General features: G+C 44.3%; 4 protein-coding genes across 20 annotated transcripts; 2 read left to right on the forward strand and 2 right to left on the reverse strand.

The window, feature by feature from the left end:
- The first annotated feature begins 15278 nt into the window (after positions 1-15278).
- On the forward strand, positions 15279-20906 carry C15H12orf76 (chromosome 15 C12orf76 homolog). The gene is made up of 2 exons (XM_059039535.2): positions 15279-15472; positions 19386-20906. The coding sequence occupies exons 1-2, from the start codon at positions 15340-15342 to the stop codon at positions 19469-19471; spliced, it is 219 nt and encodes a 72-aa protein (XP_058895518.1). The 5' UTR covers positions 15279-15339; the 3' UTR covers positions 19472-20906.
- A 2450-nt stretch (positions 20907-23356) lies between these two features.
- On the reverse strand, positions 23357-62492 carry ANKRD13A (ankyrin repeat domain 13A). Its single transcript, XM_059039514.2, has 15 exons — positions 62096-62492; positions 44302-44434; positions 43370-43494; positions 40943-40988; positions 39292-39435; positions 38419-38608; positions 34572-34638; positions 33130-33211; positions 31465-31526; positions 30596-30726; positions 29776-29933; positions 28987-29100; positions 27800-27960; positions 26195-26262; positions 23357-25368 (listed from the first exon to the last, which is right to left on the reverse strand). The coding sequence occupies exons 1-15, from the start codon at positions 62189-62191 to the stop codon at positions 25182-25184; spliced, it is 1764 nt and encodes a 587-aa protein (XP_058895497.1). The 5' UTR covers positions 62192-62492; the 3' UTR covers positions 23357-25181.
- Positions 62493-66243: 3751 nt separating this feature from the next.
- On the forward strand, positions 66244-115462 carry GIT2 (GIT ArfGAP 2). Of its 15 annotated transcripts, XR_010837064.1 has the most exons (22): positions 66252-66456; positions 70596-70729; positions 72170-72282; positions 72910-73015; positions 74517-74603; positions 74721-74851; positions 76852-76946; positions 85611-85656; positions 86777-86828; positions 90598-90670; positions 90922-91019; positions 92182-92293; positions 95347-95489; positions 97547-97696; positions 101397-101645; positions 103279-103368; positions 107273-107355; positions 107973-108161; positions 111391-111454; positions 111991-113116; positions 114089-114175; positions 114543-115462. XR_010837064.1 is itself a non-coding variant. In XM_059039537.2 (20 exons), the coding sequence occupies exons 1-20, from the start codon at positions 66405-66407 to the stop codon at positions 112201-112203; spliced, it is 2277 nt and encodes a 758-aa protein (XP_058895520.1). In that variant the 5' UTR covers positions 66251-66404; the 3' UTR covers positions 112204-113340. The 15 variants fall into 15 exon arrangements, 13 of the variants coding, with proteins under 13 accessions (XP_066872047.1, XP_066872045.1, XP_066872049.1 ...); XM_059039537.2 differs by lacking the exons at positions 114089-114175; positions 114543-115462 and having other exon boundaries at positions 66251-66456; positions 86780-86828; positions 111991-113340; XR_010837065.1 differs by lacking the exon at positions 101397-101645 and having other exon boundaries at positions 114089-115462.
- A 7314-nt stretch (positions 115463-122776) lies between these two features.
- On the reverse strand, positions 122777-138665 carry TCHP (trichoplein keratin filament binding). 3 transcript variants are annotated; one of them, XM_067014411.1, is made up of 14 exons: positions 138453-138605; positions 136716-136909; positions 135627-135837; positions 134960-135016; positions 133516-133584; positions 132660-132833; positions 131710-131822; positions 131459-131525; positions 130157-130329; positions 129202-129283; positions 127641-127826; positions 126921-127064; positions 125818-125881; positions 122777-123628 (listed from the first exon to the last, which is right to left on the reverse strand). In XM_067014411.1, exons 2-13 carry the CDS (start codon positions 136907-136909, stop codon positions 125849-125851), a joined length of 1503 nt encoding a protein of 500 aa, XP_066870512.1. In that variant the 5' UTR covers positions 138453-138605; the 3' UTR covers positions 122777-123628; positions 125818-125848. The 3 variants fall into 3 exon arrangements, with proteins under 3 accessions (XP_066870512.1, XP_066870510.1, XP_058895495.1); XM_067014409.1 differs by lacking the exon at positions 122777-123628 and adding an exon at positions 124525-125339; XM_059039512.2 differs by lacking the exon at positions 122777-123628 and having other exon boundaries at positions 124525-125881; positions 138453-138665.
- Between the last annotated feature and the right edge of the window lie 4928 nt (positions 138666-143593).

A 143593-nucleotide genomic window follows, 5' to 3' on the forward strand; every position in this document is an offset into this window, starting at 1 on the left:
GACCTTCCACCACAGATAAAGTGAACTCAAAGTTTTCCTTCAGGTCTGCAGATATTGTTTAGAGTTTCAGAACTCTAAGAACTTTCAAATGCAAAACTCATCTATTATTTAAGAAGAGCTTTGAGATCCCTGTTTGCAGAGACATGGAGGAGCCCGTACTTCCCGCTCGCATAAGAACACTGGAGACCTATCGCTAAATTATTTACAGATGCGCTTTCAGTCAAGTCAGGGAGATACCAGGACCCGGATACATGCAAGGGCTAAATGTGGAGCATTAATCAAGTGCTGTTGGCACAGCCTTGAGCGGAGCCTGTGTGTTGGAGCAGATCAGCTCCACGCCTCACTCTTGGGTTCCCGGACACACGCTCAGGGACAGAAGGTGGCAATTTGACCCCTGCTGAGTGAGATCTTGGAACACGGGGTCCAATCAAACATAGGAGACTTTTAAAGTCCAGAGCTGCCAATGAGAGCGGGCAAGGAAAGCTTTACCGCTGACCCAGGGGAAGGTGGGCAAGCTCCTCTCTGTACAAATCTCCAACTGGGAAAAATACTGTAAATAACTCCAGGATCAAAGGGCCGAGTCCCACCCACCTGGACCCTGTGAGGAGCAGGAGGTCTGATGACACAGGTGGGAGTGGTGACCCTGGTCCTCCCAGAATACATTCAACAAGACCCACCATGAGACCTGCACAGTAGAAATGGGCAGAGACCTGGAATGCACCTTTTCCCCTAAAAATCATTTTTCTTTCTAATACCCCAGCCAAACTTTGCCTCTCAATTAAAAGAAAATTAACATGCTTTAATAATAAAACCATAAATGTTTAATAAAACCATACATAAATAATAAAACCATAATATAATAAAACCATATTCTTACTGGAATAGACTAAGGTCACAGAAGATATTGCCTTTGAAAATAGAACACAAGTTATATTTGTTTTCTTTATTTACAAAATTGGAAAATAAAAGAAATGTAAGTAACTTAGAATCCTAACTCCTTAACATACCCCCAAGGTAGCATTGCACTGAATTTCCTTCCAATTTTTGTGTTTTGCTAGATTTTTATTTGTTTGTGAAAAATCGACAGAACCTCAGCCTGAGAAACGGTGCCATGAGCTAAGCCAGGCCCTCCGCGGGGCTCCACAGAGGCTGAGGGGTCCACAGGGCAATGGGAGACTCCCAGCTGGGCTTAGATCCTGCAGTGTCCCCTACTTGACGCCAGGGCTACCACGTGCCCACAGGGATGCAGCAGCACTGGGCCAGGTGAGCTGTCTGCTTGCATGAGAAGAAGCCCCGGTGCCTCTGTCCTCCTCACCCTTTTCCCAGGAGGCCTGAAGCGGGGGAGGTCAAGGGCATCCCACACCGTCTCACCACACTGATCAGCTGAGGTGCTCCCTGTTCACCTTGAGAGTCTTGGGAGGGCAGGACTGGGTCCCGGGGGACTAGGATGTTGAACCACTCCAGGGACACTTTCCACAGAGAATACCACGCGACATGCACCTCCCGAAGTCATGCATATGGCAGCCCTACAGGCACCTAGAGCCCTCTCTTTAGGGCCTTGTAAAGACTGGTTATCCATTCCCTGGGATACGTACTCAGTTCATCCTTCACTCGCTGGCACTGATATTAACCATCATTTATCTCCCCTGCATGGTCACGTGCAGTAGTGGCCACCCCAGAGCGCTCCTGTTTTTTTTGGTTTTCCTGAAGTGCCCTTATTTGCCCTCTGTGCTTCCTCATGTCCCCTCTACACTCACATTTCCTCTTCTTGCTCTTTTTCATCTCCTTTTACTTTCTTGATTCATTCTCTTGAATCCAGGACAAGAGGATTTCTGGAATCAGATTCCTGATGGGATAATCCTTTTTTAAAAAATTGTGTAATCTTGATAGCTGAAAGGCAGAAAACAACTGTGCATGTCCAGAGCCATCCAGTGCAGGAGAACCCCCGCAGAAGGGGTACACAGCTCTCCTGACGCCCAGCCCACCTCTATGCCCGGGCCACTCAGGGCTGCTCAATATGGCTCGATGGTGCAGACAGGGTGTCAGGAGCCAGGACGACACTGAGAGAGTGGGGAAGGAGGGCTGGAGAGAGATTTTATAGACATTGAAATTCCCAGGACCTCAGGTGCCTGGATGAGACCAGGCCCTTCAGGATGACAATCATAAAAAGAAGGAACAGGGAGGAGCTACAGAGAGGCGTCTACGGATAGGAAATGAACAGAATAAAAAGAGAGACATAAGTAGGAAATAAATTACGTGCCGATTGCTGGTCTCTGTATCCTAATCCTCAGAATCTGTAACACAGGCTGCTGCAGGTACCAGGGCAGTGATGGTGATGGAGGGGCCTTGGGAAGAGAAAGCACAGAGTTAGGGTAGAGGTGAGAACTCGGGTTCCTGCTGCCCCCTCTGACTTCCCCACCCCTGGCAGCGCCCTTAAACCAGGAGTAAACCTGAGGACAGGACATGAAGGTGCTGCCACAGACCTGAACGTGCAGAGGGAAAATGTCTGCTTCTTACCCAGCACCGGGATCACACACGAAGAACTGTGTCTCCAGGTTCAAGTGTCTGTGAGGGAGTTGTGTCCCACCAGGTAGCATTCATTGTAAACGAATGCTACCAAAACCCAACCCCAGAACGCCAGTGCTCAATTCCCAAGAGACGCCAACCAAACACAACCAAAGGCTTTCGGGTTTGGCAGTGGTCGAAGCAGAAAACAGCAGGTCTTGGGGGAAAGATAAGCTTTAAATACGAAAGCAAGAAAAGATAACTACAAACAGTACATCCAAAGCCCCCAGAGCAAGAGACATGACGGCTCTTATTCTTATGTCATGAAAACATGAAAAGAACACACATTTCCTTTTTCTCTCTGATTTTACTTCCTTCCTCCTCAGTCTCCAAAGCAGCAGGTATAACCCGGCTTCTCCCGGGATCCTTCTCCCCTTGAATCCTACCTGAGTGGTTCCCTACCTGGAGAGGCTTGAGTCGTGTATGCTCTCCACAAGCCATTCTTTAGAGACACAAACATAAGCAATAAAGTTATTAGAGAAAGTGGCTCACCCGTGCCTCCCCCTCCAGTGGAGGCCATGCTGGCTCACTAAGCAACATCTGGCTCCTTCCTCTGGGTTCTCAGCCTTCCCTGGGCTCCCTGGAGCCACAGCCCTTCACCAAGACATCGATCATGGTTGCAAACCTTCACCGAGAGAGGATCCGCCTTCAACTTCTCACTTCCCCGTTTCCACCAGATTCTTCTAGCTCTAGCCTCCAAAGGGATAACCCTCAAATTCCAACTGTTATAGATGCACTTTGGATTAAAGGACTTCAGTGAACAGCCCGTGAGTCAGGCTCAAAGCTGCCCAAGAGAACATTCTGTAAAGGTGGAAATATTCTGTGTTGGAAACATAAGGCTCTTTTTTTTTTTTTCTAAGTCTATAGCTTTTTTAAAAAACTTTTTTTAAACTTTTAATTTTATACTGGAGTATAGCGGATTAACGATGTTGTGATAGTCTCAGGTGCACAGCAAAGCGACTCAGCCATACATATACATGGATCCATTCTCCCCCAGACTCTTCTCCCATCCAGGCTGCCACATAACATTGAGCAGATTTCCCTGTGCTGTACGGTAGGTCCTTGCTGGTTATCCGTTTTTTTTTTGTTTTGTTTTGTTTTGTTTTGTTTTTTTTGCGGTATGCGGGCCTCTCACTTTTTTTTTTTGCGGTATGCGGGCCTCTCACTGTTGTGGCCTCTCCCGTTGCGGAGCACAGGCTCCGGACGCGCAGGCCTAGTGGCCATGGCTCACGGGCTTAGTTGCTCCGCGGCATGTGGGATCTTCCCGGACCGGGGCACGAACCCGTGTCTCCTGCATCGGCAGGCGAACTCTCAACCACTGCGCCCCCAGGGAAGCCCTATCCGTTTTAAATATAGCAGCATGTGCATGTCGATCCCAAATTCCCTAACTATCCCTCCCCACCACACTAAGTTCATTCTCTAAGTCTGCCAGTCTGTTTCTGTTTTGTAAATAAGTTCATTTGTAAGAACACAGGGCTCTTGGGCACTTGAAACTTGTCTAGTGTGATGAAGGAACAAATGCCTAATTTGATTTAACTTAATTAATTTAAATATGAACAGGTACATCTAGCTGGCGGCTACCACACTGGGCCATGCAGCTCTAGAATCCAAAGAGGGGGAAGGTGTGACCACCTGTCCCCTGCTTGCTCCTTGCAGAGTAGTTTACTAGCCTTTCCACCGCTGATCTGACCAGTGACATCTTTCAGTCTAGCAGTTTCATCTTTTTGCTTTGTAGGGAAAAGTACTGATGCCTACAGGACTATCAGATTCTATTAAAATACAATCTATTCCACACAAGAGTCATGATCCAAAAGGAAACCCAAACCCTACTTTGTCTCATTTTATATTGACTTGAAACAACTCCCTTGACTTGTTAAGGCTTCGGAAGAAACCCAGACCCTATTTCCTCTGGCAGGTTTGACAGGGACGTGAGTGGCGAAGTTCCTGGCCCACTGCTGAGTTCCTCTTTCCTCACCTCGCAACACATAACCTCCCCTTCATCCTCCCAGGAAGGGAGCTCCTGACACTTGGTCCCTGAAGGAGATCTCTGTCCAGTGTTTCATGCCCAGCACACAGAAACTATGCCTGGCATTAGTGATGGTTCTGATTTTCCACACAACAATGGCACTCGCTACTATTGGCAACATTTTCTGTAGCAAAATATGAGATCTCAGTTGGTGAAGGTTGGGGTCAATCTCTTCCTGGAGGCTCCTCCTTTCTCAGATTCCTTCAGAACTGGGAGTGACATGTGGGTTCCCCCCAGGGCTCCTGCAAAAAAGGAAGGAACCGTGCCCCAGAACCCTGGCCGAGGTGGGGGAGGTTTAATGCTGAGACCACTTGTAATCTAAAGGTTTGGGGGAAGAAGGGAAGAAGCAGGAATGAAGCATCATTGGGGGAAATATCCACTTAATACTAAAGTATCTGAGGGATCAAGGGCTGGGGTTACTGCATCTCAGGTCCAGCGAGCATCCCACACAAAGAGGCTTAGGAACAAGGATTAAAATCATAACTGATGCCAAACTCAAAGGAGAAGTTCAGTCTCTTCTAGGCAGTATACGTGTGGGAGAAAGTGCAGAGGCTCTGGATCGAAGGCTCTAGACTGCCTCACCCAGTTCCCCACCCATGGGCTGTGCGACGCCCCCCCCCCCATAATTCATCCACCTTCTCCAGCCTCTGTTTTCTCTTATGTGAAATAAGGACAGTGATGGCTGCTTTTCATTCACCACCAGTCAAACTGCCTGAAGGGACTATAAAGGGCTGGACCGAGGTGAGAATTATTAATAGAAGTTGTTATTGACTCCATCACAGTGATTCTGAAACACACTTTTGTCCACTTGGAACCCTATGAACATCTGCCTAGCTGGTGATGGAATTTTCTCCCTGAGCTTATTGAGGTATTCCTGCCATACAAGAACTGCACACATTTTAAGTGTACAATTTGATACATTTTGAAACACATATAATCACATGAAACAGTGGCGATGGGATGTTTCATTTAGAAGCTGACACTGGCAGTTGCCTTGCTGGAGGCAATCTAGGGAAACACACACACACACACACACACACACACACATGCGCACATGCGCACATGCACACTCAGAATCACACCACCCAGATCACACAAACAACAGCCCACTGTTATGCACACAATCTGTCACCACTTAAAGGCAATGAAACTGCTTCTTGAAAAACAGCCATGGTTCTTTGTCTGGGAAATCAGCTTCTTTCATCACATCCTCAGCCCTTGTTCCCAGCAGGAATTCAGAATCGGGGTGGCTCTCCAGATGAAAGCCAGCAAACAAAGCCCACCTTCCTTATCATCAGCATTTTTTCCCCAAGCAAACGATTGATTCCAGAGTATGTACCATTTTCAGTTACCCCTGAGGCCACCTGCAATTACAGAAAAGAAAACACTATCGCTGTGTGTTGCTGACATGGATCTTTTATCCAATTGGTGACTTTAGAAAAACAGGTGGGAAACTGTCCAGTCAAATGTCCCAAAAGAAGTATAGGAGACACTGGTGAACAAGGCACAAGCTTTTCCTGCACCATGAACGTTTCAAGTGCATATTGGTTTTCCCTTGCAAAATTCTTAATCCACTGAGGAAACATCTTTTGTTTTTCTTTTTTTTGGCTGTGTCAGGTCTTAGTTGCGGCACCCAGGATCTTTGCTGAGACATGAGAGATTTTTCACTGTGGCACGCAGGCTCTTCTAGTTGAGGCGTGCAAGCTCAGTAGTTGTGGCACACAGGCTTAGCTGCCCCACGGCATGGGGGATCTTAGCTCCCTGACCGGGGGACCAGGGATCGAACCTGTGTCCCCTGCTTTGGACACCAGGAAAGTCCCCTGAGGAAACATTTCTGATGAAGAAAGGTCCCTGCGTGATCTATAAGCTGATGCTGCATTCGTGAATGGCTTCTTAAATCAGGGGTCATTGGGGAGAGACTCAACGCTCCCCGACGAGGTAACTGTAAATCCCACCTCTAATGCACATGCTCAGATTTTCATATGTGAATTCAACCGAATTAAAAAAGAAAGAAAGAAACCAAGAAAGCAGCACTTCTATCTCAGACAAAGAAGGGTGAGCTTACCTTGGCATTAAATGGACTCTCTTCCTCTGCCCTGTGCCTGGCAGCTCCTCCACCAGGCCCTCGGGGAGAGCTGGAAGAACACATAGTGACTGTCAGTCATTGGTGAGCTGCTCAGGAATCACTCAGGGAGGTTTGCTTGATGTGGATCCAGGGTCAGAGTCTACGGCAGCGACTGGTTAACAAGCAAGGACTGGGCATTAAGGGCCACCCTCCTTGGTGGATGAAGGAAGGCAAAGGAGAGGAGCAGGAAAGAAATGAGAAGCAGGGTCCAGGCTAATAACAAAGCCATATACTGAGTTCTTATTTGTCTTATTTCCGGGGTATGAAGCTCACACAATCTGACACCTGCAAGCTTGTGGTGATAATATTATTGAATACAGTAAAATACCTCCCTGATTCTTATATGCTTGGGGCCAGAGGCTGAGGAGTGACCCCAGCACTGACAGATATCGACCTGCATCGTCCACATGGAGCCTCACACCTCTCAGAATCTGTGGACTGACCAGGAGTGCAAGGCTCCCGATGTGCGTTCACACTCAGGACTGCGCCCAAGCCAGCTGTTAAATGCACCTATAGTGCCCTGGGCTCCGTGACCACTGAGACCACCTCCTGATGGTGGGCAGTGTCTGGGACCCCGTAGATGGACACGGATGCCGCGAAGATCCTGTCCTGAGACGAACGACCCCGTGGCTGAGTGACAAGTGCAGGTCAGTGGTCTGGAGCACCAGCCACACGCCCGGGCTCCCACGTTGGCTCTTCCATGTACGAGCTCCTGAGCTTGGGTCAATCGTCTCTGCACCTCAGTTTCTCTCCCAGGGGAGTGGGGATAGTAAACCAGTGCCCAGGCACAGCTGTGGGGAGGGTCGAACGAGACAATGTACATAAAGTGTGCAGTGGTGCTAGGACTTTCTTTGAGAAAGGTGACACTTGTGATTGTGATGTGTTAAGTGGGACGTATCTACTGGGGAAACACGTATTTTTAACCATACGTATTGCCACACATTCACAATCACATCACACAGACCCACACACAGACACCCCTAAGGCCCCATGGACACAGACCCACACCACCTCAAGGGAACTCAGCTGCTCCCAGGGGCTGCAGACCATGGCCATAGTTCTCTACTTGGAAACTCGGTCCTTACCCCACACCCGTAATCCTCATCCCAGCAGGAAGCTGGAAATAGGGTGACTTTCCAGACTAAAACCAGCAAGAAAGCCCCACCTCCCTTTTCTTCTAGATTTTTCCTCAGCCAAGTGAGTGATTCTAAAATATATAACCTTGGGCTTCCCTGATGGCACAGTGGTTAAGAATTCGTCTGCCAATGCAGGGGACATGGGTTCGATCCCTTGTCCGGGAAGATCCCACATGCTGCAGAGCAACTAAACCTGTGTGCCACACCTACTGAGCCTGCGCTCTAGAGCCCGCGAGCCACAACTACTGAGCCCACGTGCCACAACTACTGAAGCCCATGTGCCTAGAGCCTGTGCTCCACAAGAGAAGCCACTGCAATGAGAAGCCCGCGCACCACAACAAAGAGCAGCCCCTGCTCGCTCCAACTAAAGAAAGCCCACGTACAGCAACAAAGACCCAACACAGCCAAAAATAAATAAATAAATTAATTAATTAATTTTTAAAAAACAAAAACAAAAAACATGTACCCTTTTTTCACTGGTTCTTGAGGCCACCTGCAAATACAGAAAAGAAGACGCTATGAGGGTCAGATCATGCTGTATACTGCCTGCATAGTTCTTTTGTTCTCTTGGTGAGTCTAGAAAACCAAATGGGAAACAGCAGTTGACTCAAGAGAAACCAAAGCAAAACAGACCAAACCTCCTCATGCCAAAAGGCACCAGCTTTTCCTGGAGAACATGTCACTAAAGTCCATTTTAGTTGGCAATTACATAATTCTTGTCCAAGGGGGAGAAATTGCTGCGGGTGGAAATGCTTGCTACCATAGAGTTCTGTAATTGACGCCACCATTTTTGAATGCCCTCATGAATCACGTGTCAGTTGGTAAAAGACTCTTCAGTGACACTCTCCCCAGCATGGAAACTGTATATACCATCTATAATCTTCATTGTCAGATTTTCATACATGAATTCAATTGAACATGAAATAAATGAACAAACGACATAATGATCTCAGACAAAAGCAAGCAACCCTACCTTGGTGTTAGACAGGGTTTCTTCCTCTGCTCTGTCATGAGGAAGCTCCTCCAATAAGCCCTCAGGGAGGCTTGGCTGACTTGGGCAAGGAGACAGGTTGCATGGATGTGGTTGGGAAACAAGCATGGACAGAGCTGCCGCAGGGCCACCTGTCTGGTGGACGAAGGAAGGCAAAGGAGAGGAGCAGAGAAGACAGGAAGGAAAGACATAGCCCTTGGCTTTTCAGCGGAAGGAAACCTATATCATTGTGAAATAGTCAATTTAAAAAAAGGTACTAAACTATATGCTATCATTCATGACAAAGTCCCATCCCTCATCCTGCCCATTTTGAAGTCCAGTTAAATTACCGCTACATTTTTAACATCTTCCAAAAACCATTTCAGCCTCCATGGATCACATATGCTATTACCACATTTATCATCTGTTGTATAGAATTTTGCAAGTGATGAAAAGCAAACTTTTATTGGGGGACTGGATTTAATTCCAGACAAAATATTCTATTATATTCATTCACTAACATTTTGTCATAAATACAATCAGTTATAGAAGTTTCGAAAAAAAAAATCTGGCCGCACTGTTTCATGGAAAGACCTACTTCTGCTAATGTTCAGCAGTCAGCTAATACCCAAACATTAGCTAAGACCTTGTTTACTTGCAATGTAAACCGAACCTGAGTTGTAAATGCATCTTTACTTCTCTGGTCATAGCACAAATTACTGACTTAGTATATCTAAATTTTCACACATGGGGAAAAAAAAAAATATGGCTTAGCATTTCTATACTTTTCTCTTACATATAGTACACTGAATAAACTTCAATCATTATTCTTCAATCTACTTAATGACTTAATTTCCAAAGTACCTTCAATTGACTCATTTGTAGGGTGCACTTTGGGGTATGGCAGGATGCCCATTTTTCTGACCCACTTCTGGGGGTGAGGTGCATGTCTTCTCGAATGAGGATCAAATTTTCTTTTTGTATCCATCAGGCCAGATTCTGGGGAATGCATTCACAACAAAGAGAGCTGCTGACATCTTGCTAGCAGAAGAGCACGGGAAAATTAGTGATAACTTATTCACAGTTCAAACTTTTGATCCCGTTATTCACCAGCTGCCTAGCAGAGCCTCCTGAATCAAAGTTGGCTTTTAGGAAGATCTTGCAGTTTGGCGTGCACTTAAAACACCCAAGAGACAGACTGCATGGGCAAATACCTTTATTTAGATGAGGCAATATAGGAAGGCAGCACAGTATAGACTGAGAGCATGGGTGCTGGTACCTGATCACCTGGGTTCAAATCCCACTAGAAGCTGCATGAACCTAGGAAGATTATGTACTCTTCTGTGCCTGAGTTCTCTGTACTGTCCTTAAACAGAACCTACAGCATCATAGTATGAGGCGTAAAATGATTAAATACAAGGAAAGATTAAGAAGGAGTACTTCAGAAGTCCTCTTTAAGTGTTTGATCATTAAATGTCTGGAAGAATAAGTTAGAAACTAGGTAGGGTTGCCTCCAGAGAGAGGACTTGGATGGCTATAGGACAGGGAAGGGTGGATGTTTACTTTTCATCCTTTACGTGGGAAGGGCACTTTACAGCTCCTGGAGAATATCTGTTATCGTCTCCTGTGAGCCCCAGGTCAGCCCTGTGGAATGGGCAGTGCAGGAGCTGTAAAACCCACATTCTGTAGTTCACAGCACTGAAATTTAGAGATTTTAAGTGCCTCGTCCGGTCACATGATGCACGATGGAATTGGGACAGGAATGTAGGTGGTTCCTTGAGGACAGAGATCCCTGAACCCCTAAGACTTCTAGATTGTGCCCTATACACAAATCAAGGGCTCCTCTCCCGCTTTTGTTTTCAAAATACCCTGCCCCAGGGTTTCTGTGGGAGAGAGTTGATGCCCTGGAGGAGATCCTGAGCTACAAGGAGGGCTGAAACCCTGACCCAGCCTCCTGCCTCTAAGTTTCAACTCCTGACCCCAAACATGGCAGATTCCTCCAAACAGAGCCCCTTTGAAGGACAAGGGGAAGTATCACAACCATGTGTCCATCCTCCCCCAGCATCTTCCCACGGTCAGCTGCCTCACACTGAGCCTTCCTGATGGCCAGTGGACTACCCAGAATGACCAGCGGTCTGTTTGGCCCCCAAGCTGGCTCGGAACTCAGGACATTCCAAACCAACTGTCACATGACAGCTCTGCCAAGAATTAACTTCCTTTCAACTGACCAACCCTGGATGAGCAGTTCATGTGCTCACGAACTGGGAAAGGAGGCATCTAGGCTGGCGCCTTGGTAATTTAACGAATTGAGTCTGTGACCCTCAATGTTTCACTATCGATGTGAGCAACTGTCTGAGCAGCCTGGCTGGGGAGGGGCCCCGGCTGCACTGGCTCTGAGTGCACACCTCTTCTGCTCATCCTTCCTCACCAGAATCCAGGCCCTACAAGCTTCTCATCGCCCCTAGATCCTGCAGTGGCAGAGGACAGGCTCCCACCTCCTCCTAGAGGGACCCCTCCATAGCCCCACCCTAGAGACCCCACCCCAGGACTGTCTCTGAGGATGACCCAGGCCCTCCTAACCGCGGTCAGCAAATGTTCACTCCACTAACCCGACGGCGTGATTGTCTCTTCTCTCCGCTCTCCCAGGAAGCATCCAAACACCCAGTGGTCCTTATGGAAATCCTGCCATGAAATCCCAGTTTCTTTCCTTTCTAAAAATCTCTGAATCCAGACAGCTAATAATTGGTATTAGATTTTGGCATCACCATTCAGAAGAGTTTGGCCTGTAATTCCCCTTTCCTGTAATGTCTATTGCTAAGATGGTATCAAAATTCACCTGATCTGATAAAAACAGTGTGGGTATGGTTCCTCTAAATCTCTTCTCTGGAAGATTGTGTTCAAGATTGGCATTATTCCTATCTTAAATATTTGGAAGAATTCAGAGGAAGACACCAGGACCAGAAGTTTGCTTTGTGAGAAAAATATTCTCAGTATTTTTTTTATTTGATGGCTGCTTTACATATTATATGGTACACAGATATTAAGTATACAGCTGGATGACTTCTTTTTTTGTTTATTTTTGTTTTTGTTTTTGTTTTGTGGTACGCGGGCCTCTCACTGTTGTGGCCTCTCCCGTTGTGGAGCAAAGGCTCCGGACGCGCAGGCCCAGCGGCCACGGCCCATGGGCCCAGCCACTCCGTGGCATGTGGGATCTTCCCGGACCGGGGCACGAACCCGTGTCCCTTGCATCAGCAGGCGGACTCTCAACCACTGCGCCACCAGGGAAGCCCTGGATGACTTCTTATAAATAGAAATGTGTGTACTGCCAACATCCAAATCAATATAAAGAATTTCTGAAACACCTAGACAGCACTGTTTTTGCTATTTCCCAGTCTGCAACCCCCAAAAGAAACCCAATGTTCTGACTATGACCATTATATTTTATATTTCTCTGCTTTCAACATCAAATAAATGGAAACACAAGTATGAACACCTTTGTATCTGGCTGAATATTATGTCTGAATAGTATTGGAATTCATCGATGTTGTTATGAGAAGAATTTATTCTGAATTGCTGTCTCAGTATATAACATTGTACGTATAAGCACAATAAGTTTACTTCCTCTATGTCTTACATACCCTGTGTCGTTTCCTGGTGGTTACTCAGAATGATGCAGGATGAATGACTCTGTACAGGCCTCCAGGTGGACATAAGCATGTCTCCTTCATGTGTCTGAGGGAGAGAAGCCAGTCAAAAAATATATATAACATATCATACGATTCCATTTATATGAAATGTCCAGATTAGGCAAATCCATAGACACAGAACATAGATTAGTGGTTGCCTGGAGCTAGGGGGAGAGGAGAATGTTTCCTGTTGATTGAAAGTGTTTAGTGACATGGGCTTCCCTGGTGGCGCAGTGGTTAAGAATCCACCTGCCAATGCAGGGGACACGGGTTCAAGCCCTGGTCCGGGAAGATCCTACATGCCGTGGAGCAACTAAGCCCGTGCCCCGCAACTACTGAAGCCCACAACTACTGAAGCCCTCAACTACTGAAGCCCGCGTGCCTAGAGCCCGTGCTCTGCAACAAGAGAAGCCACCGCAATGAGAAGCCCAGCAACACAACAAAGAGCAGCCCCTGCTCTCTGCAACTAGAGAAAGCCCGCGCACAGCAATGAAGACCCAACGCAGCCAAAAAATAATAATAAATTAAAATAAATTAATTTTTTTTTAAAAAGTGTTTAGTCCCAGATTCCAAATGGCTTACTAGTTGTAGGAGTTAGTTCCTGAGTCTTAACACAAACTTTGGAAGGTCATTTATGTTCCTTTACACAGAAATACCCCTGGCCAGGGACACAGTTCTCTGGAATAGAATTGTGACTCAGTGTCACCAAACAAACAAAAAAAGATGCAACTTTCAAAGTGCTTGAAGTAGATGTACTCAAGATGATGGAGGGCAAAAATTGCCAAGTTGATGGCTTTAAAATTAGAATGTTGATGAAGCTAAATCTCACCTTGTCTCAGGACACAGGAGCATAAACATGATTCTGTTTGAGGAAAATGACAAAGGCAACCTTGATTAACAATAAAAAAGACAAATGGTACAGGAGAGGACAGCTGCTTCCCTGCTCTAAATGTAGGTGAAATATATACATTTTGCAGCTGTATTTTAAATATATAACTTTCTTGGAAGCCAGTCTTTTGTCATTATTTGACACTCTACTTCTGCTGGGGTTTTAACATTTCGAAAATGCAATCTCAAGTGCCCAAGTAAGAAAAATGGTCTAAAAGGACATGAAGGTCATACGTGGAATTCCTGTTTCATGTCAACATGCACTGAAATGAATTAAGGACATGAGAGGCAGGAGGTGAGAGCAAAGATGGCTGGGTCCTACTTCAGCTGAAAGGACAGGTCAACAATTGAGACAGTCACTCCCTTTGCTAAAATAGTTGGGATACTTCTTGTTCAACTCAGGTTTCTGCAGGTTTACCATGTCAGGATCCTTTGGGGTGAAAATCACAGCCACCTGACTCAACAAAGAAACTAAAGCAAAAAAAAAAAAAAAAAAAGGAAGGAGGGGAAGAAGGAAGAAAGAAGAAAGAAACTTACTGGGTCAAGTGACTGCAAAGTCTAGCCCAGGTGTCTGGGAATGGATGCTCAGTGTCATCAGACTTCATTTCCATCTCTGCAATCATCTAAGAGCTCCTTTCTTCTGTGTTGGTTTCATCGTCTCAGCGAATGGTAAAATATGCAGAACAATACCTAGGTCAACAATACCTTGACCCAGGTATTATTCTGTACAGCATTGGGCCAAACACTTCACTAAGCCGTTTCCTCATTTATTTGGCCAACATTCATGGAACATAATATGCTACTCTTCTAGGCTATGAAACAACAGTGAGCAAGAACAAATCTCTGCCCTCGTGGACCTTACATTCTAGGATGATAGCAGGTACCCAGTGCCAACTAAAAATTGTCTCTCGCCATCTGCCTCTACGAGGATGACGTCACTAGGCACTGCAGTCACTGACCTTCAACACACCCTGAAAGGAGTTCAGGGAAGAGATCAGGAATGTGGCACTCTGTGCTCTGGGAAAAGCTGGCAGAACAGGCCTTCAGGTAGTTAGATCTTTTGCAGGAGAAGACTTTATGAGCCCAATATCTTGCATCTTTAAATCTAGGAAAGCACTAAAATCATTGAGAGAGACATCTGCTCCTCGTGACTAGCAGCAACCTTCTGCCAAAACGTGTGCTTGACTGCACCAATCCCCCTTCACTAAAATCATATATAAAGCAACCTGCCCCCCGCCACCTCTTCAGAGCAGTTCCTCAGAGCTATCTGAGAGGCTTTCTCCTGGGCTATAGTCCTCATTTTGCCCCCAATAAAACTTAACTCACAACTCTCACATTGTGATTTTTTTTTCTCCAGGTCAACATCACAAAATTTAAAAATGTAGGTTAAATGTATAGGGTAAATGGGGAGAAGTTAAGAGGGAATGAAAGAGGCAAAAGAGTAGGGAGTGTATATATCGAGGGAGTGGAAGGGCTGCAATTTCAGAAAAAGATGTCCAGGTAAAGACTCCCTGAGAAGGTGGCATTTGTAAAATAGGAATACAGTGTCTATTTCTCAAGCCTGTGGTGGAGACTTAGTAAGAAAATACACGGATTTGTAAAATACCTTCGATAGGTCCAAAATAGACCTAAGAAACCTCTCTGGAAAGAGGCCCGCCTAGAACTCAAAGAAAGAGCGAAACTTTCGTCCGGGCGGAACTGGGACCGAGGTGGACGTTGCCGCGACGGAACGGTGAGCCCCCTGAAAATTGGCCCGGGCGGAAACGTTGGTCCTGGAGGAACGTGGATCCGGGAGGAAGCTTGGTGAGGGCCGAACTCTGGCCTGGGCGTGCAGTTACCCTGGCAACGACGCGCGCCGGGTGCAACGGAACGCTGTGCGCGAGAGGTAACAGGGACGGGGCTTCCGGCGGAAGTGGGGAGCTCTCCACTGCTGGGTAAAGAAGATGTTGCGTCCAGATTGGCGGTGGCTTTGCCTCGGACTGTACAGCCTCCTGCTGAGACAGGCGGAGGCCCCGAGCCCTGTGGAGCCGCCGGAGCGGAGCCGGCCGTATGCGGTGCTGCGTGGGCAGAACCTGGGTGAGCGGCCGCGGGCGGGCGGACGGCGGCGTCGGGTCTGCGCTTTTGCCGCTCCAGGCAGCCGGAGCTTCGCACGCGCGGGGCGGACGGCGGGGGCCGTGTGGGGGTAGGCGGTGCAGGTGCGACCCTCTCTCCGAAGACCTGGGACAGAGGCCTGAGCTGCGGTTCAGCGGAAGGCCTGGTCCTCAGTGGGTTTGATACACGCTGGTTGCATGAATGACCCGGGTCACAATCTGGGTCCCCTCCTCTGTGGCTGTGTGGGCCCAAGCAAGGCAGTACGGCGCATGATATATACCCCATCCCCTCTTTTTTTCTAATGGAACTAATAGTCATAGTCATAATGATAATTGGCATTTGTTGAGCATTTCCTATATACCGTGTTGTACTAAACACTTTGTGTACATGAGTTTATTTCAGCCTCACAGTAAGTTAATCAGAAAGGTACGGTTTTCAGCCCTCTTTACAGATAAGGGAAATGAAACTCAGAGCGGTGAATTTCTTTGTCCAAGGTTACACAGCTAGGAAGTAGTGGAGGCCAGTAGGAGAACCTAAGTTTTGTGGGGCTTGAAACATACCTTTTGGGAGGATGTCATCAGCATGCACATATATATACACACATACATACGTACATATGGGCGTACATGGCTTTGGAAGGGGCCCTGGAGCTTAAAGCTTGGAAAACTTCACAATAACTCTGCATCTTGTTCTGCCAAAGTCCTTTCTTTGCGCTGAGCGTCATTGGTATGTCTGTATATCTGCAAAGCTGCTACATAGTATTGTTTCTGGATTATCTTGACTCTCCATGAACTCATTTTCTGTCATGTATTGACCACTTACTGTGTCCGTAGCACTCTGTTAAGTGGTTTCCATACATTATCCTGCTTAATGCTTCAGAACAGGATTTCTCAACCTAGGTACTACTGACATATAGGACCAGATGATTCTTTGTTAGGGGGTGGGGAACATACTATTCTGAGCACACACTGTTCTGAGCACTGTAAGATGTTTAGCAGCGTCCCCAGCCTTTACCCACTAGATGCCAGTAGCACACCCACTCCCGGTCCAGATAATCAAAATGTCTCTCGACATTTGCCAAATGAATTTTGCCGCTGGGGCAAAATCCCGCTGGTTGAGAACAGTACTATTCAAAGTGTGGTGGCAGAGCAGTGAAGTCTGCGAGCTATTCGTTATCTGCAAAGAGATATCGTACACAACACTTGCGATTGTTTAGAAATTTAACGGTTTGACATTGTTGCAACATCCAAGCAACTAGAAACCACTTCTAGGTCCCTAAACCGGAATGCTTTCTAGGTAGAGGGAGCTGCTAATTAGTCATACACAGTAGGGCTAGGTAGTGGCCTGGGACAGACTAAAAGTTACAAAAACTAGTCCTTTACCACAGCCTTGTTTGAAAAACACTGCCCTGGACCATTCTGTGCAGTGGGTATTTTTATCTCCATTTTTAAAGAAGAGGAAACAGACACAGAAAGACTGTGTAACTTCTGTAAGGTCACTAGCCTATAAGTATAGACAGGAACCCAGACAGTCTAATCCCAAACCCTGCGTTCTTGACCACTGTGCTGCACTATCTTGGTGGTAATAAAGGCTTTCATTTATCATGTGCTTATTATCTTCCAGCACTGTGTTGAGCGCTTTTCATATAAAATATGAAAAAATTTTTGAGCTGTAAAATGAGATTTATTTGAATAAGATACAGTTGACAGATAAAACAGTAATGATGTGGATATGCTTTTCTAATTTTCCAATATTTTGGTTGGTTGACAAACAAATGTCACAGAAGTATTCCAAATAAGAGTTGGAACTGCCAGGAATATTGTAGAAAAAATGTTCACATGCAGTGAAAAGCTGGATCAAATGTCTTTTGGGACCCTTCCAAGGCTAAGATTTTCAGATTCTTTTAGAATATGCCAGCCACTTTAATTATTATATTTAAAACAATAGATTCCTTGTGACAGTGTTAACTCAATCTTAAAAAAAAAATGCAGTATTAGAATAGTTCCAAAACACTACAAAAACAGTTCACTTGAAATTCACTAGTTTAATGACACTGATATTTAGGCCGTGTGAGATGGGTTTCATTTGCCCCGTGTTATAGGGTAGAGAATGAGGCTCGAAAAGGGGAACTGACCATAAGGAAGGACCTAAGTAGTCTTAACGGTTCTGCCAGGGCCTGCCATTCAGGCAACTAAGGGGAGGGAGAAAAGATAATGATGAAGAGTGGGAGATCAAGGCCCAAAAGTATAGCTATTCCAGTGGATATCGTGTACCTAACAACTCTTGCTTTTAAGCTCATTTTTTATATGTTTTTAAGAAGACTTCCATTCTCCAATTCTAGTCCCCTGCATTGGGAGGTTTTTGGTTTTGTTTTGTTTTGTTTTTTTAGAGCCTTTCCAAAATGCAAAAAAATTGGTTTAATTGGAATAAGACGGCTTTAGGTCCAATTGTAGTCAGAGCCTTAGAAACTCATGGAATTCTGAACTTTAAAAATTAGGGCAGGGCTTCCCTGGTGGCGCAGTGGTTGAGAATCCGCCTGCCGATGCAGGGGACACGGGTTCGTGTCCCGGTCCGGGAAGATCCCACATGCCGCGGAGCGGCTGGGCCCGTGAGCCATGGCCGCTGAGCCTGCGCGTCCGGAGCCTGTGCTCCGCAACGGGAGAGGCCACAACAGTGAGAGGCCCGCGTACCACCAAAAAACAAAAAACAAAAACAAAAAGAAAAAATTAGGGCAGGGACTTCCCTGGTGGCACAGTGGTTAAGAATCCACCTGCCAATGCAGGGGACACAGCTTCGATCCCTGGTCTGGGAAGATCCCACATGCCGCGGAGCAACTAAGCAACTTACTTATTAAAATAAATAAGTTTGTTAAAAAAAAAAAAATTAGGGTAGGTATTTAGGTAACAAGGGCTATTTTGAGAAGTGACATCCAGCTCATGTAAGTCATAGATTTTGTTTAACCTAGACCTTTTTTAAAAAATTTATTTTTGGCTCCATCGGGTCTTCGCTGCTACGCGCAGCCTTTCTCTAGTTGTGGCAAGTGGGGGCTACTCTTCGTTTCAGTGCATGGGCTTCTCATTGTGGTGGCTTCTCTTGTTGTGGAGCACAGGCTCTAGGCGCGTGGGCTTCAGTAGTTGCAGCACATAGGCTCAGTAGTTGTGGCATGCAGGCCCTAGAGCTCACGGGCTTCAGCAGTTGTGGTGCACTGGCTTAGTTGCCTCATGGCATGTGAGATCTTAGTTCCCTAACCGGGGATTGAACTCGCGTCCCCTGCATTGGATGGTGGATTCTTAACCACTGGACCACCAGGGAAGTCCCAGAGGGATCTTTTTTTCCGACTAAATCAGATCATGTCACTCTTTGCCTACAACCCTGTCTTTAAACTTAGAATAAAATCCATGTTTCCTTCATGGTCTGCAAGGCCCTGCAGGAACTGGCTCCAGCCTTCCTCTCTGGCTTCATTCCCCGCCTTTCTTCCTTCACTCCTTCCACCCAGCCACACTTGCCTCCTTCCTGTTCATTGGCTTTCTGGCTTGTTCTGGCCTCAGGGGCTTTCATTAGCTGATCCTTGGGCATGCAGATCTCCACACGGCTGGCTCCTTCCTCCCATTAAGGCCCCAGTTTGTGTGTCCCCTCCTCACTCACTTCCTCCATCACCACTCCCAGCACTCTCACATTACCGTCTTCCTCACGGCACTTAAAAGCTGTGTGAAATGCTCTCATTTACGTGTTCTCTCCTCATGTGCATGGAGACACCCCCAGAGAGGGTCTGTCATGGCTGCTTCCCCCACACCTGGCACGGTGCTTGGCACCAAGTGGCATTTGGCAAATCGTTGTCAGTGGACGACTTACAGAACCTGAAGCTGCCATTAGGAGGTAACCTGTTTTCCTTTTGCAGTGTTGATGGGAACTATTTTCAGCATCCTGCTGGTGACCGTGATCCTTATGGCATTTTGCGTCTACAAGCCCATTCGGCGCCGGTGATGGCCAAGCCAGCCCTCCCACGAGCATTTGGGAGCAGAATAAGTTGTGTTGCACATGGGTCAGTGGAGAAGGTGGAATCAGAACTTAACTGCTTGGAAACGATCATCGGTCTGGACAGTTGGTAAATGCTGAATGATTTAGAAAAAACATTTAGCCATTATCTTATCCTAACACTGTAATGCAAGTATTTGGCCACTTGAGCCTGCTTCTCAGTGTTTCTTTTTATATCCGGCTGTACCTGCTGAAAGTAAAACCTGAAGCTTCAAGGTTCAGGGTAAAGATGGAGTGTTCACAAGAAAGAAAACATGACTTTGAGTGATGTAAAAGCCACACTGGAAAGGAATAATCATTAACGCTTGAAAATATTAAGAAGAGTAAGACTTAACATGTAGACATTCCCTGCTTAAGAACCATTTGGTCACAACGGGTTAAGAATCCCAAATGTTTTTTAATTATCCCGAGTTGGCCTAGATGCCCCATTTGCAAAGCAGTGTCAGCTGCGGGGAACATAGGCCGCCACTCCTCACTCTGCACGGAGCACTGCACTCAGACGCCCCCACTGAAGTCGGGGTCACAGCAGCTAGGCCTGTGACCACGGGCACCCTTGGGCTGGAAGGCACTGGGGGTGGCTGGAAGTGTTAGCACTTGGCCCATCTTTAAAAGAATTGGTCCCACTCAAACACATTGATCTCCTTGTCCTGGACTTAAGTCTTCCCAGCCCTTGGCCTAGAAGTCAGGGCAGCTTTTTTTTTTTTTTGCGGTACGCGGGCCTCTCACTGCTGTGGCCTCTCCCGTTGCGCGGGCCTCTCACTGCTGTGGCCTCTCCCGTTGCGGAGCACAGGCTCCGGACGCGCAGGCTCAGCGGCCATGGCTCACGGGCCCAGCCGCTCCGCGGCATGTGGGATCCTCCCGGACCTGGGCACGAACCCGTGTCCCCTGCATCGGCAGGCGGACTCCCAACCACTGCGCCACCAGGGAAGCCCTGGGGCAGCTTTTCTGATTTGGAATCTAAAAGAGACTCAGTAGGACCTCTTTTCCGCCCTGGGTTGGGAGGGGCTACAGAAGTGCTTGTTCACTGTGGCGGGTGGGTGTGTGTTTACACAATTTAATTTCAACTTTGAAAATGCTGCTATTCATTTGCACTGTTGGTGAACTGGAATTTTCCCCCATGGAAATACTTTCGTACATACAGTATTTATTTTATTTTAAGGGTGCTAGGTTTAACTTTGTTGTTAAATTAAAATGCTTATCTTGTTCGTGCTCCATTCAAGCACAGCACTGATTTTTTTTTTTTTTTTTAACAACCAGCACTTAATGTGAAATAACTGATGTGGGATACAGTAACTGACTTCAGGATTTTGTTTGTAACCCTAACATTGAGCCACTGAAACATTCTTTTGAGCAAAATGTCCATTAAAACTAAAGTAAGATCTTATGTGCTGTTTTATTCCTAGTAATTATTTTCCAAGCGTTTAAAATGCAGGTGGGGGGAGGGGGTGTGTGTGCACGCACACACCTGAATCTGATTTAATCTCTTGAGGCACTGTGAAGTGGAGTTTTAAATTAATACGTGAAATAACACTACTGCCCCAAGGCAAGCTATTGATTATTTCAGAAAACGGACTGTAAGTAATCTCTCAGGCTGGGCCAGGGGCCAGAAGACCTGGATTCTTGTCCCAGCTCCAGTTATAAACAGGCTTAACCTCTGTGGAGCCTCAGTTTTCTCATCTGTGAAAGTGATATACACACTTTATCTTTCTTTATTATAGGGAGGATCAAATGATGTAAAAACTAACACAGATGGAGGTGGGGTCACCACAGTTGGCCTGTGCCTTGGAACCCCGTGGTTATTGACCGGAGGGAGGAGGGCGGGGATTCCAAGACTCTGGCACGGACAGAGTTAAGTCCCAGGAGCCCACATCCCCGCCTCATCTGGGGTGCCACGTTTTGATATCTGCCGAAAAACTTACCGTTAAAAGGAAACGGTAAAAACTTGTCAGGCCCATAAACCTTGTGACCTGCCATTTGCCCAGTGATCACCAGCCCGGTAATTGGATCATGTTCAGTTTTCTGAAACCGCCTTGCAATAGTTATTCCACATACAGATCCAAAAGCCAGCTTTGTCATCCCAGCGTTACCGTCTGTTAAGTATGAGATTTCAGTCAAAAGGAGGACAAAGAGTAACCTTTGTAGAAAAAGGCTTATTTCAGAGAAATGAGTAAAGATGAAAACATCAACTCCAGGAGCAAGAGAGCAATAAACTGAAAACGTTTATGCACCAGAGGTTGACCAACTGCTACTTTCAAGTGGAATTATTCTCCTGACCTTCATCTTCAGGAGCGCAGAGGGGCAGTAGCTGAACCCTAGTTTTCCTAAACTGAACTGTATTCAAGATACCATGTCCCCTAACAAACACATTCGACTTATTTACACCAATCATAAAAACAAGTTATTTTAGCAAACACTCTCTTAACTTCCTTTAAAGTTGAGATTAAGAAGTCTGCAGGTGTTTTTTGAGAGTAGGGGCGTGGAGTCTTCTTAGTGGATTACAGTTTTTCCCACGGGATCTCAATCTTATAGCCACACTCATTTCTAGACATGGGCCTAGCTTGGACTTTGAACTCCATCATTCACGGCACTGCAGCCATTTGAAGTTGCTGTAGTCCAGCTCATCATCTTTGATGTCATCTGCGTGCAGGAGGAAACTGGGACCAAGCTGGTGGTTATGGTCTCTTTCCCGTCATCATTTAGAGCAGACTTTGCCCTGACACCTCTCATCAAGTATGGTGTGATGAGCTTGTTTGTGGAGCAAGTATCTTAGGAACTTTGTTACCCAGTCAGCCTTCTGTATACCACATCTGTGGATTCACCCAACCACAGATTTAAAATATTTGGGGGAAAAAACATTCCAGAAGGTTCCGAAAAGCAAGACTTGAATTTGCCTCACACCAGCAACTATTTACATTAGCATTTACATTGTATTTATATCTATTTATACAATTTACATTGCATCATGTATTATATGTGATCTAGAGATGATTTAAAGTATTCAGGAGGATACAGTAAGTTATATGCAAATACCATGCCACTTTATAAGGGACTTGAGCATCCACAGGTTTTTGGTATCCATGGGGCATCCCGGAAACACGCCCCTGCAGATAGTGAGGGAGGACTGTACTTAATTCCCGGCACTGTCTTATGTGCAGAAGTTGCTCAGTGAAAGTTTACTGCTGGTAATGGCCCACCCAAGCTTTAATAAACTCTGAAGATAAAGTTAGAAACTATTTAATGAAATAAGCCGTAGGTATGGCTTATCTTGACCTAAGAAGAGTAACAGTTTTCATAATGTTCAAAATATTGCTTACTTCCCACTCCCCCCACCCCAAAAGCAAAGCAGATCCTTCACAACTTCTGGAAATACCAAGGCCTCATTTCTGTAACCCAAACATTTTTTACTGGTCACTGCCTTTCTGTTTTATTGCCAACATATTTAGGTGTACGGCAAGTCCAGGAGGCTGAATCCTCATCACCTGAACTTCCGAGAACAGCCTCACAAAGCACTTCGGCTTCAAAGGAGAGAGCCCATTTAGTGAGATGAGAGAGATCTAATGTTGGCTTGGCTTCCAGCACTCCACAAGAGACAGTCCCTCTCCAGGGCTGCAGAGGTGCTCAGAGCGGCCCGATGCTGGCTGTGGAGTTTCCATTTGAAAGGAGTGGCGTGCGGGTGTGTGGACTGTGTGGCTTGGGCAGGACGCTGAGAGGAGTGTGCCACCTTTGTCGCTCACGAGTGAGCACTGGGAGGAAGTCTAATGTTCCAGTAACATACATAACAGGAAGGGACTAGAAAAATGTGAAGAGAAAAAAAGACTCAAAGGCTGTCTAGAATATTGTAAGAGCACCCTCTAAGGAAGCAATCTTTATTTGTACTTTAAGAGTGAACACGTATTGAAAACTGCTGTGATGGTGACACAAAGTTCTGTCCCTTGTTAACTGACCCCCTGGGGAGAAAGTCAAAGACATGGGGAAGCAGAACAATGGAATGCAAACAGAGAGACTACCTCTGTTCACCTCTGTGAGTAAACAATGCGGCCTAACTGCAGCCATTCCCAAGACATATCTTGGCTCAAGGTAAACGCCAAGTAAACAAAATGCCAACTGTGTATCTGAAACAAACATGATGCTGCTTATACTGGCCTCGTGTGCAGAGAAGGAATTTTGGTCAGACCATGAAAAGAAAGGCAGATGGTCATATGGAATCAAAAGCACAATTCTTTGGGAACATTTCACTGGCAACGCTAACTGTATATACAGCCGTTAAATGGAACGGTAGTTCCTGTTTCCCTTCCCGTCCCCAAAGCAGCACAACAGACAGGAAATGGACGCAAAACAGAGGAGGAGGACGTTGTTACTAGGTGATTTCATTGCAGCCTGTAGGAATGAATATATGGGCTGGGCTGGAGTGAGGGCGCCCTCGGCCGTATTCCTCAGGCTCTCTGTGTTGTGCAGCGGTTATTTACAGAAGCGTTAGACAAAATAGTTAACTACTAAGGGTATCCAAAAAAGGCCTGAGAAAATCTGGTTAAAATGTATAACCTTGTATTGCTACTGATGGGAGTAGTTGTTTTTATATCTTTTAAAAATAATAAAAAGATTCTGTTAAAAAATATATTCATCCAGAAAGATGTTGATTTGAACTCTAAAAAGTAACATAGAATCATCATTTTCCCTTTTGAATACAGAGCCACTGAGTTCCGTTTGTAGCTCCCTTTCTAGTTTCAAGCCCACCCCTTCCTCTCAGGTGTGCCCAGGGCACGTAGTGAGGTCTTCCTAGGCCTCTGCATGGAGACCCTTCACCAGAGAAGGCCTGGAACACACCCCTGGTTTGGTGATCCTTTGATCAGCCTGCCCACTTCAGTAACAAGCCTCGGGCTCTCATAGATGCTCCTTCAGGGCCAGGATTAGCTGCCTTGGATTTAGCCTGGAGGACCCTGCTCTCAAAGGAACTGCCTTTACAAATTCAAATCAGATCCCTCAAAGTGGAGTGAGGTGGTTTGAAACCTTTAGTAATTTTTAAGGCTAAGGCAACATCTGTTGGCATCTGTATATCTTAATTTGATGCAAATAGTTAAACCTAATATAAAATAGATCCTGTACTTATCTCCTCTCTAGCCGGGTGTGGAAGGAATGGAATAAGGTGGGGATGGAGTAGAACAGTGACAGTGCCCTAGAAACCCTGTAGAAAGGTAAAAATAGAAGAGAATGGCACAAATGATCCATTTCTTTGGTGAACTGTACAGAAGTGTCTCCCAAGTTCTCATACACCACACACTGCAAAGGCTGCTGCTCTTGTATATAAAAGCACCCTGACTCCGCAAGAACTTGTTTTGTTATCACTCCTTGATAAAAATTAATCTACAAACCTGCAGGGTGGGGTTGGGGATTGGGTTTTTATCTAAAGCTGGTAGTAAAAACGTGACCTGCAAGCCAGTACAGCTATGGAAAGTGACGACGCTCTCCTCCCCTCAAGCCTGGAGATGGGGCAGCTGGCCCCCAGCCCCTTCACCGGGGAGCGTCGCGGGGGGCCCCGGGGGGCCCTGGCCCCGCACCTCTGTGGAAAGCAGGGGACGGCTGCCGTCCGCTGCTGCACCGTGTGAGGCACAGTCCCTGGGCCCGCGTGCAGACAGAGCCTCCGGGCGGGAGGCAGGAAGGTCTACTTCTCGGTGAGTGACAGCTGTAAGACCTGCTGCAGCTCCGCTTCCTCCTCCCGCAGCCGCAGCTCGTGCTCCTCCAGCTCTCTGGCGGAGAGCTCCATGGCCAGCTGCAGGTCGCTGTCAAAACGGCTGGTCTCACGGGAGGCGCCGGAGCACAGGCCTTCAGAGCCGGTGTCCTGGACAGCCCTGCGTGAGAACGACATGGGGCAGAGAAAAAGTGTTTTAACATCGTCATCGTGGCAGCAGCAGCAGCCATATTTCTTAACCGCGGACCCCGGCGCTTCCTATCCCCTCTTGTACACGACGCCGTCGATCCCACGTTAACTCTGGGGGTGTAGGTGCTGGGTGCAGGTACATACCTGCCCGAGATCACCCAGCCACTAAGTGATGGGGCTAGGAATTGAACCTGGATCTATTTTAAAGCAAAACCCAACTTCTTTAACAGGTTTTCATATGTGCCCAGACTACAGGCAAATGCTTTGTAAAATGAATCTTTCCAGTTTAACCCCTTTTAAAACGGATAATCTGGGAATTCCCTGGCGGTCCAGTGGTTAGGACTCCAGGCTTTCATTGCTGAGGGCGCAGGTTCGATCCTTGGTCTGGGAAGTAAGATCCCACAAGCCACGTGGTGCAGCCAAAAAATAATAATCATCTAATCATCTCTAGCCCTTCCCCAAAGTGGCACCATCCTTAACGTTGTTGTATAAACTTCCCACTGACGGCACCTAGACCCTCTGTGATCATACGTTCTTCGCAGAAGATCAGACCGATCAGAAAACATTTACTGGGTGCCTTTCTGCCCACGGCAGTGGGCAGTGAACTGGTCAGCAATTCTATCACCAGTTCCTGGAAGCTCAGCCCCCGAGAGTTCAGAGCTCCTTTTATGAGGAATTGCCCCAAGAGGAAGCAAGACAGCTGACACTGTATCAAGTCTCTCTTGCCAGGCCTGCTGCCACGTGTCCTAAGCGCCTGTGCCAACCTCGGGTCAATCATCAAGAGTTACATCAGTCACCTCTCGTCCTGGGTGTCACAGGTATGTGCCTGGCCAGTCCCTCCACTAGAAGCTGGTCCTGAAAGCTCCTAGGAAAGATGTGACAGACACGAATACCCCTTAGAAGGAATAAACTGTTGTGCTGATAACAAAAGGAAAGCAGCAAGAACAAGATTAAAAATATTTACAAGTCCATTATCCACAAAGCTGTGTGAAAAATTAATAGAGCCTGGGGTTATCTCTAAAATGACACCCAAATGTCAGATAGTATATGGTCCACTACCCTGCTTGATTTGATATCAAGTATGAGAAGGTGGTAGCTGTCAATGTATTAAAAACAACCTCAGGCAAAGTTTCAATGAACAAAGCAGATAATTCTTCTAGAGCAAGACTGGAATACATAACTCATTATTTGTCGTCTTTGATTTGGGCTACTCCTCTTCTCAAAATTTATGGCCAACAAGGTTTATGTAGCTATTGGGGGAAAAAATAAGCTCACAACAGGGAAAGGCAATGCATACTTGATTGACAGTGATGGCTAGGAGAGGGAAACCTCTCAAGGGGAACATGCCAGCACTGGGGTCTGGCCCTTGGCCCAGCAGCCTCAGAAAACAGAATGGCTCTTAAGAATGGGTCCATGGGAGGCGGGGCTCATGTTACCCAAGCTGAGACTTCAGAAAAAACCAGGATGCCAAAAACCTCAGCTGGGGGGACACTGGAGTGTGGGTACCATTCTCAAAGCTTAGCGGCCCCATGATGGCAGGCGCTGGGGCTGCTTTATCAAAGAACTCCCAGCACCTGGCACAAAGCAGGCACTGTGCAAACATCTGCCGAATGAACGATGGAAGGACAGAAGAAACCAATGAACAAACAAATGGACAACAGGAGCCCAGGACCACACCAAAGGGCAGTGGAGGGAGAAGCAGATCCCACTCTAGTAGAGCAGGAAGCCACAGAGGGAGGGGACGGAGGAGTTACTGTCCTCAAGCCCTGGACGGCCCCAGGAAGGTGAGGCCTTGAGGAAGAACCACATAGGAAGACAAGAGGCAACTGTTCTCAGGCTGGTCTGTTCTCTCCTTAGTGCTCAAGAGTTTGGGATTATGCCCCTTAACCACAGAATGAAACATCTGAGTAAAAAACAATTTTAACAGTGAATCAACCATCCTTTTCATCACACACTTATTGAGCAACCACAACGCAATGACTGGTCTTCACTGGGGAGGAAGTTGGGATTAAAATCCACATACCTTTGTATGAGACTACTGACACATAGATAACATTCTAGGGAAAATATGATGGCGTAAACTAGCAAGAATTTACTGTTTCACCACTGGGAACTTATATAGCATGCTCTGAAAGATACAAGATTATTAGCTACACCAGTGAGTATAAGGAAAAGACGAGTCTGTCAGGCTCTATCCTGTGAATGATGCTGACTGGGGCTATGCAGATGGTCTCATATAATAAGCTTTTATAAAAGACCAGGTACATAAAATATAAAATAACCCATGTAAATACCACGAATATGCCAAACTTGTCATTTAGAGTAAGTCTGTCAGGTTAGCCAAAGACAGGCCAAACTGAGGCCAAGCTTCCAAGCCCCACCATTTATTCTGATAAATGCACCTGGCTTCTTCTGGACTCCAGTAAGCTCTGCTGGATGGCAAACTGCATTATCTCATAATCTTCATCCTGCAAATACACGTTTCTGCCGTTGTCTTGAACGTGGTAAGACTCAGGAATTTCAAACACAGATTGATCAACCTCAAAGTTTGTGAGAGTGGAAGCTGAAACACAAAAGGTGACACAGTACAGTGCCTAATAAGTCAGTAAAATAAATTTCTACTTCAACTTTTTATAAAAATTTTTTTAATTAAAAAAAATTAAAATGATTAAAATCAAGGTTGGCTACTATGTAAGACAGATTTCAAGGAAGAATAATCTTGACAGAGAAAAGTACCGGAATACTATTTTTTTCTTTTTGCCTTCACTTTTATTTTAGTAATAAAATGCATAGTCACACAAAAAATATACAGAAGACTGTAAAATGAAAAGTGAAGATCTCTCTCCCTACACCCTGTCTCCTATTTCCAAATTCCAGAGGTAACCAGTGTTTACTTGTGGGTCCTTTGAGGAATGTGATGTGTATGTGTATATATCACACAATCACACCAGTGTGGTTTTTTTTTCCTTTTTTATTATGAAATATATAGTAAATATATGAAAGAAGATATAAGATATCTGTAAACTTAAAATAAAAATGTTAATAATAAAACAAAGGCCTGTATATCCCTCAACTGGCCTAAGACACAGAACACTATTTTACCACAATTTTTTAAAAAATTCAATTACGTTTCTATACTAGCAATGAGTAACTGGAAAATAAAATTAAGAAATAAGTCCATTTACAATAGCATGCAAAATCTGAATTGGACTGATGGCAAAGGAGCTTGAGGAAATTTTGGGGGGTGATGGAAATGTTCTGTATCTTGCCTGTGGTAGGGGTTACATGGGTGTATACATTTGCCAAAAGGCATTGAACCGTCACATTAAAATGGGAGTATTTTATTACATACACGTTACACCTCAATAAAGTTGTTTTTTAAGAACAGGCTGTCTTTTTAATTCGAGTGGGGTCATACATATTCTGCAAATTGTTTTTTTCACTTAATTGAAACTAAATCTAAAACTTTCTTTCATTCAAGACAGAGATCTACTCATAAGATACTCTAATTTCAAACTGAATAATTAGAATAATGACTAAATGTATGAGGTTTTTTTTAATCACATATTCCAACTTTTTTTTTTTTTACCTGAATCAGATGGGGTCCCTTCCACATTTTGAGATACAGTTTCTTCAGCAGTGCTACAGCCATTAACATTTCCAAATGTAATCCGTGCATTTAAGACATGAAACAAGGGAATTTCTAATAAAATAAAAGCTTTTATAAATAAACTTTACTGAGAAGAATAACAGCCACCATTTACTGAGCGCTTACTATGCTGGTACCATGCCACGTACTTTTTATAGGTATGATTTCATTTAATCATCATAACAACCCTTCCCAAGATACAGATGGGAAAACTGAGATTCAGAGAGGTTAAGCTACTTCTCCTAGATCACAGTAAGTGATCAGAGCCAGGATTCAACTATCCAAAATGTAAATTCCTCACAAGTAATATGTATTATATGTGGTATCATGCAGACTAATTCAAGCCCAGAAACATATTAACGTATCAAAGGATCTTAGTGGCAACTGTCTTCCTCAAATAATAAGTTTAATTTGAAGTTTCACTTAAGTAAGGTTTCATATTAAAACAATGAATGTGTCACGTTTTTATGCCTTTTTCATCTGTCAGCATCATCTGTAAATAGAACTGATGGCTGGGGGGGGGGAATCTCCTAATTTTAATATGCAAAATGAGCTAAGAATCATGACACTTCTTTAAACCAAATTAAACTAGAGGATACCTCTGCCCTCTTCCGTTAAGTCTACTGTCTGCTGCTTTTGCCTCAGGTGCTCCAACTCCCTGAAGCACACTCTGTCTCCTGCAAAAACGGGCAGAACCTGTGGGCGCTCCTGTGGTTTATTGAACGGTACCTATTTTGACAGGAAATCCAGGTGGGAATTCCAGTTTGATGAAGTCTCTCAGTCGGGCAAAATGCGCGCTAGTTCGGGCCATCAGGTCAATGATGGGGATGACCTGCTCCACGAGAGACAGAGGAAACTCCTCACACATCCACAGCATTGCTTTAAACCTGCCGGAGTGGATGAGAAAAGACTGAGGCCATCTCCCTCAGACAGGGAGACAGCGTTACTTCTGCACGGTAGGCTAGACAACGCCAGCTTCCTTATGCCCCACGCCCCAGCCTTCCCAGTCATCTTACCTCCCCTACGTCTGAGCTGGTAAGGGATCAGAGCCACAAAGAACTCGCATCACCCTGAAATCGGGCAAGCAGGGGAAATGACCTGCGCTACAAGCCTTAATCGATAGCAAGCAGGAAGAATTGGCAGCTGGTGGAAACCATTTCATTTGATCAGCTGAAGCTTATTGGCAGTTAAAAACAATAAATAAGGAATTCTTATATCCAATCTATATTCTGTTTGGAGAAGGTCGAATCATAAGATGGGCAATCTACTGTTACCTTTCATCAGATAAAGTAATTTTTGTTTTGGGGTTTTCTTTTTGGGTTTTTTTTTGCAGCATGTAGGACCTTAGTTCCCAGACGAGGGATCAAACCTGTACCCCCTGCAGTTGAAGGGTCTTAACCACAGGACCGCCAGGGAAGTTCCAGTAATTTGAAATTATTTTTAAAGGAAGGGAACAGAGGAAGGACGGAACATGACACTGGAAAACAGCACGGCTTCTGAAACAAACAAGAATCCGTTAAGTTGACAACGGCTGCTGAGTCTCTCTTACTTTTGTGTTCTAATCGTCAGCTCTTTAGGCCTTCCGATGTCTCTGTCCTTCAGATCAAACTCTTCGCTGAAGTACTCATCAGGCGTGATGGCCGTGGGGTTGTTGGCCGTGGCACACTCTGTGGTGAGGTCCTGCCAAGCCAGAACTCAGGGGAGTCAGAAATGCCAAACGATGCTGACAAGTGCCTAGGGCACCCAGCCTCTGAGGTGGACATGTTAACCAGCTACAGAGCAGGAAGTTCTAGTCATTAACTTTTTAAAATTAAGTTAACTGCACAGAACAAGAAAATTGACAAACATTACCAAACTACATGACCAAGTCTAATGGATTTCTCCATTTCAAATCATTTCTCCACTCTCCTTTTATCTCCTGATTATGGAAAGGAAAAAGAGAGACAGACAGAAAGATCTGAAAGCACATGGGATCTGGAAGATTTGAAGTTCAAGTTTCAGCTCTGTCCTTCTCTAGCCTGTGACGCTGGAAAGGTAATTTCATTTTTATGACCCACAGTGACCTCCACGGCAGCAATTTCATATGGTTATTGTGAGGACTGAGAAAGAAGATGTTTGTTCAGGTGCTCTATTAAAGTCCTGAATCCTTTTTTCAGTTCCATTTTTATAGAGGGGGCCTAGTTTAAAACAGGAGAGAAAGCACCTGATTTCTATAATCACTACCTGCCTCTAAAATCTTTTATTTTAAAAGACTCACTCATCTTATTCTCTTCCAAAAGAATATCTCAGATTCCAGATGGGGAGTACTTTTTAGCCTTTTCAAATCAAGTGGTCTGCTCAGGATTCAGTAGATGCCACCAAAAGCAGAGAAAACTCATCTCCTGTTAAACCGTGCTGGAAGCTCACACTTCGACTTACCCCTTGAGCACCAAACTGGTGTTCCACAGTCCCCAGCAAAGACTCCAGTGGGTTCCTGTCCGCTACAGAGGAGGGAAAAGTTGAATGTCGAATATTATACCTTAATTATGATTATAGAAAAAGATTCTCATCCTACCTTTATGTTTCTCCATCATGCATTAGGAAATCCATCTATGGACAGGTCAATAAAATCATCCCCAATAGCCATGAGCTAACTTATCCTTTTTTGGTTTTGTTTTTTAAAAAATATTTATTTATTTATTCATGGCTGCGTTGAGTCTTTGTTGCTGCACGCAGGCTTTCTCTAGTTGTGGAGAGCGGGGGCTCCTCTTCACTGCAGTGCACGGGCTTCTCACTGCGGTGGCTTCTCTTGTTGTGGAGTTCGGGCTCTCGGCACGCGGGCTTCGGTAGTTGTGGCATGCTGGCTCGGTAGTTGTGGCTCACGGGCTTTAGAGCACAGGCTCAGTAGTTGTGGCACATGGGCTTAAGTTCCTCGGCGGCATATGGGATCTTCCCGGACCAGGGATCGAACCCGTGTCCGCTGCATTGGCAGGCAGATTCTTAATCACTGCGCCACCAGGGAAGCCCCTTACTCTTTCTAGGACGCTTTTTATTAGGATTGCTAAGCTAGATGAACAGTAGTTATAAGAATTCAATCAGAATAGTAGAAAAAGTTTGGATTTAGGAACGAGCCAGATCTGGATTCTAACTGCACCTTGGCTGGTCGGAGGCCTCAGCTTCCTCACCTGTCAAACTGGACCAACAGGAACGGTAGTGGAGGTGTGAGTTAATAATGGCCACATGCTAACCTCACACTGCAATAACTCATCTAATCCTCCCGATGACTCTAAGTAGCACTTATTTCACTGCTGAGGAGACCAAGGCACAGCAGGTAGGTAACTTCACACGGCACTGAACCGGCCTCGCGCCAGCTGGGATATGGCAGCCATGTAATGGCCATGTTTCGGCTCAGAGCCCAAGTTCTGTCCAAATCTCTCATCGTTGATAGTTTGGACTAAATCACTCATTCCAGTGATAAATATTCTCCAATATCCTTATCTACTTTTTCAACCGAATCCAACAATTGTTCTGCATAACACATAAACAAGCCCTGTGAATGGCTTTAATTACAGCTGGAGCCAACCACAGTGGAGGACCTCCAAGAACGAGTCAGACTAAGGAAAATTTTATAAAAAGGAAATTTGGATTGGCATGACCTGATCACATTAACCCCCAGATTTAACAGAGGCAACAAAGACTTCCTCTTTGTTGCCTCTGGCTTAAAAAAAGAAGGAGGAGGAGAAGGGGGACTTCCCTGGTGGCGCAGTGGTTAAGAATCCACCTGCCAATGCAGGGGACACGGGTTCGAGCCCTGGTCCGGGAAGATCCCACATGCCGTGGAGAAACTAAGCCCATGCGCCACAACTACTGAGCCTGCACTCTAGAGCCCGTGAGCCACAGCTACTGAGCCCACGCGCCTAGAGCCCGTGCTCTGCAACAAGAGAAGCCACCGCAATGAGAAGCCCGCGCGCAGCAATGAAGAGTAGCCCCTGCTTGCCACAACTAGAGAAAGCCCATGCACAGCAACAAAGACCCAACGCAGCCAAATAAATTAGTAAAATAAATAAATTTATTTTTTTTTAAAGGGAGAAGGGAAGAGATTACCTTTATATCTCTTTTTTTCTTCCTCAGTCAGATGTTCTGTCCGTATTTTGGTTATCACACTCACATTGTTCACTGTATAAACCTTGAGAGATGTGTGCGAAAGGAAACAGTGACACGGGGAATCAAAACTCAACAAATAAGCATAGCAAGAGCAAGAATGCTGAAGCCAAAACAAAACAATACCCAGCAAAATAAAAATGAGAAATGGTTAACATTCATTAGAACCCGTCAGAGAAGATACACAGCTACCAACTTAGAAATGCATCAGCAGTTACTTTGCATCTCTGACATTTTTAATTACCCCTGAGTAGTTAACTGTGACAGGCTGCACTTTCCAACTTGCCCTTCTTGTTGCTAAACACTCTCAAAGAAGGTCCTGCAATTTAGGCCTCCCAGCTGGATTTCTACTAAGGGGCCCAAACCTGCATCGTGTACTTGGACTGATTTGTGGTAATCTTATACTCAGACCAACTTAGACAGCCATCGGACAGAAGGAAAAAGGAAGGAACACAAGGTTCTCTACACTGGTAAGATTTAGAGAAAACCAGCAAGCCACTATTTAAAAGGTATTCCGTATATTGACCTCAAATTATTTTAACTGCCAGGGTCAATGCTCTGTTTTCAAGGTTGATTGAAGGATACTGGGGTCTGGAAAATCAAACATCACAGTTCACAGAAAATTAACTGTATGCGCCAAAACGTGGATTCCCAACGGTTAAAGATTCAGGAAACACCCAGCACTGGAAGGACTATTTCTAAGTGCATCTCACTGAGCGTGACGTAAGCTTTCTTTGCTCACTGAGAGGTCACCAGAGGACCCTGCAGCTGCTGGCGGCACCGTTGTGAGCCATCAATCCCCGCTGCACTGCAGGGCTAACGAGAGGCCAGGAAACAGCTGTCCAGCTGACACAGTGCCAGACGACTCGAGCAACTGTCGTCTCCACTATGACAACTATCTTCTAAATTCACTGACATCATGTAAGTGGGCTGGAAGCCTACTGGTTACAATTTGGCTGACTAAAAATATTGGGAGACTCATAAAAGCTACTTTACAATATATATTTTTTAAACCCACTCAGGTGATTAAAAAAGATGAACAAGCATGTTAAATCTAGTCCTTTCTTTTTCTTTTCTTTCTTTCTTTTTTTTTTTTTAAAGAATGAAAGGAATTGTCACTCCCACCAGGACAACTGGTACCTGGGCTCATTTCTCTACAACATAGTTTCTCTTTGCCATAACTAGAGACCTCCTTGGGACATGGAGGTCTATTCCATTTTCTGAAAGCCAAATAAGATACAAATCCAAGGAAGAGACACACTAGACAGAACTTATTCCCCAGAGCACCTCCATGGCACAGATGCATGACAAAATCTGAACAGACTCCTCATTTGCACAGAAGCTAAATAGCTATATTAAATCTTATTTTAAGAGTTTCCTTTTACCTTTGCTTCGTAACCATTAACAACTTCTGCTTTATCTGTCCTCCAGCCCCAGAATCCGGATTTAGTTCTGATAAAAAGTGAACACCACAAATTTCCACATGTACAATATGCCATTCAGATTTATCCCTGCAGCCTTTATAGGTTCCTTCCCCCAGCTTAAGTTACTGAAGGACACTTGGAAATTAGGGTCCTACTGTCCACAAAAGGATGTTATTAACGACAGATGGCTCAAGCATCCCCCACCCCCTCCCACAGTTATTAATCAATTTGCCTCACCCCCGGCAAGAGAAAGCCTCCATTCTTGGCTTCTTTATGAAAGCTGCCGGCAGAGGCAACAAAGGTGGTGACATTTATTGGACAGCTGTCCCCAAGAAGTGAGTGCAGATGACCAGCGTCCAAGGGCTCGCCACTAAGGTGGTATCTGGGCCAGAGCATTCATCTGGGTCAACCCAGCCGTGGGCACCGATAGAGTCAGTGGCTCTATCCCCATAAGCAGAAGTATCTCAATCGAGGAATTCTTAGAACAGTGAGGCACAGACCATCCTGCTCCTGGGAGAACATGGGTGGGGCAGGAACTCAGCACTGTGGAGAGCTGCTTGCAGAAGCCATTAGTGCCCGCAAAGAGGCTTTGGAGTCGCGCGCGTCGTCGGGTTTGGCGCAGCGGGGGAAAAGAATATCGAAAGCAGTTTTTCAGCCCAGCCGTTGAGTCCAGCTCTGTGGAACTGCTTTTAAAGCAGCCCAGCACTTCAGCAGCAGCTGTGGCATTGGTAAAGTGCCCAAACACCCAGTTACTCAACTCAATATACTCCTGGAAAAAAAATGCATTTAGGAGGCAAATGTGGCCAAGAGGCGCTGATTCTTTTTCAAAGCAGCTCACCCTGGGAAATGCTCCCACTCCCGGGGGAGCCCTGCCCAGACTGCCCCTTTGTCTAGGACGTCACATCCCAGCTCCACTGTGACTACTGCACTTGGGCCTGTGTCGGGCAACTGCCTGCCTCCTGCTCCAACCCCAGGGTGAAGCAGGACACCGCGCAGGAAGCTCCAGAATGGTGGCCGGGAGGCAGTTATCTACACGTTGTGTTTCCGAACAGTTTGCTTTTCTTCTAATGAGATTTGGTAAATGCAGTTAGTCCAGACAGGGTATGCTGAGTTTTATGTGTGTATTACAATCCATCAGAGAAAGGAGGGACCAGAGCTTTAACTTTCCTATTCGTTACCCACAGTTAGCACAACGTGACCGATGGAGGGAAAGAGAGGGCTCCTAAAGGGATGATACCACCACATGCTCGCTATCTCCAATTTACGTTCCAGAAACAAATTTAGGGACCGCACCTGCCTCATTAATGAACCCGAGTCCCCTTTTAGCGATCAGTGAAAATCAAGATATTCCTTTGGGTGAACAGTTCAATCCTCAGTTCCTGTCTTTCACCAAGAACTTGGTATCTTGGCACGGGAAATCGTCGCTTTCTGGCACTCGGACTGAAGGATGACTAGGTGTGCTCCACTTGGTCCTTCGTGGATGCTGAGAAATCAGAGCCGCCTTTTCTCCCTGGGAGCTGCCATGCTCCTCACTCACCCACATCTGCTCTACCTGCAATCCTGGCTGCTCCATTTCCCTCCCCACATCCACTCTCTGACAGCTTAGTTATTAAACTCAACAGCTACATCCTATTTTAAAATCAAGATTCTAATAAATCCTTGGCTCCTTGATTAACTGTACACGCGGAGGCATCTGATAACGATAGGAGAAAACCCAGCTTCCTCTTTTGCCGTTTTCACCTCTGCCCGTCTCCACTGAGACCACCATGTCAAAGGCCACCTAGCACATTCTGGGACTCGGAGGCTGCCACACAATGTGGAGAAAGGCTCTGAGGGTGGCAGGGAATGCTCCGTCTAAGGTGGGCAGAGCAGAACCTTTCAGAGGAGAGACAAATCCAAACTGCGACCAGAGGGTATATATCCGCAGGCCCAAAATTCACTCGGGCAAAAGTATTACTTGGCAAGCATCAAGCTCACAGTAAGATTAGGAGAAAGAAAGGGATGGAGAAGACTATCATAATATAACAGGCTCACAGCTTCCAAATTTAATCAGCTGAACACTCGCTCACACCTCGGGTAAGAACCAGGCAAGCACACTTTTTCTAGCAGCAAACCTCACCCTCAAGAGGGGCCCAAGCCCTTGCTTGAACCACGAGAAGCTCACTGAGCACCTATTTCATTCCAAGCACCACCAAAAACAGCAGGTGCCTTCTAGAAATTCTCTCTCAGCAACTTTCTGATGCTCACAAAATGAGGGTTAGCCTGACCCATCTGAAAACCCCGGGACCACAGGAATACAAAATGTAACTCGGTACGAATGGAAGGGGGGCTGTCTACCCTCCACCGGGTAACAGCCAGTAACCGTCACATTCTCTGTAAATTACACTTCAGAGCAAACAATGACGCTACAACTCTGCTGCTGAACTAGGGGGAACAGTGGCTCCTCTCATGACATCTGAGATTTCATCTCGAGATTCACTCCTTTTTTCTTTTCAGCTGAGGAAAACAGGAACCTGAAGATGAAGCTGCTTGATCACAGCTGCACAGTTAGCAGCCCTGCCGATGGCGCCAGGTTCCTCCAGCCCTCGGCTACCCCGTCGTCCAGCTTTATGAGCAGAGCCCTAAGCTGCAGCCCTCCCGGCCTGCAGAGGTGGATGCTGAAGCCTGGAGATATATTCCCAAGACCCTTCCAGGTAAAGCCATGGTCAGTCCCTAAACCTTGCTGTCCCTGGAAAACAGAGGCTGTCACCTGGTGAGGCCGGTGCAAGGAGGCTGGCGACAGGGGACTGACCCTGCCTCAGGGGGTGTCACTCCCAAAGCAGCAGCATACCTGGCGTTTTCTCTTCTGCTACCAGCAAATACCCTAATTCCACAGCTTGATCTAAATTAGGGGAAAGGGGCACTTAAACCTTATGTTTGACTAAACCGAAGACTCTCCGTTTTATTAACAAATTTTATACTGGAAACAAAGAAGAAAAGGCAAAGAGAGAACAGTCAGTATATCCATTAAGAGAAAAGAAAGCCTAAATCCAGAATAGTGTCCATGTCAGCTCAGGCTACGCTGCTTTGGTTTACAGAGAGCTGGATGTGACATCCTAGGCAAACACTCAGGGCTCTTACGGACACTCTCTGTTCGGTGTATTCTATGGTAGAAGCACTCAGGCCAACAGCTATGACAGCCTCCACCCCCTTACAAAGGCCCTCCCGGCCTCAGCTCCGCCCACAGGCAGAGGCCCAGAAATGGTGTTCTCACCTGGGTTAACCAAGGCACAGACCTCCCCAGAGATTTCGCCAGATAAAGTCTGGGATAAAGCTGAAACCCCTCCAGACTCTCGCTCTAAACTATTAGGCCTCATGGGGAGGCACGAGGTGGGTGAGGGGGAGAACCACGTTGAATGGTATGGTAAGTGTGTATCTGACTCACTAATATCAGGATAACCACACTCAGTACTGGACCGATTCTACCTCAGAAACTCAAAGCTCCATGATTTGGGACCAGGGAGTCTTGTGGATTGCCAGACACAGAAATAAAATTCAAGCAATGTCCATTAGAAAAGGGCCCATAAAAGAATATGAAGACATTTCTCCAAGACTTAACCAATGTGCCATAAAAATGACACATGGTGGAGGCTGTCAGCTGTGGTTTATTTGGTTAGAGGAGAGATCAACTTTAAAACCCACTAGTGTTTCTTATACCAGATTAGAAAAATCCCAATCCACCCATACTTTCCAATTAATATATATATACATGGCACTAAAGATGGCAGTAAAGGGATTAGATGTGAAAATGCAGAACCTAAATCCATACCTTTCAAAAGCAATGTTTTTAGTATCAAGGCTGGTGTTAATGACTGGGCTTGTGAGCCGCCTCTCAACCTCCCTGCCTTTTGGCTTCATCAAGTCCAGAGTGAGGCGCTCCATTTCCTGGGAAAGGTCAAAGTGTTCGGTGGTGACCACTCTGTCATCGTGGTTGACTTCCATCAACTCTGCCCAGTTGTCTGCTCATGGAAACAAGGGCGCAACTAAGCACAGTGCAAGGAAGATGCAAAACCAAAGAAGCTTTGTATGTTAAACTGCATCATCTTTCACACACCCCCCATCCCCCCCACCCCCTGGTGCTACCTGATAAAACCTAAAGACTATTGATGATCGATTACCTACTTGCCCAGGAATGGTCTGGCCAACTTTCCATAACTCTGAGGAGGCTCTGGGCCATCTCCCCCAAAGGTGCAGACTTTTTAAATAATTTGTGTTTTTCGTTAGCAACACATTTCATCTGTGTACTTCTTTAAGTATATGATTGCCTAATTAATATAAATTATTCATGCACAACACTGGGTTAGCCACACCATTTCTCACCCTCCATTAGGGGACCACGCCTGATTACGGAGGCAATATGAAGAGATACAAGACAGGGTCTTGCACTCAGAGGTTTAGGAATGTCATATGTCAAGAGGGTAACAGTGTTGGGTGGTAAATGATATGTGCAAGAGAACTATCCAGATAAGAAATAAGATATAGAAACTGAGAGTTGAATAACTAATAAGAATAACAGCAACAACAACAAAACATGCCCCAGAGACAGGCACGGAAAAGGCACATAAATGTGAATACATTTTGATAGTTAAAAGATCACTCAGAACTTAGGAAGAGCATTGATTACTAAAACAGAACCACTCACCTTCTCCCTTAAAGATAAAACTCCGCCTCCCTCTTATCCAGCTCATGTTCTCAAATCCCAGCAATGTGATATCCACACGCAGTTTGGCACCACTTTTCCAAATGCGACAGACATCATTCGGGCATATTCTGGAAACCAAGGGCACTGGAGAAGAGAAGTGTACTACTGAGAAAAGCCTGAGGGCCAAGCAGAACAGCCAGGCCCCAGAAATCAGGATTCTGACTTAAATGAAAGGACAGGAGTGGCAAGATGGCGTCGGTCACACAGAACTGGGCTTGGCTCCCACACTTACAATACAAGGAGTCATTCTTAAAAAATAAAAATGGACTTTCTGTTCTACAGCTGTTTATAAAACTGCAGATCTATGTCTTGTCCAGAGAAAACGCTAAATCAATTTCCCAAGAGTATTCTCAATCCCAAATGAACCCCTCTCATCGACTCTACCATCAGGGCTAGAGTGCATCCATCTGGCTGCCCTTATCCACATATGCTACTCTCGCCATCTGGCTGAGACCCCCCTATACTGGCAGGCCCACCATTTAAGACATCAAATGTCTAAAATATGCTGCTTTTTTTTTTTAACAAAAACTGAGATCAGAGTGGCTATTTGCATTAAAAAGAACTCAGTTTCATAGAAGAACCTGAAGTTCTGTTCTTTCATATACTTTTTACTTCATTTAAATGTTTTATTACAAACATGACTTCCTGCCTGAAAGGGAAGTCTGGAAGTGAAAATAGCTGAAAACCTGGGAGTTAGAAACTGTCATTAACTGATCTACAAGAAACAGAAGTAGAACATCTAGGAAAATTACTGTCAGTCAATTTGCCTTACATAAGATTTTGGAGAAATACATCCATTTTGTTAAAAACAAGCTATTCCAATATTCATCTCATCTTCTTCCTTAGAAAAACAAGTTTAGGACTTCCCTGGTGGCACAGTGGTTAAGAATCCGCCTGCCAATGCAGGGGACACGGGTTCGAGCCCTACTCCGGGAAGATCCCACATGCCGTGGAGCAACTAAGCCTGTGCACCACAACTACTGAGCCTGCGCTCTAGGGCCCGCGAGCCACAACTACTGAAGCCTGCATGCCTAGAGCCCATGCTCCACAACAAAAAAAGCCACCACAATAAGAAGCCTGCGCACCACAACGAAGAGTAGCCCCCGCTCGCCGCGACTAGAAAGCCCGCGCGTGGCAACGAAGACCCAACGCAGCCAAAAATAAGTAAATAATTAATTTAAAAAGAAAAGGAAAGAAAAACAAGTTTAAAAGGATCGCGTTGAACTCCACCAGGAAATGAGTAACTGATTTATGATAAATCTTACTAAGATTTTAGCCATTTAAAGTGAGATATTAAAAAACGAATAATATGGATAAATGTCAGCGATAACTGATAAAAGGAAGAGACAAAGTTGTCTATATATTGTACTGATGAATGCTTGGGAAAAAAAGTCTTACACACGCGGGAAAAGATTGGAAGGAACACATCTAAAGCATTAACAACAGTTGTGCTTATGTGGGACTGTGGGTGACTGTCTTCCCTTATTCTCATCTATTCATTTTCTAGATTAAAAAAAATACATATAACTTTTATAAAAAGTTATATAAGCCTATATTCAAGCTAATAAATTTCAAGGCCACAGCCACTCACCCCAGCTGGTGAATTCCCACTTCATCTGCACGTAGAAATCCGGAGCCTGAAGGACAAAGGTTTACAATAAATTACTCCTTACAGCGGAAACTAACACAACATTGTAAATCAACTATACTCCAATTAAAATTAATTTTTAAAAAATAAAATAAAAAATAAAATAAATTGCCCTTGGTACCATTAACTAAACACAAACACAGTAAGGTTTATTAGGGTTGTTTAAAAGTGAGAGGGAGAAAGAACAGAGAAGATAAGAAGAAACATAAATCGCAAACCCATCAAACTGAATCCTTATTTTACGTTCAGGCTGTTATTTTATCTCAATATAAAATATGTCTAGACAGTTAATAAAGTTAACTGCAAGTGACAAGGTTGGAGGGAGAGAAAGCCAAAGTTGATTTAGTGGCTCAACCATGTTCCCAACAGTAACAGCCCATGAGCCAGGAGGATGGGCTCAAGTACCACCACACAATATGGGTCACAGGCTGGTCTAAGCAGAGAAAAGGGAGCATGGACCCTATCTCTTCTACGGGGAACTTGACTGTGAAAGGCTTTGTGTGCTGGGAACTGCTTGGTGTGTATCAGACCACTCTGAAACCAAGAGGCTGCGAGACATCACTGCCCCCAGAAAGTTGAGTTTTCCCTCCAGTTAACAGAAGACTTTTGCCCCACTTTCCTCTTGAAGTTTTAGGATTTGGCTTTTTGAGGTTTCACACCACCACAGCAGGCCTGTTTAGGATGGTTTTCTGACCTACCATAAATTCCTACAGAAGGTTCTTGGAGAGCTACTTAAGAAATCCAACAGTTAGCATGAAGGAAGAAAAATGCTAGAAATTCCAGATGTTTTTCTGCTCAAGAAAAACCAGATTCCAATGATGGGTGAAAGACACTCCGAGGGGCAATGGATAAGAAATGTGGACACGTAACAAGGAGACGCTGTTGAAAAACAAGCCATCATGCACGGCCTCTGGTGCCACCAAGCACCATGTTATTTGTGGGCTGTCTATAACCTCCAGCAGAGAATACAACTCAGTGCAGTCCACTGCTATGGATCAATACAGGTTAAAAAAAAGAAAGTTTTTTATACTGAATTTTTTAAGTGTGGGTGACTCCATGTTAAATAAGTCATTTTCTGCTTTGTCAAATGGACAAATGATGTTTTTAGTTCCTCCTACAGTGAGTTAGATAAGAAAACAAATCTATGTGATCTTTGTGCACTCAAACACACATCTATTTTAAAAACAATGGATACAACAATTTCATACTTCATGGACGGTTTTTTTGTAGTATGTGTAAAATGAATGTCTTAGGCAGGATTTGGCTTGTGTCACAGAAATTTTTTTTAAGAAGAGTGCTCAGATAACAAGCAGTGATTGTCTCACAGCAAAGTTATTCCTTTTCTCAATAGGATTGTTAATTTTTCTCAAGAAATGTGGAAAGCCGATTTATCTAGCAAATATCTTTGGAAATACTTGGGGAGCTCACTTCTGTGTTTAAACTGAGAATAAACAACATGAAAATTGAACCGCTGGTACTTTCTCGTCTCCTGCTGCCTCAGGAATATTGCACATGGCTGACCAATAAGACGGTTATTGCAAGTGACAAAGGTTATCTGAAGAATGGTAACCATCATCCCAAACAATCCAAGAGCCAAGAAGTAAAGTCTTTTAAGAAAGTTCTCTAAGTGTCACAGAGCCCATACATCATTCACAAGAGAGATAAACTGCCCCAAAGCCAATAACTATAAATAAATTAAGCGAATGGATTAGAAGTCACAAAATACGAATGGCTAGAAGTGACAGGGGTGTCAAGGAGAGCTGCACACAGACTTCTGAGCCTCAACAGGCCCTGAAAATCCCCATATAGTCACGATGTTCATTACAATTTCCCCAAGATGACCTGAGCTTGGGATGCTACTTGTAAGAAAACAGGCAGCTAGACAAATTAATTGCTTGATGTCCATTTGTCTTTAGTTTTAATTTTTTTTTTTTCCAGTACGCGGGGCCTCTCACTGCTGTGGCCTCTCCAGTTGCGGAGCACAGGCTCCGGACGCGCAGGCTCAGCGGCCATGGCTCACGGGCCCAGCCGCTCCGCGGCATGTGGGATCCTCCCGGACCGGGGCACGAACCCATGTTCCCTGCATCGGCAGGCGGACTCTCAACCACTGCGCCAGCAGGGAAGCCCTAGTTCTAATTTTTAAATAACACTTAAAAGAGTAAGTCTTAATGACCCGGAAATGTAATTTGTGAAAGACTTCATACATTTAACAAGTTGGAAAAGCAAGGAGTAATGCTATTTGGTATTCAATACATCGTATTCATGACTCATAAAACTCTTTAGAAAGGCACACAAGGATGTCAAACTGTGTCTGCAGCTGCTGTGTCAGCATTTAACTCCAATGATGGCATTGTCAATTTTTATGGCTACCTCGAGAATTTTCTGGAGCAGCTCGGGAACTCCCTCGAGGGCCATGGATGTGTTGTGGAAGTCCCGATGCTGAAGGACTGTGTACACCATCTCGGGATCACCGGTGCTCACAGCCTCGTGCAAAACTGGAAGGCAAAAAAGTGAAATATGATCCCCCTGTATTCTCACACTTTCTGACAAATTCCAAAGCCACTATGAAAAGTATCTATCTGGATCAAAGGCCAATATTCTCTTCAAAGTGGGACACAGGCTGCAGCCCCCCCTGATCTTTATGACCATGACTACTTACTTCTAGCCCTTACCTGACTGAGAAGTGAAGAGAACATAGTACTCAGCCTCTTGAGCAAACCCTGCCATCGTTCCCTTTCCCCTCTTTCTTACCACTGGCTCTGAAATACTGACAGTGTCTTCAGAGCTGGCTTTCACTGAGTGATCACGTAACTGTGGAGATGTGCAGGTAGGGTTTGTGTTGTGTATATCCTTGCTCAGTCAACTCAAAATTACTCTGACCAGTAGTACGAGAGTGTGCAAAACAAGGGAAGTGCCAGGATTTCACTGGAAAATACTACTACTTTCAGCTATAATGTTTTTGATTTTCTCTATCCTGATGGATTCGCTGGAGTTACCACCACATTCCTCAGGGGAAATCTGGCCTTCACACTCATGTCTGATGCATGTACAGCCGCTTTCCGGATGAGGAGTCACCCTCTACCCAGGCCTCTTGGCCCAGGACATAATTCAGACCAGTGTGCTGCAGACAAGCCAACAGCATCAGAGGCTCTCATCTTCTCGCCCAGCCCCAAGTTCCAAGAGAGAAAGAGTCTTAAGATAAATATGACTTGGGACAATAGGAGTGAAGGATTGAAACTGGCCTTTATTCAGAAAAAGAAAACCAAATGAAAGGCTTTAAATTACTTTACAAGTATACTTGCCTGTCCATCCCTCGCGATTTTCTTTTGTAACGTCTGCTTTATGTCGGAGCAAGACTCTAGCAGATTCCAAATGTCCCAAAGAAACAGCAAGATGCAATAAGGTTCGACCTCGCGGATCCAGAGCCTCCACATTCTGTAAAGTAAACACTGGCATTTATATAATTGGATATATTACATAAAAACGTGGAAAGGAGTTTGAGAGATAATATTCAGTATCAAAATTAAAAACAGGAGGGTCTGGGAGAACCCTGTTGACATCGCATCACACAGAAGGGATCTGGCGTGTTCACGGTGGTGGCAGAAGAATCTCTCTGACACATCTGGGCCAAAAAGCAACCTCAGGCTACTGAGACAGGACTCCCCATTCTCCTGCAAAGGTAAGCCCAGGAGGCTTGAGGCAGTACCCTCAATGTGCCGTGGACGGTAAATGTCATTTAATCCTAAGACAGTTCAGAATTAAACATGAGAAAGATGAAATACACCAAATCCAAATCCACAGTATTCATTTTTGTGTTAACTTTAGTAGTATTCTGTGTAATATGGCACTTTCAATGGTTGTAAGATTTAGATAATGTATCAGAGAATCTGACAAATTAGCCTGTGATTCTAATGTAAGATATACCATTGAATAATAATTGATTTTGGACTCATATTAGAGATTTTTACTAGTGTGCAAATAATACTGAAAGAGAGGAGGATTAGTTCAAGAGAGCGGAGTAGAAGGACGTGTGCTCACTCCCTCTTGCGAGATTACTGGAATCACAACTAACAGCTGAACAATCATCGACAGGAAGACACTGGAACTCACCTAAATAGATATGCCACATCCAAAGACAAAGGAGAAGCCACAGTGAGACGGTAGGAGGCGCACAATCACAATAAAATCAAATCCCATAACTGCTGGGTGGGTGACTCACAAACTGGAGAACACTTATACCAAAGAAGTCCACCCACTGGAGTGAAGGTTCTGAGTCCCACGTCAGGCTTCCCGACCTGGGGCTCCGGCAATGGGAGGAGGAATTCCTAGAGAATCAGACTTTGAAGGCTAGCGGGATTTGATAGCAGGACTTCAGCAGGACTGGAGGAAACAGAGACTCCACTCTTGGAGGACACACACAAAGTAGTGTGCGCATAGGGACCCAGGGGAAGGAGCAGTGACCCTATTGGAGACTGAACCAGACCTACCTGCTAGTGTTGGAGGGTCTCCTGCAGAGGTGGGAAACAGGTGGCTGTGGCTCACCATGAGGACAAGGACACTGGCAGCAGAAGTTCTGGGAGGTAACTCCTTGGCGTGAGCCCTCCCAGAGTCCACCATTAGCCCCAGCAAAGAGCGGGGTAGGCTCCAGTGCTGTAGGCTCCAGTGCTGGGTTGCCTCAGGCCAAACAACCAACAGGGAGGGAACTCAGGCCCACCCATCAGCAGACAAGCGGATTAAAGTTTTACTGAGCTCTGCCCACCAGAGCAACACACAGCTCCACCCACCACCAGTCCCTCTGATCAGGAAGCTTGCACAAGCCTCTCAGATAGCCTCATCCACCAGAGGGCAGACAGCGGAAGCAAGAAGAACTACAATTCTGCAGCCTGTGGAAGGAAAACCACATTCACAGACAGACAGACAAAATGAAAAGGCAGTGGACTTTGTACCAGATGAAGGAACAAGATAAAATCCCAGAAAAACAACTAAATGAAGTGGAGATAGGCAACCTTCCAGAGAAAGAATTCAGAATAATTCAGATAGTGAAGATGATCCAGGACCTCAGAAAAAGAACGGAGGCAAAGATCGAGAAGATGCAAGAAATGTTTAACAAAGACCTAGAAGAATTAAAGAACAAACAAATAGAGATGAAAAATCCAATAACTGAAATGAAAACTACACTAGAAGGAATCAATAGCAGAATAAATGACGCAGAAGAACGGAGAAGTGACCTGGAAGACAGAATGGTAGAATTCACTGCCTCAGAACAGAATTTTTAAAAAAGATTGAAAAGAAATGAAGACAGCCTAAGAGACCTCTGGGACAACATTAAACGCAACAACATTCGCATTATACGGGTCCCAGAAGGAGAAGTGAGAGAGAAAGGACCCGAGAAAATATTTGAAGGGATTATAGTCGAAAACTTCCCTAACATGGGAGAGGAAATAGCCACCCAAGTCCAGGAAGCGCAGAGAGTCCCATACAGGAGAAACCCAAGGAGAAACACACTGAGACACATAGTAATCAAATTGGCAAAAATTAAAGACAAAGAAAATTATTGAAAGCAACAAGGGAAAAATGACAAGTACAAGTAGCAATACTCGTATCAGATAAAATAGACTTTAAAATAAAGAACATTACAAGAGACAAGGAAGGACACTACATAATGATCAGGGATCAATCCAAGAAGAAGATATAACAATTATAAATATATATGCACCCAACACAGGAGCACCTCAATACATAAGGCAAATGCTAACAGCTATAAAAGAGGAAACTGACAGTAACACAATAATAGTGGGGAACTTTAACACCTCACTTACACCAATGGACAGATCATACAGACAGAAAATTAATAAAGAAACACAAGCTTTAAATGATACAACAGACCAGATAGATTTAATTGATATTTATAGGACATTCCACCCAAAAACAACAGATGTTCTGTGTGCACTTCTCAAGTGCACACAGAACATTCTCCAGGATCGATCACATCTTGGGTCACAAATCAAGCCTCGGTAAATTTAAGAAAATTGAAATCATATCAAGCATCTTTTCCGACCACAATGCTATGAGATTAAAATCCATTACAGGGAAAGAAACGTAAAAAACACAAACACATGGAGGCTAAACAATATGTTACTAAATAACCAAGAGATCAGTGAAGAAATCAAAGAGGAAATTAAAAAATACCTAGAGACAAATTACAACAAAAACACTATGATCCAAAACCTGTGGGATGCAACAAAAGCAGTTCTAAGAGGGAAGTTTATAGCAATACAAGCCTACCTGAAGAAAGAAGAAAAATCTCAAATAAACCATCTAAACTTACACCTAAAGGAACTAGAGAAAAAAGAATAAACAAAACCCAAAGTTAGCAGAAGGAAAGAAATCATAAATATCACAGCAGAAATAAATGAAATACAAACAAAGAAAACAATAGCAAATATCAATAAAACTAAAAGCTGGTTCTTTGAGAAGATAAACAAAGCTGATAAACCTTTAGCCAGACTCATCAAGAAAAAGAGGGAGAGAACTCATATCAATAAAATAAAAAATGAAAAAGGAGAAATTGCAACAGACACTGCAGAAATACAAAGCATCATAAGGGACTACTACAAGCAACTCTATGCCAATAAAATGGACAACCTGGAAGAAATGGACAAATTGTTAGAAAGGTATAACCTTCCAAGACTGAACCAGGAAGAAACAGAAAATATGAACAGACCAATCACAAGTAATGAAATTGAAACTGTGATTAAAAATCTTCCAACAAACAAAAGTCTGGGACCAGATGGCTTCACAGGTGAATTCTATCAAACATTTAGAGAAGAGCTAACACCCATCCTTTTCAAACTCTTCCAAAAAATTGCAGAGGAAGGAACACTCCCAAACTCATTCTATGAGGCCACCATCACCCTGATACCGAAACCAAAGATACTACAGAAAAAGAAAATTACAGACCAATATCACTGATGAATATAGATGCAAAAATCCTCAACAAAATACTAGCAAACAAAATCCAACAACACATTAAAAGGATCATACAGCATGATCAAGTGGGATTTAACCCAGGGATGCAAGGATTATTCAATATATGCAAATCAATCAATGTGATACACCATATTAACACATTGAAGGATAAAAACCATATGATCATCTCAATAGATGCAGAAAAAGCTTCTGACAAAACTCAGCACCCATTTATGATAAAAAACTCTCCAGAAAGTGGGCATAGAGGGAACCTACCTCAACATAATAAAGGCCATATACGACAAACCCACAGCAAACATCATTCGCAATGGTGAAAAACTGAAAGCATTTCCTCTAAGATCAAGAACAAGACAAGGATGTCCACTCTAACCACTATTATTCAACATTTGGGAAGTCCTAGCCATGGCAATCAGAGAAGAAAAAGAAATAAAAGGAATACAAATTGGAAAAGAAGAAGTAAAACTGTCACTGCTTGCAGATGACATGATACTATACATAGAGAATCCTAAAGATGCCACCAGCAAACTACTAGGCTAATCAATGAATTTGGTAAAGCTGCAGTATACAAAATTAATGCACAGAAATCTCTTTCATTCCTGTATGCTAACAATGAAAGATTAGAAAGAGAAATTAAGGAAACAATCTCATTTGCCATTGCAACAAAAAGAATAAAAAACCTAGGAATAAACCTACCTAAGGAGGTAAAAGACCTGTACTCAGGGCTTCCTTGGTGGCACAGTGATTAAGAATACGCCTGCCAATGCAGGGAACACAGGTTCAAACCCTGGTCCGGGAAGATCCCACATGCTGCGGAGCAACTAAGCCCGTATACGTCACAATTACTGAGCCTGCGCTCTAGAGCCTGCGTGCCACAACTACTGAGCCCATGTGCCACAACTACTGAAGCCCGCATGCCTAGAGCCCATGCTCCACAACAAGAAAAGCCGCCACAATGAGAAGCCCGCACAGCACAATGAAGAGTAGCCCCTGCTCGACTCAACTAAAGAAAGCCCAGGGCTTCCCTGGTGGCGCAGTGGTTGAGAATCCGCCTGCCGATGCAGGAGACACGGGTTCGTGCCCTGGTCCAGGAAGATCCCACATGCCGCGGAGCAACTAAGCCCATGAGCCATGGCCGCTAGGCCTGCGCGTCCGGAGCCTGTGCTCCGCAACGCGAGAGGCCACAACAGTGAGAGGCCCACATACCGCAAAAAAAAAAAAAAAAAAGAAAAGAAAGCCCACGCGCAGCAATGAAGACCCAATGCAGCCACAAATAAATAAATAAATAAATAAGAAAACCTTTATTCATAAAACTATAAAACACTGATGAAAGAAGTCAAAGATGACACAAACGGAGAGATATACCATGTTCTTGGATTGCAAGAATCAATATTCTGAAAATGACTATACTACCCAAAGCAATCTACAGATTCAATGCAATCCCTAGCAAATTACCAGTGGCATTTTTTACAGAACTAGAACAAAAAATCTTAAAATTTGTATGGAGACACAGAAGACCCCAAATAGCCAAAGCAGTCTTGATGGAAAAAAACGGAGCTGGAGGAATCAGACTCCCTGACCTCAGACTATACTACAAAGCTACAGTAATCAAGACAATATGGTACTGGCACAAAAACAGAAATATAGATCAATGGAACAGGATAGAAAGCCGAGATAAACCCACACACCTATGGTCAACTAATCTATGACAAAGGAGACAAGGATATACAATGGAGAAAAGACAGTCTCTTCAGTAAGTGGAGCTGGGAAAACTGGACAGCTACATGTAAAAGAATGAAATTAGAACACTCCCTAACACCATACACAAAAATAAACTCAAAACGGATTAGAGACCTAAATGTAAGACCAGACACTATAAAACTCTTAGAGGAAAACATAGGAAGAACACTCTTATTTTATTTATTTATTTATTTTTTTTTTTGGTGGTACACGGGCCTCTCACTGTTGTGGCCTCTCCCATTGCAGAGCACAGGCTCTGGACACACAGGCTCAGCAGCCATGGCTCACGGGCCCAGACGCTCCACGGCACGTGGGATCTTTCCGGACCAGGGCACAAACCTGTGTCCCCTGCATCGGCAGGCGGACTCTCAACCACTGCACCACCAGGGAAGCCCGGAAGAACACTCTGACATAAACCACAGCAAGATCTTTTTTGATCCACCTCCTAGAGTAATGGAAATAAAAACAAAAATAAACAAATGGGACCTAGTGAAATTTAAAAGCTTTTGCAAAGCAAAGGAAACGACAAACAAGACAAAAAGACAACTCTCAGAATGGGAGAAAATATTTGCCGATGAATCAACAGACAAAGGATTAATCTCCAAAATATATAAACAGCTCATGCAGCTCAATAGTAAAAAAAACCAAACAACTCAATCAAAAAATGGGCAGGGGAAGCTTTCTTGGTGGCACAGTGGTTAAGAATCCGCCTGCCAATTCAGGAGACATAGGTTCGAGCCCTGGTCCAGGAAGATCCCACATGGTACAGAGCAACTAAGTCCATGAGCCACAACTACTGAGCCTGTGCTCCAGAGCCCGTGAGCCACGACTCCTGAAGCCCGGGCACCCAGAGCCCGTGCTCTGCAACAAGAGAAGCCATTGTAATGAGAAGCCCGCACACTGCAACAAAGAGTAGCCCCCGCTCACTGCAACTAGAGAAAGACTGCACACAGTAACAAAGACCCAATGCAGCCAAAAATAAATAAATAAAATAATAATAAAATTAGAAAAAAAAATGGGCAGAAGACCTAAACAGACATCTCTCCAAAGAAGACATACAGATGGCCAAGAAGTGCATGAAAAGCTGCTCAACATCACTAATTATTAGAGAAATGCAAATCAAAACTACAATGAGGTATCATTTCACACCAGTTAGAATGGGCATCATCAGAAAATCTACAAACAACAAATGCTAGAGAGGGTATGGAGAAAAGGGAACCCTCTTGCATTGTTGGTGGAAATATAAATTGATACAGCCACTATGGAGAACAGTATGGAGGTTCCTTAAAAAACTAAAAATAGAATTACCATATGATCCAGCAATCCCACTACTGGGCATATACCCAGAAAAAACCATAATTCAAAAAGATGCATGCACCCCAATGTTCACTGCAGCACTGTTTACAACAACCAGGTCATGGCAGCAACCTAAATGCCCATCGACAAAGGAATGGATAAAGAAGATGTGTCACATATACATAATGGAATATTACTCAGCCATAAAAAGGAACGAAATTGGGTCATTTGTAGAGACGTGGATGGATCTGGAGATTGTCATACAGAATGAAGTAAGTCAGAAGGGGAAAAACAAATATCATATATTAACGCATATATGTGGAACCTAGAAGAACGGTGCAAGATGAAACAGTTTGCAAGGCAGAAATAGTGACACAGATGTAGAGAACAAACATATGGACACCAAGGAGGGAAAATGGCAGGGGGATGGTGGTGGTGGTGTGATGAACTGGGAGATTGGGATTGACATATATACACTAATATGTATAAAATAGGTAACTAATAAGAACCTGCTATATGAAAAATAAAATTCAAAAAAAGTTAAAAATATTATTTGCACATCATGACAGCACTATATGGGAAAATGAATGCTTGCAAGTGGGCAAGACTGAAACATGACTCTGGGAGCTATACATAAAGATGACAGTTACTAAGTTCCTTTTTCTATAAAGTTAAGTGCCTCATAAACACTGGCTATAGGCCTCAGATCACGCAACACAACCTTAAGCACGAATGGCACTCAACACAACAGCACTCAAATTAAGTCTAAGTAAGGCTAAGAGCTTTCATGGAAATGCAACCACTCTATGACGCAGAACATGGGGGGTTTCTCCAGCACATCTCAGCATTCAAGTCAAGTCTCAGGACTTTAATCAAAACCGAAAGTACAGGGTTTCCCTTGGCGCAGTGGTTGAGAGTCCACCTGTCGATGCAGGGGATGCAGGTTCGTGCCCCGGTCCGGGAAGATCCCACGTGCCGCGGAGCGGCTGGGCCCGTGAGCCATGGCCGCTGAGCCTGCGCTCCGCAGCGGGAGAGGCCGCAACAGTGAGAGGCCCGCGTACAGCAAACAAACAAACAAAAACCCAAAAGTACAGAAGATAATTTGAGTTAGAATAAAATTACATTCTCTAGCTGGATTCCCACCAAAACACCACTCTCATTATTGTGTGTTGAGTTCCAAGTGCCCCGAAGTAGCAGGACCCACGGGTTCCACAGACAACCAGCGTGATCCACCAGGCATGTGTGTGGACATATTTGCAGATAAATGTCCATTTGGTTTTGACTCTTCACTCCTATTTTGGCCCTCCTCCTGGCACCTGTGCTGGGTCTCCAGAGCTCAGTCTGAACAACTGGGTGCTGCCTTCCAAAGACGGCTCTGGATGTTCTTCCAAGGACACAAGAAACTGCCATGGGGCTTTTGGAATATAAAAACTTTTACGTGCCATGATATTGCTTAGAAAATGTGCTTTATGTTGATTTGAGATGCCAGTTGTTGTGCAGCCTCCAGAGATATCCAGAACAAGCTACTATCGGCCACAGGAAAGGAAGGTAAGCGGGATTGTGGGTAAGCAGCTACTATCCAACAGCTACTGAGCTTCCCTGTTTTGCTAATTGTATCATGGCTATTGTGGAGTGAAGACAGGAACTGCTACTGAGGAAAAACAGAAGTGGTCGAAGACATTCTGCTAAGTGAACACACGTCCTCCTGGACCAACCCCAGGCCTCAGCGTTCTCTCAGGTGCTGAAATGCCAACAAGTCTCCTGGAATGGGGCCCACACCACCTCCTGGGATTCCCTGACTTTTCCCAAGGGGACGGCCTGTCGATCTCACGAAAGCATCCAAAGGGCAGGATCCGAGTCTCATATTTCTTAGCTTCTGCCACGGTAGACTCTAATTTGCATTAAATCATTGTTCTTTAAAAAAAGTAATAGGGCTTTAAACTATTAACTAAGCTGAAGTTGATTAGGAAAGAAATAATTAGCAAATTCATTATTTTCTTTCATGTCTCTTAAACATACTGTTTTCTTACTCAACAAGTTCAAAGTACTACATGAAAGGTGCTAGGGTTAGCATACTGCCCGACACAGGAGATGCTTAACAGTATTTACCACACAAAAGGGGAAACTCTACTTACTTTAATTCATACACCAGAACAAAACTGGGGAAACTCTACTTACTTTAATTCATACCCCAGAACAAAACTAACATCTCGGACTAAGCTCCTGGGCAACCATTAAGATACGATGTATAAAATGAAAGCCAAATATATTTTGTTGACTCTTTTCTGTTTTGGACCACAGGGAAAACTGTATGTCGGAGCCACACAGCTGCACACTTTGCATGGCTAACTGTTCAGAGCCTCCTGTGCCTCTCCTCACTTCAAAGGAGAGAAGGAAAGAAGAATAACAATATATTACAGTGACAGTGTGATTTAAAACAATGGATGAATAACAATTAGAGTGGAAATTAGTGGAAAAAAGATAGAAAATCAATAGAGGAAAGTCAACAAAACCAAAAGTTGGCGCTTGGAAAATATCAACAAAATTGACAAAATTTCAGCTAGACTGACCAAGGAAAAAAAAGAGAGAAGCCTAAGGTTACCAAAATCAGGAATGAAAAAGGGGATATTACTAACAACTCTACAGAAATAAGAAGTACTATAAATGAATGCTATGAGCAAACGTATGCCAACAAATTAGAATTTAGATGAAATGCACATACTCCTAGACAGCCACAAACTAGCAAAACTGACTTAGGAAAAAATAAAAAACCTGAAAAAAAAATTGATAACAAGAAAAGAGATTGAATCAGTAATTTTAAAACTTCCCAGGAAAAAAACCTCGGGCCTAGATGGCTTCACTGGTGAATTCTACCAAATGTTCAATGAATTAATACTAATTCTTCACAAACCCAAAAAAACAGAAGAGGAAGGAAAACTTCCCAATTTATTTTGTAAGCCCAGTATTATCCTGATGATGAACACGTCACAAAAAAAGAAAACCACAGACCAGTATCTCTTATGAATATAGGTACAAAAATCCTCAACAATATTCTAGCAAAGTAAATTCAGCAACATATAAAAAGGGCTATTGTACACCATGACCAAGTGAGTTTATCCCACAAATGCCAAGGGTGGCTTAACATCTGACAATCAATTAATGTAACACAGCATATCAACAGAATAAAATAAAATAAAAAACACATGACAATCTCGATAAATGCATGCTGTGGTCTGAAGGTGAAGTGTCCACCCAAACTTTGTATGTTGAAATCCTAACCTCTAAAGATGATGGTATTAGGAAGTGGGGCCTTTGGGAAGTGCTTAGATCATGAGAGTGAAACCCTCATGAATGGAATTAGTGCCTTTATAAAAGAGGCTCCAGAGAGCTTGCTAACCCCCTTCTACCATGTTAGGACACAGCGAGAAGGCACCTGCTATGAACCAGGAGGAGAGCCCTCAGCACCACACCAAACCTGCTGGCAACATGATCTTGGACTTCAAGGCTCCAGAACTATAAGAAATAAATTTCTATTGTTTATAAACTATCCACTCTATGATATTTGTTACCGCAGCTCAAATGGACTAAGACAATGCAGAAAAAGCATTTCACAAAATCCCACACCCCTTCATGATAAAAAAAACACTCAACAAACTGGGAATGGAAGGGAACTTCCTCAAACAGCATCTGCCTGTGAAAACCCCACAGCTAACATCATATTTAATGGTGAAAGACTGGATGCATTCCTCCTAAGATAGGAATAAGACAAGAATGTTCTCTTTCATCACTTCTATTCAGCATTGTACTAGAGGTTCTAACCAAGGCAATAAGGCAAGAAAAATAAATAAAAGGCATCCAGGTTGGAAAGGAAGACATAAAACTATCTCTACTTACAGACAACATGATCTCATATATAGAAAATCCTAAGAAATCTACTTAAAAACTATTAGAACTAATGAGTTCTGCAAGGCTGCAGGATACAAGAGCAATACAGAAAAATCAATTGTATGTCTATACACTTGTAACAACTCAAAAATGAAACTTTAAAAATTCCTTTTATGGGGCTTCCCTGGTGGCGCAGTGGTTAAGAATCCACCTGCCAATGCAAGAGACACGGGTTCGAGCTCTCATCCTGGAAGATCCCAAATGCCACAGAGCAACTAACCCTGTGGGCCACAACTACTGAGCCCATGTGCTTAAAGCCCATGCTCTGCAACAAGAGAAGCCACCGCAATGAGAAGTCCACACACTGCAACGAAGAGTAGCCCCCGCTCACTGCAACTAGAGAAAGCTTGCACGCAGCAACGAAGACCCAATGCAGCCAAAAATGAATGAATGAATGAGTTTTTTAAAAATTCCTTTTACAACAGCATTGAAATGAATAAAACATTTGGGAATAAGCAACAAAAGAAGTATAAACCTTATACTTCGAAAACTATAAAGCATTGTTGAAAGAAATTAAGATCTAAATAAATGGAAAAGCATCACAAGTTCATGGTTCAGAAGACTTAGTATTTTAACATGTCAAAACTCCCTAAACTGAGCTACAGAGTCAATGCAATCTCTATCAAAATTCCAGCTGACTTTCTGCAGAAATGAACAAGCTTATACTAAGATTCATAGGAAATGCAAAGAACCCGGAATAGCCAAAACCATCTTGAAACAGACAGTAAAATTTGAGGATTCACACTTCCCAATTTCAAAACTTATTACACAAAGCTACAGCTATCAAGACAGTGTGGTACTGGCAAAAAGACAGACATATAAATCAATGGAATACAATCTAGAGTCCAGAAATAAACTTATACATTTATGGTCAATTGATTTTCAACAAGGGTGCCAAAATAACTCAATGGGGAAAGAATAATCTTTTCAACAAATGGTGCTTGAACAACTAGATATCCACATGCAAAAGACTGAAGTACTGTATATACCATATGCAAAAATTAGCTCAAAGTTGATCAAAAACCTAAATGTAAGAGCTAAAACACTAAAACTCTTAGGAGAAAACATAGGATTATATCTTTGTGAACTTGCGTTAAGCAAAACCTTCTCAGATACAACACCAAAAGCATAAGAGACAAAAGAAAATACAGATAAACTACAGTCCATCTAAACTGAAAACTGCTGTACTTCAAATGACATAAGGAAAGTAAAAAGACAACCTAAAGAATGGCAGAAAATATTTGCAAGTCATATGCTTAATAAGGGGCTAGTATCCAGAAAATATGAAGAACTCTAACTACTCAAGAATAAAAAGACAAATAATCCAGTTTTAAAATGGGCAAAGAATTTAAATAGACATTTCTTCAAAGAAGATATGCCAATGCCCAATAAGCACATGAAAGATGCTCAACATAACTAATCATTAGGGTAATGCAACACAAGACCACAAAGTGATAATACCTCACCCCCATTAGGAGGGCTACAATAAAAAGACAGACAATAACAAGTGTTGACAAGGATGTGGAGAAACTAGAACCCTCAAACACTGCTGGTGGGAATGTAAGATGGTGCGGTCAATTTGAAAAAGAGTTGGCAGTTCCTCCAAAAGTTAAACATAGAATTACTATAAGACCCAGCAATTCCACTTGCAGGTGTTTACCTAAAAAAAATAAAAACATACAACCACACAAAAACTTGCACACAGATATGCATAGCAGCATTATTCATAATGGCCCAAAGGTGGGAAAAAACAAATGTCCATCAACTGGAAAATGAATAAACAAAATGTACTCTATACATACAATGGAATATTATTCAGCCATTAAAAGAAATGAAGTACTAATACCTCCACAACATGGATGAACCTTGAAAACATCATGTTAGGTTAAAGAAGCCAAACACAAAAGGCCACATATTGTATGACTGCATTTACATGAAATGTCCAGAATAAGCAAATCTGTACAGATAGCAAGCAGCTTAATGGTTGTCTGGGGCTGAAGGGGTTGGGGGGAAATAGCGAATGACAGCTAATGGGTGTGGGGTTTCTTTTTGGGGTGATGAAAATGTTCTGGAATGTGATAGTGGTGACAGTCACACAACTCTGAATATACTAAAAAACAGTGAATAATATACTTCAATGAGGGAATTGCATTAGTGAGTTATATCTCAATAAAGATGTTTGAAAATCAACATATGTATGTGTTTTATGTAAGACATAAAACTAATCTACCCTCTATCTATATGCTGTTTGACGAGCTGCTTAATTTCTCTTGAGCTTCAGTTTGCTCCCTTGTAAAACGGGATTAAAAAAAAAAAAACCCAAAAAACCCACCTACCTTACAAAGTTCTTACAAGGGCAAAGGCACAAGCCTAACCCCCACAGAAAGCACTTTGAAGAGCCAGCACTTATTATCATACACCTACATTAGATAGTTTCATATAAGCCGTCACTTTCTCCCTAAAATGGATTTGTTCAAATTTCCTTACAGTTAATAGTGGAGCTTAGGGTTTTCAACTAATGACGTTAGTTTAGTGAGCAAGAGTTTTCAGAATTTAACTGGAATTCACTGTTGAAGCCGACCATGTAAGTTTTTCCTTTAAGTTTCTTCCGTCATGAGCTGTACCAAATTAAAAATCCCCACCCTCTTAACTATCATTGTGCCCCAAGAGAAGAAAAGGAATGAGATTTCTACACGTCTCCTTATGTGATAATGTAAGTCCACCGACTTTTCTTGTCCAAGCCCTCTTTGCCAGCGCGCTGTCCTCCAGCCGCAGTCAAGGCGCAGCTGAGTGCGGGCTGCAGAGCCAGACAACCGGGCCCACTTCCGGACCCCTCACTAGCCTTGGGTGGATTACTCAACCCCTCTGAGCTTTGGTCCCTAGCGCACAGCCAGAGCTTCAGAAACTCTCACAGGGGCCTCCTGGGGAGGCCTCGCGCAAGAGGCTGCTAAGCAGCCCTCCACTCGCTTGAGAGAGTCAACCACCCTCATTCCTGTGCACTCTCAGACCGCCTTGGTCCTCTGCGGCTGTGGCCTGAGCTGGTTCTCTCACTCCGAGTCGGGGGTTGGGGGCAGGTAGCCATACAGGCCTGGTTCCTAAGGTGAGCCTGAGCCCCTGAGGGTTGAGGAGGAGCAGCTGAGAGGGGGCTCCAGGCCCTTCCCCTTGGATGCAAGGCTCTGGCTCACAGCAGGCCTCTAGCCAACGGGCACTGGCTTCAACGTGTGCCCAGTGGCCTCACCCAGCTTAGCCCCGGGCTGGGATGAGAACCTCAGGGTGGTTCCCTGTCAGGCTCCGGGCACTGCTGCTGCCTAGAACATCCTCTTCCTCTTGCCCAGATTTTGTGCTTTCACTGCTGGCTCCCTAATGGGGGGCTGGCTCTGGAGTCAGGCATCATCTGCCACCCTCTACTCCACTCGATCCCAGGGCTTTCTCTCCCCTGCTAAGGTGCACTGACTGACCTTTGCATCTGTCCCCTTAAATTTTCATTCATTCTCCCAGCATCAGCAGGAAGGCCAAAAGATGTTTAACAGACCTCTCTGGCTAAGTGACAAATGACATAACCATAACACAAATCATTTCAACTGCACCAGCCAACTTCAAGGTCCTGCTGAATATTAAAGGCAGTAGAGCTGATGGGTTAAGAGGCACTTAATAAAGTGCCTCTGCTGAGTAAACGTTGAAAGCGTGAAACAATCTCATCACTGGCAAAGTTACACAAGCAGTGAACTCCAGCTATCAGCAAGACAGTGGCACTGGGGCTGACTCACTCACACTCAGAAACACGTGCTTATCCTCTTCATCTGGATAAACTTGATTCTTTCTGTGCCACTGTTCCTAGAACAAAATAAAACTCTTACAGCTACCAGTGTGCCTGCTTCACGTCTCACTCGTGGGATGGAAGGAATGAAGGAACGGACAGCAGTAAATTACTGGCAAACAAAGCCTCAAGTGAAACAGCTGGTTTTATTGCTGGGGTGATAAGAATTTTTTTGTTTTTAATTATGCAACTAATCCATGTTCTTTGTAGAAAAATTGGAACATACATAAAAGAAGCTACATTCCCAGGATGATTATAATAATAGCAGCAGCAAGTATAGTAAATGTACTGCTACCATTTACTAAGTGCCTTTGCCTTCTGATCTTTCTGATCTTTGCCTTCTCTGCTTCATTCTCCAGAATCCTGAAATGGAGGCACTTTCACTGAAAGAAGTAAAGCGGAAGGGTTAAGAATACAGGATTAAAGCAGACTGTGACTTTCTGGGTTGACATCCTGGTTCGACTACTGGGTAAGCAGGTGACTGAACCTCTTCACCTCCGTTTCCTCATCTGTGAAATGGGAATCACAATAGTACTCACCCCGGGGGACTGATGTGAGAATTAAATCTAAAACTTCACATAAAACATTTCAGCACGGTGCCTGGCAAAATAGCAAAATACCGCGTTTTGACAGGTGATGAACCGATTCGGCAAGGGTAAATTAAGCACCCAAGCTCACAACCTAACCTGCGATAGCACTGGCCATTAACCTAACTGCCTCCAAGGCACAGGTGTAGGCAACTGTTTCGTAATTAACAGACGATCTCGATAAATATGAAAGCAGCAAAATATTCCCCGCCTTGTACTTTAATGACATCAATTATCAACTTCTTGACCCTGAAAGCAGTTACATAATTTGCAGGACCCAGAGAAAAATCAAAATGCAAGGCCCCTTAATCAAAAAAAATAATTAAGAATTTCAAGATGATAACTGCAGAGCATTAAACCAAGCACGAGGGACTTCCCTGCCTGGTGGTCCAGTAGTTAAGACTCCACACTTCCACTGCAGGGGGCACGGGTTCGATCCCTGGTCAGAGAACTAAGATCCCGCATGCCGCACAGCACAGCCAAAAAAAAAAAAAAAAAAAACACCAAACACCAGCCACTTCTGAGCACAAGGCCCTGTGCAACTGCCAGGTCACACACCCTTGAAGCCAGCCCCATGTCCACCCCTTCAATAGCCAAGTTTCAGGATCGAAATTGGATTGCGTGGTCATGACAGTCGATCTTCCACGGTCAAGATGTTCTTTCTGAATACGCTTCAACTATCCCTTCCCCAGAGAAAACAGGATCCTGTGGAATGATCTACAGTGATAACCAATAACAAAGCCAAAACCAAATAATTAGCAAAGATGAATATTCTTTCCTGACCTCCTTGCCAGTCAAAGGCATTAAGGATCAATTTACTCCAGGACAACCTGCTGCAAACTTATAATTCTCTAATCGCAAATGTCCTTAATGTTTTTCAAGGTAACAGGCACAGCGAACTTTCAATGAACATGTCTATCATAGCTTGCAGGAAAAAGAAATAATTCAACCATGCCACATTGTAGATTATAAACCAAGACTTGGTCTTATTGAACAAGTTTTTCTATAAAGAAAGACTGCGCTTCACTTAAACTCTTTTCCTCATTCCAATGAACAGAAAGCCTGCTGCTTTCAGAAATCAGTATTGAACGTGTGTGTGGTTTAAGGACAATGACGAACCTCTCTATCAAATAGGATTTTAGTTTTGTGACTTTCCTTGTACTTTATCTCAATATTTCGTAAGAAGCTGGGCGGCCCCGATACCGAGGAAGTGCAGAAGCAAAACGGAGCAGAACTAACAAGACTGTCCAGTCATTTTTAAAGTGTCCAAGGTGAGACTGAAATCTGAGAGCAAAATCATGGAGGATCCTCTCTGAGCCACGTTTAGCAAGAGAAAGGGAATTAAATCATCAGGTATATTGCAATGCCTAACGGTGAATCATTTACTCTGGGGGCATGATCTAATTAACAGCAATGACTCTTACAACGAAAGTTTATTCTGTCGGGATAGAGAATTTAAATGAAAAAAGAGCAACTTTTGGCTTCCACTGGGTGCTCAACACACTTAAAAGGGAGATGTCAAGGTACAAGAACACACTTAGCAGTAACCGTTCATCAAATGGGGGGATGCTGACCTTGCTCAATTTTTGCCAACCGTAAGAAAAGCAGTGCCCCTTTACCTCTAAAATTTCTTGACAATTACAGCATCAAATTGGAGCCATTCAAAAACCAGAACTTTAGCACACTGGATAAAATGAAGTCAACCAGAACAATTATACCAAATAATTACAAATCCTCATCTTAACTGCTAAGTCTGTTAGTTTGTAACTTGAGGATATGAATACGCCCCAGAATTACTGGGATGCCTTTAAGGCAGGGTTTCTCAAGCAAAATGCTACTGACATTTTGGGACAGACAAATCTTAGTTGGGGAGGGGGGTGTCTTACGCATTTGTGCATTATAGGATTTTGAGCCGCTTCCCTGGCCTCTACCCATTAGATTCCAATAACACCAACTCCCCACTTGTAACAACCAAAAATGTCTCCATTAGTTACTAGATGTGTGGGATGAGGGATTAAATCACTTCAAACTGAGAACCACTTCTTATAAAGATGGGAATAAATAAAAGGTAAGGAATGAAAGCACTTTAGAACAGAAAGTGATTTTAAGGATGCTGTGCACCAGTGATTCTAAAACTTGACCTATTGATAATAGTCAAGTACAAGATTTGCCCACAAGGGTATCAAGACCCTCATTCTACAAATAAGTGGACGTGGGCCAGAAAAGGAAAATGCCTTGCCCAAGGTCACAGGGCAAGTTAGAACCTGGACTCCAAACCCAACCAAGCCCTTCCTTACAAAAAGTATGGGTGGGGTGAGAGGTGTGTGTTGCTCATACATTTTGGGGAGAGGCAGGCCTAATTGGTTAAGATGGTGCACGCTGGAGCCAGCTGGCCAGAGTTAAAAATCCTGATTTGGTATTTATTAGGTGAGGGACCTTCTGTAAGGCACATAACCTCTGAGAGCCTCAGTTTCCTTCTCTGTCAAATTTAACGATAGTACCTACCTCCTAGGGTTGTTGGAAAGGCTGAAAGAGATCATATATATAAAACCTCGACACAGGGCCTGGAACACATTAAACACTTAATACGTGTTCTGTTATTATTATTATTATTGTCCCACGACTGCAGACTGGAAGGGGTCTGCGGGGCCCCGAGGGCAGAGAGCTTGGAGATGGGCTCAGGGAGGCGATGCGACCCCCGACTCCCCCCGCCTCGCCCCTCACCTGGCCCTGCAGCTCCTTCTCCAGCTGCCGGTAGTCGTTGTTCCAGACCAGGACGTGTAAAGGGAAGTGGCCGCTAGCGTCGCGGGCAGAGGACATGGCGAGGAGGCCGCAGCCGGGCCCTCACCGCCCGCTTGCCAAGCCTCAGCACCGGCAGGGTCTCCGGCGCCCGCCCGCCCGCCCGCCCGGCGGCTGGCGAGCAAGAGAACCAGGGGAGCGAGCGAGGGGCGCGGTACGAGGCAAGGGGGACTAGCTGGCCAGGTAAGGGGCACGCGCGGGAGGTGGGCGGTCGCGGGCCGGGTCGGGGACGGGGTCGGCCGCGCCCACCCCGCGCCCCGCCGCGCTCCCGCCTGCGCTGACAGCTCCCGAACCGACTTCTGCGGGCAGAACTGCCCCAAACAGGGAAGTGCGGGGAGCGAACCACCGCGCGCCGTGGCGGGGGGGAGGAAAGGACAACCACCTGGTCCGGGGTCCGCCCAACCCCACCCACCTGAAGTCCACACCAGGAAACACAGTAATACCCAAAACAGAGATAAAACTCTCTTCTTTAGCCCAGAATCTCTACATGGAAAACTCGGTCTACCCTTCATCACTCCCTTTCCCCCTGCTCCAGCTTTCTCATATGGTTCGGTCCACAACTGGGCCTCTTCCACCGGCTCTGCGGTCACGGGGTGATAACAGGAGCCTGGACCAAACCATTCTAGTTACTGACTCCTAGCCTTTTTGGACCTGGGTAGATGCTTCCACGATTGGTCAGGAGCCATTTTGGAAGTGGGCAACACCAAACAATTTTCAAGGGGGAATTATAAACTCTGGAGAAGTGACCTTAAATAGTTGCACAATAAGAGGATGGTTCTATCTCAGGATTTCTCAACTTCAGCACATTTTGAACCACATAATTTTTTTTTTCTTTTGCTATTCTGGTAGCTCTGATTCTTTTTAATTTATTTATTTTTTACCTTTATTCATTTTTATTTTTTATACAATTTTTAAAAGTTGCTTTCCGGGGCTTCCCTGGTGGCACAGTGGTTAAGAATCCACCTGCCAATGCAGGGGACACGGGTTCAATCCCTGGTCTGGGAAGATCCCACATGCTGCGGAGCAACTAAGCCCATGTGCCACAACTACTGAGCCTGCACTCTGGAGCCCGCGAGCCACAACTACTGAGCCCACGTGCCACAACTACTGAAGCCGGCACGCCTAGAGCCCGTGCTCCACAATGAGAAGCCACCACAACGAGAAGCCTGAGCACTGCAAGAAGAGTAACCCCCACTCGCCGCAACTAGAGAAAGCCCACACGCAGCAGTGAAGACCCAACACAGCCATAAATAAATAAAATTTTTTAAAGTTGCTTTCCATTTACAGTTTTTACTAAATATTGGCTAAATTCCCAGTGTTGTACAATACACCCTTGAGTCTACCTTACACCCAATAGTTTGTGCCTCCTCTCCTACCCTTATATTACTCCTCTCCCGCTCTCCCCAGTGGTAACCACTAGTTTGCTCTCTATATCTGTGAATCTGCTTCTTTTTTGTTATATTTACAACTTTGTTGTATTTTTTAGATTCCATGTATAAGTGATATCATACTGTATTTATCTTTCTCTGTCTGACTTATTTCACTTAGCATAATGACCTCCAAGTCCATCCATGTTGCTGCAAATGGCAAAATTTCATTCTTTTTTTAATGGCTGAGTACTATTCCATTGTTGAATACTACATAAAGGGAACATACCTCAACATAATAAAGGCCGTATGTGACAAACCTACAGCTAACATCACACTCAATGGTGAAAAGCTGAAAGCATTTCCTCTGAAATCAGACACAAGACAAGGATGCCCACTCTCACCACTTTTATTCAACATAGTTTTGGAAGTCATAGCCACAGCAATCAGAGAAGAAAAAGAAATAAAAGGAACCCAAATTGGAAAGGAAGATGTGAACCACATAATTCTTTATGTGGGACTTGTCCTGTGCTTTGTAGGATGTTGAACAGCATCCCTGGCCATTCTATCCACTGGATGCCAGTAACACTACCCTCAAAATGTCTCCAGACATTGCAAAATGTCCCCTGGAGGACAAAAATCCATCCCCCACCCCCCCACTGAGAAGCACTGTTCTACCTGAACTCCAAAGTGGGTTATGATTCAAAGTTACCTAAGGTGGTGGTTTATTCCACATATGAATGTCATCTATTTTTGAAGCTAGCCAGTTGAATTTGGGGTTATGGCCAAAAGGACTAATAGATAATACTTAGACTTGACCACAGTCAGCCACTATTAAGTTCATTCTCTGGGTTTCAACCTAAGACACTATAACTCCTTGATTCAATGAAGAACTAAGTCAACTTACAGCTACTCACCAGCCTGAGCTTTCTGCACAGCTGTCTACAACTAGACCACATAACTGGGCAAAGTTATTTAATGCATCCTGAAAGCATACCCTCTGCCTTCCTTGCTTGTGCACATCCAGCTTTTCAGATGCCTGCAACAACAGCTGTTCAAGAATCCTGGCCTAATCCATTCTCCACATGTGTTGAGTCCAGAAGATTTGTTAGTCTGCAAACCAAAACAGGATGCAGGAGCATCAGGATGGAACCCAGAAGCTCTAACCGTGGAATGTGTGGGAATTATGTGGTTATGCCCATACCACACATTTATAAAAATGGAGAGATGAACCAAAGACCAGTGCTTCTGAGACCTCTTCCAGGACTTCTATCCTTTCAGAAGCCTTGTGCAATTTAATTTTCTTTCTCTTCATCATCCTATGTTTACTGAACATTTCTCTTAATTCATTAGTCAGAAAACTCCACGATAATTGCTCACCAGAGTACCTAAAGTTAAAACAGTACCTGGCCCACAATAGCCATGGAATATTTGCTGAAGGGAGATCATGGTTGTGTTTACATATAATACATACAATATTCATTAGCATTAGGATCACATCTCTGATCTTCTTCACACTTCTTAAACTCATCTCATTGTGTTTATCTCACACCATCCTGTTAGATTATCTATTCTTATCCTCAAGACAAAAAGAAAACTTGTGATTAGAAAATAATAGTAATATCAAATTCCAGGGCTTCCCTGGTGGCACGGTGGTTAAGAATCCACCTGCCAATGCAGGGGACACGGGTTCGAGCCCTGGTCTGGGAAGATCCCACATGCCACGGAGCAACTAAGCCCATGCGCCAACACTGCTGAGCCTGCGCTCTGGAGCCCGCGAGCCACAACTACTGAGCCTGCAAGCCACAACTACTGAAGCCCGCATGCCTAGAGCCCATGCTCCACACTAAGAGAAGCCACTGCAATGAGAAGCCCACGCACCGCAAGGAAGAGTAGTCCCCGCTCACCGCAACTGGACAAAGCCCATGCGCAGCAACAAAGACCCAACTCAGGCAAAAAAAAAAAATTTTTTTTCCAATAATAATAGGAGCTACTATTATCGAGGGCTTACTGTGGGGCAGGCACACCACACTCTTCTGTAAATTATCCCATTTGTCCTTAGCCAGACAGTAAATATTTAGCTTTGCACGTCATATACGTTTTGTTGAATATTCTTCATCCTATCCCTCCTCACCTTTTTCTTCTTTCCAACCTTTTAAAAATGTAAAAATCATTTTTAAGTAACAGGCTATACAAAAGCAAATCATGGGCTACGGGTAGATACACATTATCTCCATTTTGCAGATGAGATTAAAACTGCAGCATAAGGAAACATCTAACATATTCCTATTTTACTTATTGTAGATCCAGTGCAGTTGAAAGTAAGCTCCATAAAGACAGGAAATTTCGTCTTCTTGGCTCACTGCTCCTTCTCCAGTACCTGGAGCAGTGTGTGGAACATAGTAGATGCTCAATAAATATTTGCTGAATAAAGGAATGCATAAATAAGTGAATTTGGCCAAAGTTATGCTAAATGACTTGACTATTGATTGCCTCAGGAAGGTTGTGGCTGCATACCTCTAGTCATTAGGTTTTGCTGCTTGCCCTGGTATTAATCAGAGCTAGGAAGAAGCGAATCTCTTCCAGAGAGGGAGACACCAAATCAAAGAAATTTAGAAGTAGGACAGAAGACACCTGCCCTCACTCAAGATGGCGACAAGGCAGCGTGCCCTTTCCGGTCACATGACCTGCCCGTCGCCGAAGGGCGCCTCCCCGCGCGTGCGTGCTGCGCCGCGGCTGTGAGGCGCTGAGGGGAGAGGCGCCGCAGCCAGCACCACCGTGGGGACCCGTTAGAGCGGAAGCGCCGCCGCCGCCGCCGCCTTCGCTGTCCCGGGCCACCAGGTTCCCCGCAGGTGGAGGCGGGAGCCATGTCGAAGCGGCTCCGGAGCAGCGAGGTGTGCGCTGACTGCAGCGGGCCGGGTGAGTCGCACCAGCCGGGCCCGCTTCCTTCAGCTTTCCTGGCCGGGACCCCTGTCCCGGGGCCGCCCCCTCGGGCCGGGCGGGTCCCGGCTGTCGAGCTCTGCACCCTATGCCTGGGCTCGGGACGAGGAGGAACCTCGGCGGCCTTGGGGCGGGACTGTCCCGGGCCTGTCAGAGCCGGAGCGAGCAGGGGGTCGCCGCCCTCCCGTCCCTTCCTTCCTTCTCGTCCCCTCTGTCCCAGGCCGGGCGGGGAAACGGCGGGGTCGGGGCCGCTTTCCCAACAGGAAGGGGCTTGGGCGATCCACAGGAAGGCCAGTTACAGAAGTGAAATGCGAGCGTCCTCCCGGCTGCGGCCCCCAGAAGCTGCAGGTGTCAGCCCCCTCCCCACAGCTACCCAGACTCCCGCTCCAGGAGGGGGCCCTGGGGCCCTGCCCGGAGTGGGCGACACTCGCCGCTTCCCTGCACTGAGGCTCGCCACAGGAGCCCCATGGATGAGTTCCCCGCTCCTGACATCTCTACTCCCACTCCACCGCGGGCAATCTCCGGGATGTCGGGGTCTTGAAAATGCGACCAGCGCTTAGGAGGCAATGCTGGTTTCAAGTTCTGAGATCTGAACGAGCTGAGTTCAAACTAGATTTTGTCTCTGGGTGACCTTGGGCTAGTGACTTCATTTGGCCGAGTCTTGATTTCCTCATTTTTCCGATGAGGAGAATTGGGAGTACAGTGCTCAGGGGTAGGGAAGATTCAATGAATATTCTTAGGATCATCTCATTTAAGGCGGTTTTTTTCCTTTTTTTCTTTTTTGTACTGTGTACAGAACCTTTACAGTCCCTTAAAGCTATAGTTGAATTTCTAAATCTTACATTAATTACACCTTACAAAACAAACACACACCAGATCACGGGCAAGTATACCCATTTGTGCATTCAGGCAGTATAGGCATATGGGAGCATTGAAAGGCCAGAACCATTCCTCCTATGCATAGTTTTCAGATTTAGAGTTCAGATCCAGCTTAGTGGTTGGAACTGGGTTGACAGGTCTCTATGCTGTTTTCAGTGTTTGGATTTATCTGCTTTGAATTTGAAGTTGTAAGATGGCTTCTTTGGCACAATAGCGTCCAATAAACGATCTTAACGAAATGAGTACCAGTGTTTTTGCAACTGCTTGGAACTTCATCTTGTCATATGGAAGTGGAGACTGATTTTAAATAGTATTATCATAACTCAAACCTTATGTGGTTATTGCACGGCCTGTATACTGTAAGTGGGGTTACCAATTTCCTTTGAAGATAGGGAGACGGGTGGCGGAGTTTAAAAAGAAGTGTTTCAGAAACCAAGTTAGTGTGTTATACGAACTCCATTGTATTCTCTAAAAATGTTATTTGTTCCACTTCCTTATTTTCTTGCCTGTTTTCAGTTGAACTTTCTGTGATGTTTGATTCGCATGAATTTAGATTTAAATTTCCTGTTGAAATGCATTTTCTTTGCTTCTCAGTGGATGGTATGGGGCAAAGGAAAACTGCATCTCCATTGCCACACTAAATACTCAACTAAATAATAAATACTGTCTTGCACTTCTCCGGCGTTTTGTGCATTATAGAACATTTTCTCTTCCATTGTTATCTTTTTAGTTGTTGTCTCATGCCTCATCTACAGAGACTTGAGTCACTTCCTTCCTGTTTTGAATATAATTAGGCTACCTTGAAATGTTCTGAACTTGAGCAGCTGGGAATTTGTGCTGCCTTTTCTGCAAAGCCCTAGTAAAAGAGTTACCTTTAGGGTTGGGGATCCCTTTGAGATTCTTTTTTTTTTAATGTATTTATTTTTGGCTGTGTTGGGTCTTCGTTGCTGCATGAGGGCTTTCTGTAGTTGCAGTGAGCGGGGGCTACTCTTCATTGCGGTGTTCTGGCTTCTCATTGCGGTGGTTTCTCTTGTGTGGAGCACGGGCCCTAGGGGCGCAGGCTTCAGTAGTTGCGGCACATGGGCTCAGTAGTTGTGGTTCGCGGGCTCTAGAGCGCAGGCTCAGTAGTTGTGGCACACAGGCGTAGTTGCTCCGTGGCATGTGGGATCTTCCCAGACCAGGGAACAAACCTGTGTCCCCTGCATTGACAGGTGGATTCTTAACCACTGTGCCACCAGGGAAGTGACCCTTTTGAGATTCTGATGAATGCTCAGGCCTTCTTCCCAGAAAATGCACACATGCTTAACTCTTTCATACAGAATTTATGTTAAGATTTCTCAGAGGGGTTATAGACATTTCTGAAGCCCATTGGTTGTGTTCCTAGAACCCAGGTTAAGAAGCCCTGGAATAAAACGTTCAGATAATCTGGAAGGGGTTCACCCACCCTCAGTCATACAAACTCGATTTGGATTTTACTGTGTTGTTAACATTCTGATGTTCTCTCCATGGGATTCTGATTCACGATGTTAAGGTGATTAATATAGAGCCTTGCTTGGTGTGTGTTAAATCCTTATTGTCTTGTTCCTGTTTAATTTCCTCCAAGAAGGTTGTGAATCCTCTGAATGATACGTGAAAAGCAAAGGTAATCTTCAAAACGAATAGTCTTTTTGTATGTGTGTCATTAGTCGTAGTACCACACTGCAAAAAGCAAAGTTGTTATGTATCTTTGCAGGGATCCTTCATCTTGGTGTTTCCAATCTTTGTTTTTTAGAATGGCTTAGTAGTACTGACATAGTTGTACTTCATTGAATAATTTTGTTTCTGTTTTATTTCATGGCAAACATTTGACTATGATCAAATCTTAGTATTCAATAAATAGTTTACCTTTTTTTAGTGAATCTAGTTCATATCCTACTCCGAAGTCAACTACCTGAAAACTCCACTGAGATTTTTCACTGTAATAAGACAGTGTTCATGTGAAACAGTCAATGTTTCATGTATTAGCAATCAAAAACTTTCTCTAGTGGCCATGAATTTCAGTGGGCTCTTGAAAATATTTGAATGGTACTTAACAAAATAATTTGGAAATATTATTATATGCAAGGAACTTCACCTACTCTTTAATATCCTCACCACCCTGAGATGTGTTGTTCTTCCCATTTGATACATGATGAGGACCCTCAGAGAAATAACTTCACTGAGATCATTATTCAGGAAGTGTCAGAGTTGGGGTTCAAACCCTGGACTGCTTATCTCCAGAGCCAACCCTCTTAACCACTACACTCTTTGACTCCCAGTTTGTCTTTGATTGAAATCCCATACTTTTCATTATATGGTTGGAAGGAATAAACTGTTAGAAATGGTAAAGATGGTGTACATGCATTTTAGAGATTTTTGTGGACATTGAAGAATTTTTAAATGTACCCCTTAAGCCAGGCAGCTTGAGCAGCACCTATTGTCACCCCATTGTGAGTCTGATGAAATGTAGAAGGTCTGTCTTTATTTTGAGTTTCTAAATATTCAGTTTACTTTCCCAGTGTGAGTTATTCTTACTGCTTACCAAGTGTGAATTATTCCTTGTTTCAAAGGATGTCTAATGAAGCACTGTGGGACTTCACAGGAAAAGAAGTATTGTGCACACACCAAAAGTATTACTCACTTGTATTTTACATCTTTACTTCTGTGAAGCCGCTGTTTTTACAGCTTCTGTCCTTTCAGATCAGTGGCGGGATCGGACTCAACACGTTATTTAAAATACCTAATGGATATGATAGCACGTTTCCTAGCACAGAAGGTCAGGTTTCCCAGTCTGTGTTCAGAACCATAGCAGCTGAGCAGTTGTATAGTTGTGTCACTTGCAGCTTTCTGCTAAGCCCAGTGGCATGTAGATGTGTAGCAGTTGTAGGGTAGCTGTCTTTTCACCACTCACTTCACATAATTCTGTGTGGATTGTTCACTGACACAGTTATGTTATCTTGCTACTTGTGGAGATGGATTCGAAATGATTCAGGTGAATCCTCTCAATTTGCTTCTCTTACGTTGATTGAAAGAGCACAGATCTGAGATGGTAGATCTCATTAGGGCATCAGACAAACTCGCCAGCTTGATATGTTGACTAGCATACTAAAACAACAGAAATGTCTTGTTTTTCTGAAAAACCAAACCTCAGTCATCTTTTGCCATCTGGCGGAATAGCAACCACCTGGTATCCTTGCCACTGATTTCATTCTTCTTTCCAGATCCTTCCTGGGCATCAGTAAATAGGGGAACTTTTATATGTGACGAGTGCTGCAGTGTCCATCGGAGTCTAGGGCGCCATATCTCTCAAGTAAGGCATCTTAAACACACACCATGGCCTCCAACATTGCTTCAGGTAAAGAATAAGAATTCTGCTCATGGTTTGTAATTTAAGTTTTTAGGGCTCACTGTTTTAGCACTAAAATTATACTTCTTAAATCTTACAAAAATGTTTGACTCATAATTGAGCAGAGGTGCCATGCTTATTGATGCTGTATATAATTATTGAATTCATCATTTAAGATTTTTTTCCCTCCTAATGTAAATCTTGTCCCAAAATCTGAACTATAGGTAGACAGTCATTAGAATTTCCTACTAATGTTTCATTCCTGACTTTCTAGAATGTCACCAGAAATTGTTTTTAAACCGTCTGTCTTTTCCACATACCGTGATGAATGTTTCTGAAAGTGACTTCCTTAGAAACTTTTTATGAAGTTGTCCACTTTGATAGAAGCATGGACTGGGATTCCTCAGAAATTTCTGAAACATCTGATTTAAGTTCTCTTAAAGTTCTTGTAACCTGTTAGAGACAATTAAGTTCTGTTTTGATTGAATGCCTAACACCCTGCTAAGTGTTCAGGGGGCCCTTTGTTTTATTTGGGGGTCCATTGTCATGTCACCGGTACTTCTATTTCGGGGTATACATTCTTCGCGTTCTGTTGGTACTCAGACTTATGCATGTGTTTCGCCTTCATTTGTTTTGAGTACATATTTTACTAAATCTGTGCCAGCTGCACAACACGTCCTTAAAACTTGCCTATGTGTACCAAAGGATCAGAACAAGTGAGTGTGGATCTCTGATGTGACAGTATCTTCACTAACGTAAAAAGCAGATGGGGCCACGTCAGGAGTCATGCTTTGAAATGAAATTGGGAGACATGGTTTATTAGTAACTTTTGCTCAGAAGTTTCTAACAGCTCATTCTCATGTGAAAATGGATGTTTACTGCTGTCAGATTATACAGAGTACTCATTATATTATAGGATCTGAATAAAGGTCAGAGATGAGTAGTTTAAAATGCCAGATTTGACCCTAAAACAACAATTCCCAGAGTATGGCACGTGAACCATCAGTGGTACTCAAGGTAGATGTAGGTAATACTCAAATATTTATTTAAATGGTTGCCTAAAACTGGAACTAGCACATCAAATTATAGTTGCTAGTGAAAGTTTTAGGAAGTAAGTGGTTTTAAAGAAAAATATTAAGAATCTTGAAAATAGTATTTGGATGTTCAGGCTTGGGAAATACTGTCCTAAAGTGTCAAAGTACTCTTTCTTCATCATCTATAAGAAAATGTAATCAAACCCATTTAAGTACTTAGTTATCCTGCTGGTCAAACCTGAATCCTGCGTACAGGTTCATCTTTCTCATTCTAAAACAGAAGATAATGAAGTGTGTGATATCCCAGTCATGCTAGTGTTTGTAATAGGGCTTTGTTTTCCCAGTTCAGTCACTGATTCCCACTGGATGTTTGCAGAAAGAAACTTAAATATGATTTTATACTGCTTGGTTTTAGATGGTTGAAACCTTGTATAATAATGGTGCTAATTCTATATGGGAGCATTGTTTGCTGGACCCTGCCTCTCTTATCAGTGGAAGACGCAAAGCTAATCCACAGGATAAAGTACAGTGAGTGAAACGTTTATAAATACTTTTATTTCTTCGTAACCCCTGGGGCCCGCTGAAAGGAGTGCAGCTGTTTTTGACCAGCCCCTACGGGGGCAACACGGGAGGTGGTCACCCAGTTTTGCATTGACCTCTTTGCTATTAGGAATGCAGAACAAAGCCAGGCATGGGACCATCTCTTTTGCATGGTTACCCAGCACAATTCAGTGGTTTCTCCGGTTTAAGACTAAGGCTTGGTGGCTTTTGATGTAATCACATTTGAGCTTTGGCACTCAAACAGTAGACGGACCAGAAATCTCGGTTCTGGGCTCCAGTCTGCCTGATGCCTCACTTATACGATGGGATGAAGAGCTGCTTCCTTGAAAGGTTGCTAGGTCAATTAAGAAAATTACACAGAACAGAAAGATGCTATATAAAGCAGGTATTCTGCAGTCCTGGCCATTATAATGACTAATGTATGTTTTCAGACTTCAGGCCTGACAACACACTGCTGAAACTTACTTCAGTATTGTTCATTCTGTTCTTGAGTGGGGGATGTGGGTCACTTCCTCTTCTTTTTACAGTCTGAAGAATGGGGAATGTCGTATCTGAAGTGCAAGTGAACTGTTTTCTTTTTTGTTTTCAAACCAGTCCTAATAAAGCAGAATTCATCAGAGCAAAGTATCAGATGTTAGCATTTGTCCACCGCTTGCCCTGCCGGGATGACGATAGTGTGACTGCCAAAGATCTTAGTAAGGTGGGTCACACCTTTTAAAATCCCTAAAATTGCTGGATGAAGCAGCATATTGTCTCATTTGAAAAAAACTTAGAAAGAAAAGAAAAACAAAAGCTCCTTTCTGTACACTACATAATTAGTAACACCTTTTTTTGCAGTTGGTTTCTTCTTTCATCTTACTTCAAATGGCAACCATTCATGTTAGTGGAGGTATAAGGAGCAGAGGGACAAATAAGTATCCAGAAAACTATTTGTATTTTTCAGATATGGTTTTAAAATTGTATTTCTGTACGTTTTTGTTTGTTTAGCTTTGAAATAGGAGCCATCTCAGAGTTTGTTTCTAGGAGGGACTAGAAGGTCTGTGGGACTTCTGCAGGCTTCTAGGTTGCATGCTGAGTGGGATCTTCAGGAAGCAGGGTGTGACTCAAAGCTGTAGTACACGAGATGGTTTATTAAACTTGCAGAATGAGTAGATGGTTTTCTTTATGTGGGCCTTTACATGTTTTTGAGAGATGCCATGAAAATACATACCCTTATTTTCAAAGCACTGCTTTTGACAAATGCTCACGCAGATCATAGGCACTCATAATTCAGAATTTTAAACTTTGCATGGAAATACATATGATTGTTACTTCCATTTATTAATAAGACTTGGTATGTGTTTTTTACCACAATTTTAAAAAATAAGATTAATTTAAAAATAAGACTTGGATACAGATGTTAGTGTAGATTTCTCCATTGCTATGATAAGAGTTATTGCATTTTGGACAATTCTAGGTTAGACTTGAAGGAAGGCAGCTCATCTTCTGAATGTAATAAGGGCATTTCTGTAGTGGTACAGAATTTGGTATAGCACAGGCCTGTTTCCCACCCTGAAAGACTACAAGGCCAAGAATAGTGTTGTGGAGAGGGTGTGATATAAGGCAGAATCCTGTGATTTACATGGTATAGGATATGAAGCTCTAAAGCCCTATAGGTTCAATAATAACAACGAATAACAATGTCAACAATAATAATAGCAGCTATATTTTTTGAGCATTTCCTACGTACCAGGCTCCATGCTTTGTTATATCATTGAGTCCTTATAGTAACCCTGTGAATAGGTGGCATTATTATCACCATTTTAGAGATAAGGAAACTGAGGTTCAGATTGCTTAAAGCACTTCCTCAAGGTCACACAGCTTGAGGGGTGTATGGTTTGAAATTCAGACTTCAGAGCAATGCTCAGCCACCTCTTCACACTCCCTCTCACTCAAGGTCTGGTCTTGCCACTTAGATCATGCATTTGGGCAGGTCAGCCTTCCCAGCCCTAGTTTCCTGTCAGGAAAATGGACCTGACCTTGCCTTAGAGCCCGGGGATGGTTGTGACCAGCAAGGGAGAGACTGCTTCATCCACCTTACTGAACTAAATAAAGATGATGTAGTACTACTATAATGTGTATTAAAATAGTCCGCCAGCTGCTCTGCTACGTCATTCTTTACATTTTTAACAAATATTCTTTCTTGTGTGTGTATTTTTCAGCAACTCCATTCAAGCGTGAGAACAGGGAATCTTGAAACCTGTTTGAGGCTATTATCTTTAGGAGCACAAGCCAACTTTTTTCACCCTGTAAGAAAGCATGAATTGATTCAGATATTAAATTGAAACTAAATGGATTGCATTCGTGTAGCCTTTCATTTATTTAATTTTGCTTCTTTTTGTATACTTTTTATTAATGATTCTTAGGAGAAAGGAAACACCCCACTCCATGTCGCCTCCAAAGCAGGGCAGATTTTACAGGCGGAATTATTGGCAGTATATGGAGCAGACCCAGGCACACAAGATGCGAGTGGGAAAACTCCTGTTGATTATGCAAGGTAAGAGGCTAGATTCTTGTCACCTCTCTCTGTTTGGAATTATTTCTGTTGTGTATGATTCATTGTTAAGTGGCTAAATTGTGTATGATTAACATTTAACCCCTTCAGAGGTTTGCATGCTATTATTTTGCAGATGAAGGGATTTCAAATGCATATGATCTTAGAGCCAGCTAAAGTCAGGGAGGGTAGAACCATTAACCATTGTGCTTAGCTTCCAGTCTTTCATTTCTTTTTATCCTTTAAACGCACTGGTATTTGAGCCATAGTTGGAGTACAAATCAAGTATGAGGAATTGCAGAACACACTCCTCAGTTTTTTAATAGTTTTAGTCATTGCTTGAACTTAGAAACAAATCTATATGGATAGATATGTGGTTAAACAAGTATAGTAAAATGTTAATTGCAGGATTTAGGTAGTGGACATCTGGGTGCTTGCTATAAAATTCTTTAACTTTTTCTTTGTTTCAAAAATTTGGCTGTCAAGTGCTGGAAAATAAATACATCCATAGATTAGGCTTGACTATCATTTAAATGATAGAAGATGGATCATCTTTCCTTTTTCCAAATTAACTTTATTAACTGCAAAGAATTATACTCTGCAGAGGATAAAATGACAAATGACAACTTGAAAATGACAAGTGAAATGAACTCTGCCCTCCTAGAATTTACTCTCTCAGGGAGGAAAGGGTTCATAAATGCATGTAAGAGTTAAATGAGGCAAGATAATGTAGAACTCATTACCAAAATGGATACATATATAGGATTTCTTTACTGTGGCCCAAATCATTAAGAAATGTCTTTAGTTGGTCTTTGAAGAGTGGGTTGGATTTGGGTGTGTGAAGAGGAGCTAAGGTGTTCCAGGTGAGAAGAAGGGCATGGGTCAAGTTCAGAAGGGAGGGATGGACAGGGCATGTTCGGCACAGCAGGAGACCTAATTGGATAGAGCAGAGTGTGTCTGGGAATAAGAGCTTAGGTACTGAGGAATACAGTAGTATTTCATCAGGTCTAACATTCCACTGTTTATATGGGTCATCATTATTTCATATACCATTAAAAAGGAAAAGACTCAACCAATTAAATGAAGATGTACTATCAACTGTAGGATACTTCCTGATTTCACAGATGTTAAAAAATGAGAAAAAAAGATGTGCATCATAGAAATCAAAGATGTGTGGGTAGATTGGAGAATATTTTTGTAGTGCCTTGTATGTGGGAAGAGAAACTGGCAGAAACTAGACTTCATCTTTTAAGGGGAACAGAGACCTCAGTAAATGATACTTATCACTTACCTTGGAATTTCTTCTTGTACCTTGCCCATAAGAGTCTCTCAGGGTAATAATTTATTTATATGCCTTGTTACTTAAAGGATTTCAAGCAGCTTAAATATTTGTTTCAAAGGCAAAATTAATATTTTCTGTGATGGAAATTAAAGACAAGGAGGTGTGAGCTATGCATTAGGTTGGTCTGTCTCTCCCTGAATCAAAGACCTTGAAGTGGTTACTGAACTCTAATCCAGAAGTCAGGCTGGCTGCATGAGAAGCATCTAGGGGAAGGACGTTTTTCAAAATATTAATGTCCACACTGCTCCCGTCTTTATTGATTCAGAATTTCCAAGGGTGGGTCCTGGACATCTGTATATTTTTTTAAGCATGCTCGTTAATTTTTGAGAACCTCTACCCTTGACCATTTATTAATTTTATTTTCTACCTCATTAGATAAAGTTATTCTTTGTCCCTCTCATAAGTCCTTGAATTCCTTATTAAGTACTCTGTCTTATAAATTAATAAAGGAAAGGCGATAGTTGAGATTGTGAAAACAGTTTTTATAAAGGTGGGAATCGAAGTAGACCTTGACAGTTTACTTCACACAAAAAGGTTGATTATTTTTAAAAGTCACGTTTGATAAATGACTCAGGTATCTCAGGGGACGTCTCTGTACTTTTCTATTCTAGCTCCAGTGGCCAGCAAGCAATATAAATGGTACTTTGTTTTCTCTTGGTAGGCAAGGAGGGCACCATGAGCTGGCAGAACGCCTCGTAGAAATACAGTATGAGCTGACTGACAGACTAGCCTTCTATCTGTGTGGCAGGAAACCAGGTGAGTTGGAAGGACAGCAGCCTCTCCACACCTCCAGCCAGTCAGTCTCTGGAAAAACAAATTGGGACACTATTATTTATGATCTCTGCTTTAACGTATCCTTGAGAAAATTGCAAATAAGGATTTCTATTTGCAATGATAACTACAGCATTTTTTTGTTATGTGTGAAATATGTAACATCGGTCAAATCTTGAATTTTAGTTTTTAAAATTTTAGCTCTACAGTAGTGACTATTTCAGGAATCAAAGAGCATAATTGAACCCAAACTGAACGTGCACCATGGTTCTTGTGATTAATGGGAGTAGGAATGGAAGAGCAAAGGATTAACTTTTGTAGTTATTTGCAGAATTCTGCTATCTAAGGAATGGGAAAAAGTAAAAAAGTGAACTTTACCATTAACCAGCTTTGCTCATGAGGTAGATCTGGGGTCAGCAAACCGTGGTCCATGGGCCAGATAAGCCTATCACCTGTTTTATGTTTCAAATAAAGTTTTATTGCAAGGTAGCCCTGCCCATTCATTTACATATTATCTACAGCCGCTTTCACACAGTAGCAGCAGAGTTGAGTAGGTTGAGTAGTTGCAACAGAGACAATACGCCACAAAGCCCAAAATATTTACAATCTGGCCCTTTGCAGAAAAAGTTTGCCAACCCTTGATATAGAATATCCACATACATGTATACAGTGGTTCTCCACCCTGTTTGTACAACTGAGTTAAGAGCCCTTGGTGTGGTTCCAGTTCCCAGTGAGATGGAATAAGCACACCCCCCACCCCATCTCTCCTGCTAAACACAATTACAAACTCAGGACCAAATACATGGAGTAACTATCTGAGGACTGTAACAGGTAGATTAGCGAACTCAAAGTACCATCAAGCTGGTGGTGTGTCCCCTTTATTTTGCTTCTGATATGGCATCCAGGACAGCCTGAAACCTGGAACTGCATAGCAGGTGCAAAGAAGCCTTCTCTGTGTGGTCTGCGGAGCAGGAAATGGGATTCCTACAGGACAGAGAATAGGGGGATTCCCCTGGGTTTTTCTCTCTTCCTTTTTCCCCCACCCTCGTCCCTAGGCAATCCTATGGCTTCAGTAGTAGCAACAGCAGTGGCAGCACAGGTGCCTAAGTCTCTGACCAAGAGCCTGAAGGGAATGCTGATTGCTTTTGTTTTTCTCTTTATTCTCTCACCACTTGGCCCGGGAGACAGAACCTCACCTGGTCAGGTGCCTGCTAGAACAAAATATTAACATTCTCCATAGAGTTTAAGGAAGATTCAGAGTCTCCACAGCGTAATATGCAAAATGTCAGGGATACCACCCATAATTTCTCCACATATGAAGAACCAGGAAAATCCCAAAGACTTGCATGGGAAAAGGTAGTTAACAGAGGCCAACCCTCTAGGTGACTCAGATGTTGGAATTATCAGATAAAGATTTTAAAACAGATAGTAACATCATGCTCTAAGCAGTAAGTGTGAATTCTTGAAACAAATCTAATATAGCTAGTCTCCGCAGAGAAATAGAAGATATAGAAAAGAACAGAACAGAAATGTTAGAATTTAAAAATCCAATAACTAAAATTTTAAAACTCACTGGTTGGGCTTAATAGCAGATGGAGATGGCAAAGAAAATAGTGCATTGAAAATAGATCACTAGAAATAATCCAGTTTGAGCAACAGAGAGAAAAAAAGAGTAGGAGGAAAAGAAACCGAGCAGAGCCTTAGGGACCTGTGGGACAAAATCAAAACATTTGTTTCATCATACTCCCAGAAAGAGATCATAAAGAATGTGATGCAGAAAAAAATACGTGAAGAAATATTGGCTAAAAACTCTAAATTTGGCAAAAGACGTAAACTTACAATTCAAGAGTCTCTGAGAACTCCAAACAGGATAAACTCAAAAGAAATCATCACTCAGACACATCAAAATCAAACTGCTAAAAACCGAAGAAAGAAAATGTCTTGAAAGCAGCCAAGGAAAAAAATGACATACCATACAAAGGAACAATTATTTGTACGATTGTGGATTTCTCATCAGAAACCATGGAGATGAAAAGGAAGTAGAACATTTTTTTTTTGGCCACACCACGGGGCATGCGGAACTTCCCTGACCAGGGATCAAACATGCACCCCCTGCAGTGGAAGTGGGAGTCTTAAGCACTGGACCACTAGGGAAGCCCCAGTAGAACAATATTTTTTAAGTGCTAAAAGAAAAGAACTGTCAACCTAGAACTCCATTTCCAGTGAAAGTAACCTTCAGGAATTAAGAAAAAATAAAGACTTTTTATTTTATAAATTTATTTTATTTATATTTTTTATATTTGGCTGCATTGGGTCTTTGTTGCTACACACGGGCTTTTCCCTAGTTGCGGCGAGTGGGGGCTACTCTTTGTTGTGGTGTGCGGACTTCTCGTTGCAGTGGCTCCTCTTGTTGCAGAGCACAGGCTCCAGGTGCACAGGCTTCAGTAGTTGTGGCTCGTGGGCTCTAGAGCATAGGCTCAGTAGTTGTGGCACACGGGCTTAGTTGTTCCACGGCATGTGGGATCTTCCCAGGCCAGAGCTTGAACCTGTGTCCCCTGCATTGGCAGGCGGATTCTTAACCACTGTGCCACCAGGAAAGTCCCGAAAAAATAAAGACCTTTTTTTTTTTTCGACATCAGCTCAGCTTTTATTTATTTATTTATTTATTTATCTTTGGCTATGTTGAGTCTTCATTTCTGCGTGAGGGCTTTCTCTAGTTGCAGCAAGTGGGGGCCACTCTTCATCCCAGTGCGCGGGCCTCTCACTATCGCGGCCTCTCTTGTTGCGTAGCACAGGCTCCAGACGCTCAGGCTCAGTAGTTGTGTCTCACAGGCCTAGTTGCTCCACGGCATGTGGGATCCTCCCAGACCAGGGCTCAAACCCATGTCCCCTGCATTGGTAGGCAGACTCTCAACCACTGCGCCACCAGGAAAGCCCCTAAAGACATTTTAAGATGAAAGAAAATAAGAGAATTAGTTGCTCTAACAGAAATACTAAAGAAAGTTTTTTGGGTGGAAGGGAATTGATACCAGAGGGAATCTTGGAACTTCAGAAATGAAAGAAGAACAGAAATGATAAGTATCTGGTTAAATACAATAGGCTGTGTTTTCTTCTTAAGTTTTCTAAAATATGTATGACAGTTTAAAGCAAAAGTTATAGTATTGTATGGTGGGGTTTTCAGCATATGTCAGTGTAATGCATTTGACAATTATAACGTAAAAGGGAGAGGGTAAAAGAAATATGGAGGTAAATTTTTGCATTCTTCTTAAAATGGTAAAATACTATTTCTAAGTAGATTGTAAAAACTTATGTATATTTTAATCCCTAGCACTGAAAAAAGACTATACAGTGATATATGGTCAGAAACTCTAGAGATAAATTAAAATGGAATGTTAAAAATTACCCAAATAATCAAAAGATGTTTTGATTCAAAATATTCAAAAAAAGAGAGGAAAGGGGAGAGAGATGAACAAAAAACTGAGGTCCAGGGCTTCCCTGGTGGCGCAGTGGTTGAGAATCCGCCTGCCAATTCAGGGGACACGGGTTCGTGCCCCAGTCCAGGAAGATCCCACATGCCACAGAGCGGCTGGGCCTGTGAGCCATGGCCGCTGAGCCTGTGCGTCCGGAGCCTGTGCTCCGCAACAGGAGAGACCACGGCAGTGAGAGGCCCGCGTACCGCAAAAAAACCACAAAAAACAAACAAACAAAAAACTGAGGTCCAAATAGAAACTAAATAATAAATCATAGACTTAAATCCAAATGTAACAATAATTACATTAAATGTTAATGATCTAAACACACCAATTAAAAGCAAAGATTGTCAGAATGGATTGAAAAAAAAGAAAACAAGCCCTAACTGTATGCTGTATCCAAGAAACCCACTTTAAATATAATGGTATAGGTAAGTTAAAAAGCAAAAAGAGGTAAAAAGATACACCATGCCAACACTAAGTAAAAGAAAGCTAGAGTGGCTATATTAATATCCAACAAAGTAGACTTCAGAGCAAAGAAAATTAGCAGGGATAGAGGGGGACACAACATGATAAAAGGGTCAACTCACTAAAAAAACATAACAATTCTAAATGTGTACACACCCAGCAATAGAGCTGTAAAATGTAGGAAGCAGACTTTGATAGAACTGAAAGGAGAAAAGGTCAAATCCACAGTTATTGTTGGAGACTCAACAGTCTTCATTTAGTTAATAGATAGAACTAGAGGTAGAAAATCAGCAAGGATATTGAACTGAAACCATCAACCAACTGCATCTGGTTGACATTTATAGCATCCTCTACCTAACAACATCAGAACATATGTTCCTTTCAAGTACACAGTCAAACATTCCAAGATAGACCATATTCTGGGTCGTAAAACACACCTTAACAAATCCAAAAGAATTAAAATCCTACAAAGTGTATTCTCTGACCATAATGGAGTTAAGCTAGAAGTAAATAATCAAAATATAATTGGAAAATACCCAAATGCTTGGAAATTAAACAGCATACTTCTAAATAATCCATGGGTCTAAGAGGAAGTCTTAAGGGAAATTAGAAAATATTTTCAGATGAACAAAAATGAAAAGACAGCAAATCAAAATTTGTGGGATGCAGCTAAAGCAAAGCTTACAGGAAATTTTATAGCATTAAATTATTATGTTAGAAAAGAAGAAAGGTCTCAAATCCTAATCTAAGCTTCCCAACCCTCAAGAAACAAGAAGATGAGCAAAATAAACCCAAAGCAAGCAGAAGTTAAGAAATAATAAAGAATAGAAATCAATGAAATTGAGAAAGGAAAACAGTAGAGAGAAATCAGTGAAACCAAAAGCTGATTCTTTGTAGAGATTAATGAAATTGGTAAATGTCTAGACATACTGACAAAGAAAAAAGGAAAGAATACACATAGGAAGATATCGCTAAAAACCCCACAGACATTAAAGGGTAATGCAAAATATTATAAATAACTGTACATATAAATTAGACAACTTAGGTAAAATGAACCAATTCTTTGAAAGCCACAAACTACCAACACCTATCCAAGAAGAAAGAGATAATGTAAATATATAATCCTACATTTTAAAGAACTTGAATTTGTACTTAAAAACATTCCATTAAAGAAAACCCTAGCCCAGATGATGGCACTGGTAAATACTGTGAACCAGCTGAAGTGGTATTGCCATACAGCAATACAATCAGTGTGGCTTATGACTCACATGGCTTGCTAGCTTTGCAGTTAAAATTCTTAACAGATATTTTTTAAGTGTTTGGAATTCACATTTCACGTTTTGCACATAAAATGAGACTATCCTACCAAACATTCAAAGAAGAAATAACATCCGTTTTATGTGATATTTTTTAGAAAATAAAATGGTAGGGGGGACTTGAGGACATGGGGAGGGTGAAGGGTAAGCTGGGACGAAGTGAGAGAGAGGCATGGACATATATACACTACCAAATGTAAAATAGATAGCTAGTAGGAAGCAGCCACATAGCACAGGGAGATCAGCTCAGTGCTTTGTGACCACCTAGAGGGGTGGGATAGGGAGGGTGGGAGGGAGACACAAGAGGGAGGAGATACGGGGATATATGTATATGTATAACTGGTTCACTTTGTTATAAAGTAGAAACTAACGCACCATTGTAAAGCAATTATACTCCAATAAAGATGTTTAAAAAAAAACAGTAAAAAAAAAAAAAAAGTGGGGGGAAATGCTTCTCAAGTCATTTTATGAGGCCAGCATTACCCCAATACCAAACCCAGCAAAGATGACACCAAAAAATCTCCTTCACTAACAGGGACACCAAAATTCTCAACAAATTATAAGCAGATTGAATCCAACAATATGTAAAAAGGAAAATGTAATATACCAAGTGGGGTTTCCAGATATATGACTGATATTTGAAAATATCTGAAAATCAGTTAATATGATTCATCACATTAACAGACTAAAAAAAGAAAACTGTATAATCTTACCTGTTGATGCAGAAAAAGCATTTAATAAAATTCAGTATCCCTTCGTGATTAAAGAAAAAAGAAAAACCTTAGCAAACTAGTAATAGAAGGGACTTCCTTAATCTGAGAAAGAGTATCTATTGAAAAGCCACAGCTAACATCCTTAATGATGAGAGATTGAATGCTTTTGCTTGAAAATCAGAAACAAGGCTAGGTCCACTGTCACCGCTTCTATTCAACATTGCACTGGAAATCCTAACCAGTGCCATAAGGCAAGAAAAACAAATAAAAGGCACACTGATTAAAAAGGAAGAAATACAACTGCCTGTGTTCATAATGAAATGATTTCCATGTAGAAAATCCCAAGGAATCTATAATAAAGTTTCTAGAACTAATGAATGAGTTTAGCAAGGCTGCAGATTGCAAGATGAACAACCAAAAATCAATCATATTTCTGTAGACTAACAGTGGACGATTAGAACCTGAAACTAGAAAAATAATAACATTTATAATAGCTCCAAAGTAAATACTTAGGTATAAATCTAACATATGTGGAATTTATATGCTAAAAATTACAAAATGCTGATGAAGGAAATCAAGGAAAGCCTGAAAAAGGGTTTCTACTATGTTTATGGATTGAAATACTCAATGTAGTTAACATGTCAATTCTCCACAAATTAATTTGTAAATTTAATGCAATTAAAGGATTTGTTTATTTGACATGGACATCCTGGTTCTAAATTTTACATGGAAAAACAAAGGAACTAGAATAGCCAAGACAGTTTTGCAAAAGAACAGTAGAAACATGGGAGGAATCACACCACCCAATTTTAAGACTTGCTGTAAAGCTCTGCTGTACTCAAGACAGTGGTTATGGTGAAGAAGTGGACATACAGATGAATTAAACTGTATAGAGAATCCAGAAATAGACCCACACAAATATGTTCAATTGACTTTTGACAAAAGTTGCAAAGGCAATTCAGTGGAGGAAGGACAGTACAATATATGGTGTTGGAACAACTGAATATCCATGTGCAGAAAAATGAACTTCAACCTAAACCTCACACCTTGTATAAAAACTAACTGAGGGGACTTCCCTGATGGTCCAGTGGTAAAGAATCCGCCTTCCAATGCAGGGGACGTGGATTCGGTCCCTGGTCAGGGAACTAGGTTCCTACATGCCAGGGGCAGCTAAGCCTGCACACCACAACTACTGAGCTCGCACACCTCAACTAGAGAGCTTGCATGCCGCAAACTACAGAGCCCACATGCTCTGGAACCCGCACGCCACAACTACAGAGCCCATGTGCCCTGGAGCCTGTTGCCACAACTAGAGAAGAGAAAACCCGCACGCCACAACTAGAGAGAAGCCCACGTGCTGCAACAAAAGATCCCACATGCCTTTACAAAGATCCTGCATGCCGCAACTAAGACTCGATGCAGCCAATAAATAAATAAATAAATAAAATATTTTTTAAAAAACTAACTGAAAATGGATCATAGATCTAAATGTAAAACCTAAAACTTTAAAACTTCTAGAAGAAAACATAGGAGAAAATCTTAGTGGTCTTAGATTATATAAAGCACTTAAATGTAACACCAAAAGCACAATCCATAGAAGAAAATATTGATAAGCTGGCCTTTGTCAAAATTTTAAGCTTTTGCTCTGCAAAAACTATAGTTAAGAAAATGAAAAGACAAGCCACAGACTGGGAGAAAATATTTGGAAATCACATATCCAACAAAGGACTTGGATCCAGAATATTTATACTTAAATACTTAAAACTTTACAGTAAGAAAAGAAACAACCCAATAAAATCTGGGCCAATGTAATATACAAATGGCAGATACATGAAGAGGGAAGTTCTTTAGCCATTAGGGAAATACAAATTAAAACCCAGTGAGATACCACTAAGTACCTATTAGAATGACTGAAATAAAACAAAACACAAAAAAACCAACACAAGCACTGGGGAAGATGTGGAACAATGGTAACTCTCATACGTTGCAGTTAGAAAAATGATAGAGCTATCCTGGAAAAAAGTCTAGCATTTTCTTACCAAGTTAAACATGCATTTACCTATAACCCAGAAGTCCTAGATATTTACGCAAGAGAAGTAAAGACTTATGTTTACACAAAAACCTGTATGTGAATGCTCATAGTGGCTTTACTCATTGACACATGATCAGTGTCCTCTACAAGCTTGATTAGGACTCAGTTAGCATTATAGGAGACAGAGCCAGTGCCTGGACCTGCCCAGACCTCCTGGGCCAGCCCTGACTGTTTTATGCTAATTGATTAATTTGAAGGTAGCCACTAAAGCTCAAGGAAGCCCCACCATCCCACATGGGAGAGCAGATGGAAGCCTGCTCCAAGCTACTTCAGCTCCCTAAATGTCCTTTCCGTGGCTGAAGATCATTATTTATACTGGGGACAAACAGCGTCAGGATTAGGGTGAGCATAGGCTTTCCACTTAATGACGTTGGGACCTTGTACCAGAAGAAAATGAGGAAATGATCCTTGCTACTGGCCAGATTTTGGGAAGTTGTAGTCAATCTGGCAACTTTTGTTTCTCTTACATAGTTCGTAATTATGGGAAGATACTAATTACAAAACATAAATTGAGAAAATAATGATGGTATTCCTTTACGGATCTTATCAATATTTATATGAACAAAACTTTGACTTGGTTTCTGTTTCAGATCACAAAAATGGACAGCACTTTATAATACCTCAAATGGCAGACAGGTAAGGCCATTGAAATACCAATCCATATTATCTGTCACTAGTATTTCCTTGGTTGTATAGTGTTTAAGTGTATTATATTTTGTGTTTAACAAAGCCCATACATTTTTCTCTTTTATGGCTATGCAATTTGGAAATAAGATGGCTGTAAGTAAACCACCATATAAAACTTAAGTTTGAAAAAGCACAAGTAAGAAATTTGCTAATAAAATTGGAGTTAGAGATACTGTCAGAGTTTTAGCTAGTTGTGACAGAATATTGTGTCTCTGGATATATCGCAGAATATTTCTGTGTTATAAGAGAGTGTAGCCTTTGTCTATGACAGGGGTCAGCAAATTTTGTTGTTGTTAAGGGCTAGATAGTAAATATTTTAGGCTTTTTGGGCCCTACAGCCCCTGCCACAACTACTCATCTCTACCAGTTGTAAATGAAAGCATCCATGGACACTATGTAAATGAAGGGCATGTCTGTTACAATAAAATTTTATTTCTGGATACTAAAATTTGAATTTCATATAATTTTCACATATTATGAAGTATCAGTTGTTGGGGTTTTTTTATCCAACCACTTAAAAAATGTAAAAAGTATGCTTAGCTCATAGGCCAAACAAAAAGTGGGTTATAATCTGTTGCCCCTGTTCTATAAGGTCAGATGAGTTCATGGCTGCAGAAATGAACTTTAAACCCTTACTTAGCCAATAAACTTTGCATAAATACTGTCAAGAGTTCATGAAATGGTTAATTGCTATTCCATATGTAATCTTGCCGTTCTGTTTTTAACATTCTGCCCTTTTGTATTTTCCTCTGCATGATTTTTTTAATACTTTAAAAATTATGACTTCTTACATAAAGGGCCTGGGGACTAACCTGGCAATAATTTTGCCTTCTGGTTAGTAGGTGATTATTTTTCTGTTTACCACTTCTCATGATTATGGTATTTCTAGGAGATACTTTCACTAAGTTCTGTTCAGTTTCCTCACTGACGATTGGGCTGTAGAATTTTGGCCTCTGACCTTGTCCATGAACTGTAATTAATATCTTAATCCCTTGGCTATCTTAATCTTCTACAGAGCTCATGAAAATGGTTTTATTTATTTGCTTATTAGTTTTGTATACTTTCTTAGCAGCCTGGATTTGTCTGAATTGGCAAAAGCTGCTAAGAAGAAACTTCAGTCTGTGAGTATCTCTCTTTCCTAGTGAACTCCAGTATGGAAAACCATGTGTCCTGCTAATACCTGTTCTTAGCCCATTACCTAGTACATCAAATGACTTTGTTTCATGCTCTCAGATGTTAAATCAGAAGCAGACCATCGAGTATGTAGCAAAGAAGAATGAAAGTACTAGTAAGTTTAGTATATCCAATTTTTTGTCTTGGCTTCAAATAATGGCATTTTTCTGTCATTTTAAAAGCGAAGATTGTGCCTTCGACATTAGGAAGTTGTTTCTCCCCATAAGAGTTCCCTAGTTTCTCTCAATGTACATGAATAAGTGGGACACACTTCTTGGGATTACTTCTTGTAGCCTCATAGGATGCTAGAGAATGATAAGAGCTGAAGCTGGAACGGTGAGTACTGCAGATGGACTCGCTGCTATTTGGATTCCAGCCACCGCTCACTGTTGTGCGTGTCCCACGCCATTCATCAGAGTTGTGTAAATGTAGGCTTTTAACTGCTGGTTCTGCCTCAGCTATGTGCTCAGAGTTTGCCCAGTCCTGCAGGTCACAAGCTCACTTGAGTCTCAGTGTTTCTCTTCAGCCTGCCCATTTCAGCCTTAATCAGGACCCCGAGAAATCTACTCCTCTGGGAACAATTTCCCTCTGTTTAGTCCCCACAAATGAAGCCTCGCCCGCTGCTTCCCCAGCCGTTCTAACCACCCGATTACCCGCCTCCGCTGTTCTCATTGCTCTCAAGATCAGAACCAAGATTCTTTTTTTTTTTAAACATCTTTATTTGAGTATAACTGTTTTGCAATAGTGTGTTAGTTTCTCCTGTACAACAAAGTGAATCAGTTATACATATGTTCCCATATCTCTTCCCTCTTGCGTCACCTTCCCTCCCACCCTCCCTATCCCACCCCTCTAGGTGGTCACAAAGCACAGAGGTGATCTCCCTGTGCTATGCGGCAGCTTCCCACTAGCTGATTTACATTTGGTAGTGTGTGTATGTCCCTGCCACTCTCTCACATCGTCACAGCTTCACTTCTTTTCGTAGCCTTTATGGGCATCATCCCACTCTCACCCTTCGGTTCTTGCCTTGCTTCCCATCTGGTTCCCACTGTGTGGGTGTGGGTGGGTGCGTGCGTTTAAATATTTCTTTAAGGGTTAGCACCCTCGGAGGCCACCTTCAAGTCCTCTTTCAGGAATCCTCTTTTGCCTGCTGTGCTTTCCCAGCTACCCTCCCTTTCATCATTCAAGTAGCTGAAATCTGACCCCCTTCACAGTGTAGGTAGGAGTTTTCCCAAAGCCTAACTCTGAACTTGCAACTCCCCTAATTTATGTCTTACTCTTCATTCCCCTTTTCATAGAAGACCCTTTACTAGAATTTCATATAATATTAAGTACTAAATATTACAGAAAATGAATTTCTCTTTACTAGCATTTAACTGTAATATGAAATAAATGTATTTTATGCAATTTGGTGTCTCTGTGTTCTCTATCTGCAGTTTTGTGTGTATGTGTTTTTATTGCCTTTCTGAAATTAAGGAGGTCATATAGTAAGATGATTAGGATGATAAGCTTTGGAGTCAGCACTGGATATTCCGTGATTTCCTTTTAGTTACTTAACAGTATGTAAGCCAATTTTTATTTTTAATAATTCAAACATGGATAAAATCCAAGCTCCCCTTGACTATCCTATTCTACATTTGCTAGGCTGAAAGCTGGGGTTCTGTCTATAATATCTCTAGCGTGTGGCAGGCACTAGATAAACATCTGGGACAAAGTTGAGTATAGCTCTCAAAAACTTGGGCTCTGGGTCAGACTGATCAGGTGTGGATCTCGGCTCTGACGAGCTCCTTCACCTCTCTGCACCTCAGTGTCCTCTCCTAGAAAGGGAGGTAGTGATCCAGCAGAGGCAGCAAGTCAGAGCCGCCCAGTGAGTGTGAGCTGCCCCCACCCTGTGGTCTCCGCCTCCTATCAGTGCCAATTCAGTGTTTATCCTACAATATCTCCCTCTCTCCCTCCCTCCCTCCCTCTTTCCTTCCCCCCTCCCTAGTGAAAAGCTGGGAGAAATATAAGACCACTAACAAATTCCTTGAATTAGTAAATATTAACATTTTAAGAGAAACTTGCATCCAAGGTCCATCACTTCTTGGCTTTGTGACTTTAGGTAAGCTAACTTCTGTGCCTTGGTATCCTTCTCTGTAAAGTGGTGTAATAGTAGCTCCTGTCTTCAGAGAGGTGTTGTATTTACAATGATGACGGTGGTATCAGCAAGGTACCTGGGATGTAAGCCTGCAGCAGTGTTGCTGCTGTAGTTATTGTTAGTAATAATAACATTAGCTTGTAGCCCCTTAGAGGCAACATATTTGGTGTTTATGGTACAAGTTCAGTTTCCTAATCCTTCATCACCTTATCCAGCAAAAGGCTCTCAGAGTTTATTTTTAAATATAAATGTAATGTAACCACACTAGATAAAATTTGGAAAATAGAGAAGGGGAATCATCCTCGTTTACTATATTCTTAATGGGTTCATGCTCAATATTTTGGTATATTTTTTCTAATTGTTGTTTCAGATGCCTTTTTTTTAAGCTGAAGTATAATTATAGAATTTTTTTTTTTTTTTTTTTGCGGTACGCGTACCTCTCACTGTTGTGGCCTCTCCCGTTGCGGAGCACAGGCTCCGGACGCACAGGCTCAGCGGCCATGGCTCACGGGGCCCAGCCGCTCCGCGGCATGTGGGATCTTCCCGGACCGGGGCACGAACCCGTGTCCCCTGCATTGGCAGGCGGACTCTCAACCACTGCACCACCAGGGAAGCCCTAATTATAGAATTTTATATCCTGCTTTTGTCACCTAACAATGTATTGTGCCCATTTTAATGAGTTTAGTGAGGTGTGTGCAGCCAGCTTTAAATTCTGCATGAAGTACCTTCTGGTCAATGTGTCAATGGATGTTTACTGGGTCCCATCTTGGTGCCGGGTACTGTGCGGGGATGTAGGGAACAGTAGAGAATGGAACAAATTCAGCATCTTCCCTCACAGAGTGGGGAAGCAGTCAACTCAGAAGTAACAGCCACCGAGCGGCAGGGTTTCATGAGGCAAAAAGTGCAGAAAGAGCTGGAGTCAGCCTGGTAGGGGCTCCTCTGGGTTGAGGAAGACCCGGTTGCTGCCAGGAGGGCACCCCAGTCTGTGGGGATTGTTTTGTTGGGACACTGCACAGTGTACTAATTAGATGGGCTGTCCTTGGTTGGGGACGCTCAGGTAGTTTTTTTGGGGTTTGGGGGACCCCTACTGAGGAAGACAGCAGAGAGACTTAACCGAGGTCTGGGTGGTGTTTTCCTTCAGTGGCATGTTTTATCCTCTCGAAATAGTGTGTTTTGGCTTCTTTATCCTACCAAGGGTTTCATATCCCATATACTGGGGGCAGAGCGGGTACTGGCAAACATTCTCAAAAGAGCAGAAGAGACTTTAAAAAGGTGATGTCACATGAAGAGCGGAGAACTGGACGCTGCCTTTGAGATACGCACTTTAGATGCCTCTTGCTTCCCTTATGGCACAGCCCTATCTGCATATCAGGAGGGAGGGTGCTGTGGGTGGCAGGTATTTCTAGAGGATCTGTACTATTTTGGAAATGTTACTGTCTGTTTAATGATGGTGGGCATTTACTAAGTAAGCACTGGCTTTGGATAAGACGTTGGAGGTAGAAGGGTGAATAAGTCGCAGTCCCCACTCATTCTCCTAGTATTAATCCTTGTCCCTTGTGTTCCTGGTATTTTTTTACTTTCAGCTAAGTAATCATTTGTTTGAAGAACTTGCCATGGATGTGTACGATGAAGTTGACAGGCGAGAGACTGATGCAGGTGACTTAACATGTGGCTTTATCTACTAAGCTTCTGTTATCAGTAGGCAGCAAGAAGCTGCCAGCCTCAGTGTTTTTACTTGCCCAATTTCTACTGTCCTGATAACACGTGTGTCAACATTGACTCTTGTGTATGCTGGCTTTGGAGTGTGCTGCCCCTAGTCTACCTAGTAATGCGAGAGCCGCGGCTCTTAGAGGAGCAGTGGCGCCCGTGGTGATGAGATTCTGTCTCTGGCTCTTTCCTCTGGCTAGTCTGGCTTGCCACGCAAAATCACAGCACCCTGGTGACCGAGACAACCGTCGTCCCCTTCCTTCCGGTCAATCCCGAGTACTCATCCACACGGAACCAGGCAAGTGGCCGAGTCCAAAAACTCACTAGTAGTGATATTTGGGGAATGGCTGATATCATGGTATTTTATTTTCCCAGGACAGGTATGTAAGATTTTTTGATTGATTAAAATGTTAATATCCTTTACACACACACACCCTCACAAGTTGATAAGAAAAGCAATAGAAGTTAATAGATGACTGGGAAAGAATATAAAACAATTCACAAAAGAAATACAAATGGCTGGAATTCCCTTACCGTCCAGTGGTTAGGACTCCACACTTTCACTGCTGATGGCAGGGGTTCAATCCCTGGTTGGGGAACTAAGATCCCACAAGTGCAAGGGCAAAAAAAAGAAAGAAATAATAAATGGCTTTCAAATGTGAAGAAATGTTTAATCTCATTAGTAATCAAAGAAAGCAACCTGAAGGCATTAATGAAAGTTTTATCAATCAACTTAATAAAGTATCAATACATAATAAAGGATACTCCAGACTGGTAAGGATGTGGCAAGATGGGCTTTCTCATGCTACAGATAAAAGTTTAAATTGCTGCAGACCTCAGAAAAGCAATCTGTTAACCAGTTTCAGGGGCCGCAAAATTAACTGCGTCCTTCCACACAGGAACTCCTCATTTAGGAATATGTTCTAATAAAATAAAAATACAAAGCTCTATGCACATTTTCATCGAAGCACTGTATGTAATAATAGAGCACTGAAAAAAGCCTAACCATCCATCAAGAGCAGTGAAGCTTAGTAAATTATGAAGCTCTCTTCATTTTTATTGATTATTGGTTATATATAATGATGGAGTCCCAGCATCTAGACTATAACTTTATGTTGAAATTTTACAATTTGTCCCTTCAAATTAATTTTTGATTAGTAGGCCTACTTCAAAACTGAATTGATATTAGAAAGAAAGCATTAAGAGAACCATTTTGTTTCAGTTCACAAAAATAGATATGCATTGTGAGAACTTAAATGTTATATTGTTGTATTATGTAAATGGTTTTAAACTGTTCACAAGGAAAATGTTAAATTTGATTCAGTTATGCCTGTGATTGATGATACTTTGAGCATGCCGGAAGGTCTTTGCCGAAGTCTAACAGTAGTCTGACTAGTTTTATGTGAATATGTGTGTATTTTTACATCTGGGAATATTTCCAATTATTTTCTCACCCTCAGGGCAGACAGAAGCTAGCTCGGTTTAACGCCCATGAGTTTGCCACTCTGGTTATCGACATTCTCAGTGACGCCAAGAGGAGACAGCAAGGCAGTCCTCTCTCTAGTTCAAAAGGTAACTGTTTCAGACCTCTAAATGTTTGCTTCTTTGGCCTTAAAACTTCACACAAGTGTTAAAGTTATAAAAATAATTAAAGCAGTCATTGACACCACAGCTTAGTTAAAGCCCTGTAAGTTTTATTGGTGCTATGTCGTGACGACAAGTTTCTCTCTTTGAGTCCTGGTGAATTATAAATAGTTCAGCGTTATTAACTGTGATTCAGATTTATCTTATATATGATTTTTTACCTCTTGGGTCACCGGTCTTCCCTAAAAAATTGCATTCTGAAATTAACTCAAAAGTCTGACTTAGATCTTGTTAAAGGACATAAGAAACTAAACCCTCTTGATTGAAATTCCAGCTCACCTGCTGTTGTTTACCTACAAGACTGAGTTCTCCATTATTAGAATTTGTCGCTATAAACTTTAGATGTCTACAGCAAGAATTTTTGGGGTTTAAAATTGTGAAGACAAAAAAAACAAAAACAAAAACAAAAAAAAAATTGTGAAGAGAGCACCAAGCACCTATTTCCGAGGTGCCCTTTGAGTCTTGTTCAGTACAGGGTCCTGTCTCCATGCTTGGGAACATACTTCCTCCCCAGCCCTGATGCTGTATCTTTGTTGTTTTTTCCTAATTGTAGAAATAATACATTTTTAAATTGAAAAACATGTAAACAGGAAAAATACATACCATAAAGATTCAGTTTTCAGTCAGCATCGCATTCCCTAGAGATAGTAATCGTTAACTGACTGCAATTTGTTCTTCTTGATTTACTTATTCAACCAGACATAAACAAGTTCTAAGAAACTTTATTAAATTTTGGTGAAGGTGCAGTGATAAGGGTCCTTTAAAGTCTCAAAATGTACAGATTCTTTGATTTGGTGGTTCCATTTCTAGGTGTTCATTGAGAGGAAATAGAGATGTGACATGTATGTTATATATAGCACTGGAAACATTAGAAACAAATAAGCAATAATAGAGCAATTATTAGTTACATATTTGAATAGTGCACACTTTTTTTCAGAGACTATGTAATGACATAATATAAAGTAATAAATTAATTTTTTTAAAAAGCTTTAGTATAATCCAAATTTTGTAAGGAAAACATTTATATATATACGTACAAGTGAATATATCACATGTAAATATAAATATACCACTAATCCCCATTACTCACGGATCTCATATTTGCCAATTCACCTATTCATTAAAATTTGTTACCTCAAAATCATACTGACAGCATGTTGATGGTAATTTGTGGATGTATGCAACATGCTGAAAAATTTGAGTTACCCAAAATGCACGTTCCCAGCTGAGATTGAACAAGGCCATGCTCTGCCTTATTTCAACTCTTATATTGTAAACAGGTGTCCTTTTTGAGATTTATTTAGTGCCACAGTTTTCACATTTTTATGTTTTTTGTTGGTGATTTCACTATTTGAAGTGGTCCCCAAGTAGAGTGCTGAAGAGCTGTGTAGGATTCCTAAACTCCAGAAGGTCGTGTTGTGCCTTGTGGAGAAAATACATGTGTTAGACTAGCTTCATTCAGGTGTGAGTTATAGTGCTGTTGGCCATGAGTTCAATGTTAATGGATCAACAACATATATTAAAGATGTCTTTAAACAGAATCGCATGTAAAATGAAGTTATATATTTATCACTTGACAAAAATGTGATCAGAGGTTTGCAGGAACCTAATCCTGTGTTTCCAGTCAGAACAATGGTTTAATATTTGCTAATTTGTTCTTCACAGCAACTTTATAGACAGTAACTGCTACAAATAATGAAATTGACTGTACGTATGTGTATATGCTTAGGAAAAAGACTGGAAGGAAATAGAACAACATGTACCAATAGCTATGAATGATTACTCTATCATTAGTTTCAATTTTTCTATATTGAATCTTTATCACATCTATAATCTGATGGCACATATATATATATTTTTAAAATTTATTTATTTAATTTATTTATTTTTGGCTGTGCTGGTCTTCGTTGCTGCGCACAGTCTTTCTCTGGTCGCAGCGAGCAGGGTCTGCTCTTTGTTGCAGTGCGCGGCTTCTCATTGTGGTGGCTTCTCTTGTTGTGGCGCACGGGCTCTAGGCGCGCGGTTGTGGTGTAGTTGTGGCACGTGGGCTTCGGTAGTTGTGGCTCGTGGGATCTAGAGCACAGGCTCAGTAGTTGTGGCGCATGGGCTTAGTTGCTCCACGGCATGTGGGATCTTCCCGGACCAGGGCTTGAACCCATGTCCCCTGCACTGGCAGGTGGATTCTTAACCACCGTGCCACCGGGGAAGCCCCGGCATGTGTATTTTAAATATTAATTTTAAAACTTAAAATTCCTTTTATGTAAACATAATTTATCACAAAGATATTATCCATCAAAATATCCAATCCAGAAACAATATTCGAAATTAGAGGTTTGCTTGAGTTGCCTGAAAGAAAGTGGAGAGAGTTGGATAATTTGTGAAATCTTTCATTCAAAATGTGTTGGAGCCAATGGAGTCATCCCTGCTTCCCTATAGACCATACCTTCCTGGTGTGCACATGTGTGTCCAATGGGTCATTCTCCTCTTTCTCTCTCTCTCACCGGCATTCAGCTAATGAAAGGCCAATGTGCCTACTCTTTGATCACCCAGTTTCTAGACTCCACTTTAACAATTTCCTTTCTGTTTTGACTTGACATTACCTTGTAAACAAGGTACAATTATAACTGAATTGCAGTTAATCTTACATTAGTTACAGCTTTATTTTCATGATTTTGAGCTACACCCTGTTTCCTTGAATGATTACAAATTTGGGAACTTGTCCCCTTATCTGAGCAGCTTTTTCCTAAACCGTCTAATTAATTTGCCCACATTTGGCAGGTCGCTCAGAGGGATGCTTAAATCTGTCTCTGCACTTTCTAGTAGACTCTCTGTCCAGTTGATAACTTGCTCTGTTATCCCTTTTTGGTGTGAATATAACCTTGCTATTTCTGTCATTTTCTTCCAGTCTTTTAAATGTCTAGTTTTTTAGGAAAAAAAGTCTTTTGCAAGCCTGAAGTAAAGTTTTTTGCTTCTCTTGATAGACAATGTGGAGCTCATACTGAAAACAATCAGTAACCAGCACAGTGGTGAGAGTCAGGACAATGACCAGCCGGACTATGACAGTGTGGCATCAGATGAAGACACGGATCTGGAAGCCGCTGCAAGCAAGGCACACAGGCAGAAGGTGAGGTGCCACACTGCACACAGAAAGAACCTGTGTTTTCTTTGCGGATCTTCCCCCTGAAAACGTGCCTGCTTTGTAAATCACTTGAGGGCTAGGCTTGTGAAAAGTGCTCTGGAAGTAGAGTTGGGTTTTCTACAGCTTGGGCTAAGCAAAGGTCAATGAGGTAAATAGTTTTAAAATAGGCGGTCTGTTGTCCCTGAGTCAGTTGTTGACTCACAGCCCTTCTGCAGTTTTGACTTTATAAAACCTGTGAGGAAGAACTGGTGGGTTTTATTCTTTCAACAAATGTTTACTTTTGTTGGATAGTTATCCAGACTTCCCTGGATAGTATTCTCCTGAGTGAGGCCTAGTCCCTTTCCTCTACGAGGCTGTCACTGCCCAGGAGGAGAGAGAACTGCAGTACAAGGGTCATAAACACAGACACAAGCGGGGGGTGGGGCGGTCAACAGAGACACAACTTGTCACTGAGGAGTATCAGGGGAGGCTTTAACGTGTGCCTTGAAGAATGCCTGGGGGGGGAAAAAAAGAATGCCTGGGATATGGGCGTTTGGAGAGGCTGGGGAGGGTGGGCTACACAGAGAGGAAGTGAGACAGCGGTGTGTGTGTGGAGGGGGTGAATCTGGTCACGTGTAGAGTCAGCCTGAAAGGAGTGGGAGTCAGAGCTGCAGCAGAGGGCAGGGGTCACACCATATGCAGGAGCGTGACACCAGACCAAAGAGCCTGGACCTTAGCCAACAGTGCAGAGCCCAGGAAGCTTTTAGGCAGGGCAGGAGGGCAATGTCAGCCATGTTGGATCATCTGTTTTGGGAGGACTGTTCCGGTGGACCAGGGAGTGGAGGAAGGGAACCCAAGTAGGAGGTGCTGATGAGGTCCAGACAAGAGGTGACACGGGTTCACCTCAGGGCCTTGGCTGGGAGGGTCTGGATGGAAGAACGGTTACTGTAGCAAAGTGTGAGCCTGAGGACAGGGCAGCAGGGGCCTGGCTGGTCCACCCACTGCTGAGTCTCCCAGACCTGGCCCACAGAGGAGCCCAGCAAACATTTGAGAATGGAAGAACAGGAGGAAGATAAAAAAGGCAGGGCTTGGCAATAAGTTGGATGTTTGAAGTGGGAAGGTAGACTTACCGGAGTTGTGTCCAGAGTTTTCCAGCTTACACAGCTGTGAGAACCAGTGGTGCCACTGGCAGATGCAGGGAATGTGGAGGGGATAGCAGGAGTCACCTGTTCCATCTGAAACATCTCTGCCTGGTCTCCACAGAAGCGCTGGGTTCACTCGAGTGAAAGCCGGGTCATGACAGGACCCTACACGACAGGGTCCCTAGACTGGCTGGCCTCCGCCTCCTCTCCGCCTTGCACACGCATTCCCTCCTGCTGAGCCCTGCCGCTGGCTATAACACCCTTCCTCCAGAAAGCTTATCTGACTAATGACCTCCCCTCCTGCAGGCTGTTGCTCATGTCCCACCTACCCACCTGTCAGGTTAAAATGCACCCACCTTCACCCCAACTTCAGCTCCCCAGCCCCTCACTCTGATCCATTCTATTTATTTTCCATAGCACCTATCACCTTTCACCGTACTATATCGTTATTTTTTAAAATTTTTTCCCTCTTCTCACTCTGTTGGGATGTAAACACCATGGAAGCAGGAATCTTTGTCTATTTTCTTTTCCTATGTATCCCAAGCCCCTAGAACACTGCCTGATGCTTAGTAAAAAAGCATCAGAAAAGTTGGAATGAGTGAATTAATGAAATAATGAATAAAAAAAAGAAAAATGAATGAGCAAGAGAAAGGCAGACAAGACAGGTGTGCATAGTCATTGTCAGAATAGATTTGTAGCCCCGCTGTCTGATCTATTAGAAAATATTGACTTTAACATTTTTCAAACACTTTAGTAGCCCTACCTTTATGTTTTATTTTTGCATTACGCTTAGAAGCCTTGATTTGGTTTGATTAACTTTGCGATCCAGCTGGCATGGTCAGAATTTGAAATTCTTTAGTAGTTAGTCTTGAATGTTATCATCGTCTCAGATTGTGAACATTTTCCCCAATTTATTTTTAGAGCCTAGATTCAGATTTATCAGATGGACCAGTCACTGTGCAGGAATTTATGGAGGTCAAAAACGCTCTAGTGGCTTCTGAGGCCAAGATACAACAGCTAATGAAGGTGAATAACAACTTGAGTGACGAGCTGAGAATTATGCAGAAAAAGGTAACATGTCAATAAATGCCAGGATGGTTGCTCTTTAACCCCATAGTATAAGGAAGAATCCCAGGCATGATGCTTGTGGTCAGAGGGAAGAAACACAGATCTAAAAATCTTTGGGCCAAGCTGTCTTTTTGGAAGCAGTATGTATTTTGGATATTTTAAATGAAGTAGCTTTGATTAGAAATAAATCCAGTGTAAGTTTCCCAGGTAGGAAAACATTCCAGCCCATTAAGTGTTTGTGTCAGTTGTAGAAACCCTTGAACTATCCTGTGCTTCCGGGGAAGCTAGACACCACTCCATGGATGTGATTCTTCCCTATTTATTGCTTGTTCTAAAGAATAATCACGCCATGAAGATAGGGCAGACGAAAGCCCAGGACAGGTGTATGTGTTTATCCGCATTCCAAACCCCATGCCACACAAGGGGTACTGTCCCTGTTCACTCTAGTCTAAGATATTACCCACCCCTGCCCTGGCAGCCCAGTCCCACAGCCCCGCTATTTTCCATCAGTAATTACCACTAATTTATGATGTCCTCAGAGCCACAGAATAGGTTCTCAATAAATGTAAGAATACATTGCGTTTGCACCAGCGAGAACTGTACGCTGGTAAGAATCCCATTTGCTCGGCATTTCCTTGTTTGCCGCCTTTTGAGAGAGTTAGAAATATATAAATATATTAATCTCTATCAGTAAAAAAAGTATGGCTAATAGTAGCAAGCGATATGCTTCAGAGGGGATTACGTATATAACACTTTATAAGAACACTAAGAAAAAGAAGTGGAAAGATTCTAAATTCTGCCCGAGACTGTGGGTACTGCTCCCATCATTCAGTGCTCTACAAAATAAGATTCTGTACACTTCCTTAAACAGAAACAAAACAAAGTATATATCTGTGTCTTCGTACTATCATTTGAAGAGTGATGCTTCAGAATCATTATCAAGAACAGAGGACATGGTGCACCTCATTTGTGGCTGGGCCCGTTTCAGTGGTGCTTCCGAAAGGAAGGCTGAAGATCTGAGAAGACTCCTGTGCCCCTCTGCTCATCAGGGAAGAACACTGCAGTGCACCCTTGCCTGCGGCTTGGTCCAGGATTCTTTTGAGTTCTAGATCATTTTTGGAGACGTTTTGAGATAGATGGCCTCAATACCTATAATAGAAGGGGGCAAGAATGCTTGAAGATCAATCAGATTTTAATCAGACACTTGTTCTGTGCCACCCTGGCCCTGTCACCGGCTGGTATGCAGCCATGAACAAGACAGACAGAGTGCCCTTTTGCCATAGCATACAGGGCTTGCACTTTTTCTGTCTTTTCTGAAATATCTTTTGTTTAATGAATTACAGTTTGTCTCATTAATTGAACTAATGGCATTTTTTGAGGTGACTTTTTCTGAAACATGCTGACTTTGCCACTGCAAATCATTCTGCTAAGCATCACCATTTTTATTCTTATCATTCTCCTTTTAGTATTTGTAGAAATCACCAAAGATAACCTCGAATCTCTGAGAGCAAATGTCTCAAGCTTCTTTAAGAAATGCAGAGTGGAATTATTTGCCATTGTTCATGGATTATCTCCTCAATTCTTAGAAATGCTTTTGATTTCTGAACCTATTATCTATAACTTTTCATGTCCTGTTATACTCCTTCCAGACAAAAAAAGTGTAGTCTGGTTCTTATTAAGATAAGCACCATTCAGATTTATCTGAGGACATCTCGCTAAGTACAGAGTACTAAAATTTAAAAAAATTGAGACCAGGAACTAGTGGTCATCAAAGCACATTCAAGCAAAATCCAGGCTGGATGTTTTAGAGTGAAAAGTGTGAAGATAAAGTTTAAGATTTCAAGACCTTGTCTAAAATACTCTAAGAGGTTTTCACATAGACACACAAGCATGTGACCAGATCCCCCAGTCCTACACTGAGGACCACGTGTCAGTTATGCCCCTCACTGGTTGGACCTTGACCATTTCATTGTAGAATATGGGTTCACTAATAAGTAGTTTTGACGGGCACTTTATGCCTGTCTGTTTCCTGGAATGTAGGAATTTTCAGTAGCTGCTTGTCACTTTGCAGCTGTTCTGTCTTTGGAAAGGGAGTTGCAGATATAAGTTATGCCCTGAAAGCCTTTCTGGTGTAGAAGCAGTCTATCCTTTCTTAGGGATCACGCTTTGAGAAAACTGAGAATCAGAGTATTTCTCTTGCAACGACAGTAAATCAGACTTTCACAGAAGTTTGGCACTACTAATATAAACTATGTGGAATTTGTTTATTTAGCGAAGATGCATTGATTTTATTTCAAAGTTAGGTAAAGTTTTTTAATATATATAGTTGACAAAGTAGCATGATTTGTGTCTGATCTTTCACATTTAACAGTTGCTTGGAAAAGATGCTAATTAATGAAGAGGAGCAGCCACTATTGGTGTATTTTTCACAGATCGGTGCTTTCTAAAATAGAAATTGAAAGTAACTCCTAACACTGAATGGGCTTGCTATTGAAAAAGTAATGATCTCCTGGTGCAAACACAGTTGCTTGTGGACTTAAGCCTTGGCCCTGGTGGGGAATTTGGTCACATTTTACAATCTCTGTCAAAGAGTAGACAGCTGAACTCACACCACACGCAGCTTGTAAAATGTCCTGGAAGATGGAGGAGCACCAGAGGGGAAGGACGTTGTGCAGCCTGGACTCGGTTAATTGTGTTTAAAATGCCAGATGCTAAAGAGTAACTCGGTTCCTTGCTGATCCTTTAACTCTAATTCATCCAGCACCATGAAGCAGCCTGCATGTAAGGAATGGAAAGAGCGTTCAGGGTCTCCAAGTGACAGCCTCTAACTAAAACGGGGTGGTGCCAGGCAGATTAGAGTGTTTAAAGCTGACACCACCACGGTCGCATTTTGGGGGCGGCAGAGCCAAAGGAGAGAGAGGCCAGGTATTCCGGCCCTGGCTGAAAGATGACCGATCACCAGAGGGCAGCGCGCGCTACGTGGAGCGTTCAGATGAAGATGTTGATAGTTCAATAGGTCTCCGGTTTTCGTCGTGATATGTTAATATAGCAAACTTAACCAAGATCTGGTTCCCTCTCTTTTTAAAAAAGTGCTAAATTGTTTGGAATTTTAAAGAGTATTATGTAATAAAAACTTGTTGATCTTATTTTTTCTTGTTGGCTTTTTGGGAAGCAGTAGCTCATCTGATTTTTCGTAAGCTGTATTGCACTGTCTTTCTTGCTTTGCAAAGCAACTCTAGTTATCTTTGTGCTGCTTCCATGGTGTCTGCTGACATTTTTGACATTTGCAAATTGCTCAGGGCTCGTTTGAAAAGCAAGTTACCTAAGTGATGTCTTAATGATCTCAAGCTCTTGCTTGAAACAGCCTTAGAATAATCCAGAGTGCAGCTTGCCTGCAAACATTTCCCAGGCCCACCATGACCAATTTTTACGTGGTTAGACAGTTCGCTTTTAAGAAGTCCAAACTGCAACTTTTTCACATTCAGAAATTAGCTATTTAATTTGCTTAAGTGACAAAGTGAGTTGATTGCGTTTCACTCATTCTAGAAGGAAGAGTTTTGGTTTGTAGTTGCCTTTGACTTTCAACCCAGCGAGCTGTTACTGTTCTTATTGTTAAAGCTGGTAGTTGTATGCATTTACTTGGTGTTTGCTTTTTCTGCTTGCTATAGAAAAACACAGTCCCACTGCCAAACATGTCTTTCAGCTTCAAACACTCCAGAGTGAAAATTCGAACCTCAGGAAACAGGCCACAACCAATATATATCAGGTGCAAACTGATTCTGAGTACACAGACACTTCCAACCACTCTTCTTTAAAGAGACGTCCATCTGCCCGGGGCAGTAGGCCCATGTCCATGTACGAGACGGGATCAGGTCAGAAACCCTATCTCCCAATGGGAGAAGTGAACCACCCCGAAGAGAGCAGGACGAGACTCCAGCCTTTCCCCGCGCACGTAAGTAACACCACTGGCGCTTCTGCTTTTCACTCTCTGTCCAGCCTGACTCCTGCCTTCCCTCTTCTGAACCTGCAGATCCCCAGTCTCTGCTTTGCAAATTGGGCTACAAGAGCCGTCCTTGTGTTTGCTGTATTAACATGTCGACAGGTGCTTGCGGTGTTCCCACAAGCACTCAGGGCCACTGGCCGAAAGTTTTCCAATGACCCTGGGGATTCTGGCTCTTGCTCAGCCCCTCTCCCCTTTTTCTCCCCCGTATCCATAATATCTTTCCCAGCCATGCACTATTGGAACTTTTTTGGTAACAAGCTTCCTTCCCTATTTCCAAAAACAAAAGCAAATTATAAAGGTTACCGGCAGAAGTAAGTACCGTCTTCTTCGAGGTAGACGGGCATGTGCCCCCTTACACACAGGAGCCCTGAGAATTCAAGGCACCTCCTCTGCTCCTCCTAGTGGAGTGGGTGGTGGCAGCTGTGGCCTGGGCATGCAGGCCAGGTCTGGAAGCCTCTGGGCCTCCGCAGCCCCTGCACCTGTGGTCAGTGTGCCTGCTTAGCTGCATCCTCCTCCCTGCGTGGAGAAAGTGTTGCTTTTTCACTTCATAAGAATGAGATGTAAGAATTCTATATCGACCTTACAAGCGTTACATTCCAAAGATCGTATTCTGTAACAGGCTACTAATGCTCCTGTTTTACAGTGGAATAGCTATTGTGTTGTGAGGGTTTCAAATATTATATTTCTTGGGGATTAATTTGTTTTAAAAAAACCTATGTTTTGACAAAATGTTGCAGGCATCTTGAACCTATGTGATGTTTTCTCAAAGAGTAATATTTATCTTTTTGAATGTCAGAGTTATTCTTCAGTCCACTCTTATAGGAATTTCCAAAAAAATTCGCAGAGTAAATAGAAAGTAAAGGATATGGTCTAGGAAATTAAGCCCTAGTTTAATTTTGTCAAGCTTTAATGTGATAAAATTACAGTGTTGTTATATTGTAATTGGGAGTCTACTACTTCAACTTTTTAAGTTGTTTGGGCTGAACATTCTAAAGCAATTGATTTGATACATTTGGTGTAACGGGAATGCCATTGAACTAAGTTAAGAATCTTATTTTTGTATAACTGAAAACAAAATTTAGGAAAAGCCACTTTGTTAGTTTTTACAGTGTACTTTTTAATTTTAGAAACATTTAAAATGTAAGAACGTCTTATTATTGTAAAAGTTCTATATCTGTACTGAGGAGCAGATTTGATAGCGTATACCAACTTTAAATCATTTGTATAGTTTTTCATTTCATGTCATCTGTCCTGGTTAAAAAACAAATATTTGTTTAAGGCTATCTATTAAAAAAAAAGAAACATTGGCAAATTTGACAAATTATGCTAGGTATTGTCTTTCCCTCATAGAAAAGTAGCCTTATAAATTCCAAGTAATTTCCGAGAGGCATTTCACTAAGGGATTAAACATCTCTGGGGATCTGTCATTGGCTAGTGTGGAAGTTTCAGCACTGATCTCATGGGTGTAGTGAGTTGCTTTTTAGGATTCTTTTCTGGGAAACCTGGGCCGAAGCCAGGGTAGGAGGTGGGGTTTTTTGTTTGTTTTGTGTTTTCCCGAGTGTGTTTCTTTTTCCCCTTCCAGATTGGGAGGAGTGCGCTTGTGACCTCCTCTTCGTCTCTGCCTTCCTTCCCCTCCACACTTTCCTGGTCGAGGGACGAGAGCGCCCGAAGGGTTAAGTACACTGAATGCTCTGCTCTCTGGAGGCGGGGCAGCGCTCCTGGCGCTCTGTGCTTCTCCCAGCCCTCCCCCGCTCTGCTAACGGCTCTCTGTCCTGCATGAGGCAGTGCTTCCCCAGGTGTCTCAGCTCTCAGCACTCACACACACACATGCACACACACGCATGCGTGTCTGCAGGAGGCGGCCTCCGTCTCCTCGAACTCCACATTGCTGTCTCACGTGACATTTAACAAAGTCTGCAGTTCACCCTGTAACACTGATTCTGAGCATTCTGTCTTTTTAAACCATCAGAAAATTAGCTGGCTGCTGGTTAAATATTATAATAAGGCAAATCTGTCCAAATTTGTTCAGAGAACTAGTGTATTTGGACTAACGGAAACACTGAGACATCGTGCTCTTTGGCAGCACTGGAGGTGTAGGCAACTGTTAGTACGAAGCTGTTCACTTTGTTCTTTGGTCAAGTCCAGCTTGCCGACGTATAATTTACATTCCCAGTAACAGCACATGATACAGGTAAGCTCCTTTTAGAGTAGCCAGGCAGCAAGTATTTATCAAGCACCTTGTCCACACCCAGCCTTTTGGAAAGTCAGTTAAAGGGTCCTGAGAACTTAGGTGACCTCCCTGCTCCCAAAGGCACTGTCAGTTTAAAAAACCGTTTCATGCATGAAGAGTACATGGCAGCAAGCTGGGAAATTGTGACAGAGCACAGGCTTTGCAGACCTGCGTTCAGGTCCTGGCTCTTTTGTTTTTTACTGGAAGGGCAGTGTGGCTAAAGTGAGAGGAGGGAGGGTGGGTGTGGGTGAGGGACCACCTTTACAGACCAGGGGGATGTGCACTGCCCTTTGTCCATTCCCTCCACGTCGGCAGGAACGATGGAGAATCTTGCCCACTGCCAGTGCCTTATGGCTCGTAGAGGCCCTTTGGGGGTTCTTTTCTGCACTTTTGAGGTAATCTATTTAAAAAAACCTCTTGACATATGCTACTATCTTCTGCAGTTCTGAAATTGAACTGCACTGTTTATATTACAGTATTTCAGTTAAAGTAAGGGGCAGTTAAATAGAAATGAATATTTTATTTGAAGTGTTGTTGGTAAGAGTCAAATAAACCTCTTTTTGTCCTCTGTGAAAGTTTCTAAAAAATTTTTGGTAGTTTTGAGAATGATAGCAAGGACTGCTTACTGAGACAGTGTTTTATACCAGTCATTTAAACTGATGATCCTGATTGCTCCTGACAGCTTCATCGTGAGTTTAGGTTTTTATGGCATGTCTGTATGCAGAGAAAACTACAAATCTATTCAATAAACTGAACCAGCACCAGCTATAAGGTAACTTTTCTATTAACAGCTTTGAGAGAGCAGCACTTTTAACTAGTAGACCTTAGTTCTGCATGTTTACAATAATTTTCATAAAATTAATGCTGACTAATTTGAAATCCTAAAATACGCTTTTGTTGATAACAATGAAGGATTTAATGTAAGTAACGGATTTCCCGGGTGGTTATTGTTGTACGTTGTTTTCTGTATTTGAGAAACATTTCCTGAGTACTTTTATTAGATATATGAGTCATTACTCTTTTAAAATGTTTCAATGAAACTTGGTACTTTTGATCATTGTGGAGGTAATGCATTTGATTTGTAATTATCAAATTTACATCAAGGAAGGCAAAAAGATCCATTATAAAAAGGTGGGATTTTTCTGGGTTTAATTCCATTTTCTAGCTTTTTCCACCAGAGCAGCTCTGGACAAATGTCCAAGAATAATTATTTAAATGCAAATTTTTTACATTCCATTTTATGCTGTGTATGTGCATGTACACACACACACACACACACACACACACACACACACATACACACACACTGTGTGTGTGTATGTATATATAAAAACTGAAGGAAAAGTAATTTATTAGTCAGACATTCACTGGGAAAGGTAAGAAGATATTGTTTTGTTTTGTCTTTTGTTTTTTGTTTTGTTTCGTTTTTTGAGATTATCTCTGCAAGAGCCTGGTTTCACTGTTCCCTGCCTGCCTTTGGTCTTCCATGTAGATACCCAGTAGCCAGTAACTCACTGATTGATCCATAAAGCCAAACCAAAAGCAGCAAGTGAAGCAGAACTGCTTGCTGGTAGGAGATATAAACAAAGGGATCTTAAACGTTGTAGTAGTTTTTACAGAACTTAGCTTTACAGACTCTCTTTATAGCTGCAGGCCAACATTTTCAGTCATTTGCCAGATGTATTTGAGCGGTTTCAGTACGAACTTGTGTTGAACTTTAGGAGCCCAGTGCAAGTGTCTTACGTTAAGTGGCTGGGACCAAATAGAGCATTTGGGGGAAACATGAAAGACCTCAGCAGACAGAGAAAGAGTGTTCTCCCTGGGAGAGGACAGAGAGGGGTCACAGGGATAGTAAGCAACATGTGGTGTGAATAAGGAGCCTTTGCCCATCTCAGGGCTGGCTGCCTGTCTGCCTGCCTGCCTGCCTGCCTGTCCGCCTGCATAGGGCCTTCAGAAGGCCAAGCAGCATTATCAGTAAGGAGCAAATAATTAAACTTTATGGAGACTTACTTAACTGACTTACTGTAAGGGAGCCGTTCATTTGAGTGAAGCTACAGGGTCTCCATATGTTTAAACAGGGCTCTGAATTTACAGGCTCTGTATCTTTAGCCATATTTTATTGCAGCAACAGTAAAATTCCTTAGGCACATGTTTTGATTAACTTGGATTAAATTCAAGTTACAGAGCTAGAAATAGCTCGTATTTGTCTTTTGCAATTGGTAATCAATTTAGGTTTTAAATCAGCTTCCACTGATTTCTGTTCAAATGAGGAAATTCCCAAGCACTATGGGTAAAATAAATACTGAGGGGAAATCTTTGTATTAAATACTCCAGAACTAACATAGTCCCCTTCATAGGAATGTGGTCCCCTTCAAATGTTGTCACCCCAGAAGGCCCTGTACTTAGCAGTGCTGCCATTTGCTCAAAACAGTTGTAGGGTTCCTGTGTCCCATTTTTGTTGCACCATATCTTTATGTTTTAAGGGATACATGTTTGGGGAGACAGATGAAAGGGGTTGGAAACCAAGTGTCACACTGGGTTAATCCATTTTGGCTCACAAACAATGTGTGGCAATGAATGAATGGTTTCTGGTTTCCTTGTGTGGCTCACACAAGCCGTCTCTGAGGGTAGTTCTTGGAGAGCTGTGTTGTGAGCAGCGGTGGTCCTCAGGGCCTCAGGTGTGGGGTATTGGAGGTAGCAGGAGACAGGAAGCCCAGGTTCTTAGTCCAGGTTTTCTACTGATTCTTTGGCCTTGGGGGTGACCCCCAGCTCTTTTGGCCCTTCCTTTTCCCATCTGGTATTAGACTAGCTAATCTGCAGGCAGCTCCCAGTGCTGACAATCTGTGGATATCTGTGCGGACCCATTTGCTTCTGAAATGGGCCCCAGTATATTATAGTTAAGCTCCATACTCCTCAGAGAGCTAAACGTGAGCGTTGCCTTGCATGTCTGTTAGTTTGTACCGGGGATATGTGTATGGAGCAGCTAAGAAGCAAAGAAGAAAATGGGGCAGAGAAGGAAAGAAACCGTTTCTGGATCCACTATTCATCTGTTACTAAATTTAAAAATAATTTTTTTCTTTATTTTCTGGCCGCACTACGTGGCTTGCAGGATCATAGTTCCCTGACCAGAGATCAAACCCGGGCCCTGGACAGTGAAAGCACCATCTCCTAACCACTGGACCACCAGGGAATTCCCTGTTTCTAAATTTTTAATAAAGCATCGGCCCCCGTCCCAGATGAGATCTGGGGCATGAAGGCCACGTAGCCTGACAGGTAACAATTCCTGAGAAGGCACCCAAGAAGTGTCTGGTGCTCTCAACTAATGGGGTCGCCTTTTCTCTTGTAGGCATCCAGGCTCGAGAAGCAGAACAGCACACCTGAAAGTGACTATGACAACACTCCCAATGACAGGGACCCGGATGACTCGGGGTACATGTGCAGGAAGAATGCCCTGGGGCTGGGCTCTTCCACCAGAGACCAAGCAGCGTGGTCAGGAGGCACGCCTCACCACCTGCACCCACTTCTCTGTTTTCAGACCCATAAGGCCCTCAGATATTAAGGCATAAGTTCATAGTTCACACCTCTTCCCATCTCACATTATTGCCACAGGGGCCTTTTTTCCTTTCACCAGCAGGTTAGACTCATCTCTGAGTCTCTGTAATGCGCTTAAAGTCAGTTCTCCATTTCATTTTCGAGTCAATGTTAGGTTACATCCTGCATTTGCATCCCAAGGAATTGGATCGATTAGGGTGGCTTCATAACCACACCCCCTCCCTGTTCCGGTTGTTCCCTCCCTTTCCCCGTCTTTAGCCTTCCTACGAGGGTCATCATGTCCACCCCCGTGGTAGAATGAAACAGCCTCCCTATGAGCTGTGGCTGCCTGCTGATGAACCAGCCTTACCCTGAGTCTCCTGCCAGACAGGATAAAGGAAACCACAAAAGCAGCCCACTCGTGCCTTCGGCACATGCACACGCTGTGGCTCCTAGAAGAAGATAGGCAGCTGATCAGTACCTGTCACATTTAACCACTTCTTCAATGCTCACAGGTCAAGCAGGAAGGGAAGGCAAAGAAGTACAATGTGGCAAGGTGATGGCTCAGGTCCAGATGCGGCAGAGCCCCACACGGCCCCGAGCCCTGTCTTCCCCAGCACCGAAGATGTCATCCGGAAGACTGAACAGATCACTAAAAACATACAGGAGCTCTTAAGAGCAGCCCAAGAAAATAAACACGACAGGTAAGGGCGCTTGAGTGTCCGGCCTGGCAGGACCTGTGCACATGCTCTGGAAGAGCTGCTGCTGCTCCCTTACAGACGGGGATTTTTTTTTTAATATGCTCACTTCAAAAGTTATTGAAAATTTCAGGTTTATGTAACAGGCTTAAAAACAAATTTGTCTTTTTTTTAATGTAGTAATTTTTAATCTTTCATCTTCTTATGAAGTGCTCTGAATATAGCTGCCTCTAGAGATAGAATTGCAGCGTATTTGGGGTAGTGACATTCCTAGTTCTCGAGGTGAAAGAAGCTACCTCAAAACTGGCAACACATTCTCCCGGCCACACTGCTGTCTGTGGTCTCCTTAGCTGGGGAGAAATCTGCTGCCATAGAAGGTATCTTGAAATGAACCTGATTTCTTACCTTTTTCCCTCACGCATGTGCACGTCTAAGAAGCAAGTGGTTTTTAGAAAAGTTGATCTAATTGTCACCCAAATCATTCTCTGCTCCTGAATGAAGAGTCTGCTCCCTCTGGGCAGAACCATGTCTTGCAGAGTTATTTCTTACCGCAGAGAAGGGTCCAGCTCTCGTTCTAACTCACCCCTCGGTTCTCTGGTAAGTTGCTAGCTGTTGCAGGTGTTACCCTAGTCTCACGCGGCCGGCCTGCTCCAGACACAATCATGACATGTTTAACATCATCCCACTGAGTTTATGAAAGCGGCAAAATTTGATCAAAACCCAAGAACAATCTCAGTTTTTTCATTAGGTCAGCAAAGTTTAGGGCTTCAGTGAAGAACTTCTCTCCATGCCTTTGCACGAACAGAAGTTGTTCAAGGAACACAGTATTGCTTCTTCTTTTTCCTGGTCTCTTCCATGAAAAGATGCACCAGTGTCTTTTGCATTCTCCGTGTCCCTTGCACTGCCATGCTCACCTCCCCATTTTCTACCCTTTTCCATTTTGCTGTACAGCTCAGACTTCTCCCGGTGTCATTACTTCCCACTCAGTAGGAGAGGAATGGTCAGTGTTTATTGAAGGAGCAGAGCTAGTCTTCATGGATGGACTGCTGGAGGCTCCTAAGAGAAAAAGAGGAACCTGCATAGTTTCTCAGCCTCCTTCCACAAAAATTATGTAGCTGTTTATCTGCCCCTCCCCGGACATCCTCTTTATCACACGCCCTTCCTGCCTCACACGCTACTGGTGTGGAGTTCCTCTGCTCAGCACCGAAGCCTTGGCAACAGGCAACTTCATTAGCACAGTTACGTAAAGCAAAACGTTTCACACCTCAGACCTATCAAGGCACCGTGATAACAGGGTGAACTCCTTCCCTGGGGCTCTCCCACCATTGAACAACATGCCTCACTTCTCATTTCCCCCAGCTCAGAAGTGCCTTGCTCGTATTTCAAACAGCAACCAAAAACTATGCTTACATTAAGTTTCTCTCTTTGATGGTTGTCAAAAATAGAAATATCTGCCCTGGAGCTGTTTCTGGCTTCAAAGATCACAATATGTGGTGCTTGGTACAATTTGGGAAGTTTCTTTTTTTTATTTTAAGATGTACAAATCCATTCAATATATGTCATGAACTGTTTTCTGTAAGAACCATGAGAGAATGATGCAGAGATTTTTAATCGTCAACTCTTTTGGTTTAAACTAGAATTGGTCTAGAGAATTTATATTTTATAAATTGTTCAGTGTTCTCTTAAAATCTCTGGTTCCTTGCATATCTGAGACACTTTCTCTTTTTTTTGGCTGCATTGGGTCTTCGTTGCTGCACGCGGGCTTTCTCTAGTTGCGGCGAGCGGGGGCTAGTCTTCGTTGAGGTGCGCGGACCTCTCATTGCAGTGGCTTCTCCTGTTGCGGAGCACAGGCCCTAGAGTGCATGGGCTTCAGTAGTTGTAGCATGTGGGCTCAGTAGTTGTGGCACGCAGGCCCTAGACTGCACGGGCTTCAGTAGTTGTGGCGCATGGGCTCTAGAGCACAGGCTCAGTAGTTGTGGCACATGGGCTTAGTTGGTCCACGGCATGTGGGATCTTCCCGGGCCAGGGCTTGAACCCGTGTCCCCTGCATCGGCAGACGGATTCTTAACCACTGGGTCACGAGGGAAGTCCCGACACTTTCATTTATAACCTTGCATTATACTAATTAAACCCATGCCTTTTTCTCTTGTTTCCTCCTCTCGATATCCATTGCTTATGCTCATCCTAAGTGGACCAGTAGCCCATGCAGGCACAGTCAGGCTTAGTCCTGGTCCCCTGGGCTGAGCAAGCTCCCTACAGCCCCTGACCTTCCCTCAGCCTGGTCCCATCCCCTCAGCCTCCAGCCTCACTCCCTGCCTGTCTCTGTGTCTGTCTCTCTCTCTTACACACAATTACACAGTCCAGGGATTACTACATATTATGCACAAAAGCCTTTTCAAGGAAAGATAACAAGTTGTGAACATGGACTCCCTCTGGTAGAGAAGGAGGAGGACTTTGTCATTAATCTGCATGTGCTTTCTTTCGTGGCTTATTGAGGACTTCCAAAAATGCGTCATAATGAGTGAGTTTTTGAGAGATGTCCTTAGGGAAAATGTCTCCTCTATGAAGCAGGAGGAAAGGGTGGATTATATTTCTGGGTCAAAATGAAAACCATAACCAGCAAAACATAAAACTCTTAGGTGTGGATCTCAGTTAATGCTCAAGAAACATTTATGGCTGATACAGTGGTTGCTGTGGACATTGCCTTTTTTTGAGGGTCTTTGTCACCAGATGGGTTGTTGCCCCTTCACATTTGCAAGTTAAATAACTCCTATGCATTGGTGTTTTTGCTATTACATGGTGTATGGTTCTAACTGCTCATAAAGGTAAAAGTTGGGAATTCCCAATTGGAAGGCATTTTGGTATAATTCAGACCAGTTTCTTGAGATGCAATGATTTAATTAAAATGTAGGCAGTCTTAATTTGAATGACCACCTTGAGGAGGTGTAGATATCTTTACAGACTAACTGTTCTGTGGCTCCACCTGACTGGTAGTGGACGTTGCCTACATTCATACCTGGAGACTGTTTTTGTTTGATTGAATGAACTTTCAAGAAAGGATGGGGCCCCTGCTTTATCACAGAGCGCCTCCTGTTGATGTGGGATCCACAGCAGGTTGGCCATGGCCTCAACCCCTTTGTTACGGGAATGTAAATGGGACCTATTCTTAGACGAGTATTCTCTGTCTCTGAATTATTTTCACTGTCTTTGAATAACCTCTTCAATATTCTTGCAGTTATATTCCCTGCTCAGAGAGGATACACGTAGCTGTTACAGAAATGGCAGCATTATTCCCTAAAGTAAGTCACTCCCTACTAACTTGGTTCAGATCCCTTTTAATGAACCGTAAGAAATTTCTTTATGATCTTTACATTATATTAATCTTTTTGTAGCACAGAAAGTTTTGAATATGCAAATAGCCATATAGGGCTTTGAAATATTTTTTGTGCTACATGAGTATTGATTTGGGTTTAATAAGACAAGAATGTACAAGCCAAATGCTGAAAGGTAAAGCATTAATAGAATGAAATTTTATCTGGAATATTTCACCCAAGTGGATTAATATTTTTCAAAAGCCACTTCAGTATAGCACTACTAAGTGCATACTACTAAATACACTGCACGCACTTTGACCTTTGAGACAGAGCCCTTCCGCATCCGCCACACTGTGGGTTGCCAAGCTTGCAATGTTCCGAGCACCCTCAGTGAAAAAGTGCTGGACAGAACTGCTGTTCACTGGGGAATAGCTTGAGTTGTTTTCCAAGGAATGCTTGTCCCTGATCTCGGATACATCCCCCCTGCAGTGCATGGCGAACGCCTGTGTTTTTCTGTTTAGAAACCCAGGTCCGACATGGTGAGGACTTCCCTCCGCTTACTGACATCCAGTGCCTACCGACTCCAGTCGGAGTGCAAGAAGACCCTCCCAGGCGACCCAGGCCCGCCCACGGACATCCAGCTGGTCACGCAGCAGGTCATCCAGTGTGCGTACGATATCGCCAAGGCTGCCAAACAGCTGGTCACCATCACTACCAAAGAGAACAACAACTGAATGGCAGGGCTGGCCCGGCCCTTCTGTTTTCGAGGCTTTTCTAAGTCCGGTTTCCAATTTAGACATGGAACTCTTCCGATTTTTACAGAAACAAACGTTTAATGAAAATTTAAAACTTTTTAAAAGAAAACTCAGTATTATTTTTGCATGTTTTCTAACAAATTTTCAACTGTTAATTTAACCCACTTGCCTTATTTGTGCCTGTTTGCCAGTTTACCTTCTGACGTGCTGTTGTGCTGTCCGTGACTGTCGAGTTAATGATCATAGATATCCAAAAGCAGATCTTCATTGTTTAAAGTATTTTAGAACTTTTCCATCCCTTCAGACTCCTTGCCTATGGCTAAAACTATAAGTGAGAGTTTTACTGAAACATTCTCTGGAGAGAGTTGGGTTAAAAAAAAAAAATCAACATTGTCTGTTCCCTATCAAGTATTGTGCAATAAGCAGATTTTCCAGCCTCTACTGCAGAATCTCTTAAGTTTGGGGTATCTCCAAGCAGGCATGTTAGAGAAAGGACTTTGCCACTTTCTAAAAATAGTGTAACAATCTCTCTTGGAAGGAAACAATGAAGTGTTCAATTTCTTTTGACTGTTCTATCATATTAGATGTTCTCTCATCTAATTTTTCGATCCTATCTTCTGTCTATTTCTATTTTACCATCATCCTGAAGTCTCCATGGCATCCGATAAGCACTCATGCTCCCTGTCGTGTGTCCCTTGGCTGTGTTATCACGCACACTCTGAGGAGCCTCAGTCCCACGAGCCGTAACTAATTTCATCCCTCCCCATTCAGCTAGCACTGCCGTAAATGGTGACAAGAGCAGTGATCTGCTCCCCTTACTCCTCTAGCCGCCTAAAGACTTCCCACATGATCTGCTTCGCATATCTCGCCACCTTTAAGGACTTCTTATGAGGTAAGATGTGTACAATCACCTGAGTTCGCTTCTCTTCCATTATCTCACTGGTACTTCACAGTTAGACATCACCTTTCAAGGGATTTCCAATGCAGGGGGTGTGGGTTCGATCCCTGGTTGGGGAGCTGAGATTCTACATGGCTCATGGCTAAAAAAACAAAACATAAAACAGAAGTGATATTGTAACAAATTCAGTAAAGACTTGAAAAAAAATGGTCCACATCAAAAAAAAAAAAAAATTCTTTAGACATCACCTTTCAAGAATTCCCTGGAGTGCTCTCGCTGACTACCCACTATCCCAAAACTACGAAAGCATGCAGGTGTAAATTCTGGAACGTACCGAGATTAAGTTAATCTCAACTGAGGCTCTTAAGTTACTAAGAAGAGTTTTGTTGTTCTAAAAGCTAAAGCATATTCCTTCCTGCTTGTTGCCGCAGTTTTGTGTGGGCGTGGCTCAGACCCTGACCTAGACCAGAGGGGCCAGGTGGTACTGACATTGGTGAGTGAAGCGAGCCAGGTGCCCAGGGCAGGGTACAGTGGGGGAGCCCGTGGCACATCAGTGGTCACAGCATCTCCCTGGCTCCATTCAGGCTGCCACATGGAAAAGTGGGCCTGGGGTTGCTGGAGCTTTGATTTGTCAGGAGACACCAGATATTTTTTTGTGCCGTCCCTCCATTTGTAAATGTTCGCGACTCATCTAAAAGTGTTCACGGCACACGTGTGGGTGAGCTTCGGCCTCTAGGCTGCCAGCTCACAGCTCTGCTGTGTAGTGTGAGGGCCTGGCTTCCCTGGTCTCCCCCAGTTTAGCCTCTGAGCCTTACCTGTAGCGTGGCCACCGTACCCTGTGATCAGTTGCTGTTAATCCTTGTTTCACCCATCTTTTCTGTCCCATAGCGCTCGTTCACACATATGAAAATGTCAAAATAATCAAAGTTGCCTAAAAACATCCTCAATAAGCCTGTATTTTCACAGAACTGTTTGATTCACAAACACCTTTGTAGTGTGACCGAATGCTGTCGGAGAGGAGCACCGCAATGGTGTTTGGTTTACTAAGTCACTGTGAGTGGGCGCTTTCGCCGGCTTTTGCTGCACTGAGTAGTGTGGGGAAAAGGTCCACATCTCCAAGACTTGTCTGCACAAACCTAAGTGCCATGCTCTTATTGGATGCTGAGGGGACGCCTTCTCAAAGGATGTCTTCTACCTTAAGTTCAAGCACTGTCTGAGAACCTTTTCTGCATGCTGCATGTAACGGGCTGTCCCTCCTCTTCCTTGCAAACACGTGCCCTCCTGCCAGGCCTTCATGGGCTCCTCGGGAAAGGCCCAGTGGCAGTCCAGAGTCAGTGCCCTTGGCCTCCCGGGGAGGATGGGCTTCTGGATAATGAGTCGCCTGCGGTGAGTGAAGTGGTGTCTTCACTCCAACACTCAGGACCTGCAGTGGAGGACGCTGTTTCGCGCCCCTGGAGAAAGTCAAGGAACGTGGGGACCACCAAAGCATTTCCAGTTGTGAGAACACCACAGGAGGATGCTCTGTTAACCCACAGTGCCAAAACCCGGGAAGGAAGTTCCCAGGTGGAGTGACAGGAGGGCCACAGCTCGTCCTTCTCATCAAAGTGCCCTGCCCATTTCCTTGGCCCTGAGAGGCCGGGGTTAGAGGTCCCCGGGGCCTGCAGACAACTCGCACCTTGTCTGAACAGTCGTTCACCGTCTTTTGCACATGGGTTCCACAGCCTTGCACTAGTGTCTGAGTTCCGTAATGTCATTCTCTTACCCTTGATTCTCAAATCCCCGCCCCCTCAAATGCCCCTCAGAGCTGAGAGGTCGGAGGTAGGAAACCGGCATTTGCCACTTGCTGGGGGGAGACGGCTCCACCCCTGAGCTCCTTCAACTGAAGTCATCTTCTGCCTCGGAATGCAAATAGTTCTTACTTGCCAAAGAACAATGAATCGGGCCCAAAGACCAAATACAGCATCTCATCAATTGGAACTATAAACGCATAACTCAGGAGCTGTCCTCCGATTCCTCCAGCGGTTTAAGCTGCAGAACCAGAGTGAGACCTGCATATGAGTGTCCTCCGCAGCCACCCTGAGCTCCCCAAGCAGAGTTTGCCTTCTTTCCTTGTCCCGGTTGAAGGTCACCTTGGTTTTACAAAAGAAAATGCTGCATAGGAAAAATGAAATGCCTTTTATTCCAGTGTGTTTTATCCATGTCACCCATTATTCTGTACTTATTTTTTCCTGTTTGTTGTACATTCTATTCCTGTAATTATTGTTCAACCCTTTAAGCGTTGTAAAATCGTTTTGGAATTTGTGCCTGCTAGTTATGCAATAAACAGGCTCTGTAAGTGTCCCTGTGGTAATTCTATGCTTCCCATCCATAAGTTGATGTTTCCAGATACTAGGTCAAAGTTCCTAGAAAGTTCTTCCCACAGAACCCCATCTTTGATGAGAGATGGTATCAAATGTGCCTCCACCCTGGGGGTCTCTGTCCATTTTCAGAAAGGATGACCTTTTCCTCCTCTATGCTTAGCAGATGGCTTTCTTACAAGAAGTCCTGCATCAGGGAATCAGTTCCATGTATCTTATCATGATGCATTTACTCCTCACGTTAAATTTTGTAAATTCAGCAAAAGCCAGCCGAGCGCAGGTGCCCTCACTTCTCCTGGGCAGGTGATCGGGTGGCGAAGTCAGTTCGGTCTCTCGAGGCCCCTCAGTCTTTTACTTTCAGAGCCAGGCTGTTGTGCGGGTTCACATGGGGGAGCTGTGGGATAGATTCACACTGGGTTCAACAAGGATACCCACAGTCCCTGACAATTGTCCTCCCGACGGGTGACTTGGGGCATTTCTCCCAAACGGAAGAAGGGGTGGGGCAGCACGGGTGCCTTTCTAAGCGAGAAGTCCAGGGAAGATGGAGCATCCTCTCTGTGTGTTCCAGCTCGTCCGAGGACCTTGCAGGAGGACCTCGCGGTTCAGACCCATCACCTCACTCCCAGAGGCAGCTCCTAGGGCAGGGATTCTCCAGTGAGCCAGCATCAGAGCCCCCGGAGGGCTTGTGAAAGAGTCTCCTGTTCATCTCTGATTCAGCAGCTGTGGGGCAGGGGCCCAAGAATCTGCATTTCTAACAGGGTCCCGGGGATGCTGCTGCTGGTGGTCCAGGGACCACACTCTGAGAAGCACCGCTGTAGACCATTTTTAGGCCCTGTCACCAACACCACACAGCTCCTTGCCTTCTGCTTTCGAGACATGCCTGGGACCTGGGACCCTTTACAGAAGTGTTGCAAAGCTTGCACCTGGACCCACCTCGCCTCAAGCTACAAAATACAGAGAAACTATATTCGACTAAAAATAACTGTGTGCATAGGCAGTTGGGGCAAATTCTGGACCCAAAAGGTACAAAAAGACAATTTAAAAAAAAGAAAAAAAACCCAACAACAACCCAACTGCCATTTCTGAAGAGCCAGGAGCAAAAACAGCGTGTTGGGAGCAAAAGTAGGGTACTGAGCATGCCCCCTGCACTCAACACCACCTAAGGGGGAGGTAAAATACCTAAGCCGCCCCTCCGGCTAGACCTCTGGACACATCCCTACCCTCACCCCATATAAGGAACAGGCTTGCCCCACCTGTCAGCTAGCGAGCAAGCCAGGGAAACTGTTGTTTGTTCTTGCTCCCCCCTTCTACAGCAGGGGCCCCAATAAAGCCTTGCCTGAATTTCATGTCTGGCCTCTAGTCAATTTCTCTTGATTGGGGAAGGCCAAGAACCCTGGTCAGTATCACTTTTAGCCGTGTTTTTATAGTAATTATAATTAAAGCTCACATTTTTCAACTGTTTACTCTGTGCCAGGCACTGTGCTGGATTCCTTATGTATATTAACTTGTTGAATCCTATCTGCAGCCCTATGAAGCAGGAGGAATTGTTCCCATTTTACAGATGAGGAAGTTAACACTTGAGGAGATTACGTCCCGCATCCAGGGATGAGGGAGAGCGTGTGAGTTATTGTCAGTCCGGTGTGTCTTCCTCGTAATCAGCCAAGGTGGGTTTTCATGACCCCAGAGGGGTCTGTGACTAAGGAGCTCAGAGAACATGGCCTCTGTGCGGAGGTGGAGCCCAGGGAGGCTGCATCCCTGAAGGTCTGCGTAAGAGGTGATGTGAGATTATGTGAATAAAGGGCGTTAGTAAGTAACCAGGGCACAGTCTTCTTGTGCCCATAAGACGTGTCTCACCCTTGAGCCCCCGGCACCAGGACCCCTCCAGCATTTGTTGAGTGACCGACTGGCAGGACTGTCCACTGGCTCCCAAGCACCACGGGCATTGCTTTCCCAACAGTGGGGCTGCACAGAGGTGGCCTCACCACAGGGACAGCTCGGGGGCCATCTGAGGTTGACACTCTGCGAGGCTGTCCAGGAGCCGGTCCCCGTGGCCCACGGACGCCAGGCAGAGGTGGCCACCAAACCAGAAGCCAGAGCCACACCGGGTGGGATGGATTCCTTCATAGCTTTACAGGGACATGTGGCAGCTCACCACAGAGCAGGTCCCGGGGGAGGGGCCTCTGGGGACAAGGAAAGGCACAGTGAAGCCCTGCTTCATCCTGCACCCCCCAAACATACCATCCTCCCTCCCCCACACCCAGGTCCTTGTTCACAAGCACAGCTTCCCTGACCACGCTCCCCAAACTTCCCAGCCCATTTCTCACCCCAGTGCATCTTCTCCCCCAGATCCCTTTTCACCCCTCCCCCCTTCCCAACACCTTCCCCTCTCTTCCCTCTCAGGCCCCTCACTCCTCTCCCTCTCCAGCCCTTGTAGCACCACCCTCTGTGTCCTGCCCCTGCCCTCAGCCTTCTCTCCACCTCCTTTCCCTTTCAGATCCCCAGGTAATTACCTCTCGCCCAGCCTTGGCCTCTTCTCTTGCCTTAGTCCTGTAAGCTCCGTCTTTCTCCCAGGTCCTACTCTCCTCAGGAGCCCAGGACACATTACGGACAGGAAGTCTGGTCTTACAATTTGCACACACAGCCCCACCCACACGATGGCCTAAGAGTGGCTCTTAGCCCCCCTCGCCCCACACCTTGCTGTCTGCTTCCCTCTCCCGGCCCTCCCCTCTCAGGACCTCTCCCTCTTTCAATACTTCCCCACCCTACCCCACCCCGTTCCTTTCAGACCAGAGGGGCTGAGTTCATACTGGCACTCGTGGTGTGCGGTCACTGGGCTAAGTGCAATTTTCTACGGTAGCAACTGAAACAACCCCCCATTTTGCAGATGAGGAAACTGAGGCCCAGTTAGTGGTGGTGGAGCAAGTCAGAGCACGAGGCCTGTGCTCAACCATGGGGCTCTTCCTGGCACAGTGGACCCTCCAGGATGAGGGCTGCAGGAATGTGGCAGACAACAGACCTTCTGGAAGCAGAAGAGGGTGAGGAATGGCCACGACCTGGATAGAGGTAAGGTGGGAGGGAGGTGTGGGGCAGACCCGGAGGCAATCCTGTTGCCTGGGAGCATCAGAGAGGAAGGCCAGGATGCTGGTCTCTGTGTGGTCTTCTGCCCGCCCTGGGAGTTTAAAGGAATGTTGAACACCGAGTTTTTGTTTTGTCTTCCAATTCCGTGTTTACCACAGTATTTCTTGTCTTTTCTGTCCGTTTCAAATTGAGACATTTGGTAACCACTACTTAAAGTCAGACTCTGATATATGAGTGGAGGATGTTGCCCAATTCAGCTGTTTCAACAGTTCAGGGCCTCACAGATCCCACAGGCCACGTAGAGGCACCCAGGTCGGCCCTTCTGGAAGGAGCAGCCCTGTGCCTGCTGCTGGAAGCCAGCGGGGCTCCCTCCAGGGGACTGGATGGGACTCCCCGCACTCAGAGAGGGAGGGAGGAAGCTGGCTCCGTGGAGGAGCGCAGCCTATCTGGCCTGCTTCTTCCTATTCAAGCAAGGTGGAAATCTTGCCGGAGTCCAGCAGCAGAGATGCGGGTGCTTCCACCACTGGCAGGTTGTTTACTGGGCAGGGGAGGAGGCAGGGATCCTCCTGGCAGGAAAAATAGGTCCATTTGAGCTTGGTGGTTTCGGTATCTATCTTAGCCATGCTCACATCTCCATTCTCCACTTTTCTTGGATGAAGAACTGGCCCAAAGAGGGGGTCACCTGGCCCCTAAGTGGTGGGGCATCAGGACAGGAACCCGGGCCAGCCTGGGCCACAGCCTCTGCCCTTCTCCCTCCATTCTGTTCACCCCACCTCCCCCAACCTGGACTCTTACGTACAGAAACGTGTCTAACACATCCATGCAGAATTATAATGTGGCCCCCTGTGTCTCCACCACCAGGTCAAACAGAGCATTGCCTTTGCATTAGAAGGCACCATGGGTCCTTCCTTCCCCAGACTTTAGTGCTAATTGCTTCCTTGCTTTTGGCTGAACATGTGTGTGTATCCCTTTTTAAGTAAGAGCTTTCTTTTGCCTGTTTTCAAACTTGTAACCGGAGCCACTGATGTGTGCTTTTCTTCCTTCACATTGAGATTCATCTAGGTCAGCGTGCGTGTGTAGCTCTATTTAGTACTTTCCCCATGTTGTGCAGTCTTCACTGAACGTATACACCATGATTGATCTATCTAGTATTTTATGGATGGACGTTTGAGTTTAGTTTTTGGCTCTTATGAAAAAAACTGCTTTGAAAAATATATCTTCTGGTATATGTATTGTATGTTTCTGAAGGGTATATGTATATACCTAGGTGTGGGACTCCTGGGTCATAGAGATGTGCATCTCCAAACTGTAACACTGTTTCCATGCTGTCTTCCAAAGGGTTGTACCAGCAGAAGATGAGATTTCCCCTTGTTCTACGTCTTCATCAACAGTGGTGTAATAAGCAGTTTTAATGTTGCCAATCCAGTGGGCTTGTATCTAGTAGTTTTAATTCGCATTCATTTCCTGATCTATAATTCAGCTGCATGCTTTTCCGTGTTTATCATAGCCATTTAGATTTCCTGTTTGGTGAAGTGCCTGTTTGAGTGTTCACCTATTTTTCATTAGGTGCTGTTTTTTTTCCTTTTTCCTTTTTTTTTTTTTTTTTTTTGGTACGCGGGCCTCTCACTGCTGTGGCCTCTCTGGTTGCGGAGCACAGGCTCCGGACGCGCAGGCCCAGCGGCCATGGCTCACGGGCCCAGCTGCTCCACGGCATGTGGGATCTTCCCGGACCGGGGCACGAACCCGTGTCCCCTGCATTGGCAGGCGGACTCTCAACCACTGCGCCACCAGGGAAGCCCTCTTTTTAAATTATTCATAGGAGGGTGTTTTTTTTTTGAATGTTCTGAACATTTGGTTGCTATCTGTGTTACAAACATCCTTGCCCATTCTGTGGGCATGCCTCCCTCTCAGTTGTCTTTTGAAGATAAGCTTTTTGAATGTAGTCAGATTTATCAATCCTTTCCTTATGGTTAGTGTGCCTTGGGTCTTAAGAAACCTCCCCTACACTAGATTACCATTATGTTTTACTTTGATATAATCGTAGACCCACCAAATAATTGCAAAAACTGTCCCCCGTGCCCTTCACTCAGCTTCCCCTAGTGGTGACATCTTACATAACTATAGTACAATATCAAAATCAGGACACAGCTTTTGGTGCAATCACAGACCTCATTCAGATGTCACAGATTTTAGACACATTTGTGCATCTGTAGTTCTTGCCATTTTACCACGCAAGTAGGTTCCCGTCACCACATGAAGATACAGACCTGCTGTATCACCAGACACCTCCCTCCTGCTGCCCCTTGAGTCATACCTGTCTCCTGGCAACCATGAATCTGTTGTCCCTTATTTTCTCCTTTCAAAAATGTTATATATGTGGAACCATATAGCATGTGACCTTTTGAGACTGGCTTTTTCACTCAGCTTAGTAATACCCATCCAAGTTGTTCAGAGACCGAGGTCATGAGGGGCCTCAGAAACCACCGTAGGACTGTGTCCTGACCAGAAACTTTCCACACCCGTATTTGGAAATGGGTCCTTAATTTCTCCTGCCAGAGGGTAGGAAATACCTTCTTAAGGAATAGAGGCTGGGTTATTTAGTTTGGGTTTATCTTGTAGTTTTATTAATTATCTAGTATTTGCCTTTTTCTTTGTTTGTTTTTTAAATAACATTTTCCCCTCATTTCAAAGGTTATAAATGTTCTCTGTGGAAAATATAGAAAAGCACCCAAAATGAGAAATACCCATTATCCCACCTTTGAGAAATACCGACAAAGTAATATTATGTTTCCTTAAAAATGAAGTTACGTAGCTATTGCTTTTGAACAACTTAACACAGCATGAACATTTCTCCAGAATTTTCAGAAAATTTTAAGCATTCCGTTTCATTTTAATTCACTGTATAATACCCCAAACTCAAACAGCCTCCTAGTGTTGGACATATAGGTTATCAGTTTTTGCTACTCTAACTAATGCTGTGAGGAACATCTTTGTTCCAGTCTGATTGTTACTTATGTTGCTGGGCCAGGAGGCAGCTTGGTGCATTTAGGGAGGGCTCCTGGAGGGCTAGCCACTATGGGGGCCTGGTAGGCCAAGGGAGGATTTGGGTCTTGGTCCTAAATGCGGAGGGACACCATTGAAGACAGTGGAAGATTTTCATTTCAGGTGTGAGTTTGTAAAAGATCTGCAGGATGGAGAGAAAAGTGAGGTGGAAGGGTGACTTCAGGCAGAAGTCAGTGGTAGAGATGGAAGATAGATGGCGGTGAGAGGGAGCAAAGTGGATGGACTCAAAAGATTTCAGGTCAAAGCAGCAGGACTCAGTGCCCTGGGGTGTGGCTCCCGCAGTGGGCAGGTGGATGGTGGGGCCATTCACTTATCTGAGAACTCTGCAGGAGGGCCAGATGGCTGTTGCTGTTGTTTCGTTTAATGATGGGGGTTTAGGAGAGATCTTTTGATTATTCTTGTTGTGCTGAGTTTGAGGCATCTTTGGGACATACAGTCAGAGCGCTAGCAGATAGAGGAGTCAGGACCAGAGATACAGGTCCAGGAGTTATCGATGTGTACATGGCACTGGATGCCAGGGACCTGGCTCACATCATGTAGGAAGGGCCTGTGTGGTGCCTGGGCCTGAAAGGCTGGCAGAGGCCAAAGGAACTCTGCACAGGTGCCCAAAGAACCCCGCTTGTATCGTCAAGAATGTGTATGGTAACTGTTAAGCCAGGCTGTTCAGTTTGTCTCAGGAGTGACAAGTCAGCAGCATGAATGACAGTGCCACACAGCTTGGTTAATCTCACACATGGGGAACTCTCAACACGGCAATGTTCTCTACCATAAGTGTTTCTGCATAGGAATGGAGGATTGAGTGTTTAGGGGGAAAAAAATGAGCAAAAGGGGAATCTTTTAGGTCAGCTGATAACCAAAATGAGAAAAAGAGTGCCAAAGCACTACAAGGACAGTGTCAGAGCATAAAACAAGGCTTTCCCTCATCATCACCGTGAGGCTGAGATAGTGCTTCTAGCTGTCGAGCCAGAGACCATCTTAAATGTGTGCAACATAAGTTATGTGTCAATATGCTTATAGAAACACTATTTTTATTTTATTTATTTACTTTTTGGCCTCACCACACGGCATGTGGGATCTTAGTTCCCCGACCAGGGAGTGAACCCATGCCCCCTGCATTGGAAGCACAGAGTCTTAACCACTGGACTGCTGGGGAAGTCCAAGAAACACCATTTTTATTTAATTTAATTTTTTTTTTTTTTTGCGGTACGCGGGCCTCTCACTGTTGTGGCCTCTCCCATTGTGGAGCTCAGGCTCCAGACGCGCAGGCTCAGCGGCCATGGCCCACGGGCCCAGCCGCTCCGCGGCATGTGGGATCCTCCCGGACCGGGGCACGAACCCGTGTCCCCTGCATCGGCAGGCGGACTCTCAACCACTGCGCCACCAGGGAAGCCCGAAACACCATTTTTAAAAGAAAAAAAACTAGAAGCCAAATGAGAATGAATAAATAATAATACCATATTAATACCATTTATATTAGCACCCCGAAAATGAAATACTTTTGTATAAAGTCTTAATAAAAAATTAACTTTAAAAATCACATGCTTATATCCTTTGAGGTAGATTTTTTTTCTACCTTTTAGAACTTCTGAGTGATCATAACATTAAGTCAGAAAGTAAATAACCCTCTAAAATGAAGACATGACAATGTCAAACTCCCTAAAATAAAATTCCATGTGGCTTCACGGCTGAAGTTCATTAAGGTCAGCAGGCACTGCTAACGTTAATGCTTTTGAAGGCATTATAATGATGCTTTATATTTTATGAAGACTGAAAACTACCTAAAAACCCAGATTGTGAAAAAATATTCATGATATTCATAAGGACATATGGATATACTGAATATATTCATGGCACACATGGTTCCTTCAGTCCCACAAGTTACAACTGGCTCTGTGCCCGCCAGTGACTCCTGCTTATCCATGCACTTGTTTGATTCCTGTGCCTGTTCCTGTTCAGCTTTTTAACTTCCACAGGCCTCGCAGAGCATCCACCCTAAACAGGATATGCGCTGAGGGAGCAAAAAGAGTGAGAATCGTTTACACACAGAACATGTTAGTAATGGCTTCAACACCATCTGTCCTAAAGGAATTGAACCTTGTAGAAGAATCTGCTATAGAGTGATCTATAAATCATTAATTTTACAGTAAGTAGAAAAAGGTGCTTACAACAATAAAACCAATATATGTATATATATATATATATATATATATATATATATATATATATATATATATATATATATATAACTACAACACAATCAATAGATAAGAGCTAAGAAGAGTACGTGCTATGCCAGAAACAGTAAGACAGTGGAATCTCTAAATCTGGAAACAAAGATTGAGGCCCAGTTTAGAGAGGAAACATTTAAATATATTAGGGTGTAGAAGCAGTATAATGTAATTTTTAATGTTAATAGGATTCCTGCCAGGCTTCAAAAACAAAAAACTCAAAGACATAAAAAATATTCAGTAAACCGGCAAGCCGTGCAGCGTGGCCAAAAAACCAAAAAAACAGATAATCTGGGGGAATTCCCTGGTGGTCCGGTGGTTAGGATTCGGTGCTTTCACTGCTGAGGGCCTGGGTTCAATCCCTGGTCAGGGAACTAAGATCCCACAAGCCGTGTGGTGTGGCGGAAAAAAAAAATTCTGTCCACATCAATTCTGTCCTGGAGCTTGGACAATGTATGACTGCTAATAATTCCCTGTAGTCTACTTAGAAGAGGCTCCAATGGAAATGAGAGACAATACCACTTTCACAAGAAAAATGATTATAACCTAGAAAACGTGACCATAGAAAATATTCAAACCTGTAACGGATGTGGATTAAATCAGTAAAAACCTATCACTCTATACAACCCACTTTGCAGTAATTAATAAAAGCAACAATGACAAAGCTTGGAAGCAATGCTGTCAAACCAGGACTTTATTTCACAATTAATGACCATCTGAAAGAAGGGCAGTAAATACGAGCACACATAATGAAAGCGGTGCTCAGGGGATCATATCCAAAGAAATGTACGACGAGAAAGTGAAAAACAGATTAAGGATGCAGTTCGTAGCTCAATTTGTTTTTACAGCACAATGGAAGTGAAAGGCAATGCAGCCCTTAGACTTGGGATTTTTTAATAAACTCTGTTTTAATAACCTGGAACCCAGCCCTGTAATTAGCTGTAATTTACTGAGATATGGAATCTTGAACACAATATAATGAAAACTGAAACCTCAGAGGAGGAACATGAAAAAAATACAAGTCATAAAAATACAATTATTGCTGCAAGGAACTTACAGCTATTTATAGAGATAAATCTAGGACTGTGTCACATTGATAGAACAGTGGGAAGACAGATTTTTGGCCAATCTGTGATTGAGTCTGATTTCATTTTTTCAGGTTCAGCGCCCCTTCCTCTGGGCACATAAATCCCAGAAGTCTGCATATAGCTGAGCCCTTCCCAAGACACTAGAGGTTCAAGGTGTCATGCCAAAAGGTTAGCCAACCAGGTGACCTTCTGAGGTCCCCTTTTGAGGCTCAGTTACATACACGTTGGGATCATCGGCCCCTGCCCCCATGCAATGCTCTATGGAAATTCTACCAAAATGCTTCTTCAAGGAGGAAAGACTCATTTATCACCTTTTTAGAAAGCATCCATGAACGACATCAGACTGTCTCAGGGTTCATAGTTCTTTTCTTCCATAAAATAAGACGTGATCCTTTTGGGACAACTAAATTAATAAATCCTGAAATTAATAAACTGTACCAAGACCCACAAATTTGTTTTCAATAGAATAGTTAAATTTAAATGGCAATTTTAAAAACTGAAAAACTTCTCTATCTCTAGCTGGAGTCCTCACTGGAGGTTGACAATTAGGGGTGAGACAACAGGAAACCATGTATCCTGTCGTGGAACACAACGTGTAACTCCTAGCATTGATTTAGAATCTACATTATTTATCAACATATTACAAGACTGTGACAGCACTGTCAACGTGTCAACTATGAAGCCCCTTTCTAAGATAAGAAGGGCAGGAAAGGGCCTCCTGCTGCATACTGCAAATCCATCACAGCTTAAAGTCTGGCCAGACCCTCTCTCTGTTTAACTGTGGAACTGAACAGGCTTGCTGAACTATTTTACAGTGACCCGAACACTGGAACAGAACACGGAAAACGGTCTGGCAGCTGCATGTCAGAGGCCTCACCAACCTTGCTCTCTGTGCTTACAGTACCAACAGAGTCAGTTCCAAGCGATTCTGGGATGTCCGTAAGGCTGAGAAGAGAAAGAAAACATAAGACTGATTAGGTCGGCAGTCTCTGGTGCACTGGAAATTAATCTCATTTTAAGAAAGAGCTACAAGCACAGTATAAATGGCTATTTTCATTTACAGCTGAAAAGTCTCTGACCCTAGGCCCTAAATGAGGCCCTCTTTTTTTTTAAATACCAGCCGTAAGTAACATTTCACGTGGCTCTTTGACTGAGACACTCACTGATCCATGACGGAGTAAGTTTAGAAAATGCTGTTCCCTGCGCCTTGAGAACCCTGGCCACTTAGGACACTGACGTTCTGCAGCAGGTGTGGTACCTGCTCTGTTTCATCAGCTTCCCAGAGTTTCTGACCACAGAGGAGCTGGCCTCTCTGTTAGTGCGCCAGAGTGGCCCTGCTAAAGGAGGGACAAAGGCGACACACCTGCTGAGCCCTCAGTCAGTTCCTGGGTGCTTTAGTCATCAGCTCCCTTGAAGCAGGGGTGACGGCCTCTGCTTCTCTGTGATCCCCCGATGCCCTGCATCGGGGGTCACTCAAGTAGTTCGTGAGGCAGGGAAAGAAGGAAGGAGAGGATCAGATGACAGGGAGGGGGCAACCGCAGGTGCCGAGGGCAGGAGAGGAAGGGAAACCAGCCTCTGTGGTCACCCCGGTCAGCTGGGCTCTGATGTCTGGACAGTTAGGACCCAGCACCACTGCGCGTTCACCTCTCACCAGCCACACCAAAGCTCTTCTTGGATAGTTCTCTATCCCGAACAGGGTGGCCAGGCATGCAGCTTAGCAGTCAGGACCTCAGTCCTTGGTCTGCAGCGGCAGGAGCCAGAGCAAAGTCGCCACAAGCGCTGTTTGAGGCCCAATGAAGGACTGAAACAGACGCTGTGTCAAGGTTCCCTACCAGTCGAGAAAGGAAGAAACACACAAGAGGAGGAGCAAGGAAGAATCTGAACTGCTGGGAAGCAGCCCTGCGCCCTGGGCTGTGAGCAAGCCTGGGAGAGCAGGGCGAGGCCGAGCAGCACAGCAGTAGCGCCGTCCCCTGCGGCTCCCTACCTTGGGCCGGTAGCCCTGCTCGGCCATCATCTTCGCCTCCTGCCGCAGCAGGGCGTCTGTGAGCTGCTCTGCCTGCCTCGCCTCTTCTTCCTCCTCCTCCTCCTGCTGGTCCGCTTCCCACGCCTGCAGCTGGCGCTCTGCAACCTGGGCACCGAGAGCAAAGTCACCCGGGACGGGCCACAGGGCAGAACCGTGCCTCTGATCCAGAGGGACAGGCTCAGGTCCCCCCACTAGAGCATCAGCGCTCAGCACTAGTGGTGGCAGTGCCCTCATGGCAAGGACATTCATGGTACTGAATGGTACCATGGTACTGGAGAGGTTATGTGTGTGGTAAAATGCACCTTGTAAAAAGCTCTGGACGTAGTCATGTGTTGGGAAGATCCTTTTGTGTTAACTATTAGGTGCTGAATTGAATAAAAAGAGACTTGTGTCCCGTGAGCCAGGTGCTTGCAGATGCAGCCAGCAAAGAGGCGCGGAACGGTAACAGGAGCCTTGTTCCCACAGGAGGACACAGAGCGGGGCTGGAGCTACAACCAGGAGGGTCAGGGTTCCAGCGGGAAATGAAAAGGGATGCTCTGAGCTCCCAAACATGGGCTTCCTGGGTAAGGTCCAGGCCAGGCTGTGGAAATAAGTCAAGGGTCCCTGAACCCTGTGCCATGATGGCGCAGGAACCTCAGCAGGGCCTGCTGCCCGTGCGTTCATCCCAGGGCTCAGCCCCACCTGGGCTTCCAGCTCCTGCTTCCTGGCCGATTTCAGTTCTTCGCTCTCCTCTTTCTCACGATGAGCTGACTCTCTTGCCTCCTCAAGATCTCGAATAAGTTGCTCTCTGTGTCTCAGGGATTCCTCTTGCTCCCGTCGGTTTCTTTCAATCTTTTCCTGTATTTGTTGTTGTCTCCCTGTCAGCACCTATCCTCAGCGGAAAGGAAGAGGGAAGATTTTGGTTAGACTTTAACAGATGCCTGTTCTATCAGCCTTGGACAGTCTGCAGCTGCAGCTACATGGAGACCCTGCCTAATCCTCAGCCTCAGGCCCAAATACACCAGATGAAGGCAAGCCCAGACTACCGGATCAGTCCAAACAATCGGCCACGTTTCCCACATGGCCCCATCGCACACAGAGTGCATGTGGACTGTGCGTATGGAGACAGCCGAGCACCAAAGAGATCAAAGCAGGCAGGGATGGAGCTCTGTCCCCAGGGCACAGACACACAGCAACAAGGTGACTCTCACTCCCTATCAGTGAGTTCTAGAAAAAGTAAGAAATCACAAGCCACGTAGATGGCCAGAGGCAGAGTCTGGGTCACCCCACCAACCTTGTGGATTTACATTTACTGCTCAAAGCAGCAGAAACCTGCTGTGTTTGATTCTTGGCCAGAGCAGGATTATGTCCAGATGATGGTCAGGATTTGGGAACCAGGAACAGCAGGAAGCCACCTGCCATACCCAACAATCATGCTCTCTGGGGGGGGGACATGTAAAGTGGCCACAATAAGGGGGAACATTTTAAATGGGGGAAAAAAATAAAAAGATGCTGGAGAATATCTGGTATTCACAAAAGTGAAAAAGCACCAGTTGAGACCAGATTTCCCATGGGTTCTAAAATGTAGCATGCTGACATGCACAGAATATAATTTCCATTTTAAACCACTTTAAGATAACTTCCAATACATGGATAATAAAGACCTTTTCCCCCCAAAACATTTCCTTTGAATTGGGGAGTGTCTTATAATGCACTACTTGTATATGACAAATAAAACAGTCATGTTCCTTAGTCTACGTCTGGTTTTGCACTCCAAGAAAAAAATCCTAAATGTGGAAAAGCCTTTCTGCACCAATATGTTCACTGCAGTAATATATAACAGCTCAAAATCAGAAAAAAAAAATGGATCCACAAAAGGAAATGGAAAAACAAACTTCTGTATACCCACAAGAGTTATTACACAGCCATCAAAATGATATTTACAAAGAAGATATAATAGTATAATAAAATGATCGAAATCAAATAGCTCAGTATAATATGTAGAAAAAACATTATCCATAGAAACAGAAGCGTAGAAGGAAATAAATAGTGGCTGTGTAGATGATGTAGATGGTGACTTTTTTTACTTTTTACTTTTCTGTACTGAATTTTTTCTTAGTAAGCGTATATTACTTTTATAATGATATTGAAAGTCCACTGAAAATGCCCAGAGGGGACTCTGTTCCAGAACATTTGGCAGGGTCAGCACGTGGTCACCAACCCCAGACACCCACCCGGCCACCTGCGCCCCCTCCTGGATTACCTCGCTCATCAGCCGGTCTCGAGCACTCCTCTCGCGGGCCCACTCTGCCTCTCTCTTTTCCCACATTTCCTTAGCCTCCTCCCTAGGGAGACACAGAGAGGATGACAGCTGGATCCTTACCACCACCGGTGGTAGAAGAGAACCAAAGAACCAACAGGGCTCCAAGGCGCCAGGTAGCACACACCTTCTGTGCGGCCAACCTCCAAAGAAACTTTCAGCAGATTACAGAGAAGGACAACTTCACAGAAAGTATTACTATCGTAAGTACTTTAAGTTCCCTTTTTTAACACTCCATCTCCTTACAAAAAGCACTGGTGAAGACATGCATCCAGGACTTTTAAACACTGAAGTGAATGAAACCATCGGGGCTGGAGAGGGGCACGCTGGTGCCTGAGCTCTGTCACCATGTTCCTGCGGTCACTCCATGTTCCTCACAGGTCTCCCTGTGGCCTGGGGCAAGTGCGTGACAGCCTCGACTCCCCGTGACCGCCTCGACTCCCCGTGACCCAAGTACTCTGGGACCCCAGCACTGGGCTGGATGTCAGGATTAAACAGGAGGAGGACCGTAAAGCACTTAGCACAGTGTCTGGCACACGGTAAGTGCTCAGTAAGTGTTACCTGTTATTCCAATACTTCACTTTACCAGATTAAGTTTTAGGATCCAGACCCATTCATATAGACCTAAGAAGCATTCAACGTCTCCATAATTTATAACAATTTCAAGTTTCTAAGATCTCAGATGAACAGATCCTTACTCTAAACCCTAACGGCTTCCACCTTAAATAACCCGAGGGAAACACCCCACAAGCCAGGTCCATTAGCCAAGATGTGCTCCTCACAGATGATGGGCAGAGGAACAAGGACGGCAGTTTCATCAACAGCAGACAACACTCACGGCGACCTGCTGGCCTGCAGGGATGGAGGCACAAGTAGAGGCCGGGATGCCACCTCTCACCTCAACAGCTCCTGCAGCTCCGCCTCCCGCGCCCTCTCCAGGTGCAGCTGCTCCTCGATGACCCGCTTCATCCAGGCCACATCGGCCTGGGCCTGCTCCCTCCGGGCCAGGTGCACGCGCTGGTTCTCGTCCTCCTCCTCCAGCAGCGCCTGCAGGATGCGCCTGTCTGCCTCCTAGAGGAAGGACGAGGAAGCGCAGTGGGCGCGGTGCCCATCCCTGCAGTAGCAACAGCCTCAGCTCCACCAGCCCCTCGGCACTGAAAGCAGGCGTTCTGGGAAGACATGGGCTGTTTCCAGAGCAGGCAGGGTGTGATCACTTAGGGATGGTTTAGACGCCACAGAGGCCCAGGAGCTTTTCTCTGCCCACAGGGAGACCCTCTGCCAGCACACGCACATCTCTGCCCTCGGACACATCTGGTAGCACAGCTTTTTAGAACACAATTTGCCAGCACTTCCACTTCACAGGATATAAGCTACAGAGACACAAATGCGCAGAGATATATGCACAAAGTGCTCACTGCAGCTGTTCCGTAAGAGGAAAGCCGACTGGGGTGGGAGAGCAACTCTCCTGTCCAGTCTCAGTGAGGGAGCCCATCAAAATACTTGCCAGGAATACTGAGCAGCTAGTCAAAAAGAACAAGCTCAGTCTAAGAACACTGGTCTGGAAGCCTGAGGTACTGTACTAAGCCTGTACTCGTAGGTACTATGCTGTGCAATGCCACTTCAAGTACATTTAAAAATGAAACTGAAAACCCCCCAAACTCACCACTTCCCTGTATGTGTGTATATGTAAATACAGTTGATTCCTGAACAACATGGGTTTGAACTGTGTGAGTCTACTTACACACAGATTTTTTTCAATAAATATACTACTTGTATTTTTATTTTACAGATCTTTAAATTAACTAAGTGTGGGAAAAGCGTTTGACTACGGAGTACAGTATGTAAACTGAAATGAACTAGGGTTTGAGTCCTGACTCTAACCAAACTGTTTTAGCTTCCTGCCCTTCAGTGGGTCATTTATCAATTCCTTTGCTTTTGAGGCAGAGAGAGCTGTACGCGGGTTTTCAACTCTGTGGGGGTCAGCACCCCTAACCCCCACGTGGTTCAGGGGTCAACTGCCTATCTAGAAAGATGTACACCCAAACAGACCCTCTGGGAGGGGCAGGGATTGCAGGGGCTGCTGGTCAAGGGGGGATCTCACTTGGTGTTTTCTTATGAGAACGCACCCATTACTAAGCAATGGAAAACATGCTTTTCAAAAGAAAGTGAAAGAAACGCCAGGCTGTCCCTTCAGATTTACCAGTTCCTCTTGGATCTGCTGTGTACGTCTGTTGAGCTGCACATTATACTGATGTCTCAAAAAGCGTCTAGAAATGAGAAAATATGGGTTGCCTTCAGTGTTTCCTAAAGAATTAAGCAGAGGTTAGACAGCTGCTTTCTGCAGACTGTATCCTGTTCGGTTTCAGGGTTACCAGTGCACGTCTGAGAAAGCGAGAGGCTCGCCCGCTTGGGGAAGGCAGGCGAGGGGTTGGGGGTCCTTCTCACACGCACCCCAGCTCCGCCTTCTGCCACAAGGCTGCCATCCGCTTCCGCTCTTCCTCCAGCCTCTCCAGCTCCCAGCGCTGCTTCAGCAGATTCTCCTGCTCCTTCTTTAGTTTGGTGGCCTATGGGTACAAGACGGTAAACCCAGGTAAGCGCGTGAGAATCAAAGTTCCTGCATCCCTCAGCAGACACGAGGCAACGAGGGTGGCCTGGCCACCTGGTGCCAGGATCCCCTTCCACCTCCGGGGCTCTAAGCCCCTTGGCCCAGCTCATTCATTCATCTTGCTGGGTCTTCCCAACCCTGCTGACAAGGATGAACCCCTGCCCTGTGCTCCCACAGGGCCCTGCACTGTCCAAGCCTATTGTAACTAAACATCTGTCTCCCTGACCTGACACAGCTCCCAGCTGTATTCCTAGCAGCCAGCCCAGTGCTCGGCACTTAGAATACATAGTGGGCACAAAGGATCTAGTTCTTGAATCATTCTGGCCTGGGAAAGCGGGGGAGTGCTCCCCTCGCCTGAATGAGAAGATCCAGCCCCTTAGAGCAACTGTGCACAGTATTCTCAAAACAGCTTCCTGGACCAAAAATCCTCAAGGTTTGTACCTCGAGACCCGCAAACTGCTAGTCTCCCACGAGGGCTGTGTGCTGGATCATGAGACTAAGTCAAGTCTACTAAGAGCGCTTGAAATCCAAGTTCTCAAGAGGCTCTCAGACAGCAGGCCTCTCTACACACGTTTGAGAGGACAGGTGTTATCTCCTGATGGTTAACATTCTAGAATCTGGGCACAGAAAGAACCACAGATGGGAACACGTGTCAGAAGGAGAACCCAGCATTGTTTCCCTTCTTAGAATCGCCCCCTGGATATGATCTCTGTTTAGTGCAGCTTTTTAAACGCCCGTTTCCTAACAACAAGAAGCTGTGAGCGAGGAGGCCCTGGTGGCCAGGGCTCGCCCTCACCTCCATCTCCTTCACCTTCAGCTCCTCCATCTGCTGACGCAGTGCGTCTGCCTGCAGTTTACCCTCCAGTTGCCTCCTCTCCTCTTCTAATTTCATCCGTTCCAGCGCTTCCCGTCGGGCCATTTCATATTCATTTTCATACCGTTTTTTCTTTTCCTCTTTGGCGGCTTCTTGCTGCATGGAGCCAAAGGGAACCGGGGGTCAGTATCTGTAGCATGGAGCTCGAAAAGACCCAGCTCCCCACCACCAGTCAGCAGGCCTCAGGGCCCGTTCCTTATTCCAACACATCTGTACCCGAGGAGGCCATGCACTTATCAGCTGTGTGGCTCAGGAAAAGGTGCATCTTCCTGGGCTCAATTCTCACTGTGGGAACCATGGGAGTGGTGCTGCCCTCAGAGACGAAGCTGGGGAGGCTCTCGGCACAGTGCCTGGTACAGAGGAGGGGCTCAAGAACACCGGGGTTCCTTCCCTTCCACAAGTCAACAAAACACTCCAAAATGAACCCAGAGGTGAAGCAATAGGTCCACGGAGGTGTGGACTTTTATCCCCAGAGTTGCTGCTATAAACCAAGGTTGAGAGTTTATGACGTAAATTACATCAAAAGAGGGTGCTGCAACAGAAACAACCTTTAAGGATGCATGTTGCATCTACCATCAACCAACCCTGGACGCCTTGTCTTATTCTGCCCCTGGGAGTGATCAGGTAGGATTCTTGTCTGCGTAAGAACAGCAAACATTCAGTTTTAACATGTGTTAAGTAAACTGAGAAAAAGTCTATTCCTGTATTGGAGTCATTAACATTGAAAACAAGAAACAGATTCAAAGACATGGAGACAGTCTCCCAACACATACCACACCTGTTTTTTTTCCTCTTTCTGTGTTTCCCAAGAGTTTATCACATGTTTCTTGTGAAGTTCCAATTCAATCTGAGGATGAGAAGGCAGAGAATAAACTTCCTCACTGATTCATTGGACACATATTCACTGCTGAGTACAGTGTCATGGCCTGGAATGTGGCCAGGTGTCTTATAAGGAAGTGCATGGTGACCCCAACATATACAGTCTGATTGCAAGTCCATTAGAAAACCAAAGGATCAGTCAATTCTAAACCCTGTCAAGAATTGGAACAAAGTAACAAACTTTTCTTCCAGTACCCTTGGGGCTCAGCCGGAACAGGTCAGCAGACACTGAAATGGAAATCTAATCTCAAAGGCCACCCTGGTAGGTCTAAAGCCTGCCAGGCCCCAGGGCAGAAGCTGGATGAGGAAAGACTTAACCTTTGGCCTGGCTCCCCAGTACTCCCTCTGCAAAAGAGCAGCTGTAAAAACATGCACTACCTGTATCAATAGATGCAACAAATCTGGGGTAATTAATAAGAGATTTGGGTTTAGGCAATCTTTTGGATCAGAAAGGAATTGTACCACTGTCCAAAAGCTTTTGTTTGGGAAATTGTTTATAAAAGTTTGTGATTTCTTCCTCAACTCACACATGTAAACATTTGCAACTAACTTGAATGTTCTGAATAAACATCTGAGTAGGACTTTGGAGGAGCCACTGAAATCTACAAATGGCTGGGAAGAGGAGTCCTCCCAGGTTTAGAGCTAACTGCACAACACCCCAGAGCAGCCAGATGCTCTATTACTTGTGACTGGCAATTTCTACATGAAGTTATGAGTACATAAATTAACACACCAAGTATATACACAAACTATAAAGTGAAATTAATTGATTATATCCTTCATGGGATTCTCTCCCTCTAGCCCAATCTCTGCTGAATGATGTCACCCCAGCGAAGACGCCCCGCTCTCTCCTTGCCCCGAAGCCTGTGGATCTGTCCCCCTTTCTCCTGCCGCGCCAGTTCTGACCTTCACCATTACTTGCCTTGGGCTGCGGCAGCAACCCCTCAATTGACATCACCCCTTCCGGCCCACCACGACATTACTGCCAAAGCTGCTGCTCCCCAAAGTGCAGCTGGGACCCTGTTGCACCCCTGCTTAAAATCACGCAGGTGCTCCCCAGCACTTCCAGGGGAAGGCCGTATGAGGCCGTCCAAGGTGGCCCCTTCTGCCTACCCAGCCTCTGCCCTTGGGGTCCCCACTCCCTATCAGACTTCCCAACCTCACAGCCACTTGTAGCTGTTAACCGAATGAACCAGATCTTCCGTGTGGGGCTTCTTTTCAAGGTGGCTGGAGTGATCTCTGTTTCACCCCAGCACAAGATGCAAGCTTAAAAACAAGATGGGAAACATGACTTAGGCATGTCTACTTAGGCAAATCAACAGAAGGATCTCCTTGGTTTTCACCTCTCGAAGTTTGGGGTTGTTCTTTTTCCAGTGTTCATACAAAAGCTGTTCAGCAATCTGTCAAGAAAACACAAAGAGGGAAGCCTGATGTCACTTTTCCAATCTGTCCACATTTTGGATAACCCACAATAGAAGTCAGCTCAGGCTAAGAGCTCCTCCACTGGCACGCCGATGCTGTGCCTGCCCTTCAGACCTCCCACATGCCTCATACCCACGGCGCTGGGAGCCAGACACCTGACTGGAAGCACACAGTGCTGACAAATGACTCTTATAATGGTGACAAAAGGGGGCCAAAATCTGATGCTACAGATGGGTCCTAGATACTAAAGATCTGTTTCAAAATATACAACAGGTTTAAAAACAGAGTTTTGGGGCTCACCATTGCACACAACTACTTTGGAAGATAAAATATACCACTCCCAGCCCTTTGTGGGACCAGAGAACTAGAATAAAGAAAAAGGACTCGGATGTAATGATTAAGGGGCCAAAGAGAATAGAGATGACTCATGGAAAACACACATAAAGAACAGCTCAGAGTAAGCACTTTTCCCGACTGACTCTGGAGTGCACTGCCGTCTCAACAGGTCAGAGCCCCCGAGGGGACCCCACGTGGCATCACTGACAGGCTGGGGACTCCCGCTCTGCAGCCTCCTAAAAAGCTACTTACCAGTTTCCTTTGCTCCTCTCGGGCTGACTTCAGATTCCCGTGCTGCTCCCGGATTCTTCTTTCCCTCAAGTTCATGCTCAGCCTCAGCTCCTCCAGTTCTCTGGCCAGCAGGTCCTGCTCCTCCGCCAGAAGCTGCCCAAGTCTCTGCCGTCGGGCCTCCAGACACTTCCTCCTCTCCTCCTTCATCTTCTCCCGCTGGTAGGCGTGCATGCTGGGTAAAAAGAAGCCACCATCAACCAGGTGTGCTATAGCTGCACAGGGAACATGTGGCTGGTTGTGTGGGTGACAGAGGCTGAGGCAGACAGAATGTGGCAACCTGGGAAGGTTTCTTCCAGCCAAAGTGAACAGGGAACATGTGGCTGGTTGTGTGGGTGACAGAGGCTGAGGCAGACAGAATGTGGCAACCTGGGAAGGTTTCTTCCAGCCAAAGTGAACAGAGGTGACAGAACCACTATGCATAATAGAATATTGTTTTTGCAAGAAGAAAATGTATAATGGGCTTATATATGCGTGTGCTAACAGTACCAGCTAATATTATTTGAGCAGTTACCGTGTACCAAGTACTACATACCTGGACGGCTTTATATTAATCATCACATAAATCCTATAAAGTAGGTTCTGTTTTAGCCCCAATTCACTGATGAGGAAACTGAGCTCATTCATACAGCAAGTGACACAGTCAGGGTTTCTATCTAGGTCTGTCTGACTCCAAAACCTATGCTTTTAACGTCAATGTTTTTACATGTATTTCTACAGAAAATGGGTGTATGTGTGTATACATATTTACACACAAACACAAATGGAGAAGAGTATGGGAGGATATGCACCAGACAGTTCATCGTGGTTCTCTCCTGGGGGTATGGGGTTACGAAGGAGACTTCCACATTCTACATACATTTCTCATCATTTTATCTTTTCAGTGAGAATGTGTTACTTCACTGATGATCTTTTTTTCAATTTCCAGTTGGGAAGACATCACTGTGCAGGTAATCCATGCTGTCCAGCCACACTCCCCCAGGTCCTTAAGGTCACATCTCCCGACAGCAAGTGGCCCTCAACCCTAACCCACGGCGGTCACCACACAATTACCTCCTCTGGTAGGAGGCCTTGGAGCTCCATTCTGCCTGTTTGGAGCTGCAGATGTCAGAAACCTTGAAGTAGCGGCTGTTCTGATCCCACTGCTGCCGAAGCTGGGCCTCCTGCTCCTGGCGTCGCTGTCGCGCAGCCTGCTGATCCGGGAGCCTCCGGCTGCACCAGGAGGAGGGCAACGTGGGGAGTGCCATCTGAGAAGAACAGCAGTGGTAAGAAAATGAGCCTGCTGCAACCCCTCATCCCTTTAAATTAGCGTGATCCTCACCCCTTGGCTGAACACTGGAATCGCCTGGTAGAGCCTGGGCCCCACTCCAAGTCCAGTTAAATCAAAAAAGTCTTAGTGTAGGCCCCCAGGCACCAGCAGTTTAAAAATGACTTGTTGGGCTTCCCTGGTGGCGCAGTGGTTGAGAATCGCCTGCCGATGCAGGGGACACGGGTTCGTGCCCCGGTCCGGGAAGATCCCGCATGCCGCGGAGCGGCTGGGCCCGTGAGCCATGGCCGCTGAGCCTGCGCGTCCGGAGCCTGTGCTCCGCAATGGGAGAGGCCACACCAAGTGAGAGGCCCGCGTACCGCAAAAAAAAAAAAAAAAAAAAAAAAAAAAAAAAAAAAAGACGTAATCAGGGCTGCATATCATCTACTTAAATAAGCGTGAACTGCACCAGGCTGTGAGCCAGACATCATGAAGGGCACTGCAGACAGAGACAGAGAACCAGTCCTGGCAATGCTGAACAAGCACACTGGGGACGTCTATGCTCTGCCTAAGGTAACACAGGTAATAATTCAAGGAATACGTGTATGTGCCAAGCCCTTGACATATACGATCTTTTTCATTGTTACTATCGCCCCATTTTTTGGCAGGTGATAAAACTTAAGTTCAAAGAGGTAAAATGACTTGCTCAAGATCACAAAACCAGGAAGTGGAGGAAATTTATAAAAGAGCTGGGATCCTAATTCATGTTAGTCTGAGATGAGGGCCCGGGCTCTATAGACTGCAAGAGGCTGCCTGTTTGGACCAACATGCCCTGGCTTCAGCAACCCGCAGAGTGGCCCAATCCAGGTGTCACATCTGGAAGTGTTCTGGATTAGCATGGAGGGAGATCCCTCATCTTACCCGGAGAGAGGAATCAATCTGCATAAGGTCAAGGAGCAATCTGGGGACACAGCTGGAGACCTGAAAGCAGAACCAGTCTCACTCCGGACACCTTTTCCCCTGGTCCAAAAGCTGCCCTATGTGCAGGGTCTACACAGCGCTTGGCTGTGACAATGCTTAAAGAGCTTCTGTTGAATAAGCAAACTCAGAGTCCTCCGATCCCGAAGGAAAATGATCTGCGTGTATGGGCCGAGTTTAGCCTGAGGCTGCCAGTTTATGATCTGTCTTCAGACTGTGGCAGGCTTAACAAACTTTTTTCCTTGCTCTGTGAGCCGCCCGCGGATAAATCTTTGCACCAAGAGTCAGAAAACTTAAGATTCCGGTCCCGGATCTGCCACCAACAAGCTGGGCTGCTCCCTGAAAAAGTCGCATCCCTCTGTAACAAAAGCGGTTACAGAGGAAAATGTCGGACCCAGAGCGCGCGGGGAATAGAGTGAGAACGGGAAGCCGAACCCCCGGGCGCCTTGCGATCGCGTCCCGCGATGGCGGGCGCGCTTTCCGCCAGCGCGGGGCCGAATGCAGCGGGGCTCTCAGGGTCCGGGTCCCAAAGCCGGCTCCCGGCCGAGCCCAAACCTCCGACTTACGTTTCTCTGTGCCCTGGAATTTTCGAAGGCTGTCCTGGCCCGAACTGCAGCATGTCCCAACCGAACCCGGCCCGGCCCGGCCCCCTGCACCCCTCTTGGGCAGAGCTGCACCTACTCCGGCCGTTTCCCTGCTCGTTTCCGGGGCAACGGATCGGCGACGGAGCGCCGCGAGGGCCAAGCCTCCTGCAGCGCGATTACTAGACGCGCAGAGAGGAAAAAGAAGGCTGTGTTTTTCTCTAGTGCCCCCGCGTGATGGGCGGGAGCTCAATCGCAAACGTCGCTAGTCCTGGAAACAGGCAAGGAAAGAGGAAAAGAATCCATTCACTACACCAAATTCAGGATGAAGGTGAGGATGGGGGGAAATCAGAGGGATATGATAGGGGAGGTGATTATAAGCCAGTGGTTCTCAAACCTGGCTGCGCGTGAGAATCATCTCGGGAGCTCTAAAAAATCCAGATGTCCAAACCAAACTCCAGACAAATCCCATCAAGCTCCCTGAGGGTATCAGTGGTTGTCTAAGCCCCCCAGGTGCTTTCGACGTGCAGCCAGCTAGCAGAACCGCTGGCGTCAGTAGGGACGAGTTATTGGTAACTTTCTATTGTCTTAGGATAGTGGTGGGTTCAAGTCTGTGCATTCTCTTAGTGTGTTTTATAGCTCGCAGGTGTTACGTATATTATCTTGTGTATCAACTATTCCATTTAAAAAATAAAAACATCCGCTCTTTGATTCATGCTTTTTTCATTTTCCCATTCTTGTCTTCATTTACTCTCTCCTTCATTCCTTCCTCCCTTTATTCCATTCTCTGTTTTCCAGGATGCAGCATAATGTCCGGTTGAACAGTGTGGCCTCTGCTGCAACCTCCACCACGCTAGTCATGTGGTCTTGGACAGGTCACTTCACCACTCTGTGCCTCAGTGTCCTCGTCTGTGAAATGAGAATGTTAAAGTAATTGAAAAAGGAGGCCGTGAGACTGGGGAGGCTCTGATGCCTCTGTAGCCTATGCAAGCCAACCTAAACCGAGGCCAGAGCCAATGCACTCGAATCCGAGAAAATGAAACTTACCAATCACGTTCCCAACCAAGGCAACCCCTTAAGCGATAGCCAATCAAATGATTTCCTTGCTTTCACATCTTCTTTCTAAAAACCTCTCTCCTAGATTCTGCCGGTAGAGCGCTCCTGACCACCTTTTCTTTGGTGCTGCCTGATTCAAATCAGTGAGTCTTGAAAATTTCACTATGCCTCCCTTGTGAGAGGAAATGAAGGTTTAAATGGAGAGGGCCCAGCAGCAGAGCACCTGGTGCATCTCAGGTGAGCACTGTCTCTCACATCCCCCTTTACTTGACACATGTTTACTCAACATCTGCCCTGCCTCATGCATGAGATTCCCCAGGGTTAGCCTCCGATTGGTCCCAATCCCTTTGGCCAAGGTCATGGCCACTCTTCCATATTGTGTCCCCAGTGGAGAAGGGAAGCAGCCACCCACTCTGATCAACCCAACCAGAGCTGCCCACACAACAAAAGAGCCCAATAAATAAATACTTGTTGATGGGCCTCCTTGAGTGTGGTAGGAACTTTAGAAACATGTGAATTGTGTTGTGGGAGACTTGCCTTCAGGTCCTGATTTTGTGCCTCTTGGGCAAGGGCCTTCCACTCTCTGGGCCTCAGTTGCCTCATCTGTATAATGGCCTTAAAGGACCAAACAAGCTCCACTACTGGGATCAAGGGCCTAGGGCTTGACTGGCCTGGTCCTGGAAGCCTGAGGCCCCAGGCCATAGCCTCTGGGCCTCTTCTTCTGGGATGGCACTTGCCCAAGGAACCACAGCTTGTAGGTGGTAGAGTCAGGACTTGAACCCAGCTCTGTCTGATTCCAGAGCCGGAACACTCTCTGAAGCACCGAGAGGGTAGGGATCATTACCTTCCCTGCTGTGGCTCCAGTGCCTGGCACAATGTAGGCACTTAATAAATATTCATGGGGAATGAATGAGTAGATTCCCCCCAACATGAGTCCTTTCCTTTTCTCCAAAAGAAAAAGGGAAAGAAGGTATTGAAAAACAACAAAAAGAAAGACATAAAGGGACTAACATTGTTTGAATACCTACCATGTGTCAGATGCTTTTAGATGCAGTTTCTTGTTTAAGCTTCCCTCTGACATGTGAGGTTCCTGCCTGCATTTTGCAGATGAGGAAACTGAGACTCTGAGATCTCAAGCAACTCTCTTGAGGTCACACGGCATGGATGACAAGAGTCAGGATTTACACCCAACCTCCAGAGCTTGTAAATCTCTTTTCAGTCTGCTTTTCCAGCAGCTTTGTACTTGCAGATGTAGCTCTTAAAAGAGGCCAGCAGGGCTTCCCTGGTGGCGCAGTGGTTGAGAATCCGCCTGCCGATGCAGGGGACACGGGTTCGTGCCCCGGTCCGGGAAGATCCCGCATGCCGCGGAGCGGCTGGGCCCATGAGCCATGGCCGCTGAGCCTGTGCGTCCGGAGCCTGTGCTCCGCAACGGGAGAGGCCACAACAGTGAGAGGCCTGCGTATCAAAAAAAAAAAAAAAAAAAAAAAAAGAGGCCAGCAGATGTGGGCCAGCTGGGCCATAGCAAGAGTTCAGCAATATTAAATATTTAGTGACAGTTTGATGACTACGGCCCACAGGGCACTAGGAGGGAAAGCCTTGGCAGGCAACCATCGAGGTGGACGCTGCACGCACTGGGCCCTGGGCCAGCGCACCGTTCCTTGGGGCTGTTCTTGGACTTGTCTTTGGGTGTCCTGGCATGGGAGGAGAAAACAGGAATGGGGAGGCGGCATGATGACACGGGAGCAGCTCCCTATTAGCTGAAACATGACAGTGCTGGAGGCCATGCAATGCCCTCACTCAATCAGCAGGTGGCATTGCCAAGGCACATTTACCTACGCTGAGTTTTCACAGCGTTTCAACATCAACCATCCTGGTTTCTCTCTTCATACCTGAGCTGGGCTCCCCACCCTCCCTAAGACAAGGATGCAGAAGCAGACAGGTGAGCTCAAAGACCCTGGGGCTATGGGGCTGCCTCTCAGAGCCCCAGTTTTGTGTTTTACTAGCACTGAATTGTTTGACTGTTTGACTAGCACTGAATTATTTCGTATCTCTGAGCTTCAGTTTTCTCACCTGTAAAATGGGGATAGTAGTGCTGGTTTGTTTAACAGCTGCCTCAACCCAGTGCCCGGCACATGATTAGTACTTGATAAGTGATACCTGTTGGTGTTATAATTGCCCTAATGCCGACAGTTTTCTGCATAGAGCCTGCTCAAATGCTGGGTTTAGTTCCCTTTCTCCTAAGGGAAGGAGCTGAGAAACTATTACAGGCACACCTTGGAGATATTGCAGGTTCAGTTCCAGACCCCCACAATAAAGAAAATACCACAATAAAATGAGTCACACAGATTTCTTAGTTTCCATGCATATGTAAGTTACATTTACACTATACTGTAGTCTATTAATTGTGCAACAGCATTATGTCTAAACAAACAATACACATACCTTAATTAAAAAATACTTTATTGGGACTTCCGTGGTGGCGCAGTGATTAAGAATCCGCCTGCCAATGCAGGGGACACAGGTTCGAGCTCTGGTCCGGGAAGATCCCACGTGCCACGGAGCAACTAAGCCCTTGTGCCACAACTACTGAGCCTGCGCTCTAGAGCCCGAGAGCCACAACTACTGAGCCCGCGAGCCACAACTACTGAAGCCCACACGCCTAGAGCCCATGCTCTGCAACAAGAGAAGCCACCGCCATGAGAAGCCCACGCACTGTGACGAAGTGTAACCCCCGCTCGCCGTAACTAAAGCCGGCACACAGCAAAGAAACCCAACACAGCCAAAAAATAAATAAATTAAATAAAATAAATACTTGATTGATAAAAAATGCCAACCATCATATGAGTCTCAGCATGTCATGATCTTTTTGCAATACTCACATCAAAGATCACCGATCCGGGACTTCCCTGGCAGTCCAGTGGTTAAGACTCTGCACTTCCAATGCAGGGGGCGCAGGTTCGATCCCTAGTTGGGAACTAAGATCCCACATGCTTTGCCAAAGAGCAGCCAAAAAAAGAAACCCCGAGAAACAAAAACAGATCACCAATCACAGATGACCATAACAAATATAATAATAATGGAAAAGTTTGAAATATTGTGAGAATTACCAGTGTCTTGGTGACACAGAGACATGAAGTGAGCAAAGTCTGTTGGAAAAATGGCACCGACAGACTCTCTTGACTCAGGGCTGCCACAAACCTTCCATTTGTAAAGAACACAGTATCTGTGAAGCGCAGTAGCGCGAGATCTGCCTGTACTAATTTGCTCACCACCAGTTGATAAACACAGCCATTCTCCCAGTTTCCCTGCTTGAGCTGCACACTGATTGGGGTGGGGTGTCTACTCCTCTCTGCGTGTGGTTCAGGAGTAAATCCTGATTTGTCTAAAGTCAGCTGTGATGGAGCCATGCCCTTGACTGGGCTGGCGGTGGGCTTGAGGCCCAGTCCTGCCCAATGACATTTAAGGGCACATCTCCTGGGGGTAGGGGTGGTTTTGCTGGGTCTGTGGGAGACCTGTGGTACTGCTGCGGCCCTCCTCTCTGGGAGGAAGCCCCTGACACAGCTGACCGTGACCTTCGCAGGGCAGGAACAGAAGAATCTGGTGCTTGATGGTGATGTCAAATACGGAATTAACCCACCAAGTGGGCCCCCTCCCCATAGCTTGGGATTCCTTTTTTTTTTCTTTTAAGATTTTCGCTTTTTACTATTTTTTATGGTAAAACAGCATACAATCTGAGATCTACCCTCTTAAAAAATCTTTACGTGTACAGTGCAGAGTTGTTAATGGATACAGAAAACGTCATCTATACACACAATGGGATTCTTTTTAGAAGGTAATATAGAGTCTCGTTGCTTAAATAATTTTTCAGTCAGCAGGAAGTACTCCCATACACAGACTTTTCTAGAGCAGCATCGCTCAAAGTACAATTCTTTTTGTTTTAATCCATGACTTTTTTGGGGGTAAAATACACATAAAAATCAACATTTTAACCATTTTAAGTGTACCATTCAGTGGCATTAAGTATATTCATAATATTGTACAACCATCTCAAAGTATGATTTTTTTTTCTG

Source organism: Kogia breviceps, chromosome 15, assembly GCF_026419965.1.
Source record: "Kogia breviceps isolate mKogBre1 chromosome 15, mKogBre1 haplotype 1, whole genome shotgun sequence".
Classification (NCBI taxonomy): domain Eukaryota; kingdom Metazoa; phylum Chordata; class Mammalia; order Artiodactyla; family Physeteridae; genus Kogia; species Kogia breviceps.

Coding starts and splice junctions, on each gene's coding strand:
- ANKRD13A (XM_059039514.2), bottom strand. CDS start 62,191: ATGTCCTCTGCCCGCGACGCTAGCGGCCACTTCCCTTTACACGTCCTG. Junction 44,435..62,095: donor AGAAGGAGCTGCAGGGCCAG/GTGAGGGGCGAG, acceptor TTTACTTTACAG/AATGTGGAGGCTCTGGATCC. Junction 38,609..39,291: donor TTTTATCTTTAAGGGAGAAG/GTGAGTGGTTCT, acceptor TTCCATGAGCAG/ACAACTGGGCAGAGTTGATG.
- TCHP (XM_067014411.1), bottom strand. CDS start 136,909: ATGGCACTCCCCACGTTGCCCTCCTCCTGGTGCAGCCGGAGGCTCCCG. Junction 132,834..133,515: donor AGAAAGAGGAAAAAAAACAG/GTGTGGTATGTG, acceptor GGCTCCATGCAG/CAAGAAGCCGCCAAAGAGGA. Junction 131,526..131,709: donor TGGCAGAAGGCGGAGCTGGG/GTGCGTGTGAGA, acceptor TCTCATTTCTAG/ACGCTTTTTGAGACATCAGT.
- C15H12orf76 (XM_059039535.2), top strand. CDS start 15,340: ATGTTGCGTCCAGATTGGCGGTGGCTTTGCCTCGGACTGTACAGCCTC. Junction 15,473..19,385: donor GCTGCGTGGGCAGAACCTGG/GTGAGCGGCCGC, acceptor TTCCTTTTGCAG/TGTTGATGGGAACTATTTTC.
- GIT2 (XM_059039537.2), top strand. CDS start 66,405: ATGTCGAAGCGGCTCCGGAGCAGCGAGGTGTGCGCTGACTGCAGCGGG. Junction 66,457..70,595: donor CGCTGACTGCAGCGGGCCGG/GTGAGTCGCACC, acceptor TCTTCTTTCCAG/ATCCTTCCTGGGCATCAGTA. Junction 91,020..92,181: donor ACTCATCCACACGGAACCAG/GCAAGTGGCCGA, acceptor TCTCACCCTCAG/GGCAGACAGAAGCTAGCTCG.